Source organism: Pinus tabuliformis, chromosome 1_1, assembly GCF_031772625.1.
Source record: "Pinus tabuliformis cultivar Carrire ecotype Pingquan chromosome 1_1, CPIR1, whole genome shotgun sequence".
Lineage (NCBI taxonomy): Eukaryota > Viridiplantae > Streptophyta > Pinopsida > Pinales > Pinaceae > Pinus > Pinus tabuliformis.
This window is the reverse complement of record NC_142297.1, coordinates 776,885,077-777,029,255: the sequence shown is the minus strand read 5'-3', so window position 1 is coordinate 777,029,255 and position 144,179 is coordinate 776,885,077. Positions and strand designations below refer to the sequence as shown.

Sequence of the window (144,179 nt, the reverse complement as noted above, 5' to 3'; positions counted from 1 at the left end):
CCATTTCAAAAATAATCCATCACATAATATCTTTTATAATTTTTAAAATAAAACAATGTCACAGGAATATTATATACCTCATAAGTTTGAATACTAATATAATAAATATTTTTAAACAAGTTTTCTTTTCAATTTGAAAGATAAATGGTGTTTTCACTTTGTATTAAAAAAAATCATGAAAATCTAATTGTATCCCCAAAAAAACTTAAAAATTACAATATTTAATCTCATAAAAATAAACTATATGTTCTAACGATCGAGTTTTGCAACAAATGATTGGTAGGAATCAATGGTAATTCCAAGTAGTAAGTGGATGCAAGTTAAATAAAATGAAAATTATTCCTTCCCTCTTACAAGCAAAAAAAATTCACAACTAAATATCTGTTTTTCAAACCCACTCTTAAATGGTTACTTCAAAAAGTAAATGATATATAATTGTAGTGTATAAAAATAATAAGAACTCTTTTTTGAACTAGTATATAACATATAATGGACCCAGTTGTGGTGACTTGTGGGGTGACTTGTGAGGAGAAAGGTGAGGGGGTTATTGTCCCACTTGGTCAATGGATCGGGAGGCTTGGCAGCACATCCTCTAAAATGTTTTAATGCTTATGGATCACAACAAGAGAAGGGCCATTAAAGCTTGTCATTCCAAGCAGAGATGGGTTATGGCATTGGTTTGTTTAACATATATTGGTGGTAATTTTCGATGCCTTCTGCGTGTGGAAGTGATGGGCGTCAATGTTTTAACCACAACAGTCATCATGTCTTTCTCTGTGGTACTAGTCTTGGTGAAGAGAGATACATGAAAGCGCTAGTTTGAGGCACCTTTCTTATTTTTGGGGGAAGGGGGGTTTCTAGTCCACATGGGCTTCACTCAATGAACCTATGACATATCACGTGTGTTCGTGACATACTAAACAATACCCTTAATTTGATTACATATTGGAAACTACCTCTAAAAATCACATTATTTAACCCCCTGCCAATACGAACCCAATACACCTTCCCAATTTAACAACCCCTACTTTTACTAAATATTGTAGGTATCCATTTTTTCATTAAGATTTATTATACCGCTTTATATCTTTTCATTAACTTTGAGCTCCATCTTTTATAACTTCCAATATAAAAACCCTTTACCCCATTTATATGCTCAATATATTATGTCATTTCTTCCCTCAATATATATCCCCCTATATGAAGCCACGTGGTGTGGTATTGCTCCCGTGGTGAAACCCCCGTGGTCCAGTCAGTTAAGGTTGTTGTGCTCATTTCCAAAATTGCATTTGTAAGAAAAGAATTCCATCATACTGGTGTTGATACAAGTGGCTATTGGTGGCTACCCACCTATTCCACTAAGACCCCCAAACATTGCTTCTTTTAGTTTCCTTAATTGTAGCAAATTTTACTATTTGGCAGTTTTTCGGGTCCTAAATTTTCGGAGCCGTTTTGAGGCCCTAAACGACTTTTTTTTGGAAAACATTAAAACCAATATCCCATGATAAGGATTTGTAGATGAAATTTCTAGTCCTTGGATAGATATTTCTAGTGAGGTATCGTACACGTCAAACGAAGATTGTATGCCAAAGTTACGACCCTGGGAAGTTGGTGTACCAACTAACCCCAACGAGGCCCACAAACTTTTGGTGCTTCATCTCCTAAGGTTAAGTTTTTGGATGTTTGGGGTTTTCCCTTGTTTATCAATAATAAAAATTCCTACTAGCCTCATTATAACATAGTTTAGAGACATATAGCCGCCACATCTCTTCTCATAGATAAGTTGCCATCACCCGAGCTAGTTTATTTTCATTATGCATGTAAATAGTTTTCAGTGTTTTGTTATCAATGAATTGAAGTTCAATTTTCATTGTAGCTCTCTGTTTTTGTTTAAATCTATATTTCATTTCGTTGCTTCCTAAATACAGATCAAGTGGATTTATTTCAATTCCCACACAATGGTGTCATCTCACAGTTCGTAATGAATAGTTATTCTTTGCAATTTTCTATCTTAGAATGTGTTTTAAGAACTTGTGCAAGTTGTTTGCTTCAAGATTAGATCTTTGAGGTTTTCTTGTGGCCAACCCATGTTCTTTATTTCTCCATGGGATATCCCCTCTTGTTCCTTGTCCCTCATCCTTTTTAGATTTTGGTCATCTGTTCCTACCTCCTACCACAACATTATGTTTAGGGCCTTGCCTTGTGATTATTGTGTCTCCCCCACTCCTTCATTGTCGGGATTTTTCCATTTCTCATTTCAATTTTTCTACCAGCGAACTGTGAATTTCATCTTTTTTTCTTTTGGGTGGTCATCTTATCTGAGTGGTTGCAATATTATCCCCATTATCTTGAGTGGCACCTTTTCCTTTTCTTATTGAAAGGTGACAGTGGCAAACGTTCTTCCAAGATTAGTCATTGCTTGACGTGGCTTCTCCCTTGTCCTCTTCTCTTTCTTTGTCCTCTGTGGATGTTACCTTCTTTCTTTTGTAGCTCAGTTTTATCCACCATTCCTCGTTAGAGGGCATGAGTTCTGAGGGGCGTTGTGTCTAACCAGTAGTGGGTCACATGGGCAACACCCATGTCCTCCACCGGTTGGAGGACTTTGCTTCACGCTTTTGTTAACTCATGCCAGGTCATATCCAAGAGGAACTCTCACATGCAAAAGGAGAAAGTTCTATGCAAAGATAACCCCTCTCTGACACAAAGGTCCTCACATAATGGGCTACTTGGATTCCAGACACCATCCACATGACAGAATGTTTCAACCAATACATGCAAACAATCCATATTTATTGGCAGTTGAAATTCCTTCTGGGTCGCACTCTCCTAGACATACATGAGCATCGAACCGATGTTATTCACTCCCTATAACACCTTCACCGGCATTTGAGAGACTTGAATCAGAAGATGGAGAGAATCGAAGAGAATCTTGGCATTCCCCTATCAGTTGAGAAAACATGTAAGGCCTCTAAGGAGTCCATCCAGGTTGCATGTTTTGATTAAGATCACTCTGCCTAGTATTATTTATGTCTATATGTTTTGTTCCCTATGGTGTAGATTTAGTTCTACATAGATGTTTTGGAAAATATATCTAGTCTACTATGTTTACTTTTAGCTCACCTTGCACTCAAATGATTCTCTCCCTTGTAAAGAGTGAAATTTTGGATCTCGTCAAATCTCCCTCATAAAATATTAACTTGAATATTTTCAATATCTTTTATAAACTCTTATTTTTAAAAAGAATGAAAATTTTCACCTACAAAATATATATAATTTTTTTTTCTTTTAATTATCAATGTAATAATGAAAGATTGTCTATAAAAATAAAAAACCATAATCTATATATATATATATATATATATATATATATATATATATATATATATATATATATATATATATATATATATATATATATATATATAGATATAGATATATATATTTTAAATTTTAACTTTCATATATATAAACTTTCAAAAATAATATTTTTAATGCTTTTATAATATAATGTGTTTAAAAATATTTTGACCAACGAATCACGATAACAAATTCAAATTTATCATGATATCCACGGTATGATGTGGTGTGTCGGTTAGGGCGTGTAAAGCAGATGCTCATTTGGTGTAGTGAGATGAGAGTTGTGCTTTTACTTTACTCGTGTGAGAGGGTTTTATCTATCCATTTGAAACTTTGACGTGTCAGAGACATTTTCTTTCGAAGCAATCAATATTTTTATTTTTTTTAAGATTTAAATTGGGTGATAAAAAATTTCTAGAATTGTGAAATTTTTATTATTTAAAATATAAATTAAGTATTCTAAATATTTTTTGGGATATTTAGATATTTAGTTTTTCTTTCCTTAAATTGAATATTATGCATGTAATATACTATTGTAGCGGCTACAACCACCCTCCAAAATTTTTCCTTAGCTTCATTTTGGAGCCTCCCTACCAACCTTTCACCACATTGTGTCTTGCCTTGTCAAGTACAAAATCTTCAATGATTTTCTTGCAGAATGACAGCATGTCCATCAAAACTTGTTGCATCCCCCTCATAGGTTGTTTCACTGGATTTGGTCCAGCTATAGGCTGAGAAGCTCCCTCAAGAAATTGCGCAATTCTAGAGGGCAACCAACCTTCCCTCCAGAAATTGCGCAATTCTGTTTGACAACCTGTTGGGCTCTAGAATTGTGCAAATCTGTCTGTCACTGTTCACTGGAAAAAGTGCGCAATTCCTCCCAACAGGACTACTCAACCTAGAAATTGCGTAATCCTGGGTAGTAGTCAGCTGCTCTTCCCAAAAATTGCACAAATATTCTGAGAAGCTAACCCAGCTCCCTCCCAGAAATTCACATTTTTTCCTCCCAGTTGAGCAAACTGTTGCATGTGCAGTTGAGTTGACGGTTCTCTCCGGGAATGAGCAAAAATGATTTGCATGCATGGACTACTTCTCCCAAGGCAGCATGAAAAGGCATCCCTTGATTCAGGGATCTACTTTTAGCAACTGGAGGTTGCATGCAAGGATCATTTCAGAAACCTCCCAACAAGTGTCGCTTTTCCTAGATTTGTGGCATGCACGTCGCAACCTTGATTTTATCAAAACTCATCAATCGGATGCTACAGAGCTCATTACTCACATCGACCTTGCAGCTCTGACATCCCACATTGCATCTAGGAGTCGTCGGCACATTCAGCTCAACTGTTTTGGGGTAAGCTCATTTTTCTGTCTCACGCTACGTTTCTGTCACTTTTTGTGTCTCGCTTCATGTGAGTGTTGTCTGCATGAATTCAGTGAGCACTTATTGTCATTTTGATGTATGTTAACTTGTAGAAGCACCATTTCAGTTTTCACTCACATCTCACTCTTATCGCATGCATGCCATTATTTTTTCACGAACGGTCGTCGTTTCGGTGACTCGCTTCACACACATGGATGCTTTCCTATTTTCTGAATCCTACATTTGTTGTTTACATGTATGATCCTTCAATCTTATTCACACTTCTCACCATGCATTCAGACTTCTCATTTTTCAGTCGTCTGTTGGGATGGGGTCCCTTAGGGTCAATTTTGGGGAAAAACCCAAGTTTTGGGGCAAAAGCCCAAGTTTTGTCGTATAAAGATGTAAAGTCTCTACAAGTTGTGGTCACGGAGTGCGTAGATAATTAAAGAGTCATACAGGGTTTTACCCTTCTTTATGTAAGTTGAGTCGGATTTTTGAAGATCTATCCATGGTCTACGAACCATAGGATTGTATAAATAGGCGTGTCTTAGGATGTCTAAGGAAGTAATAGAGGATGAGGATGAATGTAATGGGTCAATAGAAGGATGAGCATAGAATTATTAGAGTACAAGGAAGGCTCTGCAGCTATTTTTGGAGGGGCCTAGAGTAGAGTCCATAGCTGAGTGTGTGGAACCCTGCAGCTGAGTACACAGGGAAGTCTTGAGTCTGTAAGAAGAACTGAGTATTAATAAAGAAGATTATTGCAGAAATACTTGTGTTTATCTCTTACTTCAATTTATATGAATGTTCCTTATGTTATAATGGGTTTATCAAATAATAGTGTATTGATGCGCAACTTTGCATAACTTATGATGTTACATGAACGCAATTACTATTAACAATGTACGTGAAGATTATCTTGTTGTATGTTGAAGTTATCAAACACTTAAGTTGATCTGAGTCATTACTGGGTCATAAGTAATCTTTGATCCGTGTAAGCAGTGGCTTTTCCTATTCACAGTCTGCAAAAGGCAGTTGTAAACAGTCACAGAGGTATAGAAGTTGATTAAGGGTAGTTAGATCGATAAGCCCTAAAGGCTTATCGATCTACGCAAAGGCAGATTTAGGGCATAGAACGAAATTACACTGATCTCTAGGTGCGGAAACTTGGTTCCAGCATTCCCCCATACTAGTTTGGGTGAGACTTCAGTCCGCGCTCTGCGGATTGATGCTGAAAGGGCCAGTAGTGTAGGGATTTGTTTAGCAAAACTAACTATGAACCTGGGTTAGGACCCACTACACCAACAAATGGTTTCATTGTCGGGACCGGGATCTGCATAAAGAGATGTGTGATGTCGAATCATTGGAATCCAACAAAGAAATAAATTGAGAAGTGGTTTCACAAATTCGCAGCACAAGAAAACAGAAATCTATGCTTGACAAAAGAACAGTGGTTGGATAGGTACCTATACACAAAGATCCACGAAATCTTCTTCTAAGCCTTCCCGGTCAAACTATACAAGTGGAACGCTAAATTAGCAGATGGCCAAGGAAGGTGGAGGCTTGATGGTCCAATAGTGTGGACCCAAGAGCTAGTGAGGAGGTTGGAAGCCTCTGAAGATAAGATCTTGTGTGTTGTCGATCATTGGATTGATCGAGTCATAGTATGATTTGTAACAAAATTCGCGGTCGATACCTCAGTTGGCTACAACGAAGCAGAGTGACACTTCTTAAGGGACTGCGAGGTAAATATTTAAGATTTTTGAATACTTTGATTAAAATGCTCTTGTGTGAAAAGCAGGTTATGCCACTACCTTGTTGTATGGATCTACGTGAAGTGGAAAGTTATTCAGGGATAGGGGGAGAACAGGCCCTGAATATAGCTCGTTGATTGAGCCTCCGCTGAGTGACTAGAAGGGAGAAGCACAGGCTTCACCACAGAGCATTGTCCAGTTAATAAGGCAAGGGTTTCTGCGAATACCTCATCCATCCACACTGCCTCCACCTTCACCTAAGCATACACCTTCGCCCACAACACCACCACCTCTGCTACCGTTCAATATGTCAAATATAATGAAGTTGCCCGATTCAAGGGCTTGGAAAATGAGGACCCAGACCAGTTTTGGTTCGTTGCAAAGGCCATATGCATAGCACAAAATATTACAGATGATCATATGAAGAAATCACAGTTGGTTACTGCTCTACAAGATCACGTGTTGACATGGTACATTAAGTACTGCACAGATAAGCCATTGGCATCGTTAGTGGAAACTCAGACTGCTCTGAATAAGGAATTTGGTAGGCCTAATTCTGAACCCCAATCAGTCCTTGGATTCAAGGAAATTGCAATGAGGATTGGTGAAACCCCATGGGAGTTGGATCAGAGGCTGAAGTGTGGAATCCACGAAGCCAATATGAACCTCACAAATAGTCAGTACTACGATTGGTTTATAGTTGCACTCCTACCTCACTTGAGGATTTCTTTGTCATAAGAAGAGATAGGGACTCGGGCGGAAGCACTAGAGATCACATTGAGATTGCATGAGAACCCTATCCAGGATGCGACATTGGGAGTTCAAAAGATTCATGCGGAGTTGCAAAATCTCTGCTTAGAGTTGTAGAGCTTGAAGAAGGAAAAAGCAGCTCGACTGGAGGTGCCCGAAGAAGTTTGGTGCCTAAAATGTAAAAACTAAGGGCATGATAAGGATCATTGCCCTATTTTTGTGAATTATATGGTAGGGGGAGGGCCCATGCCTCTGAGGCAGGAAGCCCCAGCAGGACCAAGTACATGGCCTGCACTATGGTGTGCTATCTGTCAAGTAGCAGGGAAACATGTAACAGACAATTGTCACTTGCTGAATAAATTTGTGCATGCACTGCAACAGTTATTCTGCAATTTCTGTAAATCAGTGGGCCACGATGAGCATAACTATCGTAGCTATGAGTTGATGATGGAAAGAATGCTCGTGTATCGAATGCAAACAGAAACTAGGCCTCTGAATCAAGGCATTGGGGGAGCACGTGGAGGATACCAGGGGCACGGACGAGGCCGAGGAGGAGGAGGAATTGGTAGAGGTCGAGGACAAGATATTTGCTACAATTGCAGAGTGTAAGGCCACTATGCAAGGGAATGTACGAGACAGATGTGCCCATGTTGCTGATACTGCACTCAGTTTGACCACACGATAGAAGAATGCCCTATATTGATAGCTAAGATGCAGGAGAAGAAGGCGCAGCCTCAACAGCCCACCCAGAATTTACAGATGATGAAGGTTGAGCCCCGTGAGGAGGATCCCAATGTAAATATTGTGCTGTGAAGTGGGATGATGACTGGTGATGATAAAGGAAAGCAACTTTAAGAAAGTGAGTGGGTTCACAAAGCTCCAAAAAAAGAAGTTGGGTTTGACCTAGAGTGACTGAGGGAAACTTTCATGGAAGCAAGGAAAAGCTTCGTTGAGGCCTCTACCTCAAGAAGTCAGGACAAGTTATCTGAAGAAGTTGACCCCTCCATGCTTACCACATTTTTGGAAACTTGTATGAAGTTGTTGTGTGACATCAATGTGGCAAAAGGGCTATAGGAACTGATAAATAAGTATGCTAGTAAGGAAGGTGCTCTTGAGGGACACCACGCAGTCAGAAAGATAGGCAAACACAAGACAAGAACATGGAACAAGATGAGGCTCACCATGCAAATAGGAGAGTATGAAATGGATCAAGTTATTTTGGATCTGGGGTCAGATGTGAATGTTTTGCCTAAACAAACATGGGAAAGAATGGGGAGGCCTGTGCTACAATGGTCCCCAATTAAGCCAAGAATGGAAAATCAACAAAAGATTATCCCTATGGGGAGATTGCATGGAGTAACCGTAGATATAGAAGGATCAAGTGCATTGGCTGATTTTGAAGTAATAGAGATTGTTGATGACAACAAGCCATACCCCACACTCTTTGGAATTTATTGGGCTATTGATATGAATGGGGTAATCAATATGAAGAAGCGAACAATGTCTTTTGAGAGGAAATCACTCCATGTAGTAGTAACTTTGGACCCTGTAGAAGGATCGCGCTACACTAAACCGATCCGTGATTATGAGGAAAGAAATGATGATTTGGACCAGATCTATAAGATAACAACGCGAGACAAAGATTGGGTTAACCTAACTGCTGATGCATGAATTGCATGGGACTGCAAAATTTCCTGTACATCAAATTCTGATGAAGAATTGGAGCACTTGAAGAATAGATTGCATGAAGTATCTATGTTGAGTTGTAATATGATGACTAAATCGATGTGTTGTGTATCATTAGAGGTAAGAAGTTTTCATTATTATGATGGTCTAATGGATGTAGATAAATTTTTGGATGCATTTGAAAGGGAGGTACCAGAGAAGCATCGTGTCCAAGCACTGGATTTGGCGCTACGCCTGTACGGTGGTGGGGTATGCATAAAGACAGTTTCGATGAATGGCGCTAGTACAAAAGAATGATGAGGTTGTGGTTTGGTCGCCCAAAAGTTCGGCTAATAGAGAAATATGACGGGAGGAATGATCTGCACGATCATTTAGCAAAATGGACTAAGGTCTATGGAACAGAGCCACAGTTAGAGCAGGTGCATATTTTCTATCACACTTTGGACATCGTTCCTATGAATTGGTACCTAGAAACAGAGCTCCACCATGGTGCCACGGAGCGGGACATCTTAAGAGAAGGATTTTTTATGACTGCAGGATCCCTTAGACTTGATTCACCCATATTGGAGCACCCAATTGTGCCATGCACTGGAATGCTACAATTTGACCATTGAAGAAGATGATGAGGATCACAGGAATATCAACATCCCAGAAGTCGAGGGCCACCACGAAGTTGAAGGACTGCGAATAAGGTATCCAAACATCATCACACCATTGAACACTAGAAAAGTGAAAATTAGCACAGAGGTGGAGCCGAAATTTGTGAAGATTGGAGATTACTGCGATGATGCCATAGTAGATAAGGTAGTTGAGTTGCTCCAAGAATACCAGAATTTGTTCCCCACGAAATTTTAAGACCTGAAAGGCATCATAGGAGACTTGGGCGTGATGAAGATTACCTTGAAGTTGGATGCGAAGTCGATCAAGAAGAGACCATAACTCCTTAATCCCAAGTATAAAGGAAATGTCCGCTTGGAGTTGGACAAGATGCTTGCAACAGGTATTATTGAACTAGTGGAGGAATTTGATTGGGTGAGTCCAATGGTCGTTCAAGAAAAGAAGCAGAAGGATGAAATTAGGATTTGCATAGACCTCAGAAAGCTTAACGATGCCTGCGTCCATGATCCTTTTCCGACACCATTTACAAATGAAGTACTAGATAATGTTGGAGGACAGGAAGCATATTCGTTCACTGATGGGTTCTCTGGGTACCATCAGATTAAGATTGCGCCATAAGACAAGAGTAAGACCACCTTCACGACAGAGTGGGGATGCTTCCAGTATACCGTGATGCCTTTTGGACTTAAGAATGTGTCGGTGATCTTCTCGCGCGTAGTCATCGTGGCATTCAAAGAGTTCATTCACAATTTTTTGGAGGTATATTTTGATGATTGGATAGTGTTTGGACTAGTAAAGTGCCATGTAGCTAGTTTGTGCTTGATGTTGGATACATGCCGAAGATATCAGATTGCGCTAAACCTGAAGAAATGCTTGTTTTGTGTCCCTTACGGGATCTTGCTAGGTCATGTGGTCTGTAGGCAAGGACTTATGATGGACCCTACTAAGATCACAGTCATCACAAATTTGGAATCCCCAAGGAGTGTTAAACAGCTGCGTGCTACGCTGGGCCATATGGGATACTATCAGAAATTCATCAAAAGTTATGCCCAAATTACCGTGCCTATGAAAAAATTGTTCAATAAGAACACTACATTCTGTTGGGATGAAGAATGTTAGCGAAGACTAGACGTATTGAAGTGGTCATCGTGTCGATCCTAGTCTTCCAGGATTGGAAGAAGGAATTTCATGTGCTTGTGGATGCTTTTTTTTTCTAGTTAAGACTAACCTAAGTACCCACGGGGGATTTGAACCGGTGACCTATCGCAAGGAGTGCCTTAACAACGCACCCATTCACCATCAATCCAAAGCCCCGTGGGCTGTGCTTGTGGATGCTTAATGTGTTGTGCTAGGAGAATTGGATCACCCTATAGCGTTTACGAGCATGAAGTTGTCTAAGGCTGAAAATAATTACTTGATGATAGAGTGTGAAGGCTTGGCAATGGTGTACGCACTCCAAAAGTTCAGACATTACCTGCTAGGTGGACATTTCAAGATGTACACAGACCATTCTGCATTGAAATACCTAGACAATAAGCCTGTGTTGGAGGGTGGGAATATGCAAATGGCTGATGTTGTTTTAGGAATATGATTTCAAAGTGATTGTGAAGCCAGGAAGGTTGAATGTAGGGCTAGATCATCTGTTGCGCATTGAAATAGGAGAAGAGCCTACCAATTTGGAGGAAGGACTGCGTGACGTGTAGCTCTTTGGAGGGTGGGTAGCGGATAATCACTTTGCAGACATTATCCACTTTTTGACCACAGGGACGACTCCAGGGTGATACATAGTCAACAGAAGAATGAATTGGTGGTGCACACAACAGACTTTTCAGTTATTGCAGGCCATTTTTATAAGATGGGATCGGACGAAATACTTCGGTGCTATGTGCCCGACTTTGAAAGAAACAGTATCCTCGCTGAAGCTCATGGAGGAGCTGTGGGAGGACATTATGTAGGAAAAGCAACAACGCAGAAGATTTTTCACGCTGGGTTGTGGTGGTCGATGCTGCATAATGATTCTAAAACGTATTGTAAGGCATGTGATGCATGTCAGAGGATGAGTAGATCATCACGGAGGGATGAGCTGCCTTTGAATTCACAGGTGTCATTGCAACCATTTGAGAAATGGGCAATTGATTTTGTAGAACTGATTTAGCCTCCAGGCAAGAATATGGGTGCATAGTATATCATCACCGCGACTGAATATTTGACCAGATGGGTGAAGCACAGTCTATGAAGGACTGTACAAGGGCAACAACAATGAAATTTCTATTCGAATATGTGTTGACCAGGTTTGGTTGCCTGCAGGTATTGATGAGCGATCGCATTACACATTTTCACAATGAAATTATCAGCATGCTAACAGAGGAGTTCCAAGTTTACCATTCGAAGATTATGCCATACCATCCTCAGGCCAATGGAATCGTTGAGGCTTTTAACAAGATATTGGAGAATGCGTTGACGAAGGTTTACAATGCACAACAAAATGTTTGGGATGTGTGCATACACGCAGTGTTATGGGCTTACAGAACTACTTGTAATAATCTTACTGGTCATACACCTTTTAGGTTGGTCTCTGACATAGAAGCTATGATGCATATGGAGTACATTGTGCCTAGTCTACGCATAGCAGCCTTCACAGGAATGGAAAACCACAGAGCCTTGGACGCAAGGCTTGCGCGGTTAACAGAGCTCGAGGAAGATAGGTTTCTAGCTAGATTCCATCAACAAGTTCAGAAGGAACGCGAAAAAGCTTGGCACAATCGACACATCAAACTACGCACCTTCAAGGTAAATTATTTGGTTTTATTATATGACGGTAATTTTGATAAGTTTCCAGGAAAATCTTAGATGCATTAGTTGGGACCATATGTTATCAAATAGATTACAGATGATGGAGCAGTTTGTTGGCATTATGATTCAAGTGTTGTCCTTGATGGCAACTCACTCAGTGGATGGTACAGGTGCTCAGAGGTTGGTACAGGTGATGGCAACTTAATCAGAAGACAGATCTCAGTACAGCATGCCAAGGAAGCTCATACACGCCGTTTCGTTAAGCCCAAGTCGCGTGTACACGCTAGTTCGATTCAGAAAAAGCGCGTGTATGTGGAAAGGTTCCTTTGGTTCATGGTGATTAGTCCTTGGAAGTTGTGCCTATGATTTCGGACCATTATGTCTCGACGGGCGTGTCGATCCCTAGTTTTAAAGTTGATGGTATTGTGTTACTATGGTTTTGGCTCTTGGTATTGAGAAAGGCCTAAGGCTATATAAGAAGAAGAAGATCATTAGGCAAAGATCATCTTTCGACAAGGCTTGAATATCTAAGAGAGAAAGAGATCTGATATGCAGGTTCTGAGTTGCTTGATCTAAGCCAAGGAGAGATCACATCGGTTGATGGAAGACTAGATCTAAGGATAGATCAGGATCTAATGGTTTGAAATGCACTATCATGATATGGTTGATTATGCGTATTTCTAGATCTGCATATTGTCGCAATGTTACGTTCTGGGTCTAACTAATGTCTGGTACAGCTGCAAATTGAGAAAGTTTATTTTTAGATCTGTACGCAGGTTGGCTTCGGTAAAAGAGCGTGTATACGCGGGTTCTGCTCATTAAAGTAGCGTATATCTTTTGAAGCTTGATTTGGGTTTACAGTGGGGTCTGACTGTTATTGCAGAGTTCTGTAGTCTGCTCTGTGTTCTGGTAACTGGTGATTGACAGAGTTTAGTGGTTCAGTGATTCAAAGTTTGGTTGTTTTATGCTTCAATGATCTGTTGTGGAAATTGAATGAATTGTGGTCTTCAGATTGTAATGTTGTGCTTCAGGAATATCCAAGTCTGAAAATGTATGAAAAGTGATACCTGGAAGAAGGAAGATTGTAGGTCAGCACCTACGTACTAGTATCTTGGCTAGTACAAGAGCAAAGGGGGTTGGAGCTCCCTTCCAAGGAAGTTTGGAGAACGAGAGAAGGTTGAAGCCTTCTGCAGGTTGTAGCCTGCGTACTGGTATAAGGCTGCACCAGTACAAAAGATTGTAAACTGAAGTTTCATATTAAAGAAAGATAGAGACAACTTGCAGCAGGTGGTTTTCACCCACATTGGGTTTCCACCTTATATCTTGGTGTTCATGTGTGTGGCTTTTTATCTGTTCTGTTATACTGCACATGTTTACTGTTAATGTGATGAATAATGTCCTGATGCACTTAATTGAAGAATAAGCTAACTAAATTGTGAGTTTTCTGCTTATACGCTGTTTTACTTCGTCACAGTAGCGTGTACACGCTGGTTCACTTAACTGAAGTAGCGTATATGTTTCTGAGCATTTGAAAAGTTTGATTAATCTGATAATACTGATTCACCCCCCCTCTCAGTATTATTTCCAACAATTGGTATCAGAGCAGGTCCTTCAGAGAAGCTTGATCGCTTGAAGGAAGATCATTCATCATGAGCAACTACGAGAAAGAAGCATCAATCAGGCCACCGGTTTTTGATGGAACAAATTTCAATTATTGGAAGGTAAGAGTTACTGCATATCTTCAATCTCTTGGTACAGAAGTTTGGGACATTGTAGAAACAGGCTATGCTTTTCCTTCAGCTACTCCTACAGATCCAGCTGAGAAAAAGGCATATGAAACAAATGCAAAAGCAGTCAGTACTCTATTAGGAAGTATATCTCAAACAGAATTCATGAAGGTCATGCACTTCAAATCAGCAAAAGAAATATGGGACAAAATGATCACTAGCTATGAAGGAGATGAACAGGTAAAGCAAGCTAAACTTCAAACACTCAGGATTCAATATGAGACTCTCAAGATGTATAATGATGAAAGTGTGGCTAATTATTTTCTTCGGGTAGATGAGATTGTTAATTGTATGAAAAATTTGGGTGAAGAAATAAGAGAAACTATAGTAGTTCAAAAGATTCTAAGATCTTTATCCCCCAAGTTTGAATCTAAAGTATCTGCAATAGAAGAAAAAGAAAATCTCCGTGTTCTCACTATGTCTCAGCTACATGGAATTCTAACCGCTTATGAAATGAGAAAGGGAGGTCCATCTGACAGAAGGGAAGCTGCTTTTAAGGCATCAGGAAAAGAAGATTACTATGAAGCAAGCCATGTTCCAGAAGAAGAGGAAGAAGAATCAAATTTTGTCAGAAATCTTCAAAGGGGTTCTGGAAGGTTCAGAGGTAAGCTACCTTTCAAATGCTTTGCTTGTGGGAAAGTAGGTCATTATGCTGCAAAATGTCCTTATAAGGATAAAGGAAAAGAACCTGCTAGATGGAACAAGAAACAAAGTGCAAATAAGAAAAGCTACTACACCCATGAAGATAGTGATGGCTTATCAAACAATGATGAAGATGAACAAGGTAATAAATATAAGCTGTTAATGGCATTTGAAGATGATGATTATGAGGATGCTATAGATGTGGATAATCTCTATAATGAAATCACTAGACTCAAGAGAGGCATAGAAGAAAAGAATGTGATCATTGATACTTTGCAATTTCAGATTGATGAAAAGGAAAAACATCTTGAAAAACTAGAAGGTGAAATTGTTGGTCTCAGAAAAGAAATTGAGAAAACAAAAGCTATTAATCTTAAATTTGTCAAAGGATCTGAAACTTTGGATGAGATTATCAGTGTGCAGCGGTCTCCTCTAAACAAGACAGGTTTGGGCTATAATGGAGAAACCTCTCAAGCATCCACCTCAAAAAGTTATCTTGATGCAGCAAGAAGAAATGAGCGGAAGAACAATGAAGATAATCAGGTAAAGCAGGGACGAGTTACAAACAGAAACTATCAGGGACAATCCTCCTTAAGGATGAACAAAAGCTACAACCAACCACAGGTAAAATCTTCTCAGTTTGGCTCAAGAATAGATGAAAATAGAAATTACAATCAGTTGGCTGGTAGATTCAATAACCGCAGAAGCTTCTTCAATGGACAATGCTTTTCTTGCCACAACTTTGGTCACAGAGCAGCTCAATGTGTTGCATATAAAACAATCATGACTAGGGAAGCTCAAAAACAAAGAAGTATGACAGGGATTACAAAAAGGACCTATAACAACTTTTCGGTGTTTGAAAATGAAGTTGAATGTTCTATTTGCAATAATTTTGGTCATAAAGACTCTGAATGCAGGAGCAGGTTTCAGGAGAAAAAGGAACAAGCCACAAGCACCAAAACATGGAGAATAAAGGAACCTCAAACAGAAAGATGTGGGATAGCATTTTATGCAGAAGGACAGGAAAATCTATGGTACATTGACAGTGGATGTTCGAAACATATGACAGGTGATAAAGAAAAACTTGAATCTTATTCTACTTTAGAAAAGGGAAAGAAAGTTTCTTTTGGAAATGATACTCCTGCAACTATAAAAGGAAAAGGTATTGCTCCTTTGAAAGAAAAGGTCAAGGCTGGAAATGTTTTGTATGTTGATGGATTGAAGCATAATCTTCTAAGTGTCAGCCAGATGTGTGATCAAAAAACAGAGGTTATTTTCAGATCGAATGGATGTCTTGTTCGTGATCTTGATACAGGTAAAACAGTTCTCAAAGGCAAAAGAACTCCAAATAATCTGTACATATTTGAAGAAGGACAACAACAATGCTATCTTAGCAAGGATGAAGAGCACTGGTTATGGCATCGAAGGTTGGGACATCTAAGCTTCTCACAAATAAGGAAAGCATGCAAATATCAGGCAGTTCGCGATCTTCCAGATATCAAAATTCCAGACAACACCATATGCAAATCTTGTCAGTTTGGAAAGCAAACCAGAACTAACTTTCCAGAGAAGGAAGGATCAGCTAGCTTGCCTCTTGAGCTAGTCCATACAGATGTATGTGGTCCATTTAGGAAAAGGACACCTCGAGGAGAAGAATATCTGATATTATTCATTGATGATTTCTCAAGGTTTGTTTGGTTAGGGCTTATGAAGCACAAAGATGAAGCATTCGAAAAATTCAAATCCTTCAAAGCATTGGCTGAAAATGAATCAGGACACAAAATCAAGTGCCTCAGATCTGACAGAGGTGGGGAGTTCACATCAAATGAATTTTTTGATTTCTGCGATGAACATGGGATAAGAAGAGAATTCTCTACAGCTAGAACTCCTCAGCAAAATGGGGTTGTGGAAAGAATGAACAGAACTATCCAACAAATGGCTCGTGCTATGCTCGATGAATCAGGTACTCCTGCAACCTTCTGGGGTGAAGCTGCACATGCTGCTGTTATCATTCTTAACAAAACAAATGTCCGAGTAAACAACACTCAAACACCTCATGAGCTTTGGAGTGGTAAAACTCCTTCCGTGAAGCATTTCAAAATCTTTGGGAGCAAATGTTATATTAAGAATACTGATGAGCAACTTGGCAAACTTGAACCTAGAGCAGATGAGGGCATTCTTCTTGGTTATTCTCCACATAGCAAAGCATACAAGTGCTACAATAAAAGACTTGGCAGAATTGTTGACAGTATTGATATAGTGGTTGATGAGAAGGGATATATTCCTAGGCAAGTTCATCATGAAGAAGATGAAGGTTACTCTCAAAGGCGAAATGATGAAGAAGAAGAACCTCAAGAAGAAGAAGAATCTCAAGAAGAACCAGAGGAGCAGACAAGAATAGAAGAGAAGACTCCATCCAGATATGTCCAAAAGAATCATCCAGAAACTCAGATTGTGGGGCAGAAAGAAGCAGGAGTACAAACAAGAAGGACACTTGCAGAAGCTTCAAGCTACTTGGCTCTACTCTCCTCCATTGAACCACAAAATGTGAAAGAAGCATGCAAAGATGAATGTTGGGTCAAAGCAATGGATGAAGAACTTGAGCAAATCGAAAGGAACAACACTTGGGAATTAGTTCCTAGACCAAAAGATAAGAATGTAATAGGAACAAAATGGGTCTTCAAGAATAAGTTAAATGAAAATGGAGAAGTAATTAGAAACAAGGCCAGACTTGTTTGTAAAGGGTATGCACAGCAAGAAGGAATAGATTTTGAAGAGACCTTTGCTCCTGTGGCAAGACTAGAGGCCATCCGAATGTTCCTTGCTCTCTCAAGCTTTCAAAACTTCAAGGTATTTCAAATGGACGTGAAATCAGCCTTCCTGAATGGAGACTTAGAAGAAGAAGTATATATTGAGCAGCCAGATGGGTTCATTCTTGGGAATGATCCAAACCTTGTATGCAGATTGAAAAAGGCTCTCTATGGGCTCAAACAAGCTCCAAGGGCTTGGTACTATCGGTTGGACAAATATCTTCACCAACAAGGCTTTTCAAAAGGATCAGCAGATAGCAATCTCTATATAAAAGTTGAAAATAACAAATTGCTAATTCTTGTTGTTTATGTAGATGATATTATTTTTGGCAGCAATGAAGAGACTATGAGTCAAAACTTTGCCTTGGTTATGCAGAAAGAATTCGAAATGTCACTTCTTGGAGAATTGACATATTTTCTTGGATTGCAAATCCAACAAAATGAAGGAGGTATCTTCTTGTCTCAAACCAAATACCTCAAGCAGATCTTGAAGAAGTATGGCATGGAAGAGTCAAAACCAGTATGTACACCCATGGTTACAGGATGCAGCCTCAGTGCAAATGATGAATCAGCAGCAGTCCACCAACCCACTTATAGATCCATGATTGGGAGTTTGCTTTATTTGACAGGTACTCGACCAGATATTACACATGCAGTAGGAATGGTTGGAAGATTTCAAGCCAACCCAAAGGAAACTCATCTTCAGGCAGTCAAAAGAATCTTCAAATATCTTCAAGGGACCCAAAACTATGGCTTATGGTATCCTAGAAATACAGATCTCACTCTTCATGCTTACACAGATGCAGATTGGGCTGGAAGTGTGGATGATAGGAAAAGCACAAGTGGAGGTGCTTTCTTCATGGGTTCCAGATTAGTATCTTGGTTCAGCAAGAAACAAATTTCGATTGCCTTATCTACAGCTGAAGCAGAATATGTGGCTGCAGCATCTTGTTGCACACAACTTCTTTGGATGATGCAGACCTTGCAGGACTTTCAAATCACTTGCACTCCACCTGTCTCTATCTTATGTGATAATACAAGTGCAATCAGCATTTCAAAGAATCCAGTCATGCACTCAAAGACCAAGCACATACCAATCAAGTACCATTTTCTTCGGGAACAAGTGCTTGAGCAGAAGGTCAAGTTGGAGTATGTTCCTTCTAAGGAGCAAGTTGCTGATATTCTCACAAAACCACTGCCCAGGGAAACTTTTGAATATCTCAGACAAAAGCTGGGAGTAGTTGATGCTTCATCCTGTTGTTGAAGTTTGTTTGTTCTACAGAAAAGTTGGTATACGCAGGTTACGGAAGGGATATGAGCGTATACACGCGGATTTATGCTGGGTAAGTCGCGTGTATGCTGGACGCTTGTTGCAGAAAGAATATCCGCGTACATACGCTGTTTTATACAGGATAAAACGCGTATATGAAGTTCTGAACAGCAAGGGAAAACTCTGAAGTTCTGAACAGCAATAGGAATGTCAGAATTATTCAGGCACAGTTTCAGGGAGTGCAACAGGCACAGGTTCAGGGGGAGCAGCTCAAAAGTCTCATAAAGCATTGTTGGCATTCAGATGTTTTGGTTGTTGGTTTCAGGAGAAGGAGCTCAGAAAGAAATTCTAGTTGCTGATCTAACAAGATGTTTATCAGATGCTGCTGGTGTCTTTCCTAAGTCTTGGTCTAGATCTGTTGTCTCTATGTCATGTATCTCTCTTGTCTCTTTTATGGTGTCAAGGTCATGTAACGGCCTTTGTTGGTTTCCCCACTATGCCTGGGATGAATGCTGTTTCTGATATGTTATGGTTGTATGTATTGAGTCCTTTGATGATAGAAAGGTCCCTTATGGTGTATAAGTCTTGGTTCTTGTTGAAGAACATCTTTTGCAGATCTGGCCTACTGTCAGGGGGAGCACGAGTCAGCACAGCCAAGCAGAGGTATCAGCATGTCCTCAGGGGGAGCATAGCCCTTTGCCCTTGATGTCAAAGGGGGAGAGTGATTGGTGTGGTGGTTGCCATCAAGTCCAAAGGGGGAGATTGTTGGCATTATGATTCAAGTGTTGTCCTTGATGGCAACTCACTCAGTGGATGGTACAGGTGCTCAGAGGTTGGTACAGGTGATGGCAACTTAATCAGAAGACAGATCTCAGTACAGCATGCCAAGGAAGCTCATACACGCCGTTTCGTTAAGCCCAAGTCGCGTGTACACGCTAGTTCGATTCAAAAAAAGCGCGTGTATGTGGAAAGGTTCCTTTGGTTCATGGTGATTAGTCCTTGGAAGTTGTGCCTATGATTTCGGACCATTATGTCTCGACGGGCGTGTCGATCCCTAGTTTTAAAGTTGATGGTATTGTGTTACTATGGTTTTGGCTCTTGGTATTGAGAAAGGCCTAAGGCTATATAAGGAGAAGAAGATCATTAGGCAAAGATCATCTTTCGACAAGGCTTGAATATCTAAGAGAGAAAGAGATCTGATATGCAGGTTCTGAGTTGCTTGATCTAAGCCAAGGAGAGATCACATCGGTTGATGGAAGACTAGATCTAAGGATAGATCAGGATCTAATGGTTTGAAATGCACTATCATGATATGGTTGATTATGCGTATTTCTAGATCTGCATATTGTCGCAATGTTACGTTCTGGGTCTAACTAATGTCTGGTACAGCTGCAAATTGAGAAAGTTTATTTTTAGATCTGTACGCAGGTTGGCTTCGGTAAAAGAGCGTGTATACGCGGGTTCTGCTCATTAAAGTAGCGTATATCTTTTGAAGCTTGATTTGGGTTTACAGTGGGGTCTGACTGTTATTGCAGAGTTCTGTAGTCTGCTCTGTGTTCTGGTAACTGGTGATTGACAGAGTTCAGTGGTTCAGTGATTCAAAGTTTGGTTGTTTTATGCTTCAATGATCTGTTGTGGAAATTGAATGAATTGTGGTCTTCAGATTGTAATGTTGTGCTTCAGGAATATCCAAGTCTGAAAATGTATGAAAAGTGATACCTGGAAGAAGGAAGATTGTAGGTCAGCACCTACGTACTAGTATCTTGGCTAGTACAAGAGCAAAGGGGGTTGGAGCTCCCTTCCAAGGAAGTTTGGAGAACGAGAGAAGGTTGAAGCCTTCTGCAGGTTGTAGCCTGCGTACTGGTATAAGGCTGCACCAGTACAAAAGATTGTAAACTGAAGTTTCATATTAAAGAAAGATAGAGACAACTTGCAGCAGGTGGTTTTCACCCACATTGGGTTTCCACCTTATATCTTGGTGTTCATGTGTGTGGCTTTTTATCTGTTCTGTTATACTGCACATGTTTACTGTTAATGTGATGAATAATGTCCTGATGCACTTAATTGAAGAATAAGCTAACTAAATTGTGAGTTTTCTGCTTATACGCTGTTTTACTTCGTCACAGTAGCGTGTACACGCTGGTTCACTTAACTGAAGTAGCGTATATGTTTCTGAGCATTTGAAAAGTTTGATTAATCTGATAATACTGATTCACCCCCCCTCTCAGTATTATTTCCAACACAGTTCAGCTCGTGAAGTTGAATGGAAATCCATTTCCGAGAAGGGTAAATGAAAGTCAATTGAAGCCATACACTAGGGATCTGGCCCAATGATTACATGACAGTAGCACAGTCTTAGCGCTCCAAGCAGTTGTAAGGAGGCACGAGACTATAAAATACACTGCCCCGTTTGTAGAGTTGCACGACATGGGTCTACACGAAACGAAAGGGTGTATCAATACCAGAAGAAGTGCAAAGGGAGCTATGCCCTAGGGGGAGAGACCATGCACAACAACGAGAAAGTAACTGTTACAGTCACTGTTCATGATTTGACTGCCAAAAGATGGTTAAGAGGAGCAGGGGGGTGGGGCGACATTTAAGGCTGAATTTAAGAGTGAAATATTTGGAAATTTTCTGCCAATTCAGCATTTATGGATGGATTTTGGGGGGAACGGTCAAATTTGAATTCGAATTCACCTATAAATTACATGTGGCCATCCAGCGAAAAACACTTTGCACTCTTAGAATTTCTGTTTTGAGCTATCGATTGTTTATGAATCCTCAGGTTTATGCTGATTTGGTCGCTAGTTCTGTATTCGAGAAGTTACCCAAGGAAACCCAACAATCCATTCTTAGCATGATGTTTGGACCAGGAGAGCTAGTACTAGAGGGGTTGTTGCCTCTGAAGGAGCTTCTCCATAGGTGATGAGCATGGAGACTCCAGCTGTAGTGCCTATGATGTCAAGGTCGCCTAGGCCAAAGTTGACGCCAGTGAGGGAAGTCCCCAAACTGAAGAAGGACAAACATAAGAATCCCATACCGATGTGTGAGTCACCGAGGAAGCATGCCCCTACACAGGCACAGAGGAAAGAAAAGCCGAGCATGAAAGAGAAGGGAAAAGTGGTGGACTTGGAGGCTGAAGAGGGTACGGAGGACATAGACACAGAGGGGGTGGATCCAATATCCAAGTTGCCAGATTACATCCCCCCGCGCAAGGGGAAAGTGAAGGTCCCTAAGGACCCAGATGCAGGAAAATTCCTCCTTAATACACCCCTGCTACCCCAGAACATTACTTTTGAAGGTATGCACTTGCCATAGATTCTCCATTTCAAGCTCGAGAAGAAGTCGTGCCGATACTCTATATCCTTGATCACTAACCTCGTGGTGAAGGATGCCATTCAAATCCTTGCAAGAAAATTTATGAGAAAATGTCGCGCGGATGAGGTTTTATCACTAGTGATTTCTTTGGTTTCCAAGTGTGTAGAGGGCGTACAGTTCATCTAGGCGTGCTACCTTTGTAGCGAGTTCCTCACGAATTGTCGAGAGGTGCAGGATGAGAGAAAAACATTCCAGTATTCGTGGTTGTTGCTCTCCATTGTACTCTTCGCTTGGGATCTGCCGGAGGACAGTCAGTTTCCTCTTGTGGATAAAGAGTTGTCGAATGCTACAAAGTTTGCATCTCTCTGGGCCAAAAACGATGTTGCGTGGGTCACAGAGACCAAAGTATTTTGGGTGTTGATGGAGGCGAGTATTCGCATGGCCATCAACCAAAATCCGCGGTTGTCACCAACCATGTTTGAACAACTTTTAGGGTACACAAAGTTCAAATCTGACTTACTACATTCGGGCGGGGAAGGATCTGAAACAAAAATGGTTCGACCTACCCTACCTCGCTACAGATGACGCTATTGAGGAGGTCGTCAAGCGCTAGCCAAAAGATTGGCATTCTCCATATGATCTGGCTGTAGGGACTAAAAATTCCGCAGAAAAGAAAATAAGGAACCGACCAAGCAGAAGGTTCAAAAATTGGCTGAGAAGCAGAAAAAAGAGGTCGAGGAGAAGGCTCGAATTCAAGCGGAGCGCATCACGAAGAAGGAGGCTGACCAAGAAGCACGTGGCTCCGAGCGGAGTGATAAGTCTCCTTCACCCCAAACGGAGGAGGAAGAGTAGTCAGAGCAGGGCAGCGATGGTCAGGAGGAGCAGGAGAGCACTCCCTTCTGGATCAAATGGTACAAAGAACAGGGAAAAGAAGGGTCGCAGAAGAAATCCAAGGCGACCAAGCCGTTGCTGGATCCAATCACTCTAACAGACGGTGACCTAGATGAGATAGGCGACAAAGTGCGAGATACTACAACAGAATTGTTGCAGCAGTTTGAGCAGTAGCAACAGCAAGCACTGAGCACCATCCAGAAGGATCTATGTGAGCTACAGATTTAGACGACTAGAATCTAGGTAGGCACAAGGTAGAGCAGCGCTGCGTCAACAAGTTTGGCTTCAGGGACCACTCAGGCAGCTGAGATGGTTTGATCACTGGACCTTTGGGCAGTTACATTGCCAGATGGATATTTGAGCATGGAGGTGGCCGATATCAAGGCTATAGTGAGTTCTTTGAAGAAAATTGGCCTCAACCTGGTCGCACTCCCGAATGAGTACCTGCACACACTACAGGCAGGGGTGATAGTAGAATTCAGAGCTCAAGATAACTGCACACTCAGCCTCATCGGCGAGTATAGAGTGAACAATGAACAAATTTTCGCTGAAAAGTCAGAGGCGGTGGAGGAATAGAAGATAATCCAGGCACAGAACAACTAGCTTGCAGCCACGGTGGCAGAAGCCTACAAAATAGTGCCCAAACTGAATATACTAGAGGAAGCGTCATTGGAGGCGAAGGTCAGAAAGCTAATTGCAGGCATGCGCGATGCCAAGAAAGAAGTGGCTCGGGTTCAGTTCGAGTTGAACTTGAAGATAACAGAGTTGGCATTGAAGTCATAGCCTTCAACTCCGCCAGAGGTCAGGGAATAGCACAAAGCTATTACGAAGGATGGAGTCGCGACAGTGGATTCCATGGTGGTAGACTGCATCGCGCTTTTTGAGCAAGAAATTGAGGTAGTCATAGCTCCGCAGGAAGATCCCACCTTGTAGACCTGTAATACATAAGCTTGCGAAATCCAGCAACAATATGATGAAGTAAGGGAAACGGCATGCACCATTGTTTCCATGCAATGCCTTGCTAAGTTGTAGGAGGCAAGGAAGCTACATCGACAGGTGGAGGCAACGTAAAAGAGAGAGGCAGTCCTCAAGGCCAGATTGGGGCCTTGGTTGGATGAGGACTACATCGTCTCCGCCAACATTCAAGAGAAATTGACGAACTTGCAGAGTACGCAACAGAAAATCCAGCAGCATAGTGCAAGACCATCCACAGAGTTGTCAGTGGAATAGATCAAATAGGCAGCCACACAAAGCGCGATTAAGGTAGCAGTGGTATGAGTGGAGTTGGGGGATATTGGCAGTAAGATCTCCACGCCAGCAGAGTGACTCGAGGGCGAGTCACGATCTTTGTGTTGGGGGCCTGTTGGGATGGGGTCCCCTAGGGTTAATTTTGGGGCAAAAACCCAAGTTTTGGGGCAAAATCCCAAGTTTTGTTTTATAAAGATGTAAAGTCTCTGCAAGTTGTGGTCATAGAGTGCGTAGATAATTAAAGAGTCATAAAGGGTTTTACCCTTCTTTATGTAAGTTTAGTCGGCCTTTGAAGATCTACCCATGGTTCACGGACCATGGGATTGTATAAATAGGTGTGTCTTAGGATGTCTAAGGACGTAATAGAGGATGAAGACGAATGTAATGGGTCAATAGAAGGATGAGCATAGAAGTCTTAGAGTAGAAGGAAGGCTCTGCAGTTGTGTGTGCAAGGGCCTAGAGTAGAGTCTGCCACTGAGTGCCCGAACCCTTACAGCTAAGTGCGCAAGGAAGTCTTGAGCTTGTAAGCAGAACTAAGTATTAATAAAGAAGATTATTGCAGAAATACTTGTGTTTATCTCCTACTTTGGTTTACATGAATGCACCTTATGTTATAATGGGTTTATGAAATAATAATGTATTGATGCGCAACTTTGTATAACTTATACTGTTATATGAATGAAATTACTATTAATTGTTTATGTGAAGATTATCTTGCTCTATGTTGAAGTTATCGAACTCTTAAGCTAATCTGAGTCATCACTAGGTTATGAGTAATCTTTGATGAGCGTAAGTAGTGGATTTTCCTATTCAGGGTCCACGAAAGACAATCGTAAACGGTTGCGAAGGTATAGAAGCTGATTAAGGGTAGTTATATTGATAAGCCCTAAAGGCTTATTGATCTGTGCAAAGGCAAATTTAGGGCATAAAACGACATTACACTAATCTCTGGGTGAGGAAACTTGGTTCCAGCATCCCCCCATACTTCTTTGGGTGAGAATTCAGTCCACGCTCTGCGGATTGATGCCGAAAGGGCCGGTAGTGTAGTGATTTGTTTAGAGAAACTAACTCTGAACCTGGGTCAGGACCCACTGAGCCAACATTGCCCATCGACTAGACTAGGCTGCCTTAGCCCATACCGTGCCTTTCCTAGCTAGAACTGCGCATTTCCAGAAGTGAAGGTTCCCTCTAGAAATTGCGCAATTTTGGCCCAACACTGACCTCCAGGCTTGCATTGTGCAATTCTTGGAGGTAGTGTCCTGCTAGCCCCAAAAACTGCACAATGTAGTTTGCTGGTTGCATGTCATTGCTAATTGAAATTACGCATTGCGCAGTTTCAATCCTCAGGAGGCTAGGCTAGACTGTGCATTGCGCAGTTCTAACAGTTAGTCAGCCTCCCAACATCCCAAACTATTCCTTGCATATTTTTGGTAATCAATCTCCTGACCTGCCCGCGGAAATTGTGGAACCTTCATGGTCAGTCACACAGGTATGTTGCAAGTCAGTTCTCAAGTTTTTTTTGGTTTTCGACTGACATATATCTTGCCATGAGTGTTGCTATGTCTCTAGGCATCATAGGTGTTTTTTTATCTCTTAGAAGCACAAGTACAATGGACTTCAGGAGAGCAGAGTCAAAGGACACCATTGAGAGAACAACGGGGGTTGCAACCAAGCAAGTGTCTATGAGCTTGCCTACCTATGAAGACATCAAGTTGTTCATAGACAAGGAAATAAAGATAATATGGTAGTAGCATCACAACGAGCAACACCATCAACAATAGCAGAAGGCATCACACCTGCACGCAACAAATACAAGAGGAAGGTTATTGACAGCGTAGAGGCAAAGAAAAGTTGCAAGTCCAAAGTAGATCCACTCATGACGAAAGAAGCTTTGGAGATTTAGGCTATGAGGTGACGACGCAATAAGACAATCGAGTGAGGGAAGAGAAAGGAATCGAGAAGGTGTTTTATGTGATGAAGCAACAACTTAAGGAAGAACAGGAGCTGCATAGACGAGAGAATGAGTTGCAACAAGAACGTGAACAACAAGGGGCGCAACATGCACAAATGGATGAAACTATGCCTGTACAAGTTATAGATTCATCCCAGTAGTGGGCACGGAGCAAACATGGTGAGTCGTGTTGTTGATCGCATGCAAGGGAATTCAACAGCTTGCATGTCATTGTGCACACGCATGTGATCTAACCCATTTGGCACTCACCGAGCCAAAGACAAGAAGCAATTCTGACTAAAGCTGAACATGTAGTTGACAATTGATGCACATGACCACTAGAACACAATAGAAGATCAACACAGACACTATACATCAGTGTGTTGCCGGTTCGGTGGCACCCAAGAAGACCATACGCATTCTCGCAGACAAGTTGGATGGAGGATCCATACCAATGCACCCAGATGCAACAGAGGTAAGAGTTTGCTTCAGCAAGATGTCACCATGGAGCGCATGCACACCATCACAGACCACTAGTCTTGGCATCAACTCACCACCTCATCATCACAAGTATGTTAGAGAGTTGGTCTCACCACAATGACTAATTGTCAGTGATGTCTTTCATGGCTTGCTCAAGCCATTTTGTCTCACATGGGCACATGTGCATTGTGATGTAATATCTTGTCAAGTGGAAGTTCAAGTGTCGATAGTTGGATGTAACAGTCATAGAGTAGATGAAGATTCATGAGGGTAGATGAACTTTCACAAAGGGGAATGTCAAGGGTCACCCCACCCTTTGCTATAAATAGAACCTCATAACTCATTGTAAAGGCTTTTGCGCAGCTAAGCTTTCGATAGGAGTATCTTAGAGAAAGCTTGGACAATATTGTAACGCGCCTTGGCTTCTCCACTGTGCAGAGCTAGTATATCTCTTTGGAGGAGCAGGTGGTTGTGGTTGTAACGTTCCACTATCGAGACTAGTGGTTGCACATGGATGTATTGTATGACTGGAACTTACACTTCTTAATATAACAGAGCCAGCATGTTTCATATGCATATGTTGTATTTTATTATAGCTATCTTGTTTACTCTAAATGGCATATGTATTTGTGTGCTTACACATGCATGTATGGACTATTCTGTATAAGTATGTATGAATCTGTCTGAAATTTGTTGTTGGTTTAACCATCACTTTGGATTGCTCACTATCTTGCTTTCCAATTAGTGATGCATCTTTGCTCATGTGTTCCCTTCCAAGCTGAGTACTATTACAAGTTTCCAAGGGGCGCAATCACCTCACTCTATGTGTGTTAGAATCTCGCATGCACCTTCCTTGACTTACTGCAGCTGTCACACCCTTGCTACCAATAGGGACATCTTACTTGTGTTTGTACGAAATCGTGGTCAAGGCATTACCATACAACCCATTGTTGGGACTCCTACAACAAACGGTCTGAGGTCTAATTGGGACTTCTTATCAGGGAGATCCCTGACATGTTGGCGGGTCCAACACCATCAACATATACGTATTTCTATATCAAGGTTTCCATTATATTATTAATTGCTATTATCTCTTAACAAATTTTCCACTATTTTGTTAATTTTCATTATCTTCACTAAATTAAGTTACTTACCACTATTTATCATTAAATAATTTTTTATAGAAATTTCCACTACTTTGTTAATTTTCATTATATTTTAATTAAAAAAAATCTCTACTTTAATAATTTCCATTATCTCTTGAGCACACTTAGTTAGCCATCACTTGATAAAAAATTCTCTAAATATGGATATATGGGTTACTTTGAAGCACTTACCATAGTTTTTTTCTTTTTCTTTTTTCCAAACCAAGTTGAGCCTAGGCTAAGGCCAACCTCAATGTTGGGTGGAAGAATGATCTACCCCTTGAGATAGTTTAATTTTTCCAAAGGTGGCTCCCATCCTCAACTCCTCCCCATTAGTTTTTTTATAGATTTAATAACTTTATATTAACAAAAAACTCATAAGTTACATAGTTGATATGATCAAGTCCCAAAGGAGGACTTTGTTGATATCTGAAGATATTGAGTGTACATATTCTTCTACTAGACCCAACTTATATGATACAAACTTTTTCTTTAGTTGGGCATCCAAAAATGATTGCAGACCAGACTTGCTAGTGAACTAATACAAAACATACCATAAAACAAGATACACAATTTGTAAACCAACTAAATATCCAATACTACAAGCATGAGATGTTGTTGAACTATAACAAAACATCATATATAACCAACTGTATCTAACAGACAAGGACACCATTAGGAATCAAATGAAGAAATGGGAGCAAGATCCTTGACACTCGTTTTAGGAGGAGCAACATTGTCTGGCTCGCAAAGTAGATGAACCTCAACATGAGCTAGTCTTGAGTCAAGTTTATCCATAGTGAATCATTGATCTTGCAACATCCGCTTGATGTCCTCCAATGAGGTGAATACATTGTAGTGTTTCACCTACTAATCTTTCAAAACTAGGCCTAGTAATGTATTCATCTTTCAATGATGGGTAATAGAATTGACTTATTGTTTTTTTTCCCTCTGGTATGCCCAGGGATGAAACCCAACAAGAAACATCCTCCATAATCTCAGAATACGTGAAATATTGTCTCTCCACTCCATCTTGAGTTTCTAGCTTACTAATTTATCTTCTGGTCTCTGGAGCGACTGCATTGAAGTATGTAGTGGTTGAGTCTTGAGCGAAGAGACAAACCCTATATTGACTTGGTGGGTTGCTTCCACACCCCCCCCCCCTCTTCTGCACTGCATACATTGTCTAGGTAACATGATAGTCCAAAGGGGGTAACACTTGTAACATAAACTAAAGTGACCATGACTAGGGAAGTCGCAAGGGAGGAGCCTGACCTACCCCCAAACAAGAGGAACCAAAAGGAAACCAACATTGTCGTAAGACATATAACAATCCAAACCAGAATTAGGGACCCCATGTGTAGACCCATGGGGTAGATTTTACACTTAGAGGAACCTGGGGCTATCAAGATTATAAGACAAACAACAAAACACCAAATCCACAGACTACCCAACCTTCTGTAATTGCACCAATTTACACAAATATTTGAGGGCATGTGAAGGTCAACCACCTGCCTTAGACTCGACATCAAATAGCCCTTACCCATAGTAATTCTAGACACAAAATCCCCTCTCTAGCCCATACTAGACCTAAGACCCAACAACAGTATGCACACCATGACAAAAACAAGATTAAACTAGACTAGAATAACACAACCAGACAAATAATTAAGAATGAAAAAGTAAAAATGAGAGGGCGCTACCAGTGTATCAACTCTCTGGTGCATGATACGTGACCAACATCGACCTCTCTAGCCAAATTCTGAAGCCACCAACTAGTTTTCCTTGCTCCACCCTCCTCCAAATGCCTAGCACCCTTTGTAGAATTTCCTCCCCCCACTTATCTCTATTCAGTTGAATTTGCAACTCATCCTCCACATCAAAGCACAAAAGACCAGAATCCCACTTCTATGATAAAATTTCTTTCTTGCCTCCAAAAAAACCCACTACCCTTCACTTCTCCAACTCCAAATGCAGGACCCAACTCACAAAAAACAAGTCAAGGGCGAAACTAGACCGAGATTCCTCCACACCAGAGTCAATCGAAGGTACTTGTAGCAGGGAGGTCGACACCTCGACCTCATGCCTGTGGCAACCCTTCACCTTCACCTTTGGATAGAAAATGTGAATCAACAGACCAACACTATTATGTATTGCCATTAGGGTGGTTGCATACAACTGCATGCCCAAGGCACATCTCTCCTCTTCATTTGCTCTCATTCAGGTGAGCGAGGTGGTGGGCACAATCTCCTAGACCCCCTCAGATCGTGTGCACACCCCATTAGGGACCTCCCCATGAGATTTGAAATGCACTTACTATACCTATTGATAATGTTTTATGATTGTGACATATGTGGTGGTTGTTAATGATAATGATAAGGTACTTGATTTTTCTCATGTTTAATAATTGATTTGCTCAATAACATTGGTTATATATCATATTTGATATAAAGATATATGAATATAATGTATATAATGTTTTTTTTAATATAATATAATAATTATTATTTATAAAATATTGGTAATTATGATGCCCACCATGTGACGTGAATTGAATATAAACTTATGTTTGTCAGTTAGGGGCGTGTAAAGCAGATGCCCATGTGATTTGCTCAATAACATTGGTGTTATATATTATATTTGATATAAAGATATGTGAATATAATGTATATTATGTTTTTTTTATATAATATAATAATTATTATTTATAAAATATGGGTAATTATGATGCCCACCATGTGACGTGAATTGAATATAAACTTATGTTTGTCGGTTAGGGGCGTGTAAAGCAGATGCCCAGGTCATGTGATTGTGTTGTGGGATGAGAAACGTGCTTTACTTTTGGTGTGAATTGAATATAAACTTATGTTTGTCGGTTAGGGGCGTGTAAAGCAGATGCCCATGTCATGTGATTCATGTGATTGTGTTGTGGGATGAGAAACGTGTTTTACTTTTGGTGTGATATTGTCAAGTGAAATTTATAGGGCACACTTTATTTTTGTTGTGACATTGTCAAGTGAAATTTATATGACGTACAGTGATATGGGGTTTAACGGTAAGTTTCGTTGGGTGAAACTCACGAGACGGAGGTTCAAATCTCGTTGAGTACATGGCCTGTTGTGTCTTGGCTAGAAGAGTAGGCGACCCCAGAGTGGATGTCTCGGCTCTTGTTGAGGCATAAGTTCTTGCTATGTGTGGCTTGCAGGTTGCTGCACCTAGCCTAGGTTTATAGTGGCAGCCAGTTGGATTTGATCCTGGGCCTGCTCAGGATAAAAAAAAAAATTATATGACAAGTTTTTATGTATTCGTTGAAACTATTTTTAGATTTCAACATTGAATCGTGATGTGAAAATATTTTTTAGTTTATTATTTTTTTATTATTATTATTACAGTGTGAATATCAACAAATATTAAATACTATATGCTAAATTAATAATTAGTTTAATATTTTTATTTTATTTTAATATTATTTTATTCTCTTCTAAAAACCAAATAAAAAAATGCTAAATCAATTATTAATTTAATACATCAGTACTTAATATTTACCAGGAATAGGTTTCAGAACTTTTTTTTAGAACTGGAATATGTTAGTAACTCTTATCACTTCACTTCACTTCACTGTTTCCGAAAATAAATAAATTTGGAATCTATAAAATAATAACAACTAATTTTATTAATTTCCCATGTTAGCAGGGAACCTGTAATTTGACGGTGTACACCAATTTGGCGAAAGTTTGCAGCATTTCAACGGAGATCAGTGACGTGTATAATGAAGAGATGCAATTCTAATTGACGGCTAACTTGACTCCTGACGGGAAATTTGATGGTCAAATTCCATCCGATTACTACGAGGCATAAGCTAAAGACGTCTACGGGCTTTACTTCTATTTTTGTCACGTGAAACTTAGTTGGCAAGCTTTATCTATCCCTTAGAAACTCTATCTGCAAGATTGAATTCTCAAGAACATTATTTATTTAGTATTTTAATATTTCAGGTTATTTATTTTTATATTTTAAATTCTAAATTTTAGTTATAAAAATTTGAATTTATATTGTTTTTGAATAGATTTAATGTGTAAATTTTTTTGGTAACATTTAGTTGGTTGATCTAGATTACAAATTTCAAATTTACCATTTTAAAAAATTTCTATTAAAATTTAAACAAAATAAATAGAAAAATATATCAAAAAAATAAAATATTTAATAATTAGATTATGTCTTTTTCTTTCTCCACCATAAAAAGTCTAAAATATCTTATATTTAATTTAGACAAAAAAAAAATTTCCCGACATTTTGTTAAAAAATGTTGGAGTAGCTTAATTCTTGCTACTCAAGTTAAAAATTATGCTTTGGCAAAAATTGTGTAAAAAAGTATAACCTACATTGGTTAATGATAAATTAATACTGATCAATAGGCAAATCTAATCTTATAGTTTTACTTTTAGGAGGAATTAATGATGATGATGATGATTAACGTGCACTAAGACCAATATGGTCTATCAGACCTTAAGAAGGTAAGAGATTAATTTAGATTCTTTAAATTTTTATTTCTATGATAAAAAAATAAGGGAGAGAAGTGTTCCAAGATCACTATAGTTTTGTTGAATTAACAAGTCAAGAAGGCTGGTAGTGTGGCAAATGTTTTGGAAATGAGAGCTGGAGCGGATGTGAGTAAGAGTTGGACAATCCAAGAGAGTTATGCCTTTTTCTTTCTTCACAAATGTTGGAGTAGCTTATTTCTTGCCACTCAAGTAAAAAATTATGCTTTGGCAAAAATTGTGTAAAAAAGTATAACCTACATTGGTTAATGATAAATTAATAGTGATCAATAGACAAATCTAATCTTATAGTTTTACTTTTAGGAGCAATTAATGATGATGATTAACGTCCACTAAGACCAATATGGTCTATCAGACCTTAAGAAGGTAAGAGATAAATTTAGATTTTTAAAATTTTTATTTCTATGATAAAAAAAGAAGCGAGAGAAGTGTTCCTGGATCACTATAGTTTTGTTGAATTAACAAGTCAAGAAGGCTGGTAGTGTGGCAACTGTTTTGGAAATGATGTGAGTAAGAGTTGGGCAATCCAAGAGAATTATGCCTTTTTCTTTCTTCACCATAAAATATTCTAAAAAAGTCTAAAATATGTGATATGTAATTTAGGCATTTTCTTTTTTTCAGCAATTTGTTAACAAATGTTGGAGTAGCTTAATCCTTGCCAGTCAAGTTAAAAATTATTCTTTAGCAAAAATTGTGTAAAAAAGTATAACCTACATTGGTTAATGATAAATTAATACTAATCAATAGGCAAATCTAATCTTATAGTCTTACTTTTAGGAGGAATTAATGATGATGATGATTAAAGTCCACTAAGACCAATATGGTCTATCAGACCTTAAGAAGGTAAGAGATTAATTTAGATTCTTTAAATTTTTATTTCTATGATAAAAAAAGAAGGGAGAGAAGTGTTCCAAAATCACTATAGTTTTGTTGAATTAACAAGTCAAGAAGGTTCGTAGTGTGGCAAATGTTTTGGAAATGAGAGCGGATGTGAGTAAGAGGTGGGCAATCCAAGAGAAAGTGTTTTCCATCTTCAACCCTATTAGTATCACAAAGGTGATAGACTCTTTCATCCCAAGGTGTTTTTGGAATAGACCAATGCCCAGTTTCACTTCAAATCTCATGAGAATTAGTTCTTATCTTTGCAATGTTCATTTTCTTCTTAGCACTAGTCGAGGCAGAAAGATAATTTTGGTCAACAAGAATGGGGTTGATCGCCTCCTTATAATACCTAAGCTTCCATTTTCCCTCTAGATCCTTATCGTCCTACAACTTATCCTTAAATTTGGAAGTAATAGTATTTTTAATATTATCCTTATTCTCCAAAATGATCCCCTCCTTTATCCCCTAATGGTTGAGCCAAGAATGGGCATCCTTAGGCCAGCCTCGCTTGAGCCATAGGTGGGGTTTTGGATAGAGTTAGAAGAAATTTTGGTGAATCTCTTGGCTTCCATGTTGTAAAGCTTATTCTTATACATTAGATACCTAAACATTGTCATTCTTTCAATGGGGGAAAGGCTACCTTCAATCAAGAGGATAGGGTAGGGAATATTTCCTTTAATATTAAGGTTGTAGGTTATAAATTATTTTTTTACTCCAAACCCAAATATTTGTTGACTTATAATTGTTTTCAAGCTCATAATAAACTTTCCAGCCTCCTACAATCCTTTTCACAATGTTATAATTCCACTTGAGTTGATGATGAATGTTGATACCTAAATATTTGTATGACTTCTCCAAGTAATTGCTATGATAAATGGAATTATTATAATTAATCTTTTTCAATTTAATTATCATGACTTTAGTCTCATTGTAGCAGTAATCATGGAGGATTCTAAGTTTCTTGTCAAGATCATCATGGCTTTTAGCTAGAAGAATGGTATCGTTAGCATAAAGGAGAAGATTAATGACCATACCAACGAGTTTGGGGCCATCACATCCCGCAACTTCCAAACACTCTTATATCTTATCATTGTAAATTCCAAAAAAGGTAGGGGATAGGATACACCCTTGCTTAACTTCGATATTACATTTAATTTCTTCAGACCAACCCTTGGTGGTCTTAATCTTGGCAACAACATTCTCGTATAGCCTAGTCACAACAACCCTTAACTTGAGAGGAACCATTATATATTCAACTCTCTGCCATAGCTTATCCTAAGGAACTGTCCCCAAAGCTTTCCTAAAGTCAACAAAACAACAAAAGGGACCAATTTTACTATTGCGACATTCCTCGACAATGATCCTAAGAGTAACAATATGGTTAATAGTTGAATGATGTCTCCTAAAATCAAATTACCCTTTAGCTCTTTTCCCATCAAGCCAGAGGTTAATCTTCTTTTCCAAGATGAGACCATACAGTTTGGCTAAAATGTGGTTAATCACTCTGGTCCCATAGTTAGAAGGGACATTTTTATCCCCACTTTTAAAGACAGGAAAAATAAGGCTTTGTATCCTAGGCTTAAGGAAGCCATGTTTCACTGCGAAATTGAGAAGTTTTTTAATGTAAAGGATGGGGATAGACCTTCCCATTTGAGAATTTCAGCTTGGTAGCCTTTAATATCCCTAGCTTTCCCATTAGCGTTTCTTAATCTCAAACTCCATGCCTTCCAAAGAAAAGATATCCTCCTCTATATGAGTTTTTAAGATGTTGCCTATGGTGTCTGGGGAGTCATAAAGATTCTTAATATAGATATCTTAGTTATCTAAGGGGATCAAATTATTTTCTTTTGTTTTATGAACAAGTATATTCCTCCAAAAAAATTTAGGTGCAACTTTACAAAGGTGAAGAAGATGCTCTTGCCTCTTATTTATATAGGACCTTTTCTTCCTTTTGATAAGAGATTTATATACACTTATTTTTTCAAGGTTTACAGTTTCGTTAGGAGAATCTCTAATCACTTTCCTAGCAATTTTACAATCATTATCATACCAAGGGTTGGAAGATTCTATTATTCTTTTTATACGGCACCTTGGTAGAGAATTTGTTAATGGTAGTGTAAATATAGTGGAAAGAGTTGTAGTAAAATTGTGGTAGATGTGATCAATGTTATCATTATACATTAAGAAACTTAAATCCCTCTTTAGATCCTTTAAGAAGAGATCCATTTTAATTCTGTCAAATTGAATGTAACTTTGACTCTCACAATTCTTTTGCATGTGGCTAGTGTGCATGTCAAGATTGAGAGTTAAGGATAGAGGTATGTGGTAAAAATCAGATGTGTGGTCATTTAGGAGGTCAAATTTTACAATACGGTTGATAACATAAGTATCAAATATCACATAATCCACACCACTATTTACAAGCCCATGAATACAAGTCATCTAGCCAGAGGTTGGCCACTTATTAATTCCATTACAAATTATCAAGACTTGGGAACTACAAATATTGATAAGCTTAGTACCAAATAGGTTCTCGGTTATGTCTTCAAAATTTGTTTTGAATCTACTAGCTAAGTCATAGTCCTCATCTAGCCATAAGGGGTTAGGGTTAGATTTATTACTTGTAATGACCCCAGTCATTTTGCAAGTGCGTAAATATGGCACTAGTTGTCTTATTCATTGTGCACACATTTAAATATTGTAAATGTTGTCTTGGTTACTTTGCACTCATATGGTCATTTTAAATACTTGCCTGGTTTTATTATATTAGAGTAAATGTTGTATACATTTTGAAAGTGATAAATATACAAATTTTCTTTTATTGGTGACCTTGCAATGGTGTGAATATTGCAAACAGATTGGTAAGTAAACCTTTACTAGTCATGTTCAATTTCATAATTATGACATGTATATATGTGTGTAAACCATAGGTAAGTAGGGTAATTATTGTTTTGAGGGATGCAAAAAAAGAGAGAAAGAAGGCGAAAGTGAATTGAAGTGAGTAGAACGGGATAAGGTATTTGCAGCAAAAGGAAAAACGCTTTACAACAAAGGGACAAATGCACTAGGGTGTATGTTTTCAGCGAAGAAATAAACATAAAGAATCATGCGGCCATCTCACCTTTCCTTGTCCATTGTGGTGGTGAAAACTCATAGTCCAAGATGCCAATTCAAATCTTGCTACAACTGAGGTATGCACCTAGTTACTTCATTTGTTGTTGCCTAAAATCCATCGTGTTATTCCCTTACCTCTTTATCGCAAGAATGCAGTCATGTTTCCACAATGAAAAGTGTATGGCTTGGTTTCTTTTGACTGGCTTCCTTTTCATGATTTTGGATTGACCAGTTTGTCTTCGATTGTTGTGTGAGCTAAAATATATTTATGAAGCTGCATTAAGTTCCACAACAATTATGTAAATTATGATCCCTAAAACCATGCTCAACTTGAAAATAACTAGACTTTCCTGCATAACGTACAACATATTATAAATTTCTTATGGTTATGAATCAAATTAAGCTCATATCTATGAAGTGGGTATAGGCTTTTGCCTTTGGAGTCCCCTAATGGCTAGTGGGTGGAGGTTGTATTGCTCTAGCTGCTCTAGACTAGCCTCCTTGTTAGTACTGCAATAGGCTCCAGACTCCATACACTAGGTGGAGCTACTAAAACAACAACCATAGGGTGGAGGGAAAACCTTTGGAGTCCCTAAACTGAGTGAGGGTAGAGGTTCTCACCTTTGGAGTCCCTCACTAGTTGGTGGGTGGAGGTGGTTTGCCTTTGGATTCCCTGGACCAGCCTGTAATGAAACACCTTTATGCCAAATGGCTGGTGTTATAGCTCCAAATCTCACTCTTATGGTTTGTGATGCTGCACTCATGGCCTAGGGCAACCCCTCCTTCCAGACCTGGTCCTAAAATTTAAAAAACAGTGTTTTATCCCTTATACGCGACATTGCCCTGAGTTAAACGTGTGTATACGCGGGTCTGTGTATGCCCAACCCATGTATATGTATTAAAACACTTAAAAAAATATAAAACTCCTTAATTTCGGGTGGAGATCACGGGTTTTACCTGCTGATCACCTGTTAGTGCCCGTGGCCCAACTGTTCCCAACCAACTCCCAACTAAAAAACTACTTTGGGAGAGGTATAAAAAGACCTCAATGGGAAGGCCTAAGGGAGGAGAGAAGAGAGAGAAGGTTATTATGCTGAGATTTTTCCCCTGACCAGGTCTGAAGTCCCTTGTGCCTTCTGCACTTCCCCCATTTGTACAGGAAACCCTTGTTTCCTTGTGTGTTGATGTTCATCCACCATTTATGACATCATGGAGTGAGTCATGGAAGGAGTTTGTTAAAGGCTTGAGGCTGGACGGATCCGGAAGGAAGCTTTGCTTGGAGCCTGCGAAGGGTGACTCAGGTGAATTTATTCCTTTTCTGTACTTTATTTGTCTATAATAAAAGAAACACATGTCTTGGTTCCCGATATAAATCTTCTTTATGTTTATGATATTCATGTTAGAATATATATGTAAATGGTTGTTTGGATTTCATAACTAACTACCTTTATTTATAACATGAAAATGGTTTCTTTATAAGGTTTTGTCCATATACTGTTGTGTTCTTTGGAATTGGTTGTTTTGCAGGACAAAAGAGAAGAAGGGAACTCCAAGAAGGGTTTGGACCCTAAGGGCCTTCTCAAACTAGGACCTAAGGTACGCCCCCTTTACAATAGAATTTGCTTATAATAGCATAATGGTTGTGTGAACGTGTGTTTCTTGGAATAGATATCTTTCAGTCTGCTAGGGTTTCAACCCAAAAAGCCCTAGGGGAACATTTCCCTCCAACAGAATTGGCGACTCCACTGGGGACAACACTCTTGTTGTTCCTAGTTTTGGTGTTTTCAAGCCAATCAGGGCTCAACTGTCTGTTTGCTTGCTGTTGCTGTTTGGTCTGTTTTTGAACTTTAAGTTTTTCCAGTTTCTTCAGTTTGTCTTTTATTTTTCTTGAAACCTTTTATATACGCTGTTTTTCTTAGTTACAGAGGCGTATATACGCATGTTTCTTTAAGTGAACCCGCGTATACGCAAGTTTCCTTAGTTACAGTCGCGTATACACGCAATCTGTACATCAGTACAGTCGCGTATATCTTGCAATTTTCAAGATTTTTAATCTTTTTGTCTCTGAAGATCTGTCTGATGGTTTGAGTCAGTCTGAAACAGTCACTTTCCAGTATCAGTTGTTAGTTTTACAGCGAGCATCTTGTTCCAAATTCTCTCTGATTGTAAGGGGTATTGGTCTTTTTTTTGTTGTTGCAAGCGTCATCCTTTCTTGTTTAATCACGCAAGATTTCTTGTTTGGAATCTTGGCTGCTTTGATTTATCAGGGCAGAAAGATTGATCTCAATATTTGTGTTAAATCTTGCTTTTGGTGACTTTTTGTTTGCTTCACAAAACCGCTTTTTGTGGCCATCTACTTCTTTGTTTCATGAAAGTTGTTGATTGATACTTTCTTGAAATTTTTCTTTTTGATCTTTTTGGTTTTTGTTGCCAAAGCTTTCATTGTTGCTTTTGATTGTTAAGAGCATCCTTAAACACGTTTCTTTTTGTTGAGTTTTCATCCATTGTATGGTGTCAACTTGCAAAAGTGTTTGTTGCCTATTCTTCAATCACAAGTTTCAGTGTTGTTGAGAGCATTTTTGAAAATACTTTTTTGTTGTTGCTTTGAAGAAAACTTTTTGAAAAACTTCGTTTTGCTTTCTTGAACTTTGTTTTCATTTGGTTTCCTTTTAGTGAATGAAAGTGCTTTATGTTTTTCTTGGAACTTGTTTTTAGTGTTTAGACGAAATGAATGGTAACATCTCATATTCCATCTAGACATTTTAAGTGGCAAAATAGAAACTGAAAAGCAAGCAACTTTCATTTCTTGTTTTTAGAGTAGTTGTGAATCTTGCATCAACATATATTTGTTGCATTAGGATAGATTTGCATATATTTTTAGGCATACATAGCTTTGTTAACTTTTGTGAGTGTGAAGTGTGAATTAACGAAAAGAAAAGAAAATTTTGTTTTATTTGAAGTTCCTCTGAACCCTATAGAAATTGCTTTTCATCGAAAAACGGAAAAGTGCATGTGCATGTAGTTAGGTTTTTATTAATTTCTTTTGCGTCAAAAAACACCACTAGTTTCACTTCCATTACCCCGTGACTTAAAGAACAACCTATTTTAAAATCAAGCGCTAACTAAAATTCACTAAAACGTTTTGTTTAAGTCAGTTACACCAACAAGTTTAGGATTTTAGGGCCTTGGATTAGGCGAGTGGAGAGTTAACTCCCCAAGGCCATATAAACATCAAACATAGGAGTTTGAATAGCGAGTGAAAATCCAATAGCGTTAGGAAGACCAGGAAAGCTTCGGATCTGGGAGTTAAGCACGAGGGTCTGTGAAGACAGGGAAGAGAGAGACCCCCTCTCCTACTGATCCGAACTTACCTCACGACTGTTCTGCCTGGCTTCTGTGATGAGTTGGTATCCATAGTTGCTACTCCTAGGGATCTACATAGGTGGCTGCGGAGGGGAATCCCGTGGCACCTGAGGTCGACGTTGCATCGCTCTCGACAGTACTACTGGAGGGCACCCTTGCGAAGCTTGGGGGCTTGCACCAGCGCAGGCTGTTGCTAGGAGGTCAGCGTAACTTCCTCTGATACCTTCGCTGATAGGACTGGGCCCTCATCATCCCAGACTATCTTCGGAAGGCCCCTTAATTCACTTTCTTGTATTTTGGTGTCCGGTCCTAATCACCCGAAGCGGAAATACTTGGAAGTTGTTTGACTGGCTATTATCATTAGGGACTTTATAGTGTGTGCTCTGTGCTCTTAGTTGGCCTAACTTTCAATTTTTTGAGTCATTAGTTAGATCATAACAAAAAATTCAAAGTGGCTAACCGATCTCCTAGACGGTCTCGAAGACTTCGTGGTCTTTCACCACCAAGTTTAGAGCCTTCTCCTAGAAGGCGCAGAGGTAATACTACTGGTGGGTTTCGTCCCACGGTAGTTGACGCATCGGGGATTGATCCTCCTCTCGGGGGCATTAGTGTTCAAGCAAGGCCTGGCACTTCCACAGAACAAGAGAGGGACACTCCAGTCCTTTCTCGAGTTCTCTTTCAAGCGGAGAATAACATAGAGGTAGAATAACTCTCAGAGTCGTTAGCGGCTCCGAATTCTCCACTACCATCTAGTCATCCAGACGTATTACAATATGTTGGGACTCCGACGCATAGACCATCAAGTCCAGGTTACGGTACGCACTTACCATCGATGACCACTATTGGAAGCATGGCTTCTACTACAAGTGCTACAACTATGCACACTCCAACATCGGTACAGGGGGGAGGAACGATTTCCATCTCCTCTGCTTATTTGTTTGGATCTTTTGCTAGCACATCTTTAGTTGGATCTACCTCCATTCCGTCCACGAGTGGAAATTCCCAAACCAATGCTTTTGCTTTTGGATTCTTCCCATTTGGCACCCACTCACAGGGTATTCCTTCAGTTCCGTTTAGTGCCGCCACATCCATGATGGGTGGATCGGCTTCATTCCAGGGTTTTCCTTTCAGAAGTGGTCATATACCACATTCCAACCTGACAATAGGATCCATGCCTTTTTCTTCTATAGGACAAAGTAGCAATCCTTTTCAAGGTTGGACTAACCCTGGGGTTAGTAGCGTGGGAATTGGGAATCTGTCTTTCGACCAACAGGGGAATAGGCTGTACTCCACAGTTAGTTCGTTTCAAAGTATTCCTCCCTTAGCTTCGGCTTGGAATCCGTATCAGGGGTTATCAACTCCTTATAATCCTTTAGGAGGAAACTTTGCTGGTTATGGAGGCTTTGCGGCTAGAGTTGGTCAAACTCCGAATTTTGCTGGATCACAAGGCTTGCCTTTTGGTTCAGCCGATTCTACTGGTTACTTCGGGCAGCCTGGTGCCTTTCAAAATCCAGGCCAATCTTTTCAGAACTTTGGGAGTTTCGCCCAGTCTGGGTGGAATCCCCAAGGTCCTCCTAGGCTTCCATTTCTAGCAACATTGAACTTGCCAGATCTCACTAAGTTAACAAACGATCCAATCAAGTACAATCCGGCCTGGCCTCTGGTCCCAACCAAACTCCCTTCGGACATTCCAAAATTCGAAGGGAAGAGCGGTGAGGACCCAGGCGACCATGTAACCACATTCCATTTGTGGTGCTTATCTAACTCCCTGATCGATGACTCGATTAGGTTGAGACCTTTTCAACACACCTTGACTGGTAATGCGTCCAAATGGTATATAGAGTTTCCAGGGGGCAGCTTTACATCTTTCGCTGACTTAGCCAATATTTTCTTAAATCATTTCCAGTTGCCTGTCCGTTATGATGCCGAAACTGAACTTCTAGCCACTTTCGTCAAGATAAGGCAACTCACATTTCTTACCATATTCAGGAATGGAGACGGAGAAAGAGGCTCATTAAAGCCGAAATCCCTCCGGAGTACCGTCTCGAATGGTTTTTGAAATCTTTACAACCCGAGATCTCCAAAGATGTCTCCATGTCTGGAGTCTATTCTGAGGAGCAAGCCATTTTTAGGGCCCAACAATCAGAATTGATCTATTCTCAGTCTGGGATCCTACAAAAATACTTGCCAGATGCTCCTGGGTCTAAGGTTGACATAGCTAAGTCGAAGCCAGGTCCCCACGCAGATGGTATCGTTGGGTCGGTAGACACAACTACCGTGAACTTGTTGAACCAATTGCAGCAGTTGTCCTTACAAACTGCTTCTAACAACAAAGTCACATCCTCTAATACCCCAGCTTCCCAAACCTCTTCGCTCAATGTCGTCCAATCTGATAACCCCAAAGGAAATCAAAATTCCAATGGGAAAAAGAAAGGATGAGGTAAGAAAAAGAACCAGGATGGGAAGGTTGATGCAAATAAATCCGGTAATAATGCTGGTGGTGGTGGTAGAAATGAGTCTAGAAAGAAAGTCAAGTTTCCATGCAAGCTGTGCAGTGGAGACCATTTAACTCATCTCTGCCCTAAGATTGAAGACGCTCAGTGCTTGTTAGGACAACAAGGGGCTTCTAGTTCTCAGGCTGTGTTAACCAACCCTTTTCCCCAAGGGCAGCAACTTCTTGCTGGCGCGAGTTCAAATCCTAGTACCTCCGCAGGGGGCAACCAGGAAGGGGAAAAATCATCGAATGTTTTCATGATGGGTTCTAACGTCCATGTGGCTACTCGGTCACGTGATTATGGTGAAGCCGAAACTTCCAAGGACAAGACTGTTCCCGGAAATACCGACCTTCATATTGAGTGACCCCCTGTTGAGACTATACCACGGATACCAAAAGGTTCCACTAAACGCGCGACTATTAATCCTAATGCTAGGGCCACCCAGAATTACTCCATTGTTGAGGATCTGGCTCAGAGTCCGTGCGCCATGTCCGCTTTAGAGGTTCTCCAGTCGTGTCCGGCTCAACGAAGTGCTTTACTTTCCGCGATTGGGGCAGTCGATCCAACTAATTCTTTAGTGCTCACTTTTGACATGTTAAATGTCAAAAAGCGACTCCCTCATCATATGGCTTTCCAAATAAAGTCTACATACCGGAAAATCAATATTTTTCGTACCGTTATCGATGAAGGAGCTTCCACGTGCGTCATGTCGATGTCATGTTGGAAGGCTATTGGATCGCCTTCGGCCGTTCCTTCACCTACCATCTTGATTGCATTTGATGGTCATTCTCATAAGCTGCATGGGATTATCCCGGCCTTTCCTATATGTGTTGGGGGGAAGGTCGTCAATATTGAAGTTGAAGTCATAGACGCTAACCTAGACTATAATATCCTCTTAGGAAGGAATTGGGTATATGAAATGGACGTCGTTGTTTCGACTCTGTTTCGTCTCATTTGCTTTCCTCATGAGGGGAAAATCGTTAAGGTTGATCACATGGATTATTGTCCAGTCGATCCTCAAGCAAGCTCTGACTCTACTGTTCCTTTAGTGGATAACCCTCGCCCGCCTACTGAGAATTTAGGAGTGGGGATGTATTCCTCATTGATGGGTACCTTTGATCTTCCCTCTCCTTTCGCTAAAATCAATGACGTTTCATCATCTAAGGAGTCTCCTCGAGAAGAGTTCTTCCGAACTCGTTATTTTTCAGACCCGTGGGCCTTGCCTTCACCTACGACCACATTAGTTGAAGGACAAGTAAATGGAATGGCATTTCCTATATCTGCAGCTGAGCTTAGATATCAGTCTATCGTCAACTCTGCAGACGACCACTCTACTCCTTTTTCCAAAGAGGAATTAGATGGTTGTTGGGCCTCAAAATGGTCCCTATTTTCACTCCATTATTCACCAATATCTTCACATTTTACCTTCATGTCACCTCCATTCCACCTCCACATCATTCCATTTACCTCATTATTGGGTTATAACTATGCTTTTCCAAAGTTTATTAATTCTTAACATTTTTAAGTGAATTTATGGCCAAACTTTAGAAAATAATATGCTTATACTTATACCTAACAATTAGAATGAGTTTGTTGACATGTGTAGGTACAAAGGAAGCTTCCAGGGCATCTTTATGTGGCCTTGAATGATCAAATTCGAATTTGATAAGATAAGCCTCATGGAAAAGATCATGATCTCATGGAGAAAATCATGGACCTCATGGAGGAGATCATGGAGGATAGGATTATGTGTCTAGATGGTTGAGAAATGTATGGAACTAAAAGAGAGATTAGTGGATCATCATTATGAGTTTGTTATCTCATCTCATTGTATAAATAGGAGTACCTCCTCCATTCCAAGGGGAGGACTCTTGGAGCATTGTATCCAACTTATGATGGAATAGAATAAAGCTTCATTTTACATATATTTTCATTATGTAGTTTTAGATATAAGTTTTACATATATTTCCATTATGTAGTTTTAGATACAAGTTGCCTTAATGTAGTATATGGAATAGCTTGTCACTTTGTTCTTAGGAGAATTGAGCTCACTCTAGAAGGATCAAAGGAACATGTTATTTCATAGTAGATCTTATTTCATTTAATTGCTTAGATGTTTGAGGATTTGTTTGTGATTGATGAATGAGTTTTAAATTAGAATATTATCAGCATATGAGAGGACAACCAAGGGTCTAAGTTAGGCTCTTTCTCCATTTGATTTGCATGATAATTGAAATTCATTCTTTTGCTTTTATGTTTCAAGTATCATATGAGGAGATAACCAAGAGTCTAAGTTAGGCTCTCTCTCCATTGATTTATATGGTAATTGAAATTCATCCTTTTGTGCTTCAAGTCATTTCATTTCTTATGCTTAAGAATGACTCTTAGTTTAGTTTGGATTAGTACACGAGAGGACAATCAAGAGACTAAGTTAGTCTCTCTCTCTACTTGAATATGAACAATAATTAAGTTCATTCTCTTGTCTTCATTTCAAGTTTTTAATTTTATGTAATCAATGATTTCTCTATGGTACTGTAGGGAAGGACAACCAGGACCTCCTTAGTTAGGAGCCTCTTCCCTTGCATATTATATTGAATCCTAAATAATTTAGCTAGACATAGAGTTAGTTGCCTACTCCTGCATATATTTTGCTGGCATCATCACAAGCTTACGAGTTTCCCTGGTCGATAATTTAATGCAGCAATTTAAACCCAATAAATTGCCCAACATTTTGGCGCCATTGTTGGGGATGGTGCTAAAGGATTAGGCATTAGAAATTTAATTTAGTACTAGTATTTTTCTTTAGACAAAATAATTTGTGAAACCTGGTGACAGCAGGATCTTCACAAAGGAGTTTTCTGATGTTTTAGTGTTTAGCTAGTTTTAAATTTCATCTTTTCAAAAAAAACCCCCTGCATAAATAAAAACAAATCAAGCGATTAGTATGCTCTCTTCCTATGCTTCGTGCGATCAGGAAGATCAGAAAATCTATTGATTTTGTTGAAATAAAAATACTCTTGCTGGAGAACTAATTGCAAAAAGACAATAAAGAATTTTGTGAATGAAAAAAAAAACATCTTTAAATTTTTAGATGAAATTTAGTTTTTTAATTTTAGATTTAAAAAAATAAAAAAAAAATTAGTTTTTTTTAGTTTTAGATTTAAAAAAATAAAAAATTTAGGTTTCAAAAAAAAATAAAAAAATTCCACAAAATAATAATAATATATGTATCATAACACATATTATTATTAAAAAAAAAAAAAAAACTAACCATTTTCTTTTTTTTTGTTATTTTTAGATATTAAAACAAAACTAACCATTTTCTTTATCCTTGGTTGATCGCCCTCGTATTCTTCACGGAGCCGCAATAAGAAGAAGAAACAGAGCGTGTTGTCGGAGTTCAATTTCCGGGAAGCGATAATGATCAGGAACAAGATGTGTATGAGAGCACGGAATGGCGCAGACCTCCCCCAACTAGCTGATCTATGCCTTCTCCGACTAGGATAATAAACCTGCATGGCTCGACATTCCTTTTCCGCAAAAAAAAAAAAGAAAAAAAAAGAAAAGAAAAAAAAAAACCTATTTGACGAAGCCCCGCCCTGCAAAATTTCTAAAGTTAGATAGATAGCCTTAGCCAACTGCTGTAGCCTCTTTTTATTTATAAGCAATCAGGTGTCTCCAACATTCTCAGAGCAAGAGGTCGAAGTTGCAGAAGTGGCATCATAGTCTTCTCCTTCTGAATCCAAATATTTCATCTCTGATTCGTGCCTTATCTCCTGTTTCCGCATTCGTATTGGCTTAACTGACTAAGGTCCCAGGAATAAAAGGCCTAGGCCCCACTAAGATCAATGGAACTGGATCCGCACGAAGATCAATGGAACTGGATCCTCAGCTGCTTCTGCAACTACACTTGCGTCATGTCAATCTACAACAAATGGAGAATATTTCTTCTGACAGTGCAGATGGTGTCGGTGGGTTCATCAATGCAATTGCAAATGTGTTGCCACCTAGAATTTCTGCAACTCAAAATTCTATTACATCCTCGTCCTTCAGTCAAAGATATGGAGAGATGATCGGAGAAACAATTACAATAAGCCAGAAGATTGGAGTTAAATTTGAGGATTCTGATTTTGTTGCCTTCATATCAGAGCCAAAAATTACATATGTTCCTGTGAAAGTGGAAGGATCTTCTGAATCTGGATAAATCAGATAGAAGAAGAGAAGATTGATAGGCAGAGTGATGTATTGTTCTCCGAAAATTCAATAGTACGATTGAAATACCCCATGATGCACCTCTGGAGAAATCAACTGACTAAAACTCCAAGCCAAAAACCCAAATACGACTCCAAAAATGTGAGGAATCAAATCCGACCGCTCCGGCGCTCTTTCTTGCCATAAACCGCAACCGATTCAAAGCATTTAATTGCTGGAGAAAAGCTGGTTGACAATCCAGAGCGGGCATTAAGGAATCGGTTGAGGTGGCCTTCTATACAGGCTAAATCCATGGAGTAGTTGCTGAAAAATTGCTTGTATTCAATTTGCATGCCGATTACATGATAGACAGGTGATGGATTCTACACAAATTAAAGTCTGGGCTGCTATTTCTGGGCCTGCGAGGTTTCGTGGGGTCTCGAACTCCTGACTCAGGGCTTGGCATCAGCATTCACATCGGCAAAGGGCAGTCTCGAGCAAAGCTCATGTACATATAGAAATTCGTATGGTTATTGCGTACTGTAGTACAAGCTGCGCATATTAGTTTTGGGCATTGCCTTGGGTTTTAGATCTCCAGTATTGCAGAATCTTGGTGTCGTAGTGAATTTCTATACACTTTGTACATAAACATTGTACAAGGGCGGCCGTTTAAAGGTTTTTGCTACCCCGTGTTCAGATCCTCCCCGGTTTTGCAGACCCTGCCCGCCATATTTGGTTTGTGTGTTTATTTATTTGGTGATAATGGTGAGATCGATAGAAATTGTGTTTGAAGTTGGAGTGTGCCGAGGGGATTGGGTCGCCTGTTCTTCTTCTCAGAGGAATAAAAATGGCCGCCTGTTTTGGGTTTGAGAAAATGGCTGTCAGGATCAGAGAATTTGATCCTGAGAAGGATGTTGAGAAAGTTGAGAAGCTAGAATTACAGTGCGAAGTGGGGCAGAGTGGGGAAGTTTCTCCTTTCACGAATTTAATGGGAGACCCATTCTGCAGGGTCCGTCATAGCCCGGCTTATATAATGCTGGTTGCTGAGATTGGACAACAGAGAGAGATCGTGGGACTGATCACAGGCTGCATCAAAACTGTTGTGTGCGGTAGAAACATTCCGGCTGAAGACGCGCTGAAAGAATCTTCGAATCCCAGATATACAAAAGCAGCCTACATTCTTGGTCTTCGAGTCTCGCCAAGGCACAGGCGTTTGGGAATTGGGTTGAAGCTAGTCCAAACACTTGAAGCATGGTTGAAAGAAAATGGAGCTGCGTATGCATACATGGCCACTGAGAAGGATAATAAGGCATCTATCAAGCTTTTTACAGAGAAATGCAATTTTTCTAAGTTCAGAACACCGGCCATTCTCGTCCACCCCGTCCATGCCCACTCCAAACGAACGCCCTCGTTAAAATCTTGAAGCTCAACGTTGAACAGGCCGAAGCCCTTTACAGGCATAGGCTTGGTACCAGGAAATTCTTTCCCGCGGACATTGAGGCAGTGGTGAGCTTGGTGCGATTTTTGCTTACCGTTTGTTGTTTTTTAGTTTTTTTTATTTATTTTATTTATTTACAACTAAAAAATATAAAAAAATCAACAGAAATAATAAATTAAAAACAATTGTTTTTGATTTGTTATTTAAATAAAAAATTTGTGTTGTTTGTTATTTAAATACAAATAAAAAATATTTTGTGTTGATTTATTTAATATTTTGGATAAAAAATAAAAATCAAAACAACACAAAATAATTTTTATTTTTAATTTTAATAAAAAAAAAGGATTTTCTTATTTTTATTTTATTTTTAATTAAAAAAAAAACAACTAACTTCATTTTAGTAAATAAAATTTTGTTGATTTTATAATTTAAAAAAAAACATTTCAACTTAAATAATAAATTAAAAAAATTTTATGTTTTTTTTAATTTGTTATTTAAAAAAAAAAAAATCTAAAGCAATAAATAAAATCAATATAAAAATAAAAAAATAAAAAATTTAGGTTTTCATTTATTTTAATATTTTCTTTTTAAAATTTGTTGTTTAAAAAAAAAAAATAAAAAAAAATAAATAAATAATAATTAAAAAAAAAAAGAGGTTCACAAAATTCACACAGCTTTGAAAATAAAAAAATGGAATATTTGGAAACGAATTTCAAAAACCGATTTATCAAACATTGGGGGATTCTTGTTCAATAGCTTCAAGTTGGCATTAACTCATCACAACATTCTGTTAAATGCTTTTATGTGACATACTAATATGTAGAACAGAACAGATATTTCTCATGTCAATCTTTTTGCAAAGTACATTTCATAAACAGGGAGTATTATTTTTCATGGTTGTTTTTAAGAATGGATTGAAACTGATATCATGAATTGAGTTACTTTCAGCACTTTGATTTTTCTTAAAGCTGTTTTATTTGGTACGAAATTTTCGCGTAAGAATCATGAAGGAAATGTGCAATTCTTCTTGAACAAACTTATATTTTCTTTCGGCCAAGTTTTTTTTTACAAGTTACAGGATAACAAAGTGATCATTAAGGAGATTACATTGTGACGACAATTAGTCTTCCAAAGACTACATTCATGAAAATTCTGAAGACAAATCCATGTCCACAACCACTACCTTGCACTTCCCTTTTTGAAAAAGATTTTGAATCCCACCAATTGTACATCCATAAAGCAAGACATTTCCATATCCATTTTTCACAGCAAGAGTTCTACACCATGCATTTCCTTACATCCATTCCTTACAAGCTTATTGCCATTTTCATTGTCATTACCATTTCCCTTCATTTCCGCCAATAAGACCATGCTTGAGTCAAAGTCCTAGAGTCTAAGTATCATTGAAAAAACACCTAGAGGCTTGCATGCCCTAATGGCAAGTACTCTTGCCAATGTGTTAGCTACCTATAGCAATAGGTTTCATTTTTCATGATTGGCAGGGGAAGTGCCAATATGATCTGCTTTGGTGGTGCAAATATCTCATATTCTTGTGGAAGGCACATGTCTACAGTTGGTTGACGCTGCCGCACTTCTGAGTGGGTGATCCAACATTCTAAGCTTAGTCATGCCATGTTTCAATTTCTTGTTATAGACTAGAGAAAGAAATCTGTCCAAACAGTTCAATCTTGGCAGATAAAGTAGTTAGGTAGAGAATGAAGGTTCCCAACTGTTTAATCTGGGGCCTTGGAAGCAATAAGGCTAGCCTTAGATAGAAAATCAAAAGAAAAAGCCAAAGGAAAAGAAAAGGCACATAAGGGTTTGCAAGTCTAAGTGCACCCTCCTTGGAGTAACAAAAAATGCTAGGCAATAGAGTGGGTAGGTAGATGGGGTTGCAGAAGCATGATTTCCTTTATGTCACTGGCCCAAGCAAAGGAAACACATGGTGCCAGTGCAGGTCTCTTATTCAACAGTTTTTGCAGCAACTCAATGAAGCATGTCTAACTTCCAGATTATCCCCCATCACATTCATTACTAACATCCCAGTACTACCTATGTTCATGAAAGAAATCAAAGTCTTTTGTTGGTTCTTGTTTCTTTAAGAGCCACATTTCTTGTGTAAAATTCTTTTCATTTTGATCTACTTCCTAACTAAGTTTGTTTCCTTAAAACTTAGTATCTATCACTTCCTATTCCTATTCCCCTCCAAAACTAACTACTAACTCTATCTACACTTAATTCCCTATGTTTCCCTTTCCCTATTACTATAACACCATGGTGTATAAAACCCAAACAATATGTATATTCCCTCCCCCTTGGCATTATAGCCATATGCTTGAATATTGGAAAATCATGCAGGGATAAAGTCTGCTTGCATGTGGTTGTATGAAGTCAGGGATTAAATTGACCTCTAGTCAGTTTGATAACCTAAGCTATACCCCTTTTCCCTTTACAACCCTTTGAAATCATTTACCCACTCTACTTGCAAAAAAGCCTTGTAAAAACCCACTATTGCCCCCAACCCGCGCTATTTGCAATAAGCACTAAAAACCCATTTTTCCGCTTTATCCAAAGCTTATTTGCAAATGCGCACTTTTACAAAAAGCATTGAAAAAACCCATAAAATCCGCCAAAGTCTAAAGGTTCCGCCTGGGCGCACATTTCCAGAAAAACAATAAAATATTCCCCGCCTGCTGCCGTATTGTCTTGCCACCTTATTCACCCGTCGACCGTCGGATCTGGGCTTTCCCATCCGACGGCCCACATCCATATCGGGTCGCCCCCGATGACTGGACGTTACCTCCCGAGAAATTGTCAGAGGGTGACGTCAGGCCTCTGCCATGCGTCGCTCCCAAATCTTATCGGGCCACCCTCTGACAATATCGCAACTATATCGAGAGCGGTCCGATCAAACCACTTACCGCTTATTGTTTACCGCCTATCCCGTCACGTCTACATCACTGCTACGGCTCGCCCACGTCATGCCACTCAGCACCGCGTCAGCGCCCGGCCCACCACTACTCCGACCTGTCTTCCACCTCACCAGTCCCCGTGGACCACTCCCAGGCCGCCACGTCACCCTTTCGTACCCGACCCCACCTGATGACGTCATGCTGATGTCATCCAAGAAAAGCGCGCCAAAGCCAAAATTACCCATATTTCGCCGAATTTCACCGTTTTTTCACATTTTTACACAAAAAGGTTTTCTGCCTTCTGCATGCATTTTACGTCTATTGTTGCCGCCAACCCACTGAAGCCATTCCAGAGCTGCTGCCACCTACCAATTTACTTCAACCAAGCTCCGCCATTGCTCCACGACCAGGTATTTACCGAATTCACCATTTGCCTATTCTGTTCCTTCCTGCATTTGGAAAAACCTCTAAATTTCCCATTTTTCGCATGAGAATTCGACCTGCAACGCCTTAGAAACAAGTTTATTAATCCTTCACTAGCCAATTGTGCCCAATTGCACCAGAATTGTCCTGGAAACACCATTAACCTGCAAGTTTACCTATACTGTCGCGCAGAACTGCGTTTGCTCAAAAGTTGGTCATAAATCTTAATAAAAACACATTTTGACCATGGAAACACCTGTAGCATTGAATATTCCACCTTTGAATGCCCCACACAGAGAGCTAGAGTGGATGGCCCTGGGTGATAGAGATTACCAGATGATAGACTCATTCTCAATGAATTCCAAGTTTAACATTCATATGCTAAATGAGTTAAAGGCCCAATACCTCAGTGGAGCTGATATTTTAGGGATTTGGGACTCCAATTTGCCCATTTTCAACCTTCCTCAAGTCAATTTCCTTCCAGACTTGATCTATAGATGCTGTGCCAACTATGATCCATGTCAAAGAGCTGTTCTCAGCCCCTCAGGATTAGTCTTGTTCCATATCACCCCTGAGGCCATAAATGAGATGCTGCACTTTCACACTACAAAGCCACTAACTCCTCTTTACATGATGGACTTTTTAAAGAAAGGGGGCAAGTTGTCCAGTTCCCAGATCATCAAGATTAATCAATTATTTGTTCAGCCAAGCTATGAAGCTGTGAGAACACCTCCTATTGGAAATCCATATCTCAATGACTTGGGCAAATTGCTTGTGGATTTGATCAGTTACATCCTGGGTTACGGGTCACATGAGGATGTTGATGAAACCATTATGGCCATGCTGTCCATATTCTCCCCTGGAATGCCTCCTGCTGTGCACTATGATTATGCTACATACATTGCCAATAAGATTCATGAACAATTGATGAATCTAGAAAGGGAAAAGGTGTTTAAATACACTTCATACATCTATCACTTGTTCTTATTTTATCAACCCGATGGCTTCCCTGTTCCTCTCAAGAAGCTAAATGCCCAGGGAAACCCAAGGTCTGTGGTATTTTGGTCTTCAGTCTTTCATCATACAGCTTTTTCACCATACAGCTACTGTGAGTTCATAGATCTCTTCATCCATCCAACTATGACCTTGTTATTGGGTGTCCCTCCTCCAAGATTGATAGATGAGATGCAAAGGATACTCCAGCTCTCAAAGTCCTACAACATTGGGGATTGGTACTTTTACCAACACCACACAGTAATCAGAATCTATGGCTGTGAGTTGAACCCTTATAGGCTGCCAAGATATGTCCCTATGAGACTCTTTGCCTTAGAGTATTTCAGGCAGTTTGGAAATGCAGACCAGGTCCATTTCCACAGTAAAAACAAGAAGGTGCAACTAAAAGTCAGGAACCAGCTAGGCCCATTTCTTTACAACAAAAGGGAGGAGGGATGGAAGGAAGCAGATAGGATCCTAGAGACCCTCCAATTGCAAACCAGTTTCCAATGGGTACCTTATGACCCTAATCATTTCATTTCTCTCACGAGGGTAAAATATAAATTGGGTGGCTATGCTCACATCAGACTGCCTCATATTGAGAAATATGCCAATTTGTTAAGTTGGAAAGAGGGCACTCTAGAAGAGCCAATTACTAAAGAGAAAATGCTACAAAGAGAGGCAAAGAATATTGAGAAAGAGGTTGACTTGGAAACTTGTGGGCAGGTTTCCTCTTCCTATCAAAGGCAACTTGGAGCCGCTGCCTCATCCTCTATAGCCCACCAACAAGCAGCTGGAACTGTTCATCAGGTATCAAGCAAGGGTAAAGAAAAGCAGATGGAGCAGGAACAACCACCACCTACAGTAGAACAACAAAAAGAACAACAAAAAGAACATCAAAAAGAAGAGCAACCAATACAACAAGAACAAACAGCTGAAGCCCCAATATCCACTGAGCAACAGGCTCAAGAGAATGTGCCTCCTAGGCAAGAAAAGACAGTGGAGGCCTCAGTGCTACAAACCCCACAGAATGAGGAAAAAAGCAGGAAGAGGGATAGAGAGAAGGAGACTCCCCTCACCACATCCACAAATCAAAGGGAGAAAAGGCAGAGAATAAATCCCCTCTCCGAAGAAGAAATGCCTATTGGGCAATCATTGGGCATGGGCCCACCAAGCATGGAGGCATCTGCCAGTTCCTTTCAGCAGGAACAAGAAAGAACCCTTGGAGGAGAGGTCATCTCCTCAAGTCAGCAAAGGAGAGCTGAAACAGGCATCAAGCAACAATTCATTGACATCAAAAGGAGAAATGAGCCACTCAGGCTCCAGCTCTACAATCAGTTGCTTAAGATGGCCCCTACCAACCAGCAAAGGCTTATGTCAGCTTATGACATAACAGAGGGGAAAATGACCATGAGTCATTTCATGCCAACCATGATGCAGCCACAGTCAGCTACATACTATATAAGAACCAACCTTGAGGTTCTTGCCAAAGACATCCACCCTATGGACCAAATAGAACTTCACAAGCAAACAGGTGAGATGGTTTATTCAACACTTGCAGACAAAACCTTCTTGGCACATAGGTTGGAAAACAACCTGAACAATACAACTGCCCAACTTGAGTTGGAGAAGGCATCCTCTTAGGCCAAAGACAATAGGATCAGGTCTTTGGAGGATATAATCATAGAGCTTGGGCATGACCCAAAGGATCCAAAAGCTATACAAGCGCTGGTGAAAGTAAGAGATCCAGATATTGCAGCTCTAAGAAAGATGGTGAAAATCCCAGCAACCCTTCACCCTCAAACAGAAGAGGTTTCCCAGCAAAGAAAGGACCAGGATGTAGCAACATTGCTGGTAACACTACATAAACAACTGGTGCAAACAGAAGGAAAGTTGGTAGAGACAGAGGCTGCATTGCAGGCAGCCCTACAGCAGAAAGAAGGAGGCCAAACATCTCAGCCCCCTCCACAAGTAATCAACCTTGAGGAACCCCCTCAAATTGTCACTCCTCCTACAGTGCAGACAGTTGAGACAGCTCCATCAACATCAGCACCAGCACCAACATCAGAGCAGGCTCCAAGCCTTGACATGTAGAAATTGATGAATGAGATTCAAGTCCTAGAAGCCCAGATGACAGAGCTGAATGAAGCCAAGGAGAATTTAGCTAAGCTGAATGAAAAATATGACAAATCTAAGCAAAATGTAGCTGAAAAAGGAAGAGAAATAAAAGCTCTTAATGAGAAGATAAAGGAGCTGGAGAAAGAGCTCACCCTTGACAAAGTGGTGGCTGAGGTCAAGAAAGTTTTATGGGCCAACATTTGCCAATCAATAACAGATCAATGGCAGTATATAGAGACCTTTCATGAGAAAATGGAGCTCATAGGCAAAGCACACAAGGAAGTCCAAAGAGCAAGGGCATCTCTAGGCAAAATGCCTGAGATAGCCAATAGAATGATCAATGTTCTCAACAACCGCACAGGTCCTCAGCTGGCAGCAATAGGAATCCCCAATAGAACTGAAACCATTCTGCTGATAAAGAGGGTCCTCACATTGAGAAGCCGGGTACAAACATTGGATAGAAGAAGCCAGGTGATGCAAACAGAAGTAAACAAATTCATGGATAAGTTTGCAGCATTATAGAGCAGAGACCTTCCTGGCTTGCTGAACAGCGTAGGGAGGCTACTATAACATGAGAACTATGCAAAAAGGGTAAATACATTTGCCACCAATCAGATCACTGTAGGATCAAGTACCTCAGAGGAAACAGGGCCAGCATCTGGGAAAAGTCTTTATGACAGAGTAGAGAACTTATTTTTTATTATGAATGAGATCAAACATTTGTTTGAAGTGCCTCCAAACTTCTACAAATATATAGAGGTAGATGAAACCTTAGATGCAATTTTGAGACATAAATTTGATGCATTCAATATGACTGGAGAAGAATGGACTGAGCCAACTCAGCAGAAAGATTCGGCCACTAAAGCAACACTGACAGCTACAGATGACAGGGCCGAGAAAGCTACAGCATGACAAAGCCATAAAGACACATCATTCAGCATTAATGCAGAATGCTCAACCGACTCAGTGGCCTCCAAAGGTCAAAAAGACTTCTGACAGAATTAAAGAGTATTCATTTTGTATTTAGAGCAGCAATAACTTCCTTATCTGCTATTCTGTAAAGTTGGTGAGCGTATTTATTTATCAAGTGACTCAGCGGTTCAGATATTTTTGTAAAACCGATTGTATATATTCCCCCTCGCATAAGCTTGCAGGGGTTGTTGATTTTCTCTTCAAGAGGTCCTATGCTGTAAATATTTAGAGTTTAATACAACGAGCGGATGGAATTTCGAAAGTTCTGTGTTGTTTGATGCGTTGTGGTGTGTTTGTTGAATGCTGCAGGATTCCTGTATATTTCATGATACAATAAGTTTCTTTAACCTCTTCGTTATGTATTTCATTCCTTCATAATCCATTCATGTTCTATGTTCTACAGTTTGATAGCAAAGAAAAAGAATAGCTTCAGGATTTATTCATGGAATACCCTGAACTCAATCTATGCTGTTATGAATGTTTTCCTCAGTTATAGCTATGATAGTGTAATTCTTAATTGCTGCACCTTTGGACTATAATTTTCACAGTGATCATTGTTCAGGAATTCAAGCCTGCTCCTGTGCAATATATCTCATCCTCACACCACTAGTTTAGTGGGATACTCTTAATTGCCTTCCACTGGCTAATCATAGTTCATCACCACAATTTTAAGTTTGTTTCATGGAATATTTAAAAGGCCCTGCAGTTTAAACAATCCCACTCAAAATTTCAAACAACCTACAGCCACAGACTCCATTTCCCAATGGACTAAAACTGTCTGAAGATCTCATTTTAGGTACTGAAAGACATCATTCAACCAAAATTTCAAACCAAACCCTCACCTCATATCTAGCCTAAGATTCTTAAGAACAAAGTTAAACATCAAAAGAGAGAGCCCTCTTTGATTACAGGTTGTCTAGAACCTGTGATCCAAAGCTTGGTTAGTGGTTACCCTGGCTGTATTCCCTTGGGAGTCGAAGGGAACAACCTGGGTGTTAACATAAATGGCGACTCCACTGGGGAGTTCCTCAGTATTTTCTAATTGTTGTATATTTCCTAAAGCTGCAGATGAAGCCTGAATGTTAGCCAGGAAGCCTTCAAAACTGTTTCTGTTTTACATTAACAGGTTTAGATTAAAGTTGCTTCAGTCAATCTTCATGCTAGCTTTAAGATATACACAGTCATTCCAAAATCTTGTCTGGCCCTTGTAGATACAAAAATATTCCAAAAACATACTCAAAAAAAAAGAACAAGTTCAGAAGCTGGTTTCCAAGGAAAATCCGAGATATACAAGGTCAAACCCTGACCCTAATCCTCCAGCTGTTTTTGAAAACCCTAATATAATCCCTAAAATCATTAGGAAGCAACAAGGACAGGAAAATTTTGCTGATTTGAGTCTTGAAACAGTCTACCCTAACCCTGTTCCAACTCCAGTCAAGGTTCTATTCCGGTCTACCCCTGCTTCCCCTAGTTCATCATCTACATCTCAAAGCCCTCCTTTCACACCTTCATCCACTGCACATATTCCCTTTACCAATACTCTAGTTTCTACCGTTCCTATTACCCCTGTTGTACCAGTCGTTCCTGTTGTCCCAGTTATCCCTGTCAATCCTATAAACCCTGCAAATATGGCTAATAGATATGCACCCCTGCAGTTGCCCGCTAATGCTGCAGCTTTACCTCAGGACTACCAATCCAAAATCTCATATTTTGATTCCACTGGCCCTTTCACAGCTATTCAGCATGCCAAAAAGATGCAAGACCATTTTGAGAACTACGAAATAGATGATGACAGTGTGAGAATGAGAATTTTTGTTCAGAGCCTGACAGGTGATGTAAGAACTTGGTTCAGATCACTTGCTGCAAATACCATAACCACTCATGATGAGCTTTATTTAGCCTTTACTAACAGATGGGAGAAAAAGAAAGATCCCTTGCACATACTCGGTGAATATGATACAATCAAGCGAGGTCCTCAAGAGACCATTTTGGAGTACTGTGCAAGATTCAACAATGTATATAACGCAATACCACATAATTTAAGACCTCCTCCCGATTTAGCCTTGTACAAATTTCCTGACGGTTTTGACCCTGATATGGCATATCAGTTAAAAGAAAGAGCCCCTGAAACCCTTGAAGACGCCCAAAAGGTTGCTGTCACGGTAGAGGCTAACCTAATTGCCAAAAGAAATAGGGCAAGAATGGAAAAGAGAACCACCTTTAAAGAAGAACCCTCAGCCTTTGATCAGAAACTGGATGCAATAATCACTGGTATGAAGAGATTGGGTGATAGAGTAGAATCAGTTGAGAGGAAGTCATCATGGGAAGCACCACAAAATAACCCTATTAGGAATCCAAATTTTAGGAGAAATCAAAACCCTAACGTTGGCAAGGCCAGTTCTGAACCAGAGATAAGACCTCCGTTCCAGGAAAACTATACTAAAGCATCCACTTCAAATGAGCAGATAGATGACACCCACATTAACCTGATGGGCCTGAATGATGAGCAGCAAGTTTTTATGAGTCAAGAAGATCATAAGGATGATGACATTAAGCAGTTCCAGACCAAGTCAGGTGAGTCATTTGACTTTAAACAAGGCTATGACACAGCTGTTTATGAAGTTCATAAGCAATACAAGCTAAGGAGCAGAACTGTAAATGTGACACAGCCTGAGAAAACAAAGGATAGCCTGCAGCCGAAAAAGGCCATTGTCACAGAGAAAATTGACAAAATTGATTCAGTTACAAATGAAGTAACAGTTGAAGAAATAACTGAACCATCTCCCTCAAATCAACAGCTGATGACCACATCGCCCTTGCAGCCTAATCCAAGCAATACTTCTCAAAAGATGAGTAAAAAGGACAAACTTCAAGATCAAGATAAGAATCAGGAAGAAAGCTCTAAGAATTCAATTGAAAAAGAAAGGGTTGTTAACCATAACACCAAGATCCAATCTGAGAAACCTTTTGACTTAGAAGCTGAAATTGGCAAATTAAAGATAGCCATTCCTCTTTCAGAGCTAGCGAAGCATGACATTTATAAACAACAAATCAAAAAGTCCCTTTAGCTTACTCCTAATAAAGATGATGTCAATGTGTTGGATGATACCCCAGAACTACTTTTCGGTCCAGAGGTTGATGGAAAGACAACAGTTACTGGAATCTTACCTTTTTATGTCAGTTTGCATGTTCATGATAAGATATTACACAATGAAATGTTTGACTCAGGTGCTTCTCACAACCTGATGCCCAAATCAGTCATGGAAAGGTTGAATCTAGATATTGCAAGACCATATAAGGACCTATTCTCATTTGACTCCAGCCAAGTTAAGTGTTTAGGCTTAATAAAAGATCTATGTGTGTCACTTGTCCAATACCCAAATAAGACGATCTTGATGGATGTTGTAGTTGCTGATATCCCACCCAAATATGGAATGCAGTTATCAAGATCATGGGGGGCTAAGCTCCAAGGTTCCCTGCAATTAGACATGTCATATGCCACCATCTCAGTCTTTGGTCAACCCAAGAGGCTATATAGAGAGTCACTTATGAAATACATGGTGAGCAGTGAAGAAAAACCTCAAAATTTCCCCATTTATGCAGTCCATTCAGATATGGACTCCTTCATTCTGTTCAATGATGATGTAAGTCCAATGAGTGATAACAAATCTATCATACTTGAACAAGATCTACACATGAGTGAGCAATCAAGTTCCCAAGAAATCAAGATTGAGAAACCAAATGATGAGGCAATCCTAAAAGACAAACCAGATAATAAACAAGAACTCCAACTTATAATCCCAAATCATAGAGAAAATGTTGAAAATCCCTTAAATCAAGGGATCCTTTGGTTTCTTGAATTTGATGGATCAGTCAACAAATTAGGGGCAGGAGCTGGAGTGTGGATTCATAACAAGCAAAGAAAACATGCAGAAGGTAGAGCCTATAGGCTTAATTTCAGATGCACTAACAATATGGCAGAATATGAGGCTCTTCTGCTAGGCCTCAAACTGGTGAAATCATTTCAGGCCACAAAAGTTTTAATCATGGGAGATTCAGACCTTATTATCCAACAAGTGAAAGGCAATTTTGTAACCAATGACAAAAGACTAAGGTCATACAGGTCTGCTGCTACTGAAATACTTAAAACTTTTGCTGAATTTCAAATAACCAAAATACCCAGGCTCACAACCTCCATGCTCATAGCTTAGCTACATTTGCAAGTACATGCAAATTGCCTTTTGAACCTGACCATTGTTTCACAGCTGAGATAAAACACAGACCATCTGTCCCAAACAATGTTAAAGACTGGCAGGTATTTGAGGATGACACACAAATAAACAGTTTCTTAACCTTGCAGCATGAATTTTCAGGTTTGAACATTGATGTTGATTCTGTGAAAGACACACAGCCCTTGAGTAAATAGGACCAAACAACAATATCACCCAAAACAGCCAATCAAATGCTTTGTCCAACAAAATTTGACAAGGAGAAAATACTAAAACTTGAAAAATTACATTCTGATGAAGTAGCTGGTACAGAGGCGGATATCATAGAGCTAAAAGACAACTTTCTACCAACAGGCCTAGCTCCATTGGAGGACATTTTTGACTCAAATGATGTCCCTAGAAAACCAAAATTGCAGCCCCTTAATGCTGCCATTGAAGAATGCAACATTGGAACTACTGAAAAACCCAAGATAATAAAATTGTCTGCATCTTTGCCTCCTGACCAGAAGCCTAAATACATTGACCTCTTTAAAGAGTTCCAAGATGTCTTTGCATGGAGTTATGAGGATTTAAAATCCTATGACACCTCTGTTATCCAACACACCATCCCTCTCAAGCCTAATCAAAAGCCATTCAAGCAAAAATTGAGAAGGATCAATCTCCCTTCAATTGAGAAAGAGGTACAAAAAATGTTTAAAGCTGGTATCATAGCACCAACAAGGTTCTCAGACTGGATTTCAAATTTGGTGCCCACAAGAAAGAAAACTGGTGAGATTAGGCTTTGTGTTGACCTAAGGAATTTGAACCAAGTATCCCTTAAAGACAACTATCCCTTACCAAAAATGGATCACATTCTCCAAAGAGTGGTGGGGGCTTCAAGAATCTCATTACTTGATGGATTCTCAGGGTTCAATCAGATCCTAGTCCACCCTGATGATCAAGACAAAACAACATTCACAACCCCATGGGGAACTTTTAAATATGTTAAAATGCCTTTTGGGTTGAAAAATGCAGGAGCTACGTTTCAAAGAGCAATGGATATTGCGTTTGCAAAAGAGATTCATGACTTTCTTGTCATTTACTTAGATGACCTCACACCTTTCTCAAAATCTGACCAAGAACATCTGAAACACTTAAGACAAATATTCATAACATGCAGGAAGTATGGGATCTCCTTAAATCCTAAGAAGTCTCTATTTGGCTTGGAAGAAGGTAAGCTGTTAGGTCACATCATTTCAAAGGATGGCATTAGAATTGACCCAGATAGAATACAGGCCATCTTGCAAATGCCCCATCCAAGAAACATCAAAGAATTACAAGCCTTCTTGGGAAAGATCAACTTCTTAAGGAGGTTTATCCCAAACTTAGCAGAATTGATCAGATTACTAAATAACATGCTAAAAAAGGATTCAAAAGTAAAATGGACAGTAGAAGCAAATCAAGCTTTTGAAGGTATCAAATTGGCCCTTACCCAAACTCCAGTCTTAACAAATCCTCAATTTGACAAAGAGTTTATCATTTTCTCTTTTGCCTCCCAGCATACTATTGCTGCTGTCTTATTACAGAAAGATGACCAAGGAAATGAGAAACCTATTGCTTTCTTTAGTAGAGCTCTCAGAGATGCACCCCTGAAATATCAGATCATGGAAAAGCAAGCTTATGCTTTGGTCAAAGCCATCAAAGACTTTAGGATTTACATCCTATACTCCCATGTTATAGCTTATGTACCAAGTCCCATTGTGAAAGACATACTCACTCAAGAAAACTTAGAGGGCAGAAGAGGAAAATGGATTGCCAACATTTTAGAATTTGACATTGAAATAAAACCTACAAAACTGATAAAAGGGCAAGGTTTGGCTAAATTAATGTCTGAAACAAATTTCCAAGCCTTAGACATTAACCAACTGGACAATGAACCGGAGCTGGCGACTCCAAAGATCAATGTAGCCTTTGAACAATCCCTGTGGTATTCTGATATCTGTTATATATTGCAAAACCTGTGTGCTCCCCCAGGATTGTCCAGAACCAAATCTAGATTTCTAAAAATGAAAGCTTCAAGATTTTGTGTTATAAATGGTAATTTACTATGGAAAAATCATGAAGGTATATTGCTGAACTGTTTGAATATGAATGAAACTGACACTGTTATGAAGGAATTTCATGCAGGTGATTGTGGTGGACATTTGTACTGGAAGTCCACTGTGGATAAGATATTAATAGCTGGTTACTATTGGCCTACTCTGTTCTCTGATGTTAAAAAATTTACCACTTCATGTCACAAATGTCAAGTGTTTGAGGGAAAAAGAAAGTTACTACCACTTCCTTTAAAGCATATTGCAACAGAAAAACCCTTTCAGCAATGGGGCTTGGACTTCATTGGGGAAATTCATCCTTCATCCTCAGGCCAACATAGATGGATACTAATAGCCACAGATTACTTTACTAAATGGATTGAGGCTGTTCCATGTAGACAAGCAAATGACTCTACCATTATTCAGTTCCTTGAGACCAATATCCTCTCTAGATTTGGTTGTCCGGACAAGATTGTAACAGACAATGCTGCTGCTTTTAGATCCAAGAAAATGGTGAACTTTTGCCACAAATTCCACATTACTTTGGGCCATTCTACTGCATATTACCCTCAGGGCAACGGCCTAGCTGAATCATCTAACAAAAGTCTTATCAACATCATTAAGAAGGTACTAGAAGAGAATAAGAAAAATTGGCACAAGAAGCTTGTAAATGCCTTATGGGCAGACAGGCTAACAACCAAGAGATCTATAGGGGTCAGCCCATATGAATTGGTTTATGGAATGGAAGCCAAATTCCCTTCATCCCTAGGGGTCCCAGTCATGAAGCTACTTCAAGAAAGCCAAGCTGAACCAAATGACATGCAAAGAAGAATAAACCAAATTATATGTTTGCAGCAAACCAGAGATCAAGTGTATAACAGAGTTCAAATCCTACAAGAGAAGCTGAAGAAAGCCTTTGACAGAAGAACCAAGGCTGAAGATTTCTTCATTGGGGACAAAGTGCTTAAGTGGGATTCAAGAAGAGAAGACAAGGGTAAGGATGGCAAATTTGACTCCCTTTGGAGAGGGCCTTTTGTCATTCAAGCACTACAAGGAAATAACACTTATTTCTTGGAAAATTTGGATGGCACTGAAGCTGAAGAGGGCCTTGTGAATGGCCGGATGTTGAAGCACTATTTTGACTACTTTCCATGTATATAGCAGGGTCTCTCCTTCTATACATAATTAGTTGTATATACTTTCTTTCATCATACAAATAGTTCAGTTTAAGAAATTGTTGTAAATAAGCAGAAAAAGGCTTTATATTCCAGAAGTTCCACAGAGGTGACAACCTCCAGTTTTGAAGTACAAAGAGAAGGTTTTCAAATTTTGAAGAGAAGTCAAAAGCCAAGGCAGTCTGACCTGCTGTTCTTGGTCTTTCAAGAAGAAAAACCATCCCCAAGTGGAGCCACTGTTAGCTACCTATACCAATAGGTTTCATTTTTCATGATTGGCAGGGGAAGTGCCAATATGATCTGCTTTGGTGGTGCAAAGATCTCATATTCTTGTGGAAGGCACATGTCTACAGTTGGTTGATGCTGCCCCACTTCTGAGTGGGTGATCCAACAGTCTAAGCTGGGTCATGCCATGTTTCAATTTCTTGTTATAGACTAGAGAAAGAAATCTGTCCAAACAGTTCAATCTTGGCAGATAAAGTAGTTAGGTAGAGAATGAAGGTTCCCAACTGTTTAATTTGGGGCCTTGGAAGCAATAAGGCTAGCCTTAGATAGAAAATCAAAAGAAAAAGTGTTAGGCCCCTATACTACTAGTGTAACCCCTTATTATTATTAGTATAACCCACTTATTATATTGATGTACCCATGTAGTGCCCATATTGTTAATATTGTGCCCCATAGAAGCCCACTATTGTTATTATTATGCCCTTACATTATTATTGTTATGTCGGCTCTGATTATGTTATAACCCCTTAGACTCCTATATATAGAAAGGAGGTCTTTTCATTTGTATCATCCAAGAATTGTTCATTTATGTAATGTAAAGGAGGTTGCCCCCTCGAAGAGGCTGAATTCTGAGGCGTGGATCTCTCTTTTCTATCTTTTTGTGAGCTGGTTTCATAACATTTGGTATCAGAGCTTTGGATTCTAGGGTTTCGCTGCTCCAAATAGGTCATTGTGGAATTTTCGCTATAACTTTTTTTCTGTGATGTTTCAGAAGTCACAAAAAAAAACCCATTTGAGAAGAATTGACGCTGAACCTTGGGTCTGAATTTCAGAGATTTTTACGCGATATTTTCGGAGATATGATCTGAGGAAGTTGGTCTTTTTGCAGACTCCTGAATTACACTCAAAACAGGCGACCTGGGGAAAATCGTCATAACTTTCTTTCTGTGCATCGGATTGAAATTTCGTAAGAAGGTACAGAAAGAGGACGGACTGTAGTTTTGGTTTATATATTTTTTAGAGTCAAAGGTTGAAACAGTGACACGTGGCACTTCATACAAGTTCGCTCTACTGAACTAGTCTATAATCAGGTCACTGCGGGAGATTATGCATAACTCTTTCTTGGAGAATCCAATTTGGATCAGACTTGTGGCATTGAAAAGAGGACACAGAGGGCTACTACAGGTCACAATTTCAGAACTTAAAGATTCGAAAGTACAGAGTTACAGTTGTTTCAAGGTAGAGCTCCTAAAATCAAGAAAAAGCAAGATGAGGAAGTTTGATGGCAAGGATCCGGTAAATTGGATACTTCAGATGGAGCAATATTTTGATATACATGGTGTACAACTATTACAAAAGGTATGTATTGCATCTTCATATTTAGAACCAGATCAATTTTTATGGTACAAAGGGCTTTGTTCTCGTAAAAAACTTGTTACGTGGTCAATTTTCACGGAGGAAATGATAGCACATTATGAGGATACAAAGAGCAACACCTTCTTTAGAGCAACACTACAACAATTGGAAAGAGTAAAAGGGCTTTGTGACATAATGGAAAGAAAAATTATGGAAACCAGGAAGCATACCCCTCACAACTATAAAGATGGAAGTGTTGTTTCTCCCAGCCTTCCACAACCTACAAGGGTTACACCACAACAGTTGGCAAAAAAAAGAGAAAAAGGGCTTTGTTACAATTGTGATAGCAAATGCACTAAAGGTCATAGGTGTGCTGAGAAGAAATTATTTTACATAGAATATGAAGAGGAGGAAGAAAAGGATCAAGAAACATCAAAATAAAAGGATATACGTCAGGACACCACCCCAGAGAAAGAAGAAATGAATCAGAACATATCTTGTAAAGCATTGGCAAGAATTACCACTCCTCAAACTCTCAAGATAGAAGGACATATCAAGAAGAAAAAGGTGCAAGAAGTGAAAGATCACATCGAGAAAGAAGAAATGAATCCAACCATATCTTGTAATTCAATGGATGAAATTACCATTCCTCAAACTATCAAGATAGAAGGACACATCAAGAAGAAAAATGTTCAAGAAGTGAAAGATCACATCGAGCATCAAGAAATGAATCCGACCATATCTTGTAAAGGACTGGAAGAAATTACCACTCCTCAAAAGATAGAAGGACATATCAAGAAGAAAAAGGTTCAAGCAGAGAAAGATCATATCGAGCATCAACAACAAGTTCTCCAACTTTTAAAGGATAACACCACTTCGGTGCAAAATCAAATGAAACAACAGGTAGATCAACATCGTAGTGAAAAATGTTTTGATGTAAGTGATTGGGTATTTTTACTGCTACATCTCAAGCAAGCTATTTATGAGAAGGAAATGTTGGCAATACTACATGCACTTAAAAAATGGCGACCTTACCAAATGGGAAGACGCTTCAAGGATGAGGATGTGGAAGCATTGTTTTGTGTTATTTATATTATCCAACCAAATTGGATAAACGAAGCAACAGATGAATGGAAGAAGAACGAAGAAGTATGGCCACTTATTCAAAAGTTGCAAAAGATCCCAATTCGAGCAATATTGCCAGAAATTGAAGAGGAAGGAAAAATCATATTGGAACCTGGAGAAGTCACAGAAACAAGAACCCGACAGCTACGAAAGCGATCAATTTTAGAGTATCTCATCAAGTGGAAGAACTTACCCACTGAATATTCCACATGGGAGGACAAGAATTTTATATAGAAGCATCAAGAACTACTCAAGCGTTGAGGACAATGCTTTTTGAAGGAGAGGGGCATGTTAGGCCCCTATACTACTAGTGTAACCCCTTATTATTATTATTATAACCCACTTATTATATTGATGTACCCATGTAGTGCCCATATTGTTACTATTGTGCCCCATAGAAGCCCACTATTGTTATTATTATGCCCTTACATTATTATTGTTATGTCGGCTCTGATTATGTTATAACCCCTTAGACTCCTATATATAGAAAGGAGGTCTTTTCATTTGTATCATCCAAGAATTGTTCATTTATGTAATGTAAAGGAGGTTGCCCCCTCGAAGAGGCTGAATTCTAAGGCATGGATCTCTCTTTTCTATCTTTTTGTGAGCTGGTTTCATAACAAAAAGCCAAAGGAAAAGAAAAGGCACATAAGGGTTTGCAAGTCTAAGTGCACCCTCCTTGGAGTAACAAAAAATGCTAGGCAATAGAGTGGGTAGGTAGATGGGGTTGCAGAAGCATGATTTCCTTTATGTCACTGGCCCAAGCAAAGGAAAAACATGGTGCCAGTGCAGGTCTCTTATTCAGCAGTTTTTGCAGCAACTCAATGAAGCATGTCTAACTTCAAGATTATCCCCCATCACATTCATTACTAACATCCCAGTACTACCTATGTTCATGAAAGAAGTCAAAGTCTTTTGTTGGTTCTTGTTTCTTTAAGAGCCACATTTCTTGTGTAAAATTCTTTTCATTTTGATCTACTTCCTAACTAAGTTTGTTTCCTTAAAACTTAGTATCTATCACTTCCTATTCCTATTCCCCTCCAAAACTAACTACTAACTCTATCTACACTTAATTCCCTATGTTTCCCTTTCCCTATTACTATAACACCATGGTGTATAAAACCCCAACAATATGTATATTCCCTCCCCCTTGGCATTATAGCCATATGCTTGAATATTGGAAAATCATGCAGGGATAAAGTCTGCTTGCATGTGGTTGTATGAAGTCAAGGATTAAATTGACCTCTGGTCAGTTTGATAACCTAAGCTATACCCCTTTTCCCTTTACAACCCTTTGAAATCATTTACCCACTCTACTTGCAAAAAAGCCTTGTAAAAACCCACTATTGCCCCCAACCCGTGCTATTTGCAATAAGCACTAAAAACCCATTTTTCCGCTTTATCCAAAGTTTATTTGCAAATGCGCACTTTTACAAAAAGCATTGAAAAAACCCATAAAATCCGCCAAAGTCTAAAGGTTCCGCCTGGGTGCACATTTCCAGAAAAACAATAAAATATTCCTCGCCCGCTGCCGTATTGTCCTGCCACCTTATTCACCCGTCGACAATATCGGGTCGCCCCCGATGACCGGACGTTACCTCCCGAGAAATTGTCAAAGGGTGACGTAAGGCCTCTGCCACGCGTCGCTCCCAAATCTTATCGGGCCACCCTATGACAATACCGCGACCGTATCCAGAGCGGTCCGATCAAACCACTTACCGCTTATTGTTTACCGCCTATCCCGTCACGTCTATGTCACCGCTACGACACGCCCACGTCATGCCACTCAGCGCCGCGTTAGTGCCCGGCGCACCACTGCTCCGACCTGTCTGCCACCTCACCAGTCCCCGTGGAATACTCCCAGGCCGCCACGTCACCCTTCCGTACCCGACCCCACCTGATGACGTCATAGACAAAGGAGTTTTCTGATGTTTTAGTGTTTAGCTAGTTTTAAATTTCATCTTTTCAAAAAAAACCACCTGCATAAATAAAAACAAATCAAGCGATTAGTATGCTCTCTTCCTACGCTTTGTGCGATCAGGAAGATCAGAAAATCTATTGATTTTGTTCAAAATAAAAATACTCTTGCTGGAGAACTAATTGCAAAAAGACAATAAAGAATTTTGTGAATGAAAAAAAAAAAAACATCTTTAAATTTTTAGATGAAATTTAGTTTTTTAATTTTAGATTTAAAAAAAAATAAAAAAAATTTAGTTTTTTTTAGTTTTAGATTTAAAAAAATAAAAATTTTAGATTTCAAAAAAAAAAAAAAGAAAATTCCACAAAATAATAATAATATATGTATCATAACACATATTATTATTAAAAAAAAAAAAAAAAACTAACCATTTTCTTTTTTTTTTGTTATTTTTAGATATTAAAAAAAAAATTAACCATTTTCTTTATCCTTGGTTGATCGCCCTCGTATTCTTCACGGAGCCGCAATAAGAAGAAGAAACAGAGCGTGTTGTCGGAGTTCAATTTCTGGGAAGCGATAATGATCAGGAACAAGATGTGTATGAGAGCACGGAATGGCGTAGACCTCCCCCAACTAGCTGATCTCTGCCTTCTCCGACTAGGATAATAAACCTGCATGGCTTGACATTCCTTTTCCGCAAAAAAAAAAAAAAAAAAAAAAAAAAAACCTATTTGACGAAGCCCCGCCCTGCAAAATTTCTAAAGTTAGATAGATAGCCTTAGCCAACTGCTGTAGCCTCTTTTTATTTATAAGCAATCAGGTGTCTCCAACATTCTCAGAGCAAGAGGTCGAAGCTGCAGAAGTGGCATCATAGTCTTCTCCTTCTGAATCCAAATATTTCATCTCGATTCATGCCTTATCTCCTGTTTCCGCATTCGTATTGGCTTAACTGACTAAGGTCCCAGGAATAAAAGGCCTAGGCCCCACTAAGATCAATGGAACTGGATCCGCACGAAGATCAATGGAACTGGATCCTTAGCTGCTTCTGCGACTACACTTGCGTCATGTCAATCTAAAGCAATGGAGAATATTTCTTCTGACAGTGCAGATGGTGTCGGTGGGTTCATCAATGCAATTGCAAATGTGTTGCCACCTAGAATTTCTGCAACTCAAAATTCTATTACATCCTCGTCCTTCAGTCAAAGATATGGAGAGATGATCAGAGAAACAATTACAATAAGCCAGAAGATTGGAGTTAAATTTGAGGATTCTGATTTTGTTGCCTTCATATCAGAGCCAAAAATTACATATGTTCCTGTGAAAGTGGAAGGATCTTCTGAATCTGGATAAATCAGATAGAAGAAGAGAAGATTGATAGGCAGAGTGATGTATTGTTCTCCGAAAATTCAATAGTGCAATTGAAATACCCCATGATGCACCTCTGGAGAAATCAACTGACTAAAACTCCAAGCCAAAAACCCAAATCCGACTCCAAAAATGTGAGGAATCAAATCCAATCGCTCCGGTGCTCTTTCTTGCCATAAACCGCAACCGATTCAAAGCATTTAATTGCTGGAGAAAAGCTGGTTGACAATCCAGAGCGGGCATTAAGGAATCGGTTGAGGTGGCCTTCTATACAGGCTAAATCCATGGAGTAGTTGCTGAAAAAATTGCTTGTATTCAATTTGCATGCCGATTACATGATAGACAGCTGATGGATTCTACACAAATTAAAGTCTGGGCTGCTATTTCTGGGCCTACGAGGTTTCGTGGGGTCTCGAACTCCTGACTCAGGGCTTGGCATCAGCATTCACATCGGCAAAGGGCAGTCTCGAGCAAAGCTCATGTACATATAGAAATTCGTATGGTTATTGCGTACTGTAGTACAAGCTGCGCATATTAGTTTTGGGCATTGCCTTGGGTTTTAGATCTCCAGTATTGCAGAATCTGGGTGTCGTAGTGAATTTCTATACACTTTGTACATAAACATTGTACAAGGGCGGCCGTTTAAAGGTTTTTGCTACCCCGTGTTCAGATCCTCCCCGGTTTTGCAGACCCTGCCCGCCATATTTGGTTTGTGTGTTTACTTATTTGGTGATAATGGTGAGATCGATAGAAATTGTGTTTGAAGTTGGAGTGTGCCGAGGGGATTGGGTCGCCTATTCTTCTTCTCAGAGGAATAAAAATGGCCGCCTGTTTTGGGTTTGAAAAAATGGCTGTCAGGATCAGAGAATTTGATCCTGAGAAGGATGTTGAGAAAGTTGAGAAGCTAGAATTACAGTGCGAAGTGGGGCAGAGTGGGGAAGTTTCTCCTTTCACGAATTTAATGGGCGACCCATTCTGCAGGGTCCGTCATAGCCCGGCTTATATAATGCTGGTTGTTGAGATTGGACAGCAGAGAGAGATCGTGGGACTGATCACAGGTTGCATCAAAACTGTTGTGTGCGGTAGAAACATTCCAGTTGAAGACGCGCTGAAAGAATCTTCGAATCCCAGATATACAAAAGCAGCCTACATTCTTGGTCTGCGAGTCTTGCCAAGACACAGGCATTTGGGAATTGGGTTGAAGCTAGTCCAAACACTTGAAGCATGGTTGAAAGAAAATGGAGCTGCGTATGCATACATGGCCACTGAGAAGGATAATAAGGCATCTATCAAGCTTTTTACAAAGAAATGCAATTTTTCTAAGTTCAGAACACCGGCCATTCTCATCCACCCCGTCCATGCCCACTCCAAACGAACGCCCTCGTTAAAATCTTGAAGCTCAACGTTGAACAGGCCGAAGCCCTTTACAGGCATAGGCTTGGTACCAGGAAATTCTTTCCCACGGACATTGAGGTAGTGGTGAGCTTGGTGCGATTTTTGCTTACCGTTTGTTGTTTTTTAGTTTTTTTTATTTATATACAACTAAAAAATATAAAAAAATCAACATAAATAATAAATTAAAAACAATTGTTTTTGATTTGTTATTTAAATAAAAAAATTGTGTTGTTTGTTATTTAAATAAAAATAAAAAATATTTTGTGTTGATTTATTTAATATTTTGGATAAAAAATAAAAATCAAAACAACACAAAATAATTTTTATTTTTAATTTTAATAAAAAAAAAAGGATTTTCTTATTTTTATTTTATTTTTAATTAAAAAAAAAACAACTAACTTCATTTTAGTAAATAAAATTTTGTTGATTTTATAATTTAAAAAAAACATTTCAACTTAAATAATAAATTAAAAAAATTTTATGTTTTTTTTAATTTGTTATTTAAAAAAAAAAAATCTAAAGCAATAAATAAAATCAACATAAAAATAAAAAAATAAAAAAATTAGGTTTTCATTTATTTTAATATTTTCTTTTTAAAATTTGTTGTTTAAAAAAAAAAAAAATTAAAAAAATAAAATAAAATAAATAAATAATTTAAAAAAAAAAGAGGTTCACAAAATTCACACAGCTTTGAAAATAAAAAAATGGAATATTTGGAAACGAATTTCAAAAACCGATTTATCAAACATTGGGGGATTCTTGTTCAATAGCTTCAAGTTGGCATTAACTCATCACAACATTCTGTTAAACGCTTTTATGTGACATACTAATATGCAGAACATAACAAATATTTCTCATGTCAATCTTTTTGCAAAGTACATTTCATAAACAGGGAGTATTATTTTTCATGGTTGTTTTTAAGAATGGATTGAAACTGATATCATGAATTGAGTTACTTTCAGCACTTTGATTTTTCTTAAAGCTGTTTTATTTGGTACGAAATTTTCGCGTAAGAATCATGAAGGAAATGTGCAATTCTTCTTGAACAAACTTATATTTTCTTTCGGCCAAGTTTTTTTTTACAGGTTACAGGATAACAAAGTGATCATTAAGGAGATTACATTGTGACGACAATTAGTCTTCAAAAGACTACATTCATGAAAATTCTGAAGACAAATCCATGTCCACAACCATTACCTTGCACTTCCCTTTTTGAAAAAGATTTTGAATCCCACCAATTGTACATCCATAAAGCAAGACATTTCCATATCCATTTTTCACAGCAAGAGTTCTACACCATGCATTTCCTTACATCCATTCCTTACAAGCTTATTGCCATTTTCATTGTCATTACCATTTCCCTTCATTTCCGCCAATAAGACCATGCTTGAGTCAAAGTCCTAGAGTCTAAGTATCATTGAAAAAACACCTAGAGGCTTGCATGCCTTAATGGCAAGTAGTCTTGCCAATGTGTTAGCTACCTATACCAATAGGTTTCATTTTTCATGATTGGCAGGGGAAGTGCCAATATGATCTGCTTTGATGGTGCAAAGATCTCATATTCTTGTGGAAGGCACATGTCTACAGTTGGTTGATGCTGCCCCACTTCTGAGTGGGTGATCCAACAGTCTAAGCTGGGTCATGCCATGTTTCAATTTCTTGTTATAGACTAGAGAAAGAAATCTATCCAAACAGTTCAATCTTGGCAGATAAAGTAGTTAGGTAGAGAATGAAGGTTCCCAACTGTTTAATCTGGGGCCTTGGAAGCAATAAGGCTAGCCTTAGATAGAAAATCAAAAGAAAAAGCCAAAGGAAAAGAAAAGGCACATAAGGGTTTGCAAGTCTAAGTGCACCCTCCTTGGAGTAACAAAAAATGCTAGGCAATAGAGTGGGTAGGTAGATGGGGTTGCAGAAGCATGATTTCCTTTATGTCACTGGCCCAAGCAAAGGAAAAACATGGTGCCAGTGCAGGTCTCTTATTCAACAGTTTTTGCAGCAACTCAATGAAGCATGTCTAACTTCCAGATTATCCCCCATCACATTCATTACTAACATCCCAGTACTACCTATGTTCATGAAAGAAGTCAAAGTATTTTGTTGGTTCTTGTTTCTTTAAGAGCCACATTTCTTGTGTAAAATTCTTTTCATTTTGATCTACTTCCTAACTAAGTTTGTTTCCTTAAAACTTAGTATCTATCACTTCCTATTCCTATTCCCCTCCAAAACTAACAACTAACTCTATCTACACTTAATTCCCTATGTTTCCCTTTCCCTATTACTATAACACCATGGTGTATAAAACCCCAACAATATGTATATTCCCTCCCCCTTGGCATTATAGCCATATGCTTGAATATTGGAAAATCATGCAGGGATAAAGTCTGCTTGCATGTGGTTGTATGAAGTCAGGGATTAAATTGACCTCTGGTCAGTTTGATAACCTAAGCTATACCCGTTTTCCCTTTACAACCCTTTGAAATCATTTACCCACTCTACTTGCAAAAAAGCCTTGTAAAAACCCACTATTGCCCCCAACTCGCGCTATTTGCAATAAGCACTAAAAACCCATTTTTCCGCTTTATCCAAAGCTTATTTGCAAATGCGCACTTTTACAAAAAGCATTGAAAAAACCCATAAAATCCGCCAAAGTCTAAAGGTTCCGCCTGGGCACACATTTCCAGAAAAACAATAAAATATTCCCTGCCCGCTGCCGTATTGTCTTGCCACATTATTCACCCGTCGACCGTCGGATCTGGGCTTTCCCATCCGACAGCCCACATCCATATCGGGTCGCCCCCGATGACCGGACGTTACCTCCCGAGAAATTGTTAGAGGGTGACGTCAGGCCTCTGCCATGCGTCGCTCCCAAATCTTATCGGGCCACCCTATGACAATACCGCGACCGTATCCAGAGCGGTCCGATCAAACCACTTACCGCTTATTGTTTACCGCCTATCCCGTCACGTCTACGTCACCGCTACGGCACGCCCACGTCATGCCACTCAGCGCCGCGTCAACGCCCGGCCCACCACTGCTCCGACCTGTCCGCCACCTCACCAGTCCCCGTGGACCGCTCCCACGCCACCACGTCACCCTTCCGTAGCCGACCCCACCTGATGACGTCATCCAAGAAAAGCGCGCCAAAGCCAAAATTACCCATATTTCGCCGAATTTCACCGTTTTTTCACATTTTTACACAAAACGGTTTTCTGCCTTCTGCATGCATTTTACGTCTATTGCTGCCGCCAACCCACTGAAGCCATTCAAGAGCTGCTGCCGCCTACCAATTGGCTTCAACCAAGCTCCGCCATTGCTCCACGACCAGGTATTTACCGAATTCACCATTCGCCTATTCTGTTCCGTCCTGCATTTGGAAAAACCTCTAAATTGCCCATTTTTCGTATGAGAATTCGACCTGCAACGCCTTGGAAACAAGTTTATTAATCCTTCACTGGCCAATTGTGCCCAATTGCACCAAAATTGTCCTGGAAACACCATTAACCTGCAAGTTTACCTATACTGTCGCGCAGAACTGCGTTTGCCCAAAAGTTGGTCATAAATCTTAATAAAAACACATTTTGACCATGGAAACACCCGTAGCATTGAATATTCCACCTTTGAATGCCCCACACAGAGAGCTAGAGTGGAAGGCCCTGGGTGATAGAGATTACCAGATGATAGACTCATTCTTAATGAATTCCAAGTTTAACATTCATATGCTAAATGAGTTAAAGGCCCAATACCTCAGTGGAGCTGATATTTTAGGGATTTGGGACTCCAATTTGCCCATTTTCAACCTTCCTCAAGTTAATGTCCTTCCAAACTTGATCTATAGATGTTGTGCCAACTATGATCCATGTCAAAGAGCTATTCTCAGCCCCTCAGGATCAGTCTTGTTCCATATTACCCCTGAGGCCATAAACGAGATGCTGCACTTTCACACTGCAAAGCCACTAACTCCTCTTTCCATGATGGACTTGTTAAAGAAAGGGGGCAAGCTGTCCAGTTCCCAGATCATCAAGATTAATCAATTATTTGTTCAGCCAAGCTCTGAAGCTGTGAGAACACCTCCTATTGGAAATCCATATCTCAATGACTTGGGCAAATTGCTTGTGGATTTGATCAGTTACATCTTGGGTTACGGGTCACATGAGGATGTTGATGAAACCATTATGGCCATGCTGTCCATATTCTCCCCTGGAATGCCTCCTGCTGTGCACTATGATTATGCTACATACATTGCCAATAAGATTCATGAACAATTGATGAATCTAGAAAGGGAAAAGGTGTTTAAATACACTTCATACATCTATCACTTGTTCTTATTTTATTAACCCAATGGCTTCCCTGTTCCTCTCAAGAAGCTAAATGCCCAGGGACACCCAAGGTTTGTGGTATTTTGGTCTTCAGTCTTTCATCATACAGCTTTTTCACCATACAGCTACTGTGAGTTCATAGATCTCTTCATCCATCCAGCTATGACCTTGTTATTGGGTGTCCCTCCTCCAAGATTGACAGATGAGATGCAAAGGATAATCCAGCTCTCAAAGTCCTACAGCATTGGGGATTGATACTTTTACCAACACCACACAGTAATCAGAATATATGGCTGTGAGTTGAACCCTTATAGGCTGCCAAGATATGTCCCTATGAGACTCTTTGCCTTAGAGTATTTCAGGCAGTTTGGAAATGCAGACCAGGTCCATTTCCACAGTAAAAACAAGAAGGTGCAACTAAAAGTCAGGAACCAGCTAGGCCCATTTCTTTACAACAAAAGGGAGGAGGGATGGAAGGAAGCAGATAGGATCCTAGAGACCCTCCAATTGCAAACCAGTTTCCAATGGGTACCTTATGACCCTAATCATTTCATTTCTCTCACGAGGGTAAAATATAAATTGGGTGGCTATGCTCACATCAGACTGCCTCATATTGAGAAATATGCCAATTTGTTAAGTTGGAAAGAGGGCACTCTAGAAGAGCCAATTACTAAAGAGCAAATGCTACAAAGAGAGGCAAAGAATATTGAGAAAGAGGCTGACTTGGAAACTTGTGGGCAGGTTTCCTCTTCCTATCAAAGGCAACTTGGAGCCGCTGCCTCATCCTCTACAGCCCACCAGCAAGCAGCTGGAACTATTCATCAGGTATCAAGCAAGGGTAAAGAAAAGCAGATGGAGCAGGAACAACCACCACCTACAGCAGAACAGCAAAAAGAAGAGCAGCCAATACAGCAAGAACAAACAGCTGAAGCCCCAATATCCACTGAGCAATAGGCTCAAGAGAATGTGCCTCCTAGGCAAGAAAAGACAGTGGAGGCCTCGGTGCTACAAACCCCATAGAATGAGGAAAAAAGCAGGAAGAGGGATAGAGAGCAGGAGACTCCCCTCACCACATCCACAAATCAAAGGGAGAAAAGGCAGAGAATAAATCCCCTCTCCGAAGAAGAAATTCCTATTGGGCAATCATTGGGCATGGGCCCACCAAGCATGGAGGCATCTGCCAGTTCCTTTCAGCAGGAACAAGAAAGAACACTTGGAGGAGAGGTCAGCTCCTCAAGTCAGCAAAGGAGAGCTGAAACAGGCATCAAGCAACAATTCATTGACATCAAAAGGAGAAATGAGCCACTCAGGCTCCAGCTCTACAATCAGTTGCTTAAGATGGCCCCTGCCAATTAGCAGAGGCTTATGTCAACTTATGACATAACAGAGGGGAAAATGACCATGAGTCATTTCATGCCAACCATGTTGCAGCCACAGTCAGCTGTAGACTATATAAGAACCAACCTTGAGGTTCTTGCCAAAGACATCCACCCTATGGACCAAATAGAACTTCACAAGCAAACGAGTGAGATGGTTTATTCAACACTTGCAGACAAAACCTTCTTGGCACATAGGTTGGAAAACAACCTGAACAATACAACTGCCCAACTTGAGTTGGAGAAGGCATCCTCTCAGGCCAAAGACAACAGGATCAGGTCTTTGGAGGATATAATCATAGAGCTTGGGCATGACCCAAAGGATCCAAAAGCTATACAAGTGATGCTGAAAGTAAGAGATGCAGATATTGCAGCTCTAAGAAAGATGGTGAAAATCCCAGCAACCCTTCACCCTCAAACAGAAGAGGTTGCCCAACAAAGAAAGGACCAGGATGTAGCAACATTGCTGGTAACACTACATAAACAACTGGTGCAAACAGAAGGAAAGCTAGTAGAGACAGAGGCTGCATTGCAGGCAGCCCTACAGCAGAAAGAAGGAGGCCAAACATCTCAGCCCCCTCCACAAGCAATCAACCTTGAGGAACCCCCTCAAATTGTCACTCCTCCTACAGTGCAGACAGTTGAGACAACTCCATCAACATCAACACCAGCACCAACATCAGAGCAGGCTCCAAGCCTTGACATGTAGAAATTGATGAATGAGATTCAAGTCCTAGAAGCCCAGATGACAGAGCTGAATGAAGCCAAGGAGAATTTAGCTAAGCTGAATGAAAAATATGACAAATCTAAGCAAAGTGTAGCTGAAAAAGGAAGAGAAATAAAAGCTCTTAAGGAGAAGATAAAGGAGCTGGAGAAAGAGCTCACCCTTGACAAAGTGGTGGCTGAGGTCAAGAAAGTTTTATGGGCCAACATTGGCCAATCAATAACAGATCAATGGCAGTATATAGAGACCATTCATGAGCAAATGGAGCTCATAGGCAAAGCACACAAGGAAGTCCAAAGAGCAAGGGCATCTCTAGGCAATATGCCTGAGATAGCCAATAGAATGATCAATGTTCTCAACAACCGCACAGGTCCTCAGCTGGCAGCAATAGGAATCCCCAATAGAACTGAAACCATCCTGCTGATAAAGAGGGTCCTCACATTGAGAAGCCTGGTACAAACATTGGATAGAAGAAGCCAGGACATGCAAACAGAAGTAAACAAATTCATGGATAAGTTTGCAGCATTATAGAGCAGAGGCCTTCCTGGCTTGCTGAACAGCGCAGGGAGGCTACTATCACATGAGAACTATGCAAAAAGGGTAAATACATTTGCCACCAATCAGATCACTGTAGGATCAAGTACCTCAGAGGAAACAAGGCCAGCATCTGGGCAAAGTCTCTATGACAGAGTAGAGAACTTATTTTTTATTATGAATGAGATCAGACATTTGTTTGAAGTGCCTCCAAACTTGTACAAATACACAGAGGCAGATGAAACCTTAGATGCAATTTTGAGACATCAATTGCCTACACAGGAATGGTGGACCAGAATGATACAGTTGTTACTGTAAACAAGAGGCTTTCATCAAGTTTTTTCATCAAAAAACATAAGTCATCATGTTCAGAAAATTTGATGCATTCAGTATGACTGGAGAAGAATGGACTGAGCCAACTCAGCAGAAAGATTCGGCCACTAAAGCAACACTGACAGCTACAGATGACAGGGCCGAGAAAGCTACAGCATGACAAAGCCATAAAGACACATTATTCAGCATTAATGCAGAACGCTCAACCGACTCAATGGCCTCCAAAGGTCAAAAAGACTTCTGACAAAATTAAAGAGTATTCAGTTTGTATTTAGAGCAGCAATAACTTCCTTATCTGCTATTCTGTAAAGTTAGTGAGTGTATTTATTTATCAAGTGACTCAGCGGTTCAGATATTTTTGTAAAACCGATTGTATATATTCCCCCTCGCATAAGCTTGCAGGGGTTGTTGATTTTCTCTTCAAGAGGTCCTATGCTGTAAATATTCAGAGTTTAATACAACGAGCGGATGGAATTTCGAAAGTTCTGTGTTGTTTGATGCGTTGTGGTGTGTTTGTTGAATGCTGCAGGATTCCTGTATATTTCATGATACAATAAGTTTCTTTAACCTCTTCGTTATGTATTTCATTCCTTCATAATCCATTCATGTTCTATGTTCTACAGTTTGATAGCAAAGAAAAAGAATAGCTTCAGGATTTATTCATGGAATACCCTGAACTCAATCTATGCTGTTATGAATGTTTTCCTCAGTTATAGTTATGATAGTGTAATTCTTAATTGCTGCACCTTCGGACTATAATTTTCACAGTGATCATTGTTCAGGAATTCAAGCCTGCTCCTGTGCAATATATCTCATCCTCACACCACCAGTTTAGTGGGATACTCTTAATTTCCTTCCACTGGCTAATCATATTTCATCACCACAATTTTAAGTTTGTTTCATGGAATATTTAAAAGGCCCCGCAGTTTAAACAATCCCACTCAACATTTCAAACAACCTACAGCCAAAGACTCCATTGCCCAATGGACTAAAACTGTCTGAAGATCTCATCTTAGGTACTGAAAGACATCATTCAACCAAAATTTCAAACCAAACCCTCACCTCATATCTAGCCTAAGATTCTTAAGAACAAAGTTAAACATCAAAAGAGAGAGCCCTCTCTGATTACAGGTTGGCTAGAACCTGTGATCCAAAGCTTGGTTAGTGGTTACCCCGGTCGTATTCCCTTGGGAGTCAAAGGGAACAACCTGGGTGTTAACACAATGAACAATGGGAGTACATTAATATCCCTTGTTCGTTGGATCTTATAGGTGACTCGACCACGAAAAATTTATTCGTACCTACAAAGATGTGTTAGGCATCCTGACTCCCATTGGAATCAATGGTGGGAGCTCTTGTGTTGGCTAGAGGCATTCATTAACGGCCACTAAGTCAACAACTTCTTGCTATGTTTGACATCGACACATTTAATCACATAGTAAGATTTGTGCCATCGAGCGTTGAAGACTTGAAGACCCATATTCTGTAGCAGATGAAGCCAATTTCTTTTCATTATTTTTCAGTTTGTCATCACTTGAGGACAAGTCAATCAATAAGGCTGGGAGGGAAATGTAACTCATATATTTTGTATACCTTCCAAGCCTTATAGATTTTCAGCCATATTTAGCAGACTCATCAGATTCATCATCCAGCAGCAGATACAACTTTCAGCCATGTTCAGCAGACCCCTCAGATTCATCATCTAGTAGCAGAGGATCCAGCAGACGATACGACAATACAGATCCATCTTTCATCCACAACTTGAAGAAGAAGCTTCAGAGCCAAATTGTGGCAGCTGGACATGCATGATTCATCCACCATTTTCCCAACCAAGTAAAGAAGACTCCGAACAACAGTTTTTGCAGCCACATGTGCACAATTCTCATCCATTTTTGGAAGGGTAAGTTAAGGTATGATATTTCTAACTTTTAACCATTAAATTCCTTGAAAAGTTAGGATAATAATTTTTGGAAAAACTTCACTTCCTTTCCCCTTCTTTTCCCCATTTCACATAACTGCCCAAACCATCCGTTTAAGGGGAAGGATACATTTACATACATGCTTTGTCACATTCATATCCACAATCATATATCACATTCTAAACCCCACGTACCTTCAAAATATATTCACTATTACATGAGTATACAAATGGCTTTGACAAAAGTATTTAAAAGTTAATTAGATGCCAATACAATCATGGTTGTTACACAAGAACCAACCATGATGCATGCCTACAAAAATACTCTGCAACAAAAATCACATTATCAATATGCAAAGATCATACATTGAATGCAACAAACAAAATATGGTTGAAACACAAGAACCAACCAAGTTGCAGTTCATCAAAAACGCTTTGCAAAAGTTAAGTAAATGATATCATGCAGAGTTTAAGCCAAAGCTCAAATATCGAAAAGTAATGTAATAGATTGCATGAGGACATGCAATACCTTCAGTTTGGGGGTATGTTGGGCATCAAAATGGTCCCTATTTTCACTCCATTATTCACCAATATCTTCACATTTTACCTTCATGTCACCTCCATTCCACCTCCACATCATTCCATTTACCTCATTATTGGGTTATAACTATGCTTTTCCAAAGTTTATTAATTCTTAACATTTTTAAGTGAATTTATGGCCAAACTTTAGAAAATAATATGCTTATACTTATACCTAACAATTAGAATGAGTTTGTTGACATGTGTAGGTACAAAGGAAGCTTCCAGGGCATCTTTATGTGGCCTTGAATGATCAAATTCGAATTTGATAAGATAAGCCTCATGGAAAAGATCATGATCTCATGGAGAAAATCATGGACCTCATGGAGGAGATCATGGAGGATAGGGTTATGTGTCTAGATGGTTGAGAAATGTATGGAACTAAAAGAGAGATTAGTGGATCATCATTATGAGTTTGTTATCTCATCTCATTGTATAAATAGGAGTACCTCCTCCATTCCAAGGGGAGGACTCTTGGAGCATTGTATCCAACTTATGATGGAATAGAATAAAACTTCATTTTACATATATTTTCATTATGTAGTTTTAGATATAAGTTTTACATATATTTCCATTATGTAGTTTTAGATACAAGTTGCCTTAATATAGTATATGGAATAGCTTGTCACTTTGTTCTTAGGAGAATTGAGCTCACTCTAGAAGGATCAAAGGAACATGTTATTTCATAGTAGATCTTATTTCATTTAATTGCTTAGATGTTTGAGGATTTGTTTGTGATTGATGAATGAGTTTTAAATTAGAATCTTATCAGCATATGAAAGGACAACCAAGGGTCTAAGTTAGGCTCTTTCTCCATTTTATTTGCATGATAATTGAAATTCATTCTTTTGCTTTTATGTTTTAAGTATTATATGAGGAGATAACCAAGAGTCCAAGTTAGGCTCTCTCTCCATTGATTTATATGGTAATTGAAATTCATTCTTTTGTGCTTCAAGTCATTTCATTTCTTATGCTTATGAATGACTCTTATTTTAGTTTGGATTAGTACACGAGAGGACAATCAAGAGACTAAGTTAGTCTCTCTCTCTACTTGAATCTGAACAATGATTAAGTTCATTCTCTTGTCTTCATTTCAAGTTTTTAGTTTTATGTAATCAATGATTTCTCTATGATACTGTAGGGAAGGACAACCAGGACCTCCTTAGTTAGGAGCCTCTTCCCTTGCATATTATATTGAATCCTAAATAATTTAGCTAGACATAGAGTTAGTTGCCTACTCCTGCATATATTTTGCTGGCATCATCACAAGCTTACGAGTTTCCCTGGTCGATAATTTAATGCAGCAATTTAAACCCAATAAATTGTCCAACAATGGTGATGTGGCCCCGGCCTAGAGCCTTGATTCTACCTCTGCCTTGGACTGCTTAGATTCGGTTTTATCTTTTGAAGAAGAAATCCTCGAAGTAATGATGGGTATAGATCGACCTTGGGAAGACTTACACCATCGTTCAAACTTTCTTCCTCCATTTCAGGAAGTAGAATCTAGATTCTCCAAGATCTTTACTAGTGATATTTGTACGGTGTCAAATCTTTTGGCTCTAGCACACGTTCGTGCTGAAGGTAATATGTCGGTGATTTCAAAAATGATACCTATAAACATCTCTAGGGACCCTAACGTGATTGAGAATCTCTTCATCGGAATTGAATGTTCCCCTGAAGAAATTCAAATTTACACCGACCTGTTCAAGGAATTCCGAGATGTATTTTCTTGGTCTTATGAAGAAATGCTTGGCATTGATCCTTCTATAGTTCAACATGAGATCAAGACGTATGAAAACACCAAACCGGTTCGTCAAAGGCTTCGGCCGGTTAACCCTAGGAAAGCAGCAGCTATCAAAGCTGAAGTTGAGAAGCTGCTAAAGGCGGGTTTCATTTACCCTGTTCCTCTTACTGATTGGGTTTCTAATCTAGTCCCTGTGGATAAAAAGCAAGGAACAATCCGAGTATGCATCGATTTTAGGGACCTAAACAAGGCTTGTCCAAAAGATAATTACCCCACGCCATTCATTGATCAAATTATTGATGAGTGTGCGGGTAATGAGATTTTTTCCTTCATGGATGGTTTTTCTGGTTATAATCAAATTTCTATCCGTCCTGAAGATCAACACAAGACAACCTTTATATGTCCCTGGGGTACCTTTGCATATAGAAAGATGTCTTTTGGTCTTAAAAATGCTGGAGCCACGTTTCAGCGGGCCATGTCATATGCTTTCCACGACATCAAACATGTCATCGAAGCATACTTGGATGATCTCGCTACTCGTTCTCGAAAGAGAACTGATCACCCTAGTCATCTTCGAATGGCTTTTGAGCGATGTTGTTTTTATAAAATCCGGTTGAATCCCAACAAGTGTGTTTTCGTGGTTATGTCTAGTCGGTTGTTAGGGTTCATTGTGTCAAATGAAGGGATTCGGGTTGATCCCTTCAAGGTTGAGGCAGTAGTTCAGTTGCCTCCCCCGTCCTCAATTCGACAACTTCAAAGTCTTCAAGGTAAGGCTAATTTCTTAAGATGTTTCATAGCGAACTATGTTGAGATCACTAAAGGGTTCATGCGTTTGCTACAGAAAGGAGTTCCATTTGTATGGGACGACTTTGCGCAACGATCGTTTGATGCTTTGAAAAAAGCATTAGTCTCTGCCCCGCTTTTGAGTCCATCGGATTATGGTAGAGACTTCCTTTTATATATCGTTGTAGCAGAATCAACCATTGGTATGGTTCTCGTTCAGGAGGATGATGCTCTCACCGAGCATGTGATTTATTATTTGAGCCGAGGCTTAATAGGTCTTGAACTTCGCTATTTTCTGGTTGAGAAGTTGGCCTTGGCAGCTGTCCATGCTGTCCAGCGGCTCCATCATTATATCCTGCTACGAAAAACTTTTGTCTTAGCGGCGGTCAATCCATTTCAGTTTGTCCTCAGTAGGAGAGTGATTGGGGGAAAATATAATCGATGGATAGTCATTTTGCAAGAACTTGATCTCGAGTTCTTGTCTGCCAAGTCTAAGAAATCCATGGTTTTCGCTGAGCTAATTTCTGAGCTGCCTAGTGGAGAGGATACTGTTTATGAGGAAAGTTTTCCCAACGAACATTTATTCCTCATTTCTTCACTCGACCCTTGGTATGGAGATATCATTGTCTATCTCCAGACTTCGAAGTTTCCCTCTACTTTCTCCAAGGATGAACATCGAAAATTACGTCACCTGGCTAAAAATTATGTTATCATTGGTGATACGTTATACCATCGAGGGTTTGATTCAATCCTTCGGCCTTGTTTGACCTTAGAGGAAGAAGAGTCAGTGCTAAATGACTGCCACAGTGGAGCTTGTGGTGGTCATCTATCCGGGCTTGCTACAGCCCAGCGCATCTTACGTGCCAGCTATTTTTGGCCTTCACTCTTTAAAGACTGTGTGGAAGCGGTCAAACACTGTCACCCCTGTCAAATATTTACTCGGAAGATGCGTGCTCATCCAGCTCCTCTTTTCCCCATTGTCACCGTCAGTCCCTTTACTAAGTGGGGTATTTATTTTACGACTTGTAATCCGCCTTCAACAGCGAATCACAGGTACATTATCATGGTTGTAGACTACTTTATGAAGTGGGCTGAGGCCATGCCCACTTATAAAAATGATAGTGACACGTCAGGATTGTTCCTTTTTAATTAGGTTATCTCAAGATTCGGTATCCCGAGAGAGATTTTCACTGACCATGGTAGTCATTTCCAGAATCAACTGATGTCCGAATTGGCTCTCAAATTAGGTTTCCGCCAGGAGCATTCGTCTCCTTATTATCCTCAGGCCAATGGACACGTCGAGGCAGTCAATAAAAGTCTTAAGACGATCCTCCAATGGAAAATCGATAAAAATCGATCCAATTGGCACGTTATGTTGTATTCGGCTCTTTGGGCATACCGGACCTCCGTGAAGACTGCTACTGGTTTTACACCTTTTCAGTTGGTTTATGGGATGGAATCTATCTTTCTGGTTGAATGTGAAAGTCCATCTGTTAAGTTAGCTGTTGAGCTCCTTCCAGAGACTTCGAGTCTCGAAGAGCGCCTCCTTCACTTGGAACATCTCGATGAGCAGCGTCGAGATGCTGCCACGATGAATGAGGCTCATAAGAAAAGGGTTAAAACGCAGTATGATAAATCTGTCCGTCCTCGAGTCTTTTCTGAAGGTGACCTTGTCTTGGTCTATGACCAAGATAAAGACACCTTGGGGGCAGGCAAGTTTAAGCCTATGTGGTACGGTCCTTTCATTATTAAACGAGTTTTAGAAAAAGGGTCGTATGAGTTAATTGATTTTGAGGGAAACAAGCTGGTGGAGCCCCGAAACGGGCTCTACCTAAATAAGTACTTTGCTTAGTTTTGGCCAGGCTATGGCTTCTTTGTACTTTATGTATATTTGTACATATATCGTCGAGAGTTTTTTGATATCAACACTTTTTGGTCTGCTGTGGCAGGTGTTGATGGATGACTTGGTCTATTTTGGGTTCGCCGATGGTGCTAGTCGGCACACTCGGAATCTTGCTTCCGCAGCTTGGGTACTCTATTATCCAACTGGTCAATTGATGGTATCAAGAGGCGTATACATCGGTCCTGCTTCAAACAATATGGCTGAGTATACTGCCGTTATTAATTTATTATCCGAGGAAATCTCTCATGGGATCGACTCGTTGGTAGTGTATCTTGATTCTCAATTGATAGTGTCACAATTAAAAAACATTTATCGGGTAAGGGATCCATGTTTATATTGCCAGTATTTAATGGTGAGGTTGTTGCAAATATCATTTACTTATATTAATTATTTTCACATTCCAAGATCTCATAATTGGTTAGCTGATTCTATCGCTAATCAAGCATTAGACTGGCACATCAATCATTCATCACAATAAAATCAAACATCAAAAAGTTGAACTGTATATGTATATGTATATATGTATATATATATATATATATATATATATATATATATATATATATATATATATATCATAAAGCGTCTCGAGTGAACATATGTTTGTCCAAAAATATACAAAATTGGGACTCAAATGCCCATAATCATGTTCGGCATATCTAATGCCCCGGCTCAAGATGAGCGGCCAAGTATGTAACTATCGCATTGGCCACACGCCGAAAAGTGCGAACCCAGTCACGTGGCATGCCAACCACATGGCGCTGCATATCCTCAAGAAGGTCCTCTATGGCAGCCATCAGTACTCGGCAGCTTAGTCTCGCCAAGTGTCGTTGGACGTTATGTAGAGTCCGCTCTGTATCAGCAGCCGCCTCTTCGGCTCCTCAGTCGCGCCGTCCATGCCGCGGGAACCCATCTGGTCGTACCGGCCCAATGTTTGGAACATGATCATCATATCAGTCATTTGAATCTCAGCAAAAATATTTTTCAAAATTCATCATTATATTTGAAAAATCCAAAAAAAAATCATAAAATCAAAAATTCTTACCAATCTCTCCCCATGCTGCGTTCGGTGGTAATGATAGATCAGGATCTCCTCGGAAATCCAGCCCAGCATAGGGGTAGTCATCTACGACGATGATCTACTGATCCCACCAGGTGAAGAAGTCATCATCAAAGGCAGTCCTTGGGACCTCCCCACCCCCTTGACGTTTCATCAGATTAGCCCACCAGCCCATGCGTGGATCTCGCGGGGTGCTGATGGAAACTGCTACCCTGGGGCGGAGTGCGGGAACCTTCTCAAAAAAGAAACTAGACAGGATAGTCCCATATCCAAAGTTTTTGGTCTGTCGCCTCTTGATAGAAGTAAGCTGGCTCTTCATGTTGGCCAGAAGAGGAGTACACCAGTCGAACACAGTAGTGAGACAGTCAACTGCCACGCTCATGGTCAGCCGTGATGCCTGATGCAGAGAGGACGATCCGTTCACTCAAGCTATGTTGAACAGGATTATCCTCAGTGATAAACTCACCACATGTGTGATGGAAATCTGGATCCCAACCTTCTTGGGATATCTCAGGCAATATATATGTACGTAGTCCTCTATCGTGAGGCTACTCCGTGTCCTACCCCGAGAATGTACTACCTCTCCCCTTCAGGAAAGGCCCGTGATGAAATGGATATCCTCCACTTTACCTTGAGTGGCATCTGATCGATCATAAAGGCTTCCTCCTCGATGTCCCAATAATCAATGAGCCTCTCAAGAAAACGTGTGTTTGCTTTCATATTCGGAAGTTTGAAGAATTTAAGCAAACCGCATCCCTGTAGGGCATCTAAAGCTTCTGGACTATTCATAACTTCATTATCCACCACTGCATGCTCTCTTTCATGCCACGTGACCGGCATTCTGAGATAAAAATCATTTGAAACCGTTAGTTTTTGTTTAAAAATTGTTCGCGGCATATACGCGGGTCCCTGTGCACACAGTTGCGTATAGGCCCGCGTGTACGCAGGTTTCATATTACCAACCCGCGTATACGCCGCGGTGAAATTTTGGGCAAAAAAAATCAACGGTGAAACATTAATTAAAAATCTTAAAACCAGTCACAATCAATTGCAAGCTAAGTATAAGAGTTACCTGGAGGTTTTTGAAGAATTTGAACGGTTGAATCTGGCTATGGGAAGTTTGCTCCTTTTGCTCCAAATCCTTTGCTCTCAAGCTCAAATGGTGAGTCCAAAATCTCTTTTAGAGGTTTTGAAAATGTAAAATTTTTTCAAAATTTTATTTTGTTTGGCCTCATGTGACTTTTAACTTGGGAGCTTGGAATGTCGAGAATGGTTTGTTTTTCAGGACATTTTGGACATTTTTCGACAGTTTCGAGACGGTTCCATGACTGCTGACCCGTCATGGCAGGTATCGTTTTCTCATTGGCATATAGGTTAGGGACACCATTTTTTCGTTGCATTATGCATACTAGCCTCCATTTGTCGATACATATGCCATAGGGTCGACCCCATCGTGTTATGGTTCGCAAACCATCTTCACTCTGACTTTTTTTAAATCATGACACGATGGTAGAGCCATCCTTTACATGGGCATCATAGTTAGCACCTCACTAACATTTGTTTCCCATGCTGCTCCGATTTGAGTAGGCTCGGGAGTCCTCTACAGTCCCGCCATGACTTATGCGTTGAAGACTCATTCCTCTTAGCTTCTTCACTTTGTTCTGGCCTTATACCCTAGAGGCTCCTTTGCATTGAGTTGTACTACTGCATTGCATGTTGACCATTTGCACCTTTTGGCCTAGAGTCGGCTTCACTTGGACTCGTGTTTAAGCCAACTTTTGACCATGACGACTGCAAAAACAACCATGCATACCTTTGACTTCTGCAGCTTGACACACCTTGAACCGTGGAAGGAACACACCTTTGAGTGTCACTGACCAGTTTTCACCTCCCTACATTGAGCATAGGAACATTCCATTCCCAGGAACTAGATCATCTGTTTCACCGACACTCATTCTTTCCACTATACCATAGCATTCTTTTATTCTTTTTCAAGCTTAACAGAAAAAGACAAAAAAATTAAATATTCTAAAAAAGAGCGGGAACGGGACAATATTTCCATTTATTGTTGACAGCTAGAGTCAATCGTGTCGCCCTTGAACAAAGCACTCAAAGCAAAGTCTCCTCCATTTGGGCGGGATTTAGTTTGACTTAGGTACGCCTTAACCTTGTTATTGAGTCAGTTCTCCCTTGATTGGTTATCTCTTCCAATCATATGGAGGGTTCGTTCGTGCCTCCTGCATGGCGAACTTATACAGAGTCATCATATGCTACCACATAGTCACATTGAGTCGTGATTTTGTTCAAGGGAAGTTAGCCTGAGTCGGCATCTCTGTGGTGTCTCTTGACTCATTTTTCAGTCGGCCATCCGTGGTTGTCAGTATCATGTCTATCATCACATCAGTTATATTGGTCCTTTACTCGTGCCGGTTTGAGAAGGTCCCCATTGACTTCTTGCTGGCGGGTCTTGTCCTTATCGACGACGACACCTTGCTCTGAGGACAGGCCTAGAGCTGCACCCTGGCCCTATTTTCATTATTGATAGGTCACCTTGTGCTCAACATCGATCAGTATCATGGGTCTTTGACTGAGTGGTTTCCCTTGTGTTCGACATCAGCTTACATTATCACACATTGGGATTCATGCAGTACCTTGGTTTCCATTTGACCCTATTGGTGGATACCTCGCCTCTGTGTCAGCTTTCATTATTGGTTGGTTCAGAGGGTTTCTATCGTGCGCTAGCCACATCTTGTGTACGCCGGAAACGTACTTCGGTTGGGTTACTACATCTCTTTTGTCCAATTCCTTCCACATTATTGGCCTACGGGTTACACTCGCGCTAGATTGATGAAGGATGCCTTAATGCCTTCCTTCTAGCGGATCTTTCCCTATCGACTCCGACTTATTGCTCTGGGGCAAAGATCTAGAGTCCATTTGGCAGTACCTTGGGGTTTGCAGTCATTAGTGGTAGATCCTTCGCTATTGACAGTGGGAAACCATCATTGTCTCCTGATCGATAGATTCTTACAGCTGTTCGACTCCAGCTCATCTATTCACACTTGTTAGATTGTACTGGGTACCTTGACGCTCATTATCATTATCAATGATTAGTCTCATGTTTGTTAACAGTATACATCAATGACCGGTAATCAAACGATTTCTCACATGGTCGACTTCAGATCATTTATTCCCATGGTGTATAAATGTACCACGGCGGTCGGTGAAGACCTCAGGTTGTATCAGCATTCATTGGTTCACTTGACAGTTGCTCCTGTTGCTGCTAGTTGATACCACTCCACCTTATATGTTGCAGTCAGTCATGGCGACATTCTATATGCTGGCACCTGAGTTTGCAATGTAGTACCATCCTATTCCGTCATGTTCAGTTGGTACCTTTTGGGATCAGTCTTTGATATCAGTGATCCATTGCATCTTTCAGCATCATTGGCACTCTTATATGTGATATTCAGACATGTACTTGTTCATCATGATCAGATGATCCATTATGTATTTTCCAGTCATTTATACTTGTATACTTAGTGGATCCGCTTGTACTTGATATGCAGACATGCTTTACTTTTTTTGAGCATGGGTATGCCCGCCTCAGACAGTGTTTCTTTCTGATCTCCTTTTGTGGCTTGGCAGGCTCAATTCTGGTGATGTCCTCCTCAGTTTTTGACAGATTTCCTTTCCATGTACTTGCATAATACATTTCAGCCATCATGTACCCCTTCTGACCTCATATATTAAGGGGCATCTGTTATAGCTTTAAATCTCACTCTTATGGTTTGTGATGCTGCACTCATGGCCTAGGGCAACCCCTCCTTCCAGACCTGGTCCTAAAATTTAAAAAACAGTTTTTTATCCCTTATACGCGACATTGCCCTCAGTTAAACGCGTGTATACGCGGGTCTGTGTATGCCCAACCTGCGTATATGTATTAAAACACTTAAAAAAATATAAAACTCCTTAATTTCGGGCAGAGATCGCGGGTTTTACCTGTTGATCACATGTTAGTGCCTGTGGCCCAACTGTTCCCAACCAACTCCCAACTAAAAAACTACTTTGGGAGAGGTATAAAAAGACCTCAATGGGAAGGCCTAAGGGAGGAGAGAAGAGAGAGAAAGGTTATTATGCTGAGATTTTTCCCCTGACCAGGTCTGAAGTCCCTTGTGCCTTCTGCACTTCCCCCATTTGTACAGGAAACCCTTGTTTCCTTGTGTGTTGATGTTCATCCACCATTTATGACATCATGGAGTGAGTCATGGAAGGAGTTTGTTAAAGGCTTGAGGCTGGACAGATCTGGAAGGAAGCTTTGCTTGGAGCCTGCGAAGGGTGGCTCAGGTGAATTTATTCCTTTTCTGTACTTTATTTGTCTATAATAAAAGAAACACATGTCTTGGTTCCCGATATAAATCTTCTTTATGTTTATGATATTCATGTTAGAATATATATGTAAATGGTTGATTGGGTTTCATAACTAACTACCTTTATTTATAACATGAAAATGGTTTCTTTATAAGGTTTTGTCCATATAATGTTGTGTTCTTTGGAATTGGTTGTTTTGCAGGACAAAAGAGAAGAAGGGAACCCCAAGAAGGGTTTGGACCCTAAGGGCCTTCTCAAACGTAAGACCTAAGGTACGCCCCCTTTACAATAGAATTTGCTTATAATAGCGTAATGGTTGTGTGAATGTGTGTTTCTTGGAATAGATAACTTTCAGTCTGCTAAGGTTTCTACCCAAAAATCCCTAGGGGAACATTTCCCTCCAACAGCTGAAGGTAGATTAGACCTCTAGAATCCCTAATAAATCTGGCAGTAGGTCATCGGGATAATCTCTTAAATGTCAATGGTGACAACTGCTCGAAGAGCCAACTGGAAGTTTGTGTATGGTTGGGAGGAAAACATTGACCCTGACATAGTATTCATTCTCTTGAAAATCACACAAGTGAACTCAGCAAGTATGTTGAGTGTCCATGATTATTGGTACCTAGGTGACTACTTAGTGTTCATTTTTATGAATTTTGTTGTGGTTGTAAAAATTTAGGTCCTATTTGCCTGAATGGACTCGTCATGGTTACTTAACACCATCACGATCTCCTGCATTTCTTGGTAATCCATAATGATTTTATGGTAGAGATGTCTTTTAGCCACCTATAAATACTCTATTTGTCAAGCTGCATAAAGACCTTATAGACTTTGACATGCGAGATAAGGAATCTAACAAGGATCTAATATGCCTAGCCAAAAAGACGTTAGTAGAGTCACAAAGGGTTAAGAGAGAAAACCTTGAAAATCTCCAAGACCTAAAATATACTATGAAATCAGTGTTAGGAATCCCAAAGAGTGATATTTCTTTTCAATATAAAGGAAATGTTGTTTTCCCAAAAAAGTACTCTATCAAAAGTCACAAGAAAACAACCAAACTATGATGGAGAAGCATCAATAAGGCTCTCATAAAAAGAATTGAACCTGGTAAATAAAAATTCCGTCAAGAAGATGATAGGGGAAAGGGTATTCATAAATGCATAGAAACACTAAACCAAGCCTTATTAATTGTGATACCCAAAGAACCACCTCACTAAATTATTTAACATACTTATTGGGATTGTTACTTTTATTGCATTTTTCTAACTATTATGAATGAATATTGATTGGTAGTTTAATATGATAGAATCATATGTCTTGGTTATTATGCATGAATGGAAACATAGTTGGACTACGTTGTAATGTGTCTGGGTTATTCACAATGCACCCTCTCTATGTATGGTCACAAATCCACAGTACTATGTTTGATTTACAAGGTAGAATGATGGGCAATTAGGAACGACATGTCAATTCGTAGGCCAATGTAACTTCACTTAGCATCTCAAGATGGGTTTAAAATAATAGCCATATGTAGCTTATCATGGTCAGGTTTCTAGTGCACTGTTACTCTTAAGAAACACTAATATGATGCAAGAACTAGAGGTGAAAACCTTTCTTGTTTCAACATATTTGATCCAAACATATGATCTTCTAAGGAGCCCTTATATTTTATAGGGTCTTAGTGTAAGAGCTTCAAAGTGTTTTCTGTTGAAAATAGCAACAAGAAATGATAAATATAGAAGTGATAAAAATAGCACTGCCATAAATAGAATTTCGGGATACCTTCCTATTTTAGTTAGTCCCTGAACTAAAATTGAGAAGTAAAATTCGAATTTGTTCTTAATCGTTGTTTGATTAATAATTAATTAATTCATCTTGAGTTAATTAGTTGGAGAAAATCAAACATGAAGTCTATGTGAAGACATGCAACAGTTTCTCCATTGATTGAGGAATTTTTCCCTTAGTTAAGGAGATGAGGATGAGTTGTACTTTGAGTTGTAATTAGTTAACTCAGTTATCTGAGTTAAGTCCAGTTAGATTAGTTCCAATAGTTTGAGGAATTGATTGTGAGTTCAGTTAGTTAATGCTTGCATGCATGTAACTACTACACTTAAAATAACTCAATATTCTCTCATAAATAACTCATGCATGTCAGTTCAGTCAGAGACCCAGTTGAGATCAGATGATGGGACAATGTACTATTAGTTGCAGGTTTATTCCATTGAGGATATCTCTTGCATGAGAAGGAATTCATTCCTTGAGGATTACGCAGTTACTTCTTTAGTTTAGTGAGTGTGTGATGTGGCCAATTCACACAGGTGGTATCATTGGACCCCAAGAGTAACTACGCAAGGAAATAGGAGGCTTGGAGGGCTGAGAAAAGGCATATGTTGTGTCTATTCAGTCTGTGAGCTATATTTTGAGATTGTATTGAGAGTTGGATAGTTTCTGAGCTAAGGCTTTGTGTAATCTTAGATATTTCCACTTGTATGATAATACAGAGATTGGGGTTGTAGGCTGAGGCTTTCCCCAGAGTTATGTTTTGTGTTCATGTGTGTTTGCTTTCTCTTCATCTGTTATATGTGTTCCGTTTGATCTTGCTCATATTCAATTAAGCTTCTAGAAGTTTGTTTTTAGAAGTAGATCAAGTATATTACTTTAGTTTATTGCATTATCATGTGATCTATAGGTGAAATTTCTACATGGTATCGGAGCAAAGGTGATCAAAGTGAAGAAAAATATACTATGAAGGGAGAAGTTCAAAGGTTGAAGTTTTTGATTATAGAAATTGAGTTCTTATCACATCTCAAATTCACCAATGGTGGTAAACGGTTTGAGACTTGAGTATGCCCTTGAGGGAAACTCGAATTATATAGCCTAGAAGGATCACATGGAAGCGGTATTAGAGGACAATGGTTTGAAAGACTTCATTGATCAAGAAGTACCCAAGCCCGCAGTAGCTAATGCCCAAGAATTGGCAGAATGGAAGAAATGTGTGGCTAGAGCAAGGAGAATCCTCCTGGAGGGAGTTCGAGACCACATTGTCTCGAGCCTCCATGGGAAGGAGACACCATATTAAATGTGAAAAACATTGAAGGATCTATATTAGAATAACAACGATAAAAGGAAATTGGCACTGAAAGACAAGCTTTGGAAAATCAAGTGTGAAAAGGGCGACACGATCTCTACTTTTCTGAACAAGCTCACCTCCTGCAGGGATGAGCTTGGAAGTGTAGGGATCATGACAGCCGATGATGAAATGGTGAGTCTAGCTCTCCTCGGTCTTCCTAAGAGCTGGCATAGCTACCAAGACTCGGTAAATGGAAGAGAGAAACTGCCATATTGGGAACGAATTTGGTCAGATCTGATGCAGGAGGAGATAAGAAGAAGCACCAGAGATGGATCTTCATTAAAGCAAGATGATGAAGAAAATATAGCCTTAGCGAGTAGGTGTCCCATCCCAAATCCAGTTCTTCCCATGGTGGGAAGAAGTTTAACAAATCGAAAGTGTGATGCTTTCATTGCCATGAGGTGGGCCATTTTGCAACAAATTTTCCACAGAATAAATCCAAGAAGGGATCCTCGAAGAGATCTGATGGTGAGGCATTGGCCTCATAGTTCGAGTTGGATTTCTCTCTCATCGCATGCATGGTTTCATCCATGGTGGGATGTGTTTGGTACCTGGATAGTGGAGCCTCTTTCCACATGTTCAGTGACAAGAATCTACTCAGTACCTTGGAGGAGAAGGATCTCCAAATGTGCATCGAGATGGGTGATGATGGAAAGTACCGTGTTTTAGGTGAAGGTACAATTGTGTTTCAAAGGGAGCATGGAGCTCCTCTCACCCTCACTGATGTAAAGTATGTACCAGGTCTGAAGAAGAATCTTGTGTCCGTTGCTATGCTAGAAGATAAAGGCTATGATGTAGTCTTTAGTAAAGGAAAGGTATTCCTCAGGCATATCGACACTGGACAGACCAAAAGAATTGGGATTCGAGTAAGGAATCTCTACAAGATGGAGGTAGATGACTGTGCTTCATTGAGTTCCAAAGCAGAGATGGTGTAGAGCCAAGATGTTGGCAAGCTATGGCATAGAAGATTGGGCCACTTGCACCATGGAGTGCTGAAGATCATACAACAAATTTCTACTAGACTACCCAAGGGGAAACTGGAGCAAACGAATACATGCAAAGGTTGTACCTTGGGTAAGTATGCAAAATCTTCCTTTCAGGATCGAGACAGTAGAGCTAGAGCAATCCTGGAGTGAGTTCACTAAGATGTGTGTGGACCATTCTCTACAACCTCCACCGCTAAACAAAGGTACTATGTTATTGTTATTGATGATATTTCTCGTAGATGTTGGATCTACTTTATGCAAAATAAGGATCAGACATTCTTGAGGTTTTGTGAGTTTAAAGCCTTGGTAGAGAAAGAATTTGGAAAGAAAATAAGAGCCTTGCGAAGCGACAATGGTGGAGAGTATATCTCCCAACGGTTTAAGGACTTCTGCGCTGCAGAAGGAATTAAACGGGAGATGATGACACCCCATAACCCACAACAGAATGGGGTGGCCGAAAGGAAGAACAGATCGATAGTGGGAGTAGCTCGAGCGATGTTGCATGACCAAAGCCTACCACTTCATTTGTGGGCTAAGGCATGCAATACATCAGTATACTTGCAGAACAGAAGTCATCACTGTATATTAGGGATGAAGACACCAATGGAGGCCTTTTCATAGAAGCGACTAGATGTGAGTCACTTTCGAATCTTTGGATCATCGGTTTACTGCCATGTGACCAAAGAAGCTAGATCCAATTTCTGAGTTGGGGATACTTGTGGGGTACATTGATACACCCCACAACTATTAGGTGTTTCTACCTACCAGTCAGAAGACCATGGTGCACAGAGATCTGAAGTTCTACGAGCGGAAAGCCATGTGGGTATCACTTGAGAGGGAGCTCAAGTTGCATGCAGAGGAGGAACTTTTGGTTCCAAAGGATGAGGAGCCTCACACTGATGCGTAGCAGCCGCATGTAGAGGATCCGGGAGTGGAGACATCCACTCATGCTGAGTCTTCCAGAGATGGGTAGAAATGCTTAAGGGAAGTAGAAAGATTAGTGATTGATGCGCGAGAAAATGTGGGGCAACCATCCTCTCAGCGCAGATAGAGGAGATCACCCGAGCGATACACTGGTTACATGGCCCTGGTTGGGGAGTGTGTAGTGACTGTATCTTCTTCTTTCGAGGAAGCAGTGCAACAAATAGTCTGGGTTGATTCCATGGTAGAGGAGTATGACTCTATCATTCGAAACAGTGTTTGGGATATTGTCCCAAGACTGGAGGACAAGTCTGTGGTAAGTTCCCAATGGATTTACAAAGTAAAGCAGGCAGCTGATGGGAGTGTTGAGAAACACAAGGCAAGGTTTGTTGCCCGTGGTTTCTCACAGCTCAAGGGGATCAACTACGATGAGACTTTTTCTCCTGTAGCAAGGTACTCATCTATTAGATTGATGTTGGCACTATCAGCTCAAATGGGTTGGAAGATCCATCAGATGGATGTGAAGACTGCGTTTCTCAATGGAAAAATTGAGGAAGAGGTGTACATAGAGCAGCCGGAAGGATTTGAGACCTTCGATTGTGAGTCGCATGTGTGTCGAATCAAGAGAGATTTGTATAGGCTAAAGCAAGCACCTCGTGCTTGGTACACCAGGATTGACAGCTATTTCACCAGGTTGGGCTTCACCAAGAGTGAAGTGGATGCGAACCTTTACCACATCATGGTAGAAGGTAAGCCATTGATCATTGTTCTTTATATTGATGATCTGATTTTGACAGGTGATGATCAGTTGATCAAGTCTTGCAAGGAGGACCTTGCAAGAGAGTTTGAGATGAAAGACATGGGTCTCATGCACTACTTTCTAGGCATGGAAGTGTGGTAGAAGGATGGGGAAGTGTTTGTGTCTCAAGGCAAGTATGCCAATGAGATACTCAGGCAATTCCACATGGAGAAGCGAAAACCCATGCAGACTCCTCTAGTTGGTAACTGGAGGAAGGAGTATGCTACTTCAGGTGAGGTAGTAGCTGCTATTGTTTATCGGTAGCCTGTGGGTTCATTGATGTATTTAGTGAACACATACCCAGATTTGTGCTTTGTGGTGAACCAGTTGAGTCAAGCTATGGTTTAGCCTACCAAGCTATTTTGGAAGGCAGCAAAGCATGTGCTAAGATACCTCAGAGGCACATCTCAGTATGGGTTGTGGTATAGATGGACAGAGGGAGTGAAGCTTCAGGGCTTCACATATTCAGATTGGGCAGGGAATCCAACAGACCAGAAGAGCACTTCTGGAGGAATATTCAACCTTGGTTCAGCTGCAGTTTCCTAGTATGGCAGGAAACAGAGGTTATTTGAACTTAGCTCAGCATAGGCTGAATACATGGCTGCCAGTCAGGTAGCATTCGAGGCCATTTGGATGCGGAAGATTCTAGTGGGATTGTTTGGTCATAGGTTGGATCCAACCGTGATATATTGCAATAATCAGAGTTGTATCAAACTCTCTGAGAATCCAGTGTTTCATGACAAGTCCAAGCACATTGATATCTGTTACCATCATCTTCGAGACTATGTGGTGAAGAGGATCATGTTGTTGCTATATGTTTCGACCGAGGAACAAGATGCAGATATTTGGACTAAGACATTGTCAAAATGCAAGTTCGAGTTCCACAGAGACAGGATTGGGGTGACTGATAATCCCTTTGTTGTTGAGAGGGAGTGTTGAAAATAGCAACAAGAAATGCTAAATATAGAAGTGATAAAAATATCACTGCCATAAATAGCATTTCGGGATACCTTCCTATTTTAGTTGGTCCCTGAATTAAAATTGAGAAGTAAAATTTGAATTTGTTCTTAGCAGTTGTTTGATTAATAATTAGTTAATTCATCTTGAGTTAATTAGTTGGAGAAAATCAAACATGAAGTCTATGTGAAGACATGCAACAATTTCTCCATTGATTGAATAATTTATCTCTTAGTTAAGGAGATGAGGATGATTTGTACTTTGAGTTGTAATTAGTTAGCTTAGTTATCTGAGTTAAGTCCAGTTAGATTAGTTCCAACAGTTTGAGGAACTGATTGTGAGTTCAGTTAGTTAATGCTTGCATGCATGTAACTACCACACTTCAGATAACTGAATATTCTCTCATAAATAACTCATGCATGTCAGTTCAGTCACAGACCCAGTTGAGATCAGATGATGGGACAGTGTACTATCAGTTGCAGGAATATTCCATTAAGGATATCTCTTGCATGATAAGGAATTCATTCCTTGAGGATTGCGCAGTTACTTCTTTAGTTTAGTGAGTGTGTGATGAGGACAATTCACACAGGTGGCATCACTGGACGCCAAGAGAAATTGCATAAGGAAATAGGAGGCTTGGAGGGTTGAGGAAAGGCATATGTTGTGCCTATTCAGTTTGTGAGTTGTATTATGAGATTGTATTGAGAGCTGGATAGCTTCTGAGCTAAGGCTTTGTGTAATCTGAGATATTTCCACTTGTATGATAATACAGAGATTGGAGTTTTAGGCTAAGGATTTTCCCAGAGTTATCTTCTATGTTCATGTGTGTTTGCTTTCTCTTCATCTATAATATGTGTTTCGTTTGATCTTGCTCATATTCGATTAAGATTTTGCAAGTTTGTTTGTAGAAGTAGATCAAGTATATTGCATTAGTTTATTTCATTATCATGTGATCTACAGGTGAAATTTATACATTTTCATTTATTTATTAATGTGCCTTTCAACTATCCAATGGAGCTGCCAACACTTCATGACATTAAAGAAAACTACTTAAATAACAGTTTGGTTGTACCCATCTATGTTCATCAGATTGTCCCTTGCTCTTATTCCAGACAACATGCTACCATATTGGTATATCCTTGGAGAATTATTTCACGGGTTTATGTTCTTTGTCTGGGTCATACAAAAACAATATATTGTCATATATATACAGGTGTGATTGTAGGTTGGCATCCTTCCTATAATTCCATGCTTCTATCTAAGCCTAGGTTTAAATTGAAGTGTTACATTACTTAGAAGCAACATCTATAAACAATGCCTTGCAACAACTATAATCATCATTGCATGTTCCCCATTGAATTGATCAAGTTCATAATGTCAATAGCTTTTCATGCCGCCATAGAGAATGGTTTCAAGAACCTGTTGTGTTGTACAACAACCCCCCATTTCATAAATTTTTTATGCAAAATCATAATATGAAATGGGTCCCTTTTAAAATAAACTTAGATGTGTAAATAAATTGGTATTAACTCATCATTAGAAAAACTCTTATCAAAAGGCTTAATGTAAATGAAATATTTTAAATTCCTTTTGAAATAGAAATAAAGTGGGTCTTTAAAACTATTATAAAATTCTTCGTTATTGCGATAGAGTGATCGGAAGATCGCATATCACAATAACAAGGGAAAACATATATAAAGATACATCCATTCTCTTCGATCCAAAAAGCGTATCGCAATCGGATATAGGGGAAGTCAAATGACAAAGCACAATGTAATAGAGCCCCTTTAATTTCTCTGATGCGATAAAGCGTATCGCCATCGGCAATAACAAGTCAACACATGATTAAAGGCTCTAATTCTCTGATGCGATAAGGCATATCGCAATCAGCGATCGACGAAATCACAGTAGCATGGTAATAAAGCCCGAATCCATTCCACAATTGTGATGCATTAATAAGGTGCATATCTCGAGAACATATTTAAAAGGTTTGCATGCATTGTATCACCTTTTGGTGATCGGTGGATGTTTAAGACAAATATTAAAGCCTTTCCCTTCACGTTATCAATCGCCGATTTGCGATTTACCTCTGATTATCCATCAAAGAAATATAAGCCATGCTTCAATGAATCATTTGACATATAAACGACATGATGGGCATTTAAAACCTCATTTACCATGATTGACAGGTTAAACGACTAATCAATGAGGCAGTTAAGGGAAGATTTTTCTGTAGATTTTATTTGTGGCAATTTTACTATAATCTATTATCACCTGCTGATCGACGTAATTCTTTCATATTGGTCTATAGAAATATTTCTCTGTATCATGTTTTTCCCATCGCTTGTGCAGAACTCTACTGAAATAAGAAATTTGAAACAAATGGGAAAGAGATCAAAGAAATCTGCAGCAGCAACGACTCCTACAACAACATTGCAGCTAGCCAAGGATCCAAGGCCAAGAAAAAAAGGGTTAATCTCAGACACTACGTGTCTCGTCCTTGGAAATACTAGTTGAGAGAACATTTACAATTTAATTGAAGCAGAGGAGCCTGAGGAAATATCAGAAGAAGCCACAGCTGACTCAACTAGCAAATCGGAAGCATCCCTCAGAGATTTAGCTTGTTCATATTTGCACAGAATAGCAGCACGAGAAAAGATTCTTCCATACACTGACATAGTGAGATGGGTGGTAGAGGAAATTCCAGTTTCAAACAAAACATTTTGCACAGTTGACGGGAGGATTTTTGGCTCCTTTCAGCCTGATGATCTAAGGAAAATGTATCACTTGCCTGAGCCTAAAAAGAGGTACAACAAAGCCTTCCTTGAAAAATTTGCAAATGAAAACGAGACAGAATCGGCCTCGATTAAGCAGTGGAGACAGAATCCCGAGAAGCACAAACACGAATCATTAGGTAAGTACTCTGTGGAATCATTAGCTTCTCCTTACTGTTATGCTAGGGCTATGATGTGTAGAATGTGGGGGATACATGACTCTGCTAAATTCACTATTGAAATGGTCCCTTTAATGGAAGCAGCAGTCAATAGTTATGTGATGGATTGGGCAAACATTTTGTCCGACAAATTAGCCACAACAATTCTTGAATTTAGATCAAATTCACGCAAAACTACTAGGACCATTCACCCTTTTTATTATAGTGCTTATATTATGGATACTCTCTATTTCAACTTTGAATATCCGGTACTTGGATGGAGATGGACTCCCCAGGACCCTAAACCAATCCACATTTATCATCAGATGTTATGGAAAGCTCACTACAAAGATCATTTGTACAAAATCTGTAATGGTTTTATGTTGCCTATATACTATGCTATTTTTGATAAACCTGCCCCTAGGATTTCCGAGGAAGTAGGGATCGACTTGGCTGTTGTAGGAAATTGGTTCGGAGAAGACAAATTCACCTATATAAGGCTTTTTGGTAGCCTTACAAAACCCCATGTTCTTCCCCTATATGTGCCTGATAAGCTATTAGTTTGGGAATTGGCCTATCAGATAACAACAGAAGGGACATCCAAAACCATTAGAAATTCTAAGACGCAGGTATGGCCTACATTTCCTTTGAGATGTGGTGTTTACACTCTCCATGATTACAAACATGTAGAAAAGGAGACAGAAAAAATACAAATGCTCATTCTTGCAACAATTCCAAATCGACAATATGATCCAAGAAAAGTTGCCTATAATGTTCTTGAACAAGCCAAACTTACAAAGTTTGATCATGAAAAGGATGAATTTGATGACCTGTTTTCCTCAGCTTAATCATTATTTTAGGTAAAAACATTGGCCAGGATCATATATAAAGATGAAGGGCTGGAAGTGTTTAATAGGCTTAGAGAAAAGAGGTTTCAGACTATGCCTCTGGACTTATTAGCCACCACCCCAGAAATCCAGTCATGCAAGCCTGAATATCAAACTGTTGACAAACCTCCTATTGTAGAAAAAATTCCCGAGAAAGAAAAAGAGCCAGAACAGGAGAAAGAACAGGAAAAAGGTAGTGAACACATGGATATAGATACTTAGATCAATCCCAAGCTCCTTAAAGAATGGCAACAGTTTGATTCCATTATAAGCAATCCTGAGGATTCACAGGGTTTTAGTACACCTGAAGTGACAATTGGTCACAAGACAGCAACAAGTACAGTTCCAACTGAAGGAACCAGTGGCCTACCCATAAGTAAAGATGTAGAGATAATTCCTAAGGATCCATCGGATGAAATTTTTTTGCATATAGAAGACATACCACCTTTAGATGTCTTTTACAGCCCTAAGCATAGGTCTGTAGTAAAAAGACAAAGGAAAAAGAGAAGGCTTGATCAATTTTCCCTTTTACTTGCACAGACAGAGATGGCTAATGTGGTATGGAAAGAAGAATTCAATCCTTCCGAAGACCTCACAAAACTCTCTCAATATGCTAGGGCCTATTCGGTAGCTACTATGGATAAAGCATCAGAGGTTAGCAATTTACTAAAAGAAAAAGACTAGACAATTGTTTCATTGGAGGCATAGGTATTCGAAAGACAACAAAAAATAGAGCAATTAGAACAATAGTTAGCAGCACAGCAGAAAGTAAACAACCAACTAAATGAGAAATTGCTCGAGGAGAAGCAGAGGATAGACCAAAGCGCAGTGTAGAAACAAAAGGAATTATCCACAGCATTGGCCAAGCTGAAGACAATGAATGAACAAATGAGTAAAACAAAAGATGAGCAAATCACTCAACTATCACAACAGGTAGAAAAGTTCAAGAGTTTTCCTCAACCGGCAGAGTTCAGATCCAAAGCTCTTCAGATCAATAAGGCAATGATTAAGTAGTTAAATTTACTATGTCATAATATTTCCCTTGTTGAGCCCCTTTGTGAGATTTCTTCATCAATAATTGACAAATCAGTTGACACTAGGCAGAATTTGGAACAGGCCGATGAGACTTTAACAAACTTTCTGGCCTGGCAAGAAACCAGTGAAGGGCAAGCTGCAAATCTGCCTAAAATTCTAGAATCACACAAGGAGATTCTTTTCCTAGAATGGCAGTCACAATTAATGAAAGCAGAAAGGGAAACTTCAAGATGTAGATCAACAATTGGTAATTTGATTAAGTTAATTAATGATACTCTTTATCTGTCTAATCTGATTTCATAGTGCACTCCAGGTAAACTACCATCAGCCAATACATTAGAACAGTCATGCAAACAAGAATTGGAAAAGAAGGAGCGATTAATTGCAGGCATCCAAAGTTTAACTTGGGACACCTTTTCTTCTTAGTTAAACCATACAGTCCAAGGGCAGCACTGAAATGTTTAACCGATGCAATCAGTTACATGATTCCTAAGATTCATGATGCTACGTATTCAGCTCAACTGCATTCTCGTCTGAGTCACCTTCCAAAATTGCAACCAATGCTTAATATATGCCAGCTCAAACCAAAGGATGATCGGCGGAAACAGTGAATCATTCTACCGACTGCAAGCAGGCCTATTTCAAGGATATTTTCATGATTTGTTTATACCACCTAATAGCATTTTTATTTCATAATTAGTTAGCTTAGATAGTATTTATAGACCCTTTCATGTCTTTAGAAAGGGTCCTCAATTTTTGTATAAAACTTGGATTGGGAGTCACACTATTGTGCTTCTGATATATATTTTTTATAAGGACTGGGCCTATATTCTGAATTTTAGTGAAGAATACTTTGATGAGATATGCACTATTGCTTTTTGTGAGAGTATTTCTAAGCTAGAAGACGGAATTTGAATGTGATTGATATCGGGAGGGATCCAAATTACATATGGTACTATTATCTATGTCTTTGCTCTATTCTTTTATATGAATCGACATTTATTTAATCTTGCTATCATTGGATATATGTATGTGTTTTAACAGCAGTCCTTATACTTATCACTATTGAATGTTTAAGGAGTGTTATTCTTTCAATCATATTTATGTCAATGATATATGAAGAATAGTGTAATAATGTTTTAATTATTACTTTGTTCATCTGCTTGAACAAATTAATTATCATATGAATGAATGTCTTTGTTTATCAATAGAGTCATATATATGCCTATTTGTAGATAAAGATCATCAAAAGTTACACTAAAGTTGAAATTTACCGGGATAGATTAGTTGTTTATAATCTTGCATTTTAGAATCAATCATTCACCATTATCATTAGATAATAGATAATCAACCACTTATCCATCCTATTTACAAACCATTGGGAAACTGGTCCCATTATATCCAGTCGGAGCCACTACACCAAACAGAAAAGGAGCTGCCTTTAAGGTCCGAACCGGGTGGTTTTCCCCGATGTTGATGCAGCGATTTTTGAGGCATCAACATTTTTGGCGCTAGAAGGAGGGCATGGACTGTGAATGGAGAGCGAACCCAAACCTACAACCCATTCTGAGAGTAAATCTCCCTCCACCTCACCTCCGACCTCTCTTTTGCATGTTGGAACTCCAGTCTTCAAAAGAGAAGAAGAGGAGTCAACTACCACTGCTCAACCCAACATACCCCAGAACGATTAACTCTTGAGTCTCCTGAAGTTTAGTCTCTTATCCATAAACTTCAAGGCTTTTCAATATCCCCACAGAAATCTGAGGTATCACAAGGCAGTGAGACTTCGCAATTCTTTCCACCTCACCATCTCACTAGACTTCAGAGTGGGAAGCTCGATATTGAACCTACTGAGTTTCCTTTACCTAAAAGGAAAAGGGCAAGAAAAACAACTGAAGGATCTAATAGTGAGACTATTTCATCATCATCCATTTCATCTTCTCCAGTGCGAAGTCAACCATCCACTCCTCCATTACACATTGCTGTTCAACAGGGATCAGGAACTTCAACATCTCAACCACTTCAAACCTCAATATCATCTCCTTCCCAAACATCTGGAACTTCATCAGCAATATCATCTAGTATTAGTTCTACAATGGCTCAGAATCCATGGAATAATCCTGGTGCAGTCACAATGCCTGCACCATTACATCCATTTCCAGCACACCCTAAAAAATGGTTGCCGAAATTTAATCCAGATGCATGAATACAAGTTGATGAGCATATTAACAACTTCATGTTGGCAGTTAACTTAAAAGGAGTGACAGAGGAAGATGTTGTTGTTATGATTTTCCCTTATACTTTACAAGGATCAGCTGGGTCTTGGTATTTTTCCTTGCCCTCAGGATCCATTACAAGTTGGAATATTTTTCAAGAACAGTTCTGGACTAAATATGGTGATGATAGATCTCTAGCCACGTTAATCAATGATCTCTCGAATCTTAGGATAGAATCTAAAGAACCTATAAAGGAGTTTAATTCACAGTTCAATAAACTCTTGAATAAGATTCCAACTGCCTCTAAACCAAGTGAGAAAATCAGAAGCGAATGGTATATAACAGCCTTACCTTCAAATATAGCTATTTTTGTAGATAGAGTTGCAAAACCAACTCTAGCTGAAAACATGAAAGAGGCACTTGCTGTAGAGAAACGCATTATTGCTTTAGAAAAGAAGGTTGCTCTTGAAGACAGAAAATCCAAAAAAGTTTCTTTCAAAGATGATTCAAAGAAGAAAATGCCTAAAGACCCATATGATATGGAGGGTCTCCAAAAAGTTCTCAAGACTATGTCAAACGAAATGGTAGAAATCAAAAAGCAAGTAGCTGAGACTTCAACAAAAAGGCCATTTAGAAACTTCAAAAAACCAGAATCAAAGCCACCAAATGCTATATCCAATGCAGATTCAGATCCCGAAGAGGAAGAAGAAGAAGAAACAGTCTTATCATCTGAAGAACCTGAAGAAGAAGAGACTGTAGAATGCCATGGGATGTGGGACTTTATTTTGCCTAATTCCGATATAGAAAATGAACAGGAAGCTTTCCCTGTAACTACCAGGAGTAAAGGTACTCCTAAACATGTTCAAATAACTTAGAAGAAAAGGAATGTAGGTACTACTACTACCAAAGAAAAGGTTCCCACAAAGAAATCTACAACGATACCATCCCAAAATCAACCATCAGCTTCAAATCCACCTCCAACATCTAAGACATTAGTAGTTACGGATTCTATGGACTACAATATTATTAAAGATATGAAGAAAACAAAGGCAAATATCACTATGTTTGAGCTTAGTAAACTCAAACATCAACAAACATTACTGCTTAAGGAGTTAAATGTTGTACCTTCTTCTCCTCTTCCAAATGCTGTATTGTCCAAAGCTGCTAATGAAGCAGGTAAACCACCTCCTAATAGAGTAGAAGCCATTGATGTTGTTTTAATCGGGGATAGATCAAATTCCCATACTCCTCCATTCCTCTTAACCTACGATATCTATAATAGAGATCTACACAACTGTTTGATTGACTCAGGGGCTTCCTCTAATATAATGCCAACTTCAGTTTGTTCCAAACTGAACATTGAACCTCAAAAGTCTGCAATTCATATTATCTAGTTGGATAGAACTAAGGTCCAGGTTTTAGGAGAAATCAACTCGGTTACTATCAGGTTATCAGCTGATCCAAGAGTAGTTCAGAGAATTGATATTTTAATCGCTGATATACCTAAATTCTATGGCTTGATTTTGAGTAGACACTGGTCTGAGAAACTCCATGGTTATATTTCCACCGATTGGTCTCATATGTGGCTACCTTATAAAGGAAAGCCAAATCAGATCAAGATTGATTAGGAGAAACATATGACCCATACTGTTACTGAATTCGAACAAGAAAATCAACCAACAACATTCAATAACAATATTTTGGGGAATTACTCATTTGAATCATTCTTTGGCAATTTCATTGTTCAACCATCACCTTTGTCAGTTAATAATTTCACATCTCAAGGCGAAAATTTTTCACAAACAGATACATCAAGATGTGTTAAAATTGTTGAAGAAACTATAAATAAAACTGTAGATAAATCTTTGTTTTGGTCATTATATTTTGATGGGTCTAAATCTAGTGAAGGTGCAGGAGCAGGATACATTTTAGTTAGTCCCGAGGGAGAAAAGACCATGTTATCATGTAGGTTGGAATTTGAATGCACAAACAATACTGCTGAATATGAGGCCTTGATTCAAGGACTCTACAAAGAAATTGGTCTTAAAGTTCAATATTTGAAAGTGTTTGGTGATTTAGAAATTGTTATAAAACAAGTCAGAAATACTATTCATTGCCTTTCTAATCATATTAAACACTATCAATATTTGGTACAGGATCTTATATCTCAATTTTTAGCATTCAATATTTCTCCCATCCCTAGATCCCAAAATGCAGTAGAAGATTTACTAGCTAATGTTGCTTCCAAGCTTCTTCCATCTGAAGATTACAGCCCAGACAGATTCTCAGTAGAGTTAATTTTTAGACCATCAATCCCTGATAATGTCACTAATTGGCGAGTGTTCAATCATGATGAAGACATCCTAAATTTCTTAACTTCTGACAAGTCCTATGATGATCAAATTATTGATGAAAGTGATCATGACCTTCAAATGAAGGAAAAACAAGAAGAAAACTCAATACCTAAACCAGTGGTTAAGCTTGAAGATATTTATGACATCAAAGACAGGTTTAAACAGGTTACTAATTCAAAACTCCAAAGTTTTACTTTGAGATTTGAATTGATAAACCTAGGTACTGAGCATAATCCACAAAACATCAATTTGGGATTAGGACTTTATTTAGAAGAAAGAATTGCACTCATTAAATTATTGCGTAAGTATAAAAATGTCTTCGCTTGAAAGTATGATGATTTGAAAACATACGATACATCTATCATTAAACATACTATTCCAATGCTTTCGGAACAAAAAACAGTGCAACAGAAGTTAAGGAAGATTCATCCTAACTTAGAGAGTCAAATAAAAGCTGAATTAAATAAACTCTTGAAGGCTAAGATAAAAAAATCCATGTTAGACATTTGAACTGGATATCCAATATGGTGCCAGTAAGGAAGAAAAATGGTGACATTAGAATTTGTATTGATTTCAGGAATCTTAATAAAGCAAGTCAAAAGGATAACTTCCCTTTACCTACCATGGAGCAAACACTCTATTTCGTAGTTGGTTCTGAATTAATGTCTTTCTTAGATGGTTTTTCAGGGTATAACCAAATTTTGGTACACCCTGATGACAAACTCAAAACTACTTTTAGAACCAAGTGGGAAACTTATGCCTTCCAAAAAATGCCTTTTGGACTTATCAATGTTGGAGCTACATTCTAAAGAGCAATGGACACAACATTCAAAGGATTGATCAATAAATCAGTAGTTGTCTATTTAGATGATATTACTGTATTTTCTAAGAAAAGATCGGATCATTTACATAATTTGAAACAAATCTTTGAACGCTGCAGAAGGTATGGTATCTCACTCAATCCAAAGAAGTCCTTTTTTGCTCTTAATCAAGGTAAGCTCTTGGGCTTCATTGTTTCAAAATATGGTATTTATATTGACCCAGATAGAATCAAAGAGATTTTTGATATTCCATTCCCTCATAATTAAAAATCTATGCAATCATTTTTAGGTCAAATTAACTTTGTAAAAATATTTGTTCCAGATTTCTCCTAGATTATTTTTCCATTACAAACCATGATCAAGAAAAATTCAGTGTTTAAATGGGGACCTGTAGAAAAAGAGGCATTTGATTCCATCAAAAAATCAATCATAAATGCCCCTGCTTTGAGCACTCCTAATTTTTCAAATCATTTCATGCTATATACCCTTGCATCTGATTCATCTTATGCAGTAGTGCTGACACAAATTAGCGATCAAAACTTGGAAGCACCAATCTCATTTTATAGTTCAAACCTTCAAGGTGCTGAACTTAATTACTCAGAAGTTGAAAAACAAGCCTTTGTTGTGTACAAAGCCATTAAACACTATAGACCCTTTCTCTTAAAACCTCATACAAAAGTTATAGTCCATTTTTTAGCAGTAAGACAATTACTAGTTCAAAGGGAATTAGGAGAAAAGAGAACAAATTGGGTCACAGCATTACAAGAATATGACTTGGAAATTAAACCAGCAAAGATTGTCAAAGGCCAAGGTTTTTGCAGGTTGTTAGCAGGAGCATCCAATATTCAGGAACCTCAAGGTACAATAGATACTGAAGAAATCAATCAGATAAGTATCACTGATCCTGAATCTCAATACACAGATCTGATTTTCTATTTGAAAAATGGATATGCTCCTTCTAATATTTCTTATAAAAACAAACGTGCCATAAGATTGAAAGCAAAAAACTTCATAATTGTAGATGATGTATTATTTAGATGAAATTATGATTCAATTTTGTTAAGATGCTTAGAAAACCTGAAGCACAAAAGGTCTTGCAGGAGCTACATGATGGACCAACAGGAGGACATTTTGGAGCTGAAACAACAGCTCACAAAATTATTCATGTTGGATATTACTAGCCCACCTTGTTCAGAGATACTCATGAATATGTAAGGAGATGCCAAAGTTGTCAAACCACTAGTGAAAAACAAAGGAAGCCAGCTTTCCCTTTGCAACCAGTCAACATTAAACAACCCTTTGAACAATGGGGATTGGATATCATTGAAGAAATCACTCCACATTCATCCAAACAGCATAGGTATATCCTTACAGCTATTGATTACTTTACTAAGTGGGTTGAAGCAATTCCTTTGAAGACAACAAACTCTGAAGCAATCATTGAATTCATAGATCAGTTCATTATTACCAGGTTTGGTGTCCCAAACGCTCTTATTTTTATAACGCATCTTACTTCTCTGGAAATTCTATATTTGAGTTTGCTATCAAAAGGGGATTTAAATTGAAGTATTTTGCAAACTACTACCCTTAGGGTAATGGTTTAGCAGAATCCACCAATAAAAATCTTATCAAAATCATTAAGAGAACTATTGAGCAGAATCATAAAAACTGGCATAAATCTTTGATATTTGCACTATGGGCTGACCGAATAACACAGAAGGCCTCCATAGGCACTTCTCCATTTAATATAGTGTATGGAAAGGAAGCTGTCATACCAGCAAATCTAGTACTTCCATCACTAGCTTTAGTGCAATTTGTTGAAGAAAGTCTCTCATATTCTATTCAACTAAGACATGATCAAATCCTGAAACTAAAAGAAGAAAGAGAAAAGGCCTGAATCATACATGCAAAACATTAGCAGATTATTAAGTCATCTTTTGATATAACTTCAACTGGCCCAAAACATTTACAAGTTGGTGATCTAGTTTTGAAGTGGGACAAAGCCCATGAGGATAAAGGAAAACACACTAAGTTTCAGAAAATGTGGCTTGGACCATTCCAAATCAGCGAGAAGATAGGCCCTTCTACATTCATATTACAAGATCTATCAAGAAAGAGAGATTCTCTTCCTATTAACAGCCTTATCTTGAAAAAATTCTTCAATTGAGGAGGTAACCCCCTCTCCCTTTGTAAATATTCAATTTTCAGCAGAATTTGTGTGAATAACTTGTTTTGTTTAAAATCCTAGGAAAATAAAGTTGTGAAAAGCCTCTCATTGGTCTTTACTATATTGAAAAGTTACTCAAAAGAAAATAGTTTTGATATTTACTTTCAAGAAATAGAAGCCTTAAAGGAAAAGGAAATTTCTAGGAAATTAGGTATATTTAGATTCTGAAAACCCCATTTTATTTTTGTAAAATCTTCTCAAAACTTAGAAATACTGTAAATCATTTTAAAGTTTTAATAGCCTGAAAATGGTTATCAATATAAAACAGAGATTGATTCAATCTTAGTATCTTCAAACTCTTACCCTGTCATCCATATTCTCTTAAGGAGAAAATTGTTCATCCCATCTATCAAAGTTTATAATTACTCAAAGTGTAATTATAAAATATATTTGATATAAAGATAAGAGGTCTTATTATAAGCCTGCTTACCATGATCATAGGGCAATAGTTCAACTGACATTACCAACACTGCATACAAAAACAGGGTAATGGCTTATAACTATAAGACAAGGGGTCTCATCACGAGGCAGCTTGTTCAGTTAAATTACAACCAGTGAATGGCATTGTCAACAACTGGCCACCAAACCAAGACAATGGCTTTTTATCTTACAAAATAAGGAAAAAAGGAAAAAGTAATACAAAAATATGGAAACATATTTTTTGGATTTACTCTTTTTAATTATACTCTGAAATGGATGGAATAATGAATGATCAAATGGTTAAAAGGTAACCCTATCGAAACTATAGACATTTGCTGGCAACAGAGGCTCTACCTATGACAAAGGAGTTATTATAAAAGCTAAGTTGGAAAAGTCTTTTGTTTCATCATTATCAACCAATTAAGGTTTACTTAAAACTTCGAATGTACTTAATTCTAAGAGCAGAAGGAAATAACAAAAATAGTTATAATTATGTTCAGAATTTATGATTGCCTAGTTATATTAGATTTTCTCTATCAGATAAGATTTCTAGATTAAGAAAGTTTAAGTATTTTAATTAATTTCTCAGAGATAACTGTTTCTCCCAGTGAATCGCCAATTGTTGTGTTGTACAACAACCCCCAATTTCATAAAATTTTTATACAAAATCATAATATGAAATGGGTCCCTTTTAAAATAAACTTAGATGTGTAAATAAATTGGTATTAACTCATCATTAGAAAAACCCTTATCAAAAGGCTTAATGTAAATGAAATATTTTAAAAGCCTTTTGAAATAGAAATAAAGTGTGGCTTTAAAACTATTATAAAACTCTTCGTTATTGCGATAAAGCGATCGGAAGATCGCATATCGCAATAACAAGGGAAAACATATATAAAGATACATCCATTCTCTCCGATCCAAAAAGCATATCGCAATCGGATATTGGGGAAGTCAAATGACAAAGCACAATGTAATAGAGCCCCTTTAATTTCTCCGATGTGATAAAGCGTATCGCCATTGGCAATCAGCAATAACAAGTCAACACATGATTAAAGGCACACTCGAATTCTCCTATGCGATAAGGCATATCGCAATCAACAATCGGAGAAATCATAGTGGCACGGTAATAAAGCCCGAATCCATTCCCCGATTGCGATGCATTAATAAGGCGCATATCTTGAGAACATATTTAAAAGGCTTGCATGCATTGTATCACCTTTCGGTGATCGGAGGATGTTTAAGACAAATATTAAAGCCTTTTCCTTCACGTTATCAATCACCAATTTGCGATTTACCTCTGATTATCCATCAAAGAAATTTAAGCCATGCTTCAATGAATCATTTGGCATATAAACGACATGATGGGCATTTAAAACCTCCTTTACCATGATTGACAGGTTAAACAGCTAATCAATGAAGCAGTTAAGGGAAGATTTGTCTGTAGATTTTATCCGCGACAATTTTACTATAATCCATTATCACCTGCTGATCGACGTAATTCTTTCATATTGGTCTATAGCAACATTTCTCTGTATCATGTTTTTCCCATCGCTTGTGCAGAACTCCGTTGAAATAAGAAATTTGAAACAAATGGGAAAGAGATCAAAGAAATCTACAACAGTAGTGGCTCCTACAGCAACAGTGCAGCCAGCCAAGGATCCAGGGCCAAGCAAAAAAGGGTTAATCTCAGACACTACGTGCCTCGGCCTTGGAAATACTAGTTGGGAGAGAATTTACAATTTAATTGAAGGAGAGGAACCTGAGGAAATATCAGAAGAAGCCACAGTTGACTCAACTAGCAAATCGGAAGCATCCCTCAAAGATTTAGCTTGTTCATATTTGCACAGAATAGCAGCACGAGAAATATTCTTCCATACATTGACGTAGTGAGATGGGTGGTAGAGGAAATTCCAGTTTCAAACATAACATTTTGCACAGTTGACGGGAGGATTTTTGGATCCTTTCAGCCTGATGATCTAAGGAAAATGTATCACTTGCCTGAGCCTAAAAAGAGGTACAACAAAGCCTTCCTTAAAAAATTTGCAAATGAAAACGAGATAGAATCAGCCCCGATTAAGCAGTGGAGGCAGAATCCCGAGAAGCACAAACATGAATCATCAGGTAAGTACTATGTGGAATCATTAGCTTCTCCTTACTGTTATGCCGGGGCTATGATGTGTAGAATGTGGGGATACATGACTCTACTAAATTCACTATTGAAATGGTCCCTTTAAATGAAGCAGCAGTCAATAGTTATGTGATGGATTGGGCAAACATTTTGTCCGACAAATTAGTTACAACAATTCGAATTTAGATCAAATTCACGCAAACCTACCAAGACCATTCTCCCTTTTTATTATAGTGCTTATATTATGGATACTCTCTGTTTTAACTCTGAATATTCGGTACTCGGATGGAGATGGACTCCCCAGGACCCTAAACCAATCCACATTTATCATCAGATGTTATGGAAAGCTCACTACAAAGATCATTTGTACAAAATCTGTAATGGTTTTATGTTGCCTATCTACTATGCTATTTTTGATAAACCTGCCCCTAGGATTTCCAAGGAAGCAGGGATCGACTTGACTGTTGTAGGAAATTGGTTCGGAGAAGACAAATTCACCTATATAAGGCTTTCTGGTAGGCTTACAAAACCCCATGTTCTTCCCCTATATGTGCTCGATAAGCTATTAGCTCGGGAATTGGCCTATCAGATAATAATAGAAGGGACATCCAAAACCCTTAGAAATTCTAAGAAGCAGGTATGGCCTACATTTCCATTGAGATGTGGTGTTTACACTCTTCATGATTACAAGCATGTAGAAAAGGAGACAGAAAAAATACAAATGCTCAATCTTGCAACAATTCTCAATCGACAATATGATCCAAGAAAAGTTGCCTATAATGTTCTTGAACAAGCCAAACTTACAAAGTTTGATCATGAAAAGGACGAATTTGATGACTTGTTTTCCTCAGCAGAATCATTATTTCAGGTAAAAACATTGGCCAGGATCAGATATAAAGATGAAGGGCTGGAAGTGTTTAATAGGCTTAGAGAAAAGAGGTTGCAAACTCTGCCTCTAGACTTATTAGCCACCACCCCAACAATCTAGTCAAGCGAGCCTGCACAGCAAACTATTGACAAACCTCCTACTGTAGAAAAAATTCCTGAGAAAGAAAAGGAGCTAGAACAGGAGAAAGAACAGGAAAAAGGCAGTGAACACATGGAAATAGATACTCAGATCGATCCCAAGCTCCTTAAATAATGGCAACAGTTCAATTCCATTATAAGCAATCATGAGAATCCACGGGGTTTTAATATGCCTGAAGTGACAATTGGTCACAAGACAACAACAAGTACAGTTCCAACTGAAGGAACCAATGGCCTACCCATAAGTAAAGATGTAGAGATAATTCCTAAGGATCCATCGGATGAAATTGTTTTGCATATAGAAGACATACCACATTTAGATGTCTTTTACAGCCCTAAGCATAAGGCTATAGTAAAAAGACAAAGGAAAAAGAGAAGGCTTGATCAATCTTCCCTTTTACCTACACAGATAGAGATGGCTAATGTGGTATGGAAATAAGAATTCAATCCTTCTGAAGACCTCACAAAACTCTCTCAATATGTTGGGGCCTATTCGGCAGCTACTATGGATAAAGCGTCAGAGGTTAGCAATTTACTAAAAGAAAAAGACCAGACAATTGTTTCATTGAAGGCACAAGTATCTGAAAGACAACAGAAAATAGAGCAATTAGAACAGTAGTTAGCAGCACAGCAGCAAGTAAACAACCAACTAAACGAGCAATTGCTCGAGGAGAAATAGAGGATAGACCAAAGCGCATTGTAGAAACAAAAGGAATTATCCACAACATTGGCCAAGCTGAAGACAATGAATGAAAAAATGAGTAAAACAAAAGATGAGAAAATCGCTCAACTATCACAACAGGTAGAAAAGTTCAAGAGTTTCCCTCAACCAGCAGAGTTCAGATCCAAAGCTCTTCAGATCAATAAGGCATTGAATAAGTAGTTAAATTTACTATGTCATAATATTTCCCTTGTTGAGCCCCTCTATGAGATTTCTTCATCAATGATTGACAAATCAGTTGACGCCAGGCAGAATTTGGAACAGGCCGATGAGACTTTAACAAACTTTCTGGCCTGGCAAGAAACCAGTGAAGGGCAAGCTGCAAATCTGCCTAAAATTCTAGAATCACACAAAGAGATTCTTTTCCTAGAGTGGCAGTCACAATTAATGAAAGCTGAAAGGGAAACTTCAAGATGTAGAGAAGCAACTAGTAATTTGATTGAGTTAATTAATGATACTCTTTATCTGTCTAATCTGATTTCACAGTGCACTCCAAGTAAACTACCATCAGCCAAAACATTAGAATAGACATGCAAACAAGAATTGGAAAAGAAGGAGCGATTAATCGCAGGCATCCAAAGTTTAACTTGGGACACCTTTTGATTCTTCTTAGTTAAACCATACAGTCAAAAGGCAGCACTGAAATGTTTAACCGACGCAATCGGTTACATGATTCCCAAGATTCATGATTCTACGTATTCAGCTCAATTGCATTCTCATCTGAGTCACCCTCTAGAATTGCAACCAATGCTTAATATCTGCCAGCTCAAACCAAAGGATGATCGGCCGAAACAGGAATCATTCTACCGACTGCAAGCAGACCTATTTCAAGGAGATTTTCATGATTTGGTTATACCACCTAATAGCATTTTTATTTCATAATTTGTTAACTTAGATAGTATTTATAGACCCTTTCATGTCTTTAGAAAGGGTCCTCAATTTTTGTATAAAACTTGGATCAGGAGTCACACTATTATTCTTCTGATATATATATTTTTATAAAGACTAGGCTTATATTCTAAATTTTAGTGAAGAATGCTTTGATGAGATATGCACTATTGCTTTTTTGAGAGTATTTCTAAGCTAGAAGACGGAATTTGAATGCAATTGATATCGGGAGGGATCCAAATTACATATGGTACTATTATCTATGTCTTTGCTCCATTCTTTTATATGAATCGGCATTTATTCAATCTTGCTATCATTGGATATATGTATGTGTTTTAACAGTAGTCCTTATAGTTATCACTATTGAATGTTTAAGGAGTGTTATTCTTTCAATCATATTTATGCCAATGATATATGAAGAATAGTGTAATAATGTTTTAATGATTACTTTGTTCAACTACTTGAACAAAGTAATTATCATATGAATGAATGTCTTTGTTTATCAACAGAGTCATCTATATGCCTATTTGTAGATAAAGATCATCAAAAGTTACACTAAAGTGGAAATTTCCCGGGATAGATTAGTTGTTTATAATCTTGCATTTTAGAATAAATCATTCACCATTATCATTGGATAATAGATAATCCACTTATCCATCCCATTTACAAACCATTGGGAAAATGGTCCCATTATATCCAATCGGAGCCACCACACCAAACGGAAAAGGAACTGCCTTTAAGGTCCGGACCGGGTGGTTTTCCCCGATGTTGATGCAGCGATTTTCGAGGCATCAACAAAACCAAATACTTTTCTTTGGTTAGTGATGTGGCCTGTTACTTTCCATCCCTTTTTAATCCCTCTGGAGAGGCTAAGTGTTATACACAATTAAATTTTCTCTTGTCGACAATTGAGTAAATGTAATATATAAAAAAAGTATGTCAAGTATTGTGTAAATGTATTCTATTTAGGATTTGATCTCTAGTAGAAGGAAAATGATTGTTTTAACCTATTTTGATGTCTACCTCCACTGACCTAGAAGTTTATATCTATTATTCTCTACCCAAAGTTTCCATGCTAGGTTATACACATACACACACACAATTATTCAGCTAAGTTGTTGCCCTCTCATAGTTTGGTTGACTTTGAATATACTACTTAATTGGCTCTGAATAGATCCTACTCTAATTAACTAACATGGGATGCATCACTAAAGGTATTTTTATTTATACCTCATGAGTTGAGTATTGATGGCCTTACTCACTTGTTCCATTATAGAAATTGACAGGTCTAAAATGGGCCTCCTAAGGAATAGTATAAAATAATAGTGGAAATAATAAAATAAGATTAGAGTACATCATCAAATTTTAGAGGGGAGAAAGAAAAAACTACTTTTTCAAATCTTATTTTCAACTTATCTCCCTATGATTTTACTCAAATTTTGAGTGGGAGCACTCATTGGATTCAAAATTTAATTCCTCCTCTAAGGAGTACCCATGTTACATACTTTTGATAGATCTAGCTACAAGAAAAATGAGAAATACATGAAAAAACATGATTGCAATCACATTTTTCATTTATTTCTCATTTTTCATGTAGAAGGGTCCATCAAAAACATGAAACATGGGTACTCCTTGGATGAGGAATTAAATTTTATATCCAACGAGTGATCCAATCGAAATTTGAGTAAAACCATAGGGAGATAAGTTGAAAATACAAGTTGAAAAAGTAGTTTTTAATTTTTAATTTTTTATTGTTTAATCTTCTTATTTTTTTTGCTCTCAAAATGGTGAATCATCCCCCATGGTTGACACCATCCTATTGAATCCTATTGGTTCTTATAAAGTTTTTTTTGGTTGTACATTTTTGTTTTGAGGCACATTTTAGACCTCAAAAATTTCTCTAATGACTAGAACAAAAATCAACCTAGTAAGTGGCACTGTGTTATACATTCACCATTTTTTAGAACTTGCTAAAGGTATTTATAGTTCTGCAATTTCATAAATCATAGTGAATTCCTCATATCATGACAAGCACAACATATTATTAAGAATTCATAATAAGCATAACATATTGTCACTTTGTAGTGCCTTTACCACTGCAAGTTGTTGAAAAAATTGTAGTTTCACCATCATCTTTCAATGTTTCGACCTTAGGCTCTTATAAATATATATAACCACAATATGTAGTGCATCAACTTGTTAGAGGCTTTTCCCAAAAAAAAAATGTAATTGTATTAAGGAAAACAAAATTACATTGTTGTAGATGCTTGTAAGCATTCATCAAGCCAGTCGAGACTGGTGTTCACAGAGCCAATACAAAAAAAACTATCTTAATGTGAAGAGAAACATGTTACCCTTTCCTCCATTTATTTTTTTCCACTTTCCGCCATTCTCCTTGAGATGGAGTGGTGGATACAAGAGCTAGTTGGTTCTCTTCATCCATTTTCAGAATTTCCTTATCTGAATCCGAGATTTCTGAGACATGTTGATGTTTGTATCCTCCCAATTCCTTAGACTCGGTTCTCCCCTCCGGTTGCGCTGTGGGATCTTGGTGTTGATGAGACTTCATGTAGAGTTTCCTTATTTTCTACATTTTCTTATAGATTTTGGACTTCTTCTTTTGTAAGGGGATCCATTTCTTCATCATCCTCATCTTCTTTAGGCAGATGCTTTGGAAATTTCCATCCTTTGGGTTACTTTCCTGGTTTCTTCTTACTTCGTGGCTCTTTCTTGGCCTCGGGACATGTATTTTGTAGATGTCCAGTCTGTCAACATATTCGACATCAGAATGTTGTGTTTTCAAAATCTAGAGACTGAGTCCAATACTGCTTTTTGTGAGTCAAGAGGATGTGATCCAACAATCCTTTGCTAAGATCCACCTCTACACATATTTTGGCGAAAGTGAAGATTCTTTCTTCAACTCTTTTTGTATCTATCTTTATATATCTCCCTAAGAGATTACCGATGCCTTCTAGTACTTTATGATGCCAGAAATGTAGGGGAAGGTTATGCAGTCTAACCCATAATGACATTCTAGATACTACCATTTTATTTTCATCAAAATATGGGAACCATGGAGTGATGAAGAGTCTTGCAGTTCAACAAAAGCATGGGCCTTCTTGCAGAATATAGTCATGCTCCTCTAATGATGCAAACTTTACTATGAAGAATCCTTTGGAGTAGAGGTGGATCTCACAATTTAGTGTCTAATTTGTGAAGCTCCAGTGGAAAAGATCCATTGATTTTGGCCATAAAATATTGAATACATATACAACGTCTTGGGCTTCATATGTTGAATGCAGATGGTTTGTTCCTAATAGAGCTACAGTCAATGCATGAACTTGATTCAACTGTTACACTATATAGGGGATGGGATTATTGTGTGTATGTTTTGGATTTGCGAAGGCAACCTGTTTTCCATTTAGAATGTCTTTGAAAGATGGGCCTCCTTGATTCAATGCTGGTCCTTTGGGAAGATTAGATTCAACCACACCCCTGACACCCTTTGGTTTGCTTGATCCAGAAGATCCTCCCCGCAGTCTCAGATTTAAAAATATGGTGGATGATGGGGTGACATTATAATCTTGTAATTTCAGTTAATCCTCCATTGTTTTGCCTCTGCAGATGAGGCTTTGTAACCTTATCGGATAACCTAGAGTGTGTAGGATATTTTTCTTCAATTTTGCAACCTCTTCAGAAAGCCCAAACCCAAAAAATTATTGATTTTCCAATAGGAGATCTGATAAATACTTGGAGAGTTGACTGTGATTCTAGATCCAACTTCCTTTCTTGAAATTCATGTGTGTCAATATCCATATCTATGTCGAAATTCAGATTTGGGTGACTTTGAGGAGATTGTCATGAGAAGAATAAGCTCTTATGCAAGATTTGGTCCCATGGAAACCTCATATTAGTTAAAAATAACATCTAATCCAACGAGCTACTTCATAGATCAAGCTCCAAAAATCATTTTCAACTACTGTGTGTCTACAGAGGGATGTTAAACCCTCAATCCAACAAATTTGACCATGGATCTACTGCTAGGGCCACTTCAAAAGGGTAAACAACGACTACGCTCTCGGAGGGCCAACGATATTATATGATTAGTACCGCACCTGTGGGGATAATAGATCTGGTTATCGAATTTTGTTCAAGGTACTCTTCTATCCAAGACAATCCAGATCTGACACCAAGCTACGTCCCCCTTGGCCATCGGTCAATCGATCCTGTGTTGTGATGTCCCTCCAACCCTCTGCAACAATGATCAACACAATTCCTTGTGGAGAAGACTCAACTGTGGTGAGAAAAGGGCCATGGATCGAGAGAGGGTGAGGATTCGGGTATGCAGTGGTTCACAACTCCTGCACTGATACCATCGCTCCTCTCTCTTCAGATCCATCATCTACATGTTAGAGGTTATTGAGGGATTGTATAGTTGATACATAGACAGGGAAATGTTTGTAGAATCTTTGACCTTGGAAACTTTGATATCAATCCTTAGCTATCTTGGAAATTTTAGAGCTGGAATTTAATACCCGAGAATAGATGTTTACTGGAAACATTACAATTCAAAAGGTATAAGTGGATGATGGGACCTTTTAAAACTATAATGTATTCATGTATTTATGAACCTTTGAAATCAAAAGCATAGGTCATTATTATCTTTGATTCATATGAAACTTTGTAATGAAATTCACACCTATATCGGTTATAGAATAAGTATAACACTTTATCTTGAGGAACTTGTAAACCCCATTCTCATCACCACATCTTGGGCATTGGGTCTAATCAACAACCATCTCCTCAGATTTAGGAAAGTAAACGGGGTGTGTTACATTACTTAGGAGAGTATTGTGGTTAGTAATGGTTCTAGCATTGAAGTCTCCAAGAAAAATGATATTACCTTCATTCCTTAGACTATGGATATCATGTTCCAAGGTATTAAAGGGTCAATTCTTATCTAGGTTGTTTTTCTTATAGGAGGTAGAGTTGATAGAGTTGATAGGAGAAAAATAACAAATTGCGAGAAAAATCCTATTGGTGTAAGAGTCATAAATTTTTATCCAAATGTACTGATTGAGGGGGTCAATCTTATGAAATTGAATGTGAGAAGGAATATTATTTTTTATGTTACAAGTTATACCACCAAAACCTTTATGATATGATTTCCTATTTCCCGTTAACCAAAGAATGTATCCATGTATGTGGGGGACCCTAGATTCATCATGCTCCCAAGTTTCAACTAAGAAAATAAGATCAATATCACTCGGAACCCAACTTAACATAGGACCTTTACGCAATGGAAAACCACGATAGTTCCAAAAGAGGATCCAATGTGTTCCTAATTCCTATTTATTACTTTCATTTTGGACTCTATCTCTAATAATAACTTTCCTATTTTCCTATTTTTAATGATTGCACATTTCCCTTCTTTTCTTGCCTTTTTTACCTTTTGGACCTCTTTCCTTAGTTCAACTTGGTCTTCTAGAATAATATCTTCATTTATATTCGAGATCTTTCTTGGTTTCCTTTTGAAAAAGTCTCTGATTTTAATATGGCGAAGGATGGATTGATCTTTAGTCTAGGTAATAGCTAAACGCCTCATAACATTCCATGTTGAGTCTGGCCATAGTTCAAAATTCCTTGATTTCGTATATACAATTTCTCGTTTCTGCATAGAGTTTGAATGCTAAAGCTTTAATCTTGTGTAAGGTAACTAGTCCACATGGAATCCCTCGGGGAGTGTTGGATAGTTTCGTACTACCTGTGTTATCCTACATAGATCCAGAATCTGCTGGAAACTGTGTAAACAACTAGGGTTTGCGACCTAGATACCTATTTTATTGTAATTAGCTAATCAGAGAAATTCTGGTGTTTACTTGTTTTTCATTTTGTACAAACAAATTACTAAACCCTGTAAGGGTTCTTTCTGTTTTAAAGAAGAGACTTTACTTCCTTTGGGTAATTTGTTTTATCAGTCTTTTAAACTTAAAAATTCCTATGGAATGAAATCTTTTGTAAATTCTTTCAACTGAACTTATCCATTTATAATACATAATCATGTATGCTAATCATGTATGCTTTGACTGTATTTACTACTGAATTTGTTTCGTTACTAGCCTTTGTGAGTAGTGAAGGTGTTTTTCTGTTTTTCTGTTTCTTGTTCATGTAATTACTATTCAGATAGCTTTGAAAAGAATTCTTTACTTCTATTAGAAGATACCTTACTGATATGATTTCCTTGATATTTACTGTGATTTTCATTCTGAGTAGTGAAGGTGTTTTTCTATTTCTTGTTCATGTAATTACTATTCAGATAGCTTTGAAAAGAATTCTTTACTTCTATTAAAAGATACCTTACTGATATGATTTCTAGGATCAACCGACCAGGAAATTAACTCATTTAATAACTCTAAATCAATTAACAAATCAGAATAAGACTTTTAATAACTCTAAATCAATTAACAAATCAGAATAAGACTTATTAATCTACAAAATTTAAGCTTTAATCAGAATATCACTTATCTGATTTTGTAGCTCCCAACAGATTTTAACTTATCTGAGTTTGCTGCTTCCATTTTTGGTCTATACATAGACCTTCACTTTGTTTTCCTCCCTACTGTGAGATTTACTATGCCAGTAAATCTCCCCCCGTGCTATCCCTGAACCAGGGAATTCTTTCTCTCCTTTGAGACTAAGTGTATATACCTTCACTTTGTTTTCCTCCCTACCGTGAGATTTACTATGCTAGTAAATCTCCCCCCGTGCTATCGTTGAACCAGGGAATTCTTTCTCTCCTTCGAGACTAAGTGTATGGGGAATCCTTGAACCAGGGAATTCTTTCTCTCCTTCGAGACTAAGTGTATATCAAGCTATCTGAATCCTTGAACCAGGGAATTCTTTCTCTCCTTCGAGACTAAGTGTATGGGGAATCCTTGAACCAGGAAATTCTTTCTCTCCTTCGAGACTAAGTGTATATCGAGCTATCTGGCCTTAACCAGACATATTCTTTCTCTCCTTCCAGACTAAGTGTATATCCAGCTATCTAGTCTTAACCAAACATATTCTTTCTCTCCTTCGAGACTAAGTGTATATCCAGCTATTAGTCTTAACCAGACATATTCTTTCTCTCCTTCGAGACTAGGTGTATATCCAACTATCTAGTCTTAACCAGACATAGCTAACACAACTGCCTGACCTCTCAGCACAGTGTTTCCTCTTGTTGATCTCAGATACCCCTATCATCTTGATCTTTTTGCTTTCAAATACTTTCCAAGATTTAGTTTTCTTTCTTGGAACAGGTAACTGCTTCTTTTAACCAATTAATCAAAAGAAACATCATTTACTAATAACTGCAAAATTCCTTCTCATAACTTAATTTAAGAACAATTTATAATTTAAAGAAAAGTAATAGTTTGTTTGGTTGCAATAAAAAAATAAATATTTACATTAACGGGGATGTTACAGGTAGTTTCTTGATTTTCCCTCCATCTAAGTTCAACTACTTTAACAGAATTCACTTTAGTAAAAAAAAATTCAATGTCTTTTGAACCAAAAGTGTATTCGTGACCAAAAGGTAGTTTCTTGATTTTCCCTCCATCAAAGTTCAACCACTTTAACAAAATTGACTTTAGTAAAAAAAAAAAAATCCAATATCTTTTAAACAAAAAGTGTATTCCTGACCAAAAGGTAGTTTTTTTATTTTCCCTCCATCTAAGTTCAACCACTTTAACATAATTCACTTTAGTAAAAAGTATTCAATAAAATTTTATTCACGATAACCTAAATATATAGGTAACATTAAATACTTTGTTGGATAGTCTTAAATGTGGATTAATAATATGAATGCACAATAAAATTTAAATCCAAAAATACAAATTTGTGCTTACAAAATATTTAATAATAAGTAAAAGATAAAATAATAATAATCAAGGTATATTTATAAATATATTTTAAAATAAGTTTTTTATAATTTTAATTTACTTTTCATTAATTATTAAGTCGTAGAGATTTAATTATGAAATAAGTGGTAGAGATTTTATTATGAAATATATTGAAATATTCATAATAATATATATAGAAATTAATTTAATTTAAAAAATAATCATATCAACATATCTAATATTACATATATAATAAATCATAATAATTATCCATAATATTATCACATAAACTATTTACCTATTAAAAATTTGCTTAATTAAAAAATTATATAATATTGATAAATCATAATAATTATCCATGGTATTATCACATAAACTATTTACCTATTAAAAATTTACTTAATTAAAAAATTATATATAATTTTGATAATAATTTATTTATTTTTTATGATATTTTTTAAATTGGGCAATAACATGTATATGAGGATAACAATAACATATTTATATTCAACCATCAAAATATCATCTAAAATATCAATAAAAAATATTTCCCTGTCGATATGACTTATAAACCAAATCATAGTCATTCATATTATGCATCGCATCAAATAAACATAAAGTTAACATAGAGACTATAGTTATAGCCACGTCAAATTAACATTAACATAGTGAATGATACCGTGCCATTATTCCATTCTCCAAGTATCAAAACAGAATTTTTGAAGTATCTTTTACAAATAGTTGTTACAGTTTCAAGTACACACGGATCGAACCATAGGGATAAAATGACAATGTCAGGACTTGGAAGAGATGCAAGTTCTTGCAGCTTTCTTCATTCTTGGACCGTATTATTCTGTCTCTCGTCGCTGTAAAATCCCATACCAATCTCAGCAGATGGTCTGAGTGAGAACAATGTATTTACTTACAGGTCGAGATAGCAAACTCGATTTCTCTAACCGTAAACAGATACAACTCTTACACTCTATGGCTCTAACTCTTATTATACACATATCACTACATAATGAAATGCTCAAAATATAGCTACTATAATGAAACGCTCAAAATATAGCTACATGTATTAATTGGAATCCAGTGCGCAACCAGCTGCTCCCATGGAATAAATAACCAGTGACCCCCTCTTCCATCACAGTAGGAGAATATAAAGTTGCTGCCGCAAGCTCAATTCATTGAGGCCGTCGCTGAGATTATAGTTCTAAAGATGCCGCAATCTGCCCCGCATTAACGCGAACTCAAGAAGAGCATGTGTTGCAAATTATTGTAGTCCCGCTGGTGTGGAGGAGTCGTCTGAAGTAACAATAGTATCACGCAACTGTGGTGCAGAGAAGTGTTAAATGTCTGGAGAGCGGAACACACAACATCAGTGGAAGGTAGCTCGATGCCATGGAGTTTCTATCGTGTGTTTGGCATTTGCAATAGGCGTAGTCTGTCGTGCGCCATGAGCTCATTTCAAGATTGTCCTAACCCACCTTTCTGTTGTGAAATTCTTGGCATTGAAGAAGCATTTGAATTTTTGGGCACCCACCAGTCTGTTGTGAAATTCTTGGCGCGGAAGAAGCATTTGAAATTTTGGGCACGGAGATAGCATTGAAGGCGTATTTGTGAAGAAATCTCTGGAGCTGTACAATTGCCGGCAAATAAATGGACCTGTCCCTTCCTCGACGTTGCTGAAATATCCAGCGGTCGCGTCTGTATTTTCCGGTGGAGGCTAGAGTCCTTTTCTGGTTGAAGGGCTGTAGTCTCGTTACATGCCCATGCACGTATGGTGAAGTTGCTAGGCGATTGCTGGCTGACTTGAGGTCCCGTCATAGTACTCTTAAACCACATTGAATACGCCATAGCATATGATTTCTCTGAGCATTTAATAGACAGTGATTGTGTTTATACATTATGTATATTGAAAATATATACTTCAGTATAAATATAAACAAGATTTTATATTTATTAATTGAAACGAAAAAATAATTGGCTTATTTAAAAAAAAATTACACAACTTCAATAATAATCGATAAGTAATTTTTTTTTTAATTTTAAAAATAAATTTTATTGAAATTTACATGAAAATTGTATACCTCATCCACCTGAACACTAGCATAATAAATATTTTAAAACAAACTTATTTTTCAATTTGTAAGATAATGTTGTTCTTATTTTTTTTCTTTACAGGATTGAGTATAGGTAGGGCTAACCCTAATATTGGTTGGAAGAATGAATTGTTCATTGTTGAGATGTTATCACCAAGATTGTGTGAAACTTGGTGAAGCTTGGATGCTCCTTGGGATAATTTAATTCCCTCAAAAGTGGATCCCATCTTCAAATTTGAACCAATAAGTTGATGAAAACTAAACCCTACACAAACCAATTCCTCTACACTTCATAAGTAATTTGTAATTTGTAAAATAATATTATTTTTAACTTCCTATTAAAAAATCCAATTACATTGACAAATAACCTCATAATGGGCCATATTTAATCTCATAAAAATAAACTATGTGCAAGTCTATTATTTAAGTTTCTTTTAATAGAGAGAAATCATTAATAAATCTAAATAGTAAGAGGCTGCGAGTTGATTATCCCAAAACTTACAATATTTGAAATAAATTATATGCTTAAATTTTGGAAAAAAATAAAACTTAAAAGTAAGAAGATGAGAGTTTGTTATAATTAAAATTGTTTTTTTCTTCTTACTAATAATAAAATCCATCCCATTAAATATTTGATTTTGAAAACTCATTTCTAAATAGTAATTTCAAGAATAATAAAATTACCATATAAAAAATAATAAGTAATTTTTAAAATTAATATATGTTATATAATAAAAACAAAATATTTATGTTTACAGGTCGTGGATAGATTGTGATTGGGTATTTTGTTAAAGCACTCTTTGATGTAAAATTATTGGTTTAATTCTATCACTTTTCAATTCTATTACTTTTTTATTCTGGTTCAATTCCATCACTATTTGATGTAAAATCACTGGTTCAATTCCCCATCCTAATCAGAATGATAAATTAAACATGATAAAAATATGATCCCTCCAAATTAAAAAATAAATAAAAACAAAATTTTAAGTCTTTATTTTTTTTTTAATTATTAATTTAACAATAAAAATTTAATTATAAAAATAAAAAAATTATTTTACTTTTGATTATATATATAATTATATAATTTTAACATTTAATTTAATTTTTTATTTTTCATTACGTTTCAAGTTCAAATTGTGATGTGTGGGTTGGGGTGTGTAAAGCAGATGTTCATGTGATGTATAGGGGGATGAGAGTTGTGCTTTACTTTTACGGGTGTTAGATGGTTTTATCTATCCGTTTCAAACTCTACCCGTATTATTGTGGGTTGGGGTGTGTAAAGCAGATGTTCATGTGATGTATAGTGGGATGAGAGTTGTGCTTTACTTTTACGGGTGTTAGATGGTTTTATCTATCCGTTTCAAACTCTACCCGTATTATTGAACTGTCATTGACATTTTCTTTCGAAGCGATCATTGTTTTCACTTTTTGGTAGGTTTAAATTAGGTGATAATTTTTTTAGTGAATTGTGAATTTTTATGGTTTAAAATATAAAATAAGTATTCACATGTTTAGTTATTTTGATAATTGTTAGGATGTTTGGATATTTAGATTGTTTTTTAATTAAATTGTGTTATGTAAAATATTTTTATATATATTATTAATTTTTATGAAATTATAACTAAATAAATTTCAGTTATTTTATTAATTTTTATTATTTTTGTTATTTATTATTTGGTAAACAAATTTTTATATCACTTTACAAACAATTTTTTATAGACATTTCCATACTGTTGATTTTCATTATTTTTAGTAAAATAAAAAATAAAAAAATAAAAAAAAAATTATAAAAATTTCCATTACCTTATTAAATTTTATTACTTTCTTGTTTGTTTGGGGTAACTCAATTGACAATAGTGGTAGAAATGAAGTCTCAATGAACCAAAAGTCTTGGGTTCAAATCTTGTGCTATCCCCCAATCAAAATGAGAAGTTATAAATGATAAAGATGTTGTCCTACAAAGTTACAAAAAAATTCATTATTCTTAAAAAAAAAATCCACTAATTTGTTAAATTTCATTATTCTTCTAATAAATAAATAAATAAAATCCCATAATTCAATAATTTCTATTATCTAGATTAGCCATCACTTGAAAAAATTCCTTAACATATTTGGTGTTGGTCAATAATAGCCCTAAGCACTTAATATTTTTTATTTTTATTTTTATTTGTTTATTTATTTATTTATTTTTCCAAAGGTGGCAAAACCTATCAAACTCAGGTGTCAAACCAACAGTGAGGACAACCATCTCTGGGTGCTATCCGCGAATGTCAGTTTGACTCATCACTGTTATCAAGGAAAACCACGCCACCTGTAATAACCCATTGGTGGTCCGTAAGCCTGTAATAACCCGTTGGTGGTCCGTAAGGGAGGAGGCTTTCACTCCTGCTAGATGCCTCTGGGTCTTGGGCCGTTAACCTGTTTCCTTACGTCCGAGGAAGACGAGCTCTTAGCCAAGCAAAAGCAGTTTTAAGCACTTAATAATTTTGGTAATTATAATGTAAATATGTTATAAAATTATTGTTTTTAAAAATAAATTAAAATATTTTATTTTTATATTAATTTTTAAATATATTTAAAAAATATATATTTTTATTATATTGATTTGTCTTAAAATAATTTTTATTTGGTATTTGACATATATAATAAAAAATAATTATATGTCTTTTATATTAGAAGTTTCTTGACCAATAATTACAGAAATCTGATCATGATACCTACCATGTGATTGTGATGTGACGTGTGTATGACCTTTTCTTTGTCGTTTAGGGGCGTCTAAAGCAGAGGAGATTCCTATTTGTTATCCTATAGGAATTTTAATGCGGCCTGACATGGGGTCGCATTAAGGCGATACAACACGCCGCTAAGTGATACCCCGCTAAGTGATGAGAGAGAAAAATCACTTAGCGGTGTGTTGTATCGCCTTAATGCGACCCATGTCAGGCCACATTAAAATTCCTATAAGGTAAGAAATAGGAATTTCCGTAAAGCAGATACTTATTTGATGTGATGTGCCGTGGGATGAGAAACGTGCTTTACTTTATTTGATGTGATGTGACGTGTGTATAACCTTTTCTTTGTCGTTTAGGGGCGTGTAAAGCAGATGCTTATGTGATGTGGGATGAGAAACGTGAGGTGTGTATAACCTTTTCTTTGTCGCTTAGGGGCGTGTAAAGCAATGCCAGAGAATAGTCCATCAACAGGGACCACTACATGTTTCCACCACTAGTTTTTACTCTCTACTTGGTCTTTTTTTACAAATTGCTTTTCAGCTTTTTTGATTCACTCATTTTTAGTGCATCCATTGTCTCTGTTTCTGTGTCTTCGCTTTGCAGCATGTACTAGAGTCTGTGCAAAGATGATGCCACAATAATTTTATTAGTCCATCTTTCATGTTTTCAACATTAAAGTTAAAGTTGAAACCACTCTTATTTTGTTTATTTGAGTCAAATTCATTCTTTAATGCTCTACCCTCCCTGTTTTGTTTATTTGAATCAAATCATACCTTTGGGTATAGTATTAGGCTCTGGATGAGGGATCTCTTTTTTTTTGCCATAATATGTTTATATTGTAATTTTAGAGTATAGTCATTTCTAAAATGAAATGGAGGCAACTGAAGATATGGTATGGAATTCGCTATGGTATGGCGATTTTTCTTCAAATAGATTTTTGTCTAAAATACATATTAATCCGTTATATATATATATATATATATATATATATATATATATAGTTTTGTATTGATTTAAAAAAATTCTAAAATATACATTAAGGAATTTCATTTTATATATATAGTATTTTTTTACTGACTCAAAAAAAATTCTGAATTATATATATATATATATATATATATATATATATATATATATATATATATATATATAATGTTTCCATACTGATGTAAGGAAAACCTGAATTATTTATATATTAGATAGTAATTTTTATGAATAAGTAGAAGTAAAATATTTTGTTGAATAACTTCTATTCCCTAGCAAGAATGACATTTGTTATTTCAATTTTCCTAAATTACAGTAAAGAATATTTGGCAATGCCAAGAAATGAAAACATCAATCATATTTTGAAAACAAAATATCTAACAACACAGAAAAATGAGATCACCAATCTATGCAATCTTGTATATGTAATTTTAGATTAGTTTATTTTCTAAATAGTTATTTTAAAGGGCATTAGTTTCATTATATATATATATATATATATATATATATATATATATATATATATATATTCAAATGTGGGTTTGATATATAAATTTAGACATTTTGTATTACAAGTATTAAATTTGAAACTTAGGATATACAAATTTGAAGGGTTTTTAGGGAAAACCCTATAGAGATAAGGATATAGATTGAGTTTTAAATGAGTTTGTGTCAATGTGTGACTTTAGTTATCTTTGTATTTATATCTTAAAAAAATTGTTATATATGTCTCTATATCTTAAAAAAAAAGTGTTATATATGTCTATAAGCATCAAAATCTATGTTTGATATGTTTTTCAACACATTGTAAATTCTAAGTATACAACTTTTAGCTGAGAAACTTACAAAGATTCATGTCAAACTGGGGTTTAAATAGGTATTTGTTGATGTTAGAGTGTGATACTTCATGTTTCTTGTATTCATATGACATATATTATTCTAGAGGTCCGACTGAAAGTTGATGATCAAATATTTATTTTTGTTAAAATAGTCAACAAATTATTTACCAATATGATATGCAATAGTTATGTAAAAGCATGTTGAAAAATAACATAAAACAATTCACAACCAAAATTAACAATAGTTTTAAGTGGAAAACCCTACATGAGAAACCAAAACAATTCACAACCAAAATTAACAATAGTTTTAAGTGGAAAACCCTACATGAGAAACCATGGGGAAACATCTGTAACTTCTCTATTAAATATAAATTTACAACCATTTTCTCAGCTCCAATCTTATTGCCTTCTCACTGCACACACTAATGTCTTACCAATATTACATATAAATAATCTCTCATCCAATAATCTAGATAAATATTATTGCCACAATACCATGTGCTATGAAAACCATGGGTCCAAAACCATGGCTCTTCCAGAAGTTTCAAGAAATCATAATATTACATTATGCTTTTGTTTTATTTATTTGGTCTCACACACAACAAACTTCCACTTGAGACCAAATAAATTTCTCTCTCTTTGTTACAGATCTTTCCCAAGCCTCCTTTATCATCTTTGCAATAGGCCAACCAAGGTTCTACAAATATCATGCTTATCCCTTGGAAAAATCTTTGTTAACACATCAGTTGGATTGTCCTTTGTGTGAATCCAAACATATCTAACATCAATGGGCTTTATCTTGTAGTGAAAAGTAGGGTTTTTCGCAAGATGGACTGTAATTTGACTATCACAATTCAATACATACTTCTCTTGTTGCATCCCTAGTTCCTCTGAGAACTTCTTCATCCAAATCATTTCCTTCCATGCATCGGTTTCTTCCATATACTCAACTTCTATGGTAGAAAGAGTCACTACCTTTAGCAGTCTAGATACCCATGATATTGCATCCCCTGCAAAAGTATAAATGTAACATGTTGTAGATCTTCTAGAATCCATGTCCCCTGTGAAATCAACATCTATAAATCCTTCCAACAAGATATTAGTACCTCGAAAGCACAAGCAATAGTCAATTTATCCTTTAATATATCTTAAAATCCACTTAACTACATTCTAATGTTCCTTGTCTGGGTTTGCAAGAAACCACTTACTACTCCCATTGAATGGGCAATGTCAGGGCGAGTGCATACCATAGCATACATAAGACTTCCTATTGTAGAAGAATATGTAATATTGGAAATTTCTTCTTTTTCTTCAGTAGTAGTGGGGAATTGTTTAGATGTTAATTTGAAATGAGAAGCAAGTGGTGTACCTATATAAGTTTGCATCAACCATATTGAATTTTTCCAATACTTTTCCAAGATATTGTTGTTGTGATAGCCATAACTTCTTCCTTTTTCTATCACGTATAATTTTCATCCCCAAAATCTTCCTTGTCAGTCCTAAATTCTTCATTGCAAAGGCCTTGTTTAATTCTTCTTTTAACCTATTAATCGTGATATTATCTTTCCCAACAATCAACATGTCATCAACATATACTAATAAGATAATGAAATTGCATCTTTCATCTCTTTTAATGTATACAAAATGATCTTCATTTAGCCTTTTAAAATTATGATCGAGCATAAAAGAGTCAAATTTCTTATACCATTGACGAGGGGCTTGTTTCAGCCCATAAAGGCTCTTCTTCTAAATCTCCATGTAGGAAGGTTGTCTTGACATCTAATTGCTCCAAATCTAAATCTAGAGTAGCTACAAGGCCAAGTAATACTCATATTGATGACATTTTAACAAATGCAAAGAATTGTTTTGTGAAATCAATACCTTGTTCTTGCCCAAAACCTTTAACCACTAGCCTTGCTTTAAATATTTGTTGATTTTCCTTTCCTTCATGTTTTATTCGATACACCCACTTGTTCTTTAAAACATTTCCTCCTTTTGGCCTTTCAACTAAATCCCACGTCTTATTATCATGTAGGGATTTTAGCTCTTCTTGCATAGTTTTTTTTTTTTCCATTTGATGTTATTTTGTCCTTCACATGTTTCCTGAAAACAAGCAGGTTCACTTTCATCAATCAATAAAATATATTCTGAGGGAGAATACCGTTGCAAAGGCCTATGTGCCCTACTAGATTTGCGAATTGATGAGTTTTGTGGTGGACTTTCTGCCAATGGTTGCTAGTTTTGTTGTTCTTCGTGTTCTTCTCCTTGTTGTTCCTCACTTTCATTTTGTTGCAATGACTACTCATTATCTCTTGATGAGTCTTCTTGTAATGATGGTCGATTTTCCTATTTCTCTAGAATTTCAACAATTTATTTCTCCTCCACATCTTTGTCATTAGTTTTAAACAATTTTTCTCCATTAAAATTAACATCCCTACTTCTAGTAGCTCTCTTTTTCAAAGGATCCCATAACTGGTAACCTAACTCATTATCAGGATATGTCAATAAAATGCATTTTAATGACTTTTCAACCAACTCAGATCTTTAGGAATATGCACATATCCTTCACAACCAAATATTTTCAAATGAGCATAACATAAATCTTTACCAATCCATACCTTTTTCAGGAATTCCACCATCCAATGAAGTTGTGGGAGACCGATTTATTAAGTTGCAAGTTTTTCAAACAACCTTTGCCCAAAAGTATTTAAGAAAACCATAATTTGAAAGCATACTTCTCACCTTCTCCATTATTTTCCAATTCATTCTCTCAGTTGTTCCATTTTGTTGTGGAGTGTGAGGAACTGTTTTTACATGCTTTATGTCATGTCTACTACAATATTATTTGAATGCATTGAAGCAATATTCCCCATCATTATATGTTCTAGTACATCTCAATAACTTATTAGTTTCTCTTTCAATAGCCAAGTGAAATTTATGAAAAATGTCTAAAACTTGATCCTTGCTTTTAATAGGGAAAGCCCACATCTTTTTTGAGGCATCATCAATAAAAGTAACAAAATAAGCAACTCCTCCTAGTGATTTTATATTGATTGGACCACAAACATTAGAATATACTGGATAAAATATTTGTGTATCTCTTTTATGACCATCTCTCATAAATGACACCCTCTTTTATCTACCCATAATATAATGTTCACAAAATTTAATTATGTACCTTTTATCCCAGGAAAAAGGTTTTGCTCAACAAGGATTTTCAGTCCTCTTTCATTCATGTGCCCAGCCTTAAATGTGTCATAAATATGTTGTAGATTCCCCCTTAGCAACACCAATATTAGAATTTCATATTTTTGACTTTAATGTGTAGAGAGTGCCAATTTTCTGCCCCTTTGCAACAACTAGTGAGCCCTTCACAATCTTCCAACCTCCTTTGTCAAACACTGTGAGGTAGCCTTCATCATCTAACTTCCCAACTGAAATCAAATTCATTATGGTACATAGCTAACATGTTTAAGCAATAAACTACAACCATCTCTTGCCTTTATTAGTACATCCCCTACCCCTTCGATGCTACAAAGACTTTTATTACCCAAGCAAACCTTTCCCATATTTCAAGATTTATAAGAAATAAAACTTTCTTTACTTGGGGTAGCATGGTAGGAGGCTCCAGAATCTAAAATCCAGTCACTATCATGACAAGAATTATAATACATGCATCTTCATAAGAAACCGTAATTAATACCTCACCATCTGATGCAATAGCAATAATTTCTTCATTGTTGTTGTTGTTGGTTGCCTTTTGCTCATTTTTTATCCTTTTAACACCTTGCAATTTTTTTTGATATGGCAAGGTTTTCCACAATGGTAGCAGGTTATTCTGCCTTGCCTAGACTTTGATCTACCTCTAGATATGGAACACCATGATTTCCTTCTATATGGTTGTCTTCCGCGGTCACCAACTGTTAATGCCTCAATATTTGGCATTTCCTCCTCCATATATTTCTTACACATTTCTTCATTTAATAAACTATTAGAAACATATTCAAAACACAATTTACCTTTTGGTTTCGAATTACTTATTGTGACAATCAAGTTTTTCCAACTATGTGGCATTGAGCTCAAGAGTAACAAGGCTTGGATCTCATCATCAAATACAATTTTCAGTGAAGTGAGCTGATTTAATATTATAAGCAACTCATTTAAATGTTCCACTACTAGTCTCCCTTCCTTCATTTTGATATTAAATAATATCTTCATTAAAAATAATTTGTTTATTGTTGTATCTTGTTCATATAAATCATGAAGCTTTTTCCATAATTATTCAATTGTTTTCTCTTGAGAAACATTGAAATATACCTTAATATTAAAAGCAACTCATTTAAATGTTCCACTACTAGACTCCCTTCTATCATTTTGATTAAACAATCTCTTCATTAAAAATAATTTGTTGATTGTTGTATCTTGTTCATATAAATCATGAAGCTTTTTCCATAATTATTCAATTGTTTTCTCTTGAGAAACATTGAAATATACCTTAATATTATAAGAAACTCATTTAAATGTTCCACTACTAGACTCCCTTCCTTCATTTTGATATTAAACAATCTCTTCATTAAAAATAATTTGTTGATTGTTGTATCTTGTTCATATAAATCATGAAGTTTTTTCCATAATTATTCAATTGTTTTCTCTTGAGAAACATTGAAATATATGGTGTTTGCCAAATATTGTCGAATAGTGGAAATTGTTTTACGATCTATCTTCTCCCATTCTTCATCAATCATGGATGAGGGTTTCTTTGATTTACCCTCAATCACCTGGTGCAAAACTTTCAATGTCTATATATCTTCCATTTTCGATCTCTATATTGTGAAATTCACCCCAATAAGTTTTTAAATAAACTTTCAATGTCTATATATCTTCCATTTTCGATCTCCATATTGTGAAATTCACCCCAGTAAGTTTTTAAATACTTATGAGTGATTCCACTTGAGCCGTTTGTAAATAAATCCTACACAAATCGAATCTCTAACAAGAACTTTGCTCTAATACCACTTGTTAAAACAATCAACAAATTAATCTATAAAATAAATTTTAGATTGTTGATAATGCAATAGATCTGTAAAAGCATGTTAATTTAAAACCCAAATCTGAAAAATAATATAAAAACAATTCATACAACTAAAACCCAAAAGAAAAACCATAGGGAAATATTTGTAACTTCTCTATTAAATAAAAATTGTTCTTGCCTTATCACCCCACACACATAATGTCTAACCAATATTACATATAAATATTCTCTCATCGAATAATCTAGAGAAACATTATTGGCACAATACCATGTGCTATGAAAACCATCCAAAACCACTGCTCTAGATTTTTCCAAGAAGTCATAATATTACATTATGCTTTTGTTTTATTTATTTGGTCTCACATATAACACTTTTAGCTTCAAAAATTGGTGGAGTTGCAACCAGACTTGTTCAATTGAAACTCTTTTATGTATTTGCATTATGACATTTACACAACCATTTAAAAGAAAAAATGTTGTTTATGTTTGTTTTCATAAAATATAACATAGGATAGAGGTGGGATTGTGTAGGTTTGTTGATACAGTTGTAGAGGATAGCGATAGAAGTGTATAATGCAAGCACCAAGTTTGGATGTAAGAGATGGTTTCAGATCTTTTGGAAGCAAAACCCTATACCAAACTTCTAAAATATGATCCCATAACAAAGAAGACTATTTTTACTCGATATTCTTGGGTTTGCAAATGGAGTTGCTTTTTCATTGAAGGAAGATTACAAGCTCATATGTGAGACATGGAAGTAAGTAGATAGTATATGTACTATGTACATTAGCTTAGCATTAATTCATCTTATACAACACAAATTAGATCAAACACTATAAAAAAATATTCTTCCATTTTTTTTTAACATCAAACAATTGCTTCTGTCTCTACTCAATTATGTAAAAATATAGATATAAAAGTTAGATTGTTTTGTGTTCCAATAAATAATTGGATAATATAATGCTTAGATTCATATGCCTAAAACATTGGGTCAAAAGGATAAGCTTGTAAGCACAAAAATCTTCATAAAGAATTTGCATATAGGTCTTTGCAAAAATTAATTATGTCACAATCCATATATCTTTTGCCTAAACGATTCACTGAAAGGGAACTCAAACTTTTCCTAAGAAAAAGAGAATTCAAATTTTCACACATTTTATTTGAATTAATTGATTATATATATGAGATTAGAATCATGTAAATAAGGAAATTAAAATTAACATACTAATTCTATTTTGCATGATTCTCTTATCATAGTTAGCATTTGCATATATAAATGTCCAATGATAAAGAAAACTTCATTGAGTTCAACATCATATTTTGTAAACTTCCATAAATATTTGGACAACATGTTGATCTCTTTTTTGTGTGAAGTGTTGAATTTTAGTAGAAAATAATTGCTCTTACTTTATAAACAAGTGTGCAACCATTAGCCCTAATAACTCCAAAGACTTGATGTCATAATTGTTATAATATATATAGATCCTATGACCATTAACTCATGATCTTATTAAAACTTAATGTTGCTAATGGTTGATTTCAAGGTTAATGGTTGCATACTTGTTTATAAGATGACATATTTTATTCTAAAATCAATGAGTATCATTCTTTACTTAAGACAACCCCAATCATTCTTTTGATTTGTTTTAATTTTAAAATTATAACAAGATTGTCAAAGTAGACTTCATTGCATGGTCTATGCTATAAGGGGACTGTGTATAATATTTTTGAACAAGTCTTACAATAAAGTACTTTTAATATTTGAAAACATTTTTAATGTTAAGGAAGCTCCAGGAGCGGACTGAGCGATTAGGGTTTTGCAGAAAGCTGCGACGGCGCAGACAGTACATCACTGGTTTTGCTCTCAAACCAGACCGAATCCACTGGTGCATAGCAGAATAGCATAGTATTAGATCGGCTCTATGGAATACCCACAGGGGGGGTGTCAGAGCCCTCCCCAATGCAGCACGACCCGGAACAGGCATTCCTTTTTGGATCGGTTGATAGGGAGATCCTGAACAAAGGGAACAGGCAACAGCAAGAAAACAAGAAGACAGGAGGACGACAAGACCAAGCCAGCGTCACTCAAGACAGAGGGAAAAACCCGGAGGAAACACCAAAAGTAACCTCAACAACATGCAAGCCAATAGCCACAGAAAGGCCAAGAATAGAGCTACCTGGACACAAGATAGATGCACGAATCGAGTTCATGAGAGATCATGCCATTATTGGGAAGTTTATAGGGTTCTGGCCGACGGAAAGAGCCTTATATGGGTGGATCGCAGCAAAATGGAAGCCAAAAGGAGACGTTACCCTGCAGCTAGGGCCGAAGGGCTTCTTTACAGTAATTTTTTACTGTATTGAGGACAAACTCAGGGTACTGGGAACAGGGCCTCACTTTTTCAACGCAGCGGGCTTGTACATGAGAGACTGGATACCAAGATTCAACCCGGATAAGGAAGACCTCACCTGGGCGCCAGTCTGGATCAGAATGTATGGACTTCCAGACGAATATTGGGACGAGGACGTACTCAGGAACATAGGAAATGGACTAGGGGAATACATCAGGACTGCAGAAGAGACCAAACTGCGCAGATTCATTTCCTATGCTCGCATATGCGTCTTCATGCGACTGAATGAAGCATTACCAGAATCGGTAAGTCTCTCCCACCGGGACGAAGAGTGGATTCAACCCTTGGACTATGAGCATGTTCCCTTCCGCTGCAGGAGATGCCATGCTCTTGGGCACCTTTTCCGTGACTGTCCCCTGAATGCCAAAGCCACTTCTCATGACCCTTCTGTTTCAGCTACCCAAGATGGCTTTACTAAAGCCCCTAGCCGAAGACGAGCGCACAAGAAACCTTCTAATGGGCAAAAGCCCCAGCAATTTAGCACTAGCGGCCAAGCGTCTAAGAACAGTTTCGAAATCCTGGCTCAATCCTCTGAGGATCTTCCCCCGATCACTGAGGCTAACCCTTCACATCCCTCTTCTTCCGCTCCCCCTCCTCCCTCAGCCTCATCCCCCAAATGCCATTCCCCCATAACCTTCCATGACTTCCCCTTCGGAGATAGGAAAGATCAGACAGAGAAAGACAAGGAAATGGAAATTGATGGAAAGCTAGACCCTCCTTCTAGCTCAAAGATAAATGAGGCAGAGGGCAATCAGGTGCAACAGATGGAAGAAGAACCAGAAAGCATAGACCTGCATGGCCTAGACATTCTAGAACTGGAACTAGCATGCAAAACAAAAGCATATGACAACATAACTGAATCCCAACTCAGCAAGCTGGAGGTGGTTATTTCGAGAGCTTACCAACAGCAACAACTCGGGATTCAACCAGGAAGCAAGTGGGATGGAAGCCAACCCCCAAAGGAAACCAAAAAGAGAGGACAAAAAACAGATCTATAGAGAACGATCGAGATTGGGAAACTCCTGGTAGACTCAGGCATGTATGCGAAATTGACAAAGTACTACAAACCCTCTGCAAATAGTTGAACCATGAAGCTGGTCTCATGGAACTTAAGAGGGCTCAACAGCCCAGGGAAACTTAGAATGTTAAAAAACATGATTAAAAGGGAAAAGCCGCAAATATGCTTACTCCAGGAAACCAAATGTAACGGATCTACATTAGGTAGCATTCTCACAAAAGCTTGGCCAGGATGCCGCTCAGTAGCAGTAGATGCATCTGGAGCGTCAGGGGGGTTGGCCATTGCATGGAACACTCAAGAAATAAATCTCTCAGATTTCCACGCCTCTCATCACCTTATACAGGTAGGCTTCCACATTTTGGGCACGAATGTTCATGGTAATCTCTCAAATGTATCTTTCCCGCAGGATACAGGGAGCAAAATTGCACTTCTAGACACCATCGAGGCACTGAACAACAACAGAACGCACCCACTCTGGATCATTGGAGGGGATTTTAACATGATCACCAAGCTAGAGGAGAAGATTGGAGGGAGATACAGACTGGAACAAGAAAACATCCAGTTCAAGGACTTCATTCAAAACGCCTCCCTCATAGACTTGCCTTTTTGCAATGGAACCTTCACATGGAGTAATCGCAGAGCGGGAAAACACCAAATCCCATCCAAACTAGATTGCTTCCTTATCTCAGATAATGCGATTCACCTTGGAGGAGACATCACAGCTGCAATTCTTCCGCATACCGGCTCGGACCACTGGCCGATAGCTCTCCAATGGCAACGACCCGGTGATCAAACTCGGAGACCCTTCCACTTCGAAGGATTCTGGCTCACGCACCCTGAGTTCAAGGACTTTGTCAAAACCACTTGGACTTCCTTCACCCCTCTAGAAGGGTCTAAGATGTATAAATTCCAACAGAAGCTCCAGTTCCTTAAAAGCCACCTAAAGCGATGGAACAGAAAAAACCTTTGGAGATATTTTCAAAGCGCAGCAAGACCTCAATCGGGAACTGAAGGATCTCCATCAAAGAATAACCATAGAGGGACACACTGAAGGGACCCTGGAACAGGAACGACGAATCCACAAACAGATTGAGGAAAGGCAGAAGCAGGAGGAAGTTTACTGGAAACAAAAGTCCAGAATAAGATGTTTGAAGGAAGGCAAACGCAGCACCAAATTCTTCCACAGAACCACCATCCAAAGAAGAATGCACAACAGCATTCCGTTTATCCAAAAGCAAGGAGGAGAAAAAGTAGAAAAGCATGAGGAAATTGAGGAAGAGTTTCGCAATCACTTCAACCAGATCCTTGAAGAGCCGGAAGGAGACAGATGACAAGCAATTGAAAAAATCACCAACAATGTGCCAAGGATCATCACGGAGGAACACGATGAGCTACTCCTCCGCCCGATTCAGCCACAGGAGGTGGATGAGGCAATGTCCCAACTTAAGGAGGGAAAAGCCCCCTGACCAGACGGATTTACCACCACTTTCTTTCATACCTTTTGGGAGCTGATAAAACAGGAAGTATGGCAAATTGTTGAAGAATCGAGAGCTCTCCACTGGCTGCTGCCCTCTCTCAACACCACCTTCATAGCCCTCATTCCCAAAGAGGAGGACTCAATTACGCCCGACAAATACAGGCCGATTGCACTTTGTAATGTAGTTTACAAGGTCATTTCTAAAGTTGTGGCTAACCGGCTGAAGCCCCTGCTACCACTGCTCATATCTCAGGAACAGTCGGGTTACGTGGAAGGCAGACAAATCATGGACGGTATTCTCCTTACGCACGAGATTATACACTCCCTCAAACAATCAAAACAGGCAGGTATGCTTCTTAAGCTAGATCTTTCTAAGGCTTTTGATAAACTCAGCTGGACCTTCATTCAGCAAATGCTAAAAGCTTTTGGTTTTAGTACTATGTGGATTCGTTGGATCATGAGCTTAATAAACTCCACCCAATTCTCCATCCTTGTGAATGGAATCCCTTCTCGGCCCTTCAAACCATCAAGAGGAATTAGGCAAGGGGATCCCATATCCCCCTTCCTCTTCTTTCTCATGGTAGAAGGGCTTGGCCGTCACATCAAGCAAGCTCTCCAATCACACCAGCTCAAAGGTCTCTCAGTTTACAACACCCCTGCCACTTCACATCAGCAGTTTGTTGATGACACCATGCTTTTTGGATATCCCTCGGCCCAGGAAGCCGCTTGCCTCAAATCCCTGCTCAATGACTTTGTTGAAGCATCTGGCATTGACGTAAACTGTACCAAATCATAGATATTCTTGTTTCACACACCTCCTCTTGTTAAATCAGCAGTTACCCGAATCCTTGGCTTCCCCTCAGCCTCCCTTCACTCAAAATAACTTGGCGCCCCTCTCACAGCCTCAGCTATAAAGCACTCCTCCTGGCGTACCCTCATTGAGAAGCTTGAATCTCGTCTCAACCTTTGGACGCATCGATCTCTCAACCTGGCGAGCCGGGTTGTGCTCATTAAGTCAGTTCTTCAGGCAATTCCCCTGTACCTTTTCTCAATCCTTCCTGCACCCAAATGGGTTTTAAAAAGAATCAGGAATCTTTAGCGCAGCTTTCTATGGGGCGGTTCGGAAACTAATTGGAAATGGGCGTTAGTCAAATGGCCTATTGTTTGTCAACCAAAAGATAAAGGGGGCATTGGTCTGAGAGACCCGGAGCATAGTAATTCCATCATGAGTGCGAAAATATGGTGGCACTGGATCACTAACGCAGAAAAGCCCTGGGCAAGAATCTGGACGGCTAAATATGCTAATAACCGACCCCAGGAGGAGCTCATCCGGTTTACCCCCACGGAAAAAGGTTCGCTAATTTGGAATGCGGCCAAACAACATTTCCAGTTAATACAGCAGCACAGTTTTTGGGAGGTCAGGAATGGCAAAACGGCGAGATTTTGGACAGATGCATGGAACCAGATGCCAAAGCTTACCCACATTCTTCATTCACCGCTGGATCATGTAAGGCAGGAGCAGCAGCAAGAAAAGATCCATCACTACTGGATGCAGGAAACGGAGCACGGATTCAGGAAATGGAAACAGGGAAATCAATTAATTAACTTCACAAACCTACAGGATACAGGGGAATTGGAGAAGGAGCTTGGAAAAAGAAGAATCAGACATGACGAAGGCAAAGACATCCTAAGATGGGGATACCGACCAAAAGGTGACTTTTCCACTTCAGAAGCCTACAAGATAGTCTGCAACAACAATACCCCCTCTGATCCAATCTGGAGTAAAATATGGGGTCTTGGCTCCTGGCCCAAAGTCTCTTACTTCCTGTGGCTGGTTAGTCACAAAAGAATCCTCACCTGGGACAAACTAAGAAGAAGAAATTTTCATGGACCATCGATATGTCCCAATTGCAATCAAAATGAGGAAATGCTCCAACATCTCTTAGACTCCTGCCCCCTAGCCAATCAACTATGGGAAAAGGCTAGCTTCAGATGTCAAAAAAGATGCAGAACAAAGAATGATATAACTGACTCCCTAAGACACTGGCCGCAGAATCCTTACAAGAGCGAGCTTCTCAATTGTTTGTGGAACCTGCTCCCTGGACTCATCTTATGGGGTATATGGAAGGAAAGGAATAAACGGATATTCAAAAATCAGAGCTCAAGGATCGAAGACATATGGACCAGACTATGTGGGAACCTCAATGAGACGCTGATGCTCCACTCCTGGACCCCGGAAGATCTTCCATCTCTAGATGTCGAAAAAGGTATTCTAAGCAACTGGCAATTGCTTCTACCTCAGACCCAACACAAGATCAGTACCTCCACAAGCAGCAGTACAATCAAAGGCACTTGGATCGCCCCCCCTAAGCATTCTTATAAGCTCAACTTTGATGGGGCCTCCAAAGGTAACCCGGGAAAGGCAGGCTTTGGAGGCATCCTTAGGAATCACGAAGGCACACCCCTGCAGATATACTTCGGATCCTTGGGCTGGGACACCAACAACTCGGCGGAGATTGAAGGATTATGGCAAGGTCTCCTTCTCGCTTGGAACCTCAATCTTCAACCCTTGATCGTGGAAGGAGACTCCCAGATACTCATAAACATGGCCAAGAGACTGCAGAATGGCTCACAAGCGAAAAAAATCACAAACAGCTGGAGACTCGCAGCCAGACTAGAAGCCATTGAACAAGCTCTACGCAGCAACAGGGCCATCACCTTCACTCACACAAAAAGAGAAGGAAACAAGGTCGCTGACCTTGTAGCTAACATAGGGGCAGATAATGATCATAATCTCCTCACAGGAACCTCGGCCATCATATCAGATAATGCCCAGGCTCGGGACTTAGATAAGCTGGTCCAAAGTGATGCTGCCTCCCCGGATGCGGGTGACACGACAGCGGAGAATGGAATGCCACCTGGTTACCATGGGCGGCCCCAAGCATAAGACGCGCATTTACTGCGATCCGCCGCCATGGATCTTAAGCGTGGGTGCAGGTGCGATAAGGGACGACAATTCATTGCCTTGTCCGGGCCTCAATTACGAATACAGTGTGCAGTTAAGGCATGCGATGATCAAGAAAGAGAAGAGGAGCATAAGAATCGTGAGGGTATGGAATGTCATGTATTGGGTCGAGTTCAGATTTTGGAATTGGGATTATGGTCGTCGGCTCTCAGAGCAAAGGTTCAAGTCGCCCCTTTGGAATTTGACGGTGGTTTCAGGTCTGCAAGGGCGGGTGAAGGGTGTTTCACACCTTCCATCTCCTCTTACCCTGCTCTGTTTCGCTTTCCTGCTCTCAGGGAAATCATGGTCAGGCCTCGACAGCGCCTCCTCAGCCGTCGAGGCTCTGGTAGAGGCGGATCCTCACGCCCCTCAGTCGCAACTCCCCCCTCTCGCTGCTGCCGATGTCTATGCCACCAAGTTGCAGAGGCTCATCCCATCCAGTCGAGCCAGTTCATGGATTCCAGCAATCCTGATTCGGGCTCTGCCCCGCTACCTGCGTTTGGAACTGCAGTCTTCTCCTTCAGCAGTTCCCAGGGCAATTCTCATATTAACGCCCATGTCTCGGTCCTTTTTCTTGAAGAACCGAAGGAGGAGGTCGGGGAACAACCCCGCACACAGTTACAACAGGCTAGAAGCTCCAGGGATGCTGAGGGTCTGCCAGAGGGTCGCCCAGAGCCGGACGTCGTCCCACCTTCGACTCAGGCAACACCTTCTTCAGAGAAGGACAAGGCCGATTGGGGCCCTCTCCCGGAAGGTATGTGCTGGATCATTGAAGAGGAGCCGGACGAATAGTAGTCCGTTCGCTCAGACTCTCCCCTTCAGACGCTGCTCAGGTTTTTCTATGAATTGCTACGTTTGCTACAATGGCTACTATATGTTTTGGTTGTCTTTTTCTGGCTCGAGTTACATATGGTTCACTGTCTGTCAATGCCTCTGCAAGGGATCTTGATGAAGGTCTTCTTTTTCTCTTCTATGCCCCTGCGTGGGATGACTATTTTTGCTCTTACTGTTCCTCAATGGTTTAACGCCCCTGCGTGGGTGATCTGTCTCAGTGGTGGTGCCCCTGCGTGGGTGTTTTGTCTCAGTGGTGTTGCCCCTGCGCGGGTGACTTGTCTCCATGGTAGGGCCCCTGCGCGGGTGATCGGTCTTAGTGGTGTGGACCCTGTATGGGTGGTTTTTTTTATCACTGTCAGTCCAGAGTGCCATCCTCGGCCTCTGGCAATATGACCTCATGACTGTAACTATTTTACTATTTATGTACCTAATAGAATAGCATAGTCTTAACGAGAAAAAAAAAGTACTTTTAATATTTCACAATTCATTTTCATTTTAATTTGATTTCTAATTTGGTTATTGAGAAATTTTGATCTAAAAAATAGAAAATATATTACTATTATTAACTATAAAAAATAATTAGATTCATGATTCAATAATTCATTTGTGTTATGGCCATTTTGGTTTTTTTCTTATGATAAATATGTGAAAAGCTTTAATATGATGTGTCACGTACACCGGTAACCTCGCATGTAAAAGTAGGAAGTTAGAATTTTTATACAAATTACCCACTAGTAATCTATCATGTTTATAACTCCACAATCATCGTTAACCCTTAGGCATAGTGTTCATTAATACATCAAGTAAATTGCAATAACAGTCAGTAAGTTGCATAACCATTAACCCCGACCATGGTAGTGTAATAACATAAACTATCTCATAATTCCTTGCATCCATTTCACGATTTCCATAACCATATTAATTTGGACATTATGATCATGCCATCAAATAAAGAACCATCAACATCAAGGATTCAACATCATCCAACTGACACAAAAGGCAATCACATCAATCACACCATTGAACACTGATATACCCTGGAAACCCCGTAGGGTTAAAACCAGCAAACATTTAATCTTATTATTAAACGCTCGTGAGGGTTTTCACCCCTCACTCAATGGCTTATAAGGGATTCCATCCCTTAGCCATTGTCATAAAATCATTACAATGAATTATCATTAAGTTATCATATAACCAACTAACGGCTAATACAGTTCTCTTGTAATCTTTTACTTACGTACCGCCACATACAATAATCCTTGTGGCATGATTGTTCTAGCAATGCATGTTCCTGCAACTCGACTCATCTGCAATGGACCCTTGATCCTCTTCCTGCACAACCTTAAACATCACTTTCCTTTAGCACCAACCGCCATCGTTTCCTGTCAATGTAGTTGTCAACAATATTAGATACATTATCAATCATTCATTAAGAAACCTCTAAAGCCAATCTTTTATCATCTACTCATCTGCATGAGCAAGCATGACATACTAATTAACTAGTACATATATTCAAGTAAATTCTTGTTCTACTTGACACAAAGCTTATTCACACTAATGCATATTTCTCTCTAAGAGATCTAACCATTAG

General features: G+C 38.4%; 2 pseudogenes; both read left to right on the top strand.

Moving 5' to 3' along the window:
• The first annotated feature begins 47,341 nt into the window (after positions 1-47,341).
• LOC149216306 (putative N-acetyltransferase HLS1 pseudogene) lies at positions 47,342-68,297 on the top strand (annotated as a pseudogene).
• Positions 68,298-69,635: 1,338 nt separating this feature from the next.
• Positions 69,636-135,746, top strand: LOC149216305 (putative N-acetyltransferase HLS1 pseudogene; annotated as a pseudogene).
• Positions 135,747-144,179: the final 8,433 nt, after the last annotated feature.